Source organism: Somniosus microcephalus, chromosome 34, assembly GCF_052327205.1.
Source record: "Somniosus microcephalus isolate GS21.2 chromosome 34, FLI_Smic_1.0, whole genome shotgun sequence".
Classification (NCBI taxonomy): domain Eukaryota; kingdom Metazoa; phylum Chordata; class Chondrichthyes; order Squaliformes; family Somniosidae; genus Somniosus; species Somniosus microcephalus.
In genome coordinates this window covers 12,413,096-12,557,274 of record NC_141020.1, presented here as the reverse complement: position 1 = coordinate 12,557,274, position 144,179 = coordinate 12,413,096, and the positions used below count along the sequence as shown (strand labels likewise).

Sequence of the window (144,179 nt, the reverse complement as noted above, 5' to 3'; positions counted from 1 at the left end):
GAGGAGGAACTACTTCACTCAGAGGGTGGTAGGTCCATGGAATATGCTGCCCCAAAAAGCTGTAGAAGCTACATCATTACATAAGTTTAAAACAGAAATAGACAGTTTCCTAGAAGTAAAGGGAATTAAAGGTTACGGGGAGCGGGCAGGAATTTGGACATGAGTTTAGGTTCGGATCGGACATGGCCCTGTGGGTAGCGGAGCGGGCCCAGGGGCCGTGTAGCCTGATCCTGCTCCTATTTCGTGTGTCTAATTCTGTTAGATTCAGGAGATGGTTCTGTGATAGTACATTGGCGGTTAGGATCAGATCAGCCATGATCTTATTAAATGGCAGAGCAGGCTCGAGGGGCCGATTGGCCTACTCCTGCTCCTATTTCTTATGTTCTTATGTACCTCCTCAGAAGACAAACATGCGACACAACCAACAGAGTACCCTTCGTCGTCCAGTACTTCCCTGGAGCGGAGAAACTACGCCATGTTCTTCGCAGCCTTCAACATGTCATCGATGACGACGAACACCTCGCTAAGGCCATTCCCACGCCTCCACTACTTGCCTTCAAACAGCCGCCTAACCTCAAACAGACCATCGTTCGCAGCAAATTACCCAGCTTTCAGGAGAACAGCAACGACGACACCACACAACCCTGCCACAGCATCCTCTGCAAGACATGCCAGATCATCAACACAGATACCATCATCACACGTGAGGACACCACCCACCAGGTACATGGTACATACTCATGTGACTCGGCCAACGTTGTCTACCTCATACGTTGCAGGAAAGGATGCCCCGGAGCATGGTACATCGGCGAGACCATGCAGACACTGCGACAACGGATGAACGGACACCGCGCAACAATCGCCAGGCAGGAGTGTTCCCTCCCAGTCGGGGAACACTTCAGCAGTCAAGGACATTCAGCCTCCGATCTTCGGGTAAGCATTCTCCAAGGCGGCCTTCGAGACACACGACAACGCAAAATCGTCGAGCAGAAACTGATAGCCAAGTTCCAAACCCATGAGGACGGCCTCAACCAGGATCTTGGGTACATGTCACGCTACATGTAACCCCACCTGACGTAGGGTCATCCAGACTCTCGTCGTCGTTGGCTTGTTCTCTCCACACAGATGCAGCCGGACCTGCTGTGATTTCCAGCAAAAAAAAATGTTTTTTGTCTGTTTTATTGTTTTTCATACAGACCCCAGCATCTGCAACATTTGACCCCTTGTGACCCCACCTCATTGTTCTTTGATGTAATGTTTTCCTGACTGACCTGTTTGGACACCATTTACACTTTTGATTGCTGTGATTATCTCTCTGCTGAGGTGTGATAAATGGCAGTTAGAAAGATTACCTGTAAACACGTGACATTATTCTCTGACTATATAAGCTGTGTTTTTATGCATCTCTCCACTTCACCTGACGAAGGAGCAGCGCTCCGAAAGCTTGTGATTTCAAATAAAGCTGTTGGACTATAACCTGGTGTTGTGTGATTTCTTACATTTGAGTTTAATTGCTGGACCTTGATGGCAATGTTAAGATTGGGGAATGCAGATGCTCAAAGGGACCTGGGTGTCCTTGTACATGAGTCACTGAAAGTGAATGTGCAGCTGCAGCAAGCCATTAGGAAGGCAAATGGTATGCTGGCCTTCATTACAAGAGGATTTGAGTACAGGAGTAAAGAAGTCTTACTCCAATTATATAGGGCCTTGGTGAGACCACACCTGGAGAACTGTGTACAATTTTGGTCTCCTTACCTAAGGAAGGATATACGTGCCATAGAGGGAGTGCAACGAAGGTTCACGAGATTGATTCCAGGGATGGCGGGACTGTCGTATGAGAAGAGATTGAGTAAACTAGGCCTGTATTCTCCTGAATTCAGAAGAATGAGAGGGGATCTCATTGAAGCATACAAAATTATTACAGGGCTTGACAGGATGGATGCGGGGAGAATGTTTCCCTTGGCTGGGGAAACCAGGGGCCACAGCCTCAAGATAAAGGGTAGGCCATTCAGGACTGAGATGAGAAGAAATTTCTTCACAGAGAGGGTGGTGAATCTTTGGAATTCTCTACCCCAGAGGGCTGTGGAGGCTTAGTCATTGGGTATATTCAAAACAGAAGTCGATAGATTTCTGACTAGTAAGGGCATCAAGGGATATGGCGATAGGACTGGTGAATGGAGTTGAGGCAGAAGATCAGCCATGATCTCATTGAATGGTGGAGCAGGCTCGAGGGGCCGAATGGCTGACTCCTGCTCCTATTTCTTATGTTCTTATGTTCCCTTTAAGCTGTGTGGCCGTACAATGCTCTGGAGCTCAGGCGCATCCGGCTCACCGGCTTTTAAATGGGATAAACCGCGCGTGTACTTTGAATGGTCCCCCCCGCCAAAAAAAATTAACTTTACCAAAAGCCTTATGGATGGCGAGATACACCAGGTTACTTGGGTTTCCACAGCCCACTAGGGTTGTCTCTTCCTTGGAGAAGTTGAGGAGGTTGGTCAGGCAGGACCTTCCCCTTCTGAATCCACACTGACTGCTTTTAAGTAAGTTATTGCAAAGGGAATGGAGTATAAAAGTAGGGAAGTCCTGTTACAACTGTACAGGGCGTTGGTGAGACCACACCTGGAGTACTGCGTACAGTTTTGGTCTCCTTATTTCAGGAAGGATATACTTGCATTGGAGGCAGTTCAGAGAAGGTTCACGAGGTTGATTCCGGAGATGAAGGGGTTGTCTTATGAAGAAAGGTTGAGCAGGTTGGGCCTATACTCATTGGAGTTTAGAAGAATGAGAGGTGATCTTATTGAAACATATAAGATACTGAAGGGGCTCGACAAGGTAGATGCGGAGAGGGTGTTTCCCCTCGTGGGGGAATCTAGAACTCGGGGGCATAATTTCAGAATAAAGGGTCGCTCATTTAAAACTGAAATGAGGAGGAATTTCTTCTCTCAGAGGGTCATAAATCTTTGGCATTCTCTGCCCCAGAGAGCTGTGGAGGCTGGGTCATTGAATATATTTAAGGTGGAGATAGACAGATTTTTGAACGATAAGGGAGTCGCGGGTTATGGGGAGCGGGCAGGGAAGTGGGGTTGAGGCCAAGATCAGATCAGCCATGATCTCATTGAATGGCGGAGCAGGCTCGAGGGGCCGAATGGCCGACTCCTGCTCCTATTTCTTATGTTCTTATGTACAGATGCTCGTCACAATTACTCCTGTTACATGGAATTGAAGTAAGACTAATGGGCCTGTAGTTGCTTCTGTCTGTTTGTTGTCACACTTTTTGAACATGGGCACCACATTAGCCTCTTTCCAATCTACTGGGACCGCCCCAGTGTCCACTGACTCCCTCCTAATGATCGCCAATGCCTCACAAATCTCCATCCTCGTCTCTCTCAGCACTCTGGGCTAAATACCTTCGATCCCCGGGGATTGATTTGTTTTGAATCCATTCAGCCCGTCTAGGACTTCCATCTCATTTATACTGCAGGCGTTGATTCTGCTCGAGGTAGCGTTGTTTAGAGAGGCTCACTTGGAGGAAGCGATTATTTAGGGGGAACAATTCGGTATCGCCCATTTTGGGGCGCTAATATCGGCCGGGCGTAAAGTTTAGCGCCCGGCGCTAATTATCGCCTCCGACTGCAAAAGTTCTCCTCTATCGCCCCTGGAGGTAATTTGAGTGTTAAATCAGGCGCTACACACCTCTCTTAAGGCACTAACGTCAGGGAGCGAGGCGCTACCTCAGAACGCTACCGAAGCTCAGGCGATGTCCGTTACCATGGAAGCCAGACAGACTGGCGCCGTCCAGTTCTTAAAGGGGAGGGGCCATCTTGCTGGCCAGCCACTCCCTGCTCATTGCAGCCTTGAATCTCGGCCTGGAGAGACCTCAAAAGCAATTGTGTTGGAAGCACTAATGGATAGACCATGGGAAAGAGCTCGGCGCTTAGGAACCTCAAAAGTGGCGCTGAGGGCCAAAACTCCTTAGGACAGCGTTAAAACCAAAGATTTTGCCGCCAAGAAAAGGCAGGAAGTGCCCGCCTTTAAATAGCGCTCCCCCAGCCCCTTCCCGACTTGATAACGCTCCCCGCTACCTGTCGTTCCTAGCGGCAGGTGCTAAGGCAGGGGGCGCAACTCAATATCCGGTCCGGGGCGCTACCGGGGCGTTGCACGCTTGACTGACGCCACGATCTGCAGGCGCAGGAGATCGTGGCGGTCGTGTTTAGTGACACCGCAAAAGGACGGGTCAATTTTGCGAGTGGCACTAAACTCGCCACGCTCGGGCGCTAAGTTGCTAGCGCCCCATTATCCCCCCCCCCCCGCCCCCGGAGGCACTAACAGGAGGCGATAACCAACCGATTTTTTTCCCCCCTTACTATTTCAAGCCCGTTTGTGTCCTCTATGGCCTTTCACCTCTTCTCTGACTTGCCCACTTCCTGTGGTGGTCCTGACTGGATAGCTGACTCCTCTCGTGGCACGTGCGATGGAGGCAGCTTGTGACGTCTAACTGCGAGCCGACGCCTCTGGCGTACGATTCACGATGAAAATATCACACTGAGGTTTCAGCTGAACACAAACAAGGCAACAAAGTGAGTCGGGGCAAGTGCTCAGTCATCGATCGGTGAGCCAGCCTGGGTCGGGGTGGGTGGTCTATCTGATCAGGCGCCTTCAATAGGTGGGGACAAATCAAAACAGAACACTTTGCCCAACACAGAGAAACATTTATTATTTTACACACCAGACTCTTAACATCCAAATATCCTAGAGGCCGAGGCGAATTGTTCCATGCAGATACTATAATAACCACAAATACGGTTAGTAATAAGCTGAGAAACAGAGTGTTTCCATATCTGTCCTTGTCCACTGCTGGGGAGGAGATTCTGATATCTCTGGCTCCCAATCAGTTTCTATTCTCTCCCACCGCTCCAGAATTTAGCTTTCCAGTTCATATTGGTCAAACCCAATGCTGACCTCATCCAATACGCACAGGGCAGGTACAGCACGGGTTAGATACAGAGTAAAGCTCCCTCTACACTGCCCCATCAAACACTCCCAGGGCAGGTACAGCACGGGTTAGATACAGAGTAAAGCTCCCTCTACACTGTCCCATCAAACACTCCCAGGGCAGGTACAGCACGGGTTAGATACAGAGTAAAGCTCCCTCTACACTGTCCCATCAAACACTCCCAAGGCAGGTACAGCACAGGTTAGATACAGAGTAAAGCTCCCTCTACACTGTCCTATCAAACACTCCCAGGGCAGGTACAGCACAGGTTAGATACAGAGTAAAGCTCCCTCTACACTGTCCTATCAAACACTCCCAGGGCAGGTACAGCACGGGTTAGATACAGAGTAAAGCTCCCTCTACACTGTCCTATCAAACACTCCCAGGGCAGGTACAGCACAGGTTAGATACAGAGTAAAGCTCCCTCTACACTGTCCCATCAAACACTCCCAGGGCAGGTACAGCACGGGTTAGATACAGAGTAAAGCTCCCTCTACACTGTCCCATCAAACACTCCCAGGGCAGGTACAGCACGGGTTAGATACAGAGTAAAGCTCCCTCTACACTGTCCCATCAAACACTCCCAGGGCAGGTACAGCACGGGTTAGATACAGAGTAAAGCTCCCTCTACACTGTCCCATCAAACACTCCCAGGGCAGGTGCAGCACGGGTTAGATACAGAGTAAAGCTCCCTCTACACTGTCCCATCAAACACTCCCAGGGCAGGTACAGCACGGGTTAGATACAGAGTAAAGCTCCCTCTACACTGTCCCATCACACACTCCCAGGGCAGGTACAGCACGAGTTAGATATTTTCCACCAGGATACACTTGATAGTGAGCAGGACCAGGTATCTACTGAGTCCAGATGGTTACTCTCAGGTGGATGTAAAAGATCCCAAGGCACTATTTCGAAGAAGAGCAGGGGAGTTCTTCCCAGTGTCCTGGACAATATTTATCCCTCAACCAGCACCTAAAAACAGATGATCTGGTCATTATCACATTGCTGTTTGTGGGAGCTTGCTGTGCGCAAATTGGCTTCCGCGTTTCCTACACTACAACAGTGACTACACTCCAAAAAAGTTCTTCATTGGATTTAAAGTGGTTTGGGGCGTCCTGAGGTTGCGAAAGGCGCAATAGAAATGCAAGACTTTCTTTCTTATTGTAAGCTCGTTGATGTCTCGCTAGTTCTGTGCCTCATTCTGCGATGCCCCCCATGATTGTTTTCCCAGATACTGTGAGAGTTTCGCAAGCCTCAGTTGAATTTATGTACGTCGGGTGGCTGCTTCAGAATGTTCCAGAATTGAAAATGTGTGCGATTGTAACCTTTGATCTAATGCCAGCTTCCTCTTTCAAATCTGCACATGAGATGGCTCCACATTTACTGACAGCGCCTATCCAATCTGCACAGCCCTGACCTCAGTACAAATATAGTGTGCGCATCAGGGACTTGGGCTGAAATCCAATTCACGCCACTTGGCTGTGAAGGCCCTGTGTGAAATGTGTTTCGGTCACTCCCAACCCAGTAACCGCTGGCCGTGCCTCCTGTGTGACACTAAACTGATAATATCTCCGAGAGGCCTCAGGTCGGCAGATGTGGAAAATGGTGAAATGTCACAGAGGCGTGCTTCTGAGCTTAGCTCTGGGAGTGTTTGATGGGACAGTGTAGAGGGAGCTTTACTCTGTATCTAACCCGTGCTGTACCTGCCCTGGGAGTGTTTGATGGGACAGTGTAGAGGGAGCTTTACTCTGTATCTAACCTGTGCTGTACCTGCCCTGGGAGTGTTTGATGGGACAGTGTAGAGGGAGCTTTACTCTGTATCTAACCTGTGCTGCACCTGCCCTGGGAGTGTTTGATGGGACAGTGTAGAAGTTGTTAAGCTTACGGAGGAGCTTAACAACTTCTACGCTCGCTTCGACAGGGACAACAGGGAGCTGGCTACCAAAGCCTTGCCACCCCCGGAAGACCAGGTGCTCACTCTGTCGACCTCCGACGTAAGGGGTGTTCTACGCGGAGTGAACACACGAAAGGCTGCTGGACCGGATAGCATCCCTGGACGGGTACTCAAGGAATGTGCTGATCAGCTGGCTGATGTCTTCACCGCCATCTTCAATCTGTCATTGGCCCAGGCAGTAGTCCCTACATGCTTCAAGACCGCTACCAGTATTCCTGTGCCAAAACAAACGGCTGTGACGTGCCTGAATGACTATCGACCTGTCGCACTCACACCCATCATAATGAAGTGTTTCGAGAGACTGGTCTTAGCCCACATCAAAGCCAGTGTTCCCGCCTCTCTTGACCAACACCAGTTTGCCTATCGTGCAAACAGATCAATGGAGGATGCAATCACAACTGCTCTACACTCGGCACTGAATCACCTAGATGGTAAGGAGACCTACATCAGAATGCTGTTCATAGACTACAGCTCAGCATTCAATACTATCGTCCCCAACAAGCTGGCCACCAAACTCCAAACTCTTGGCCTGAACACTTCCCTCTGCAACTGGACCCTGGACTTCCTAACAAACAGACCCCAGTCTGTCAAATTAGGTAACCACACCTCCCCCCCCTGACCCTGAACACGGGGGTCCCACAAGGATGTGTGCTGAGCCCCCTCCTCTACTCCCTCTTCACCCACGACTGTGTGGCTGTTCATGGTTCCAACACCATCATCAAGTTTGCGGATGACACCACAGTAGTAGGCCAGATCACCAACTGATACGCTTATCAATTACTTCATAAAAGGTGGTGAGTCGAAGAAGAGATGATGAGTCGAAAGAAGAGATGAATAAGGCTTTTATTAGCTAAGAAGAGACCATGCTTCTTCGTGAGTGACTGAACAAGTCTGAACGAAACCCACACAGTGGTGGGTGGAGTCAGCTGAGGCATGCCTCCATACACAGCGCCACCCAGAGGTGGCAATATACAATACAGTGGTTTACCACATTCACCCCTTGTTTAATGTGAAGTCCGGCGGGGTGAAGGGTACTACAAGTTAAGTCTATCAGGAGGCCTTGTCTGACGTCCTGATCGTCGTGGTGGCGGCGGTGGTGTTGCAGCATCCGACGTCGGGTCTGGTGTCTGGGTGGTTGGCGAAGATTCCTGGGGCTTTGGCATGCCGTCTGCAGGGGTTGGGTTGGGAGGGGTGGTGGGGGATAACAGTGGTAAGGGGGATAACGGTGGTAAGGGGGATAACGGTGGTAATTCAGGGGTACCCGAGGGTGCGAGATCTCGTATGGAGACCGTGTCCTCCCGCCCGTCTGGGTATGTCACCCAGGCATACTGGGGGTTGGCGTGTAGGAGGTGCACCCGCTCGACCAGGGGGTCCGTTTTATGCGTCCTCACGTGCCTCCGCAGTAGGACGGGCCCAGGAGAAGTCAACCATGCTGGTAGCGAGGTTCCCGATGTAGACTTCCGGGGGAAAACGAACATTTTCTCATGAGGGGTCGCATTAGTGGCAGTACAAAGCAGTGACCGAATGGAGTGAAGCGCTGCAGGGAGGACCTCCTGCCAGCGGGAGGTCGGAAGGCCCTTAGATTTTAGTGCTAAGAGGACTGCCTTCCAAACCGTCGCATTCTCCCTTTCCACCTGGCCATTCCCCCGGGGGTTGTAACTGGTGGTCCTGCTCGTGGCGATACCTCTTGTTAGCAGGTACTGCCGAAGTTCGTCGCTCATGAACGATGAGCCCCTGTCGCTATGTATATAGCTGGGGAACCCGAACAGAGCGAAGATGTCATTCAGACACTTGATGACCGTGGTACTGGTCATGTCTGGGCAAGGGATGGCAAAGGGGAAACGGGAGTACTCATCAACTATGTTGAGGAAGTACACATTGCGGTCAGCGGAGGGGAGGGGCCCTTTAAAATCGACGCTCAGGCGTTCGAAGGGGCGGGTGGCCTTGATCAGGCTTGCTCTGTCCGGCCTATAGAAGTGCGGTTTGCACTCGGCGCAGATTTGGCAGCTCTTGGTCATGGTCCTGACCTCCTCGATGGAGTAGGGCAGGTTACGGGATTTGATAAAATGGAAAAACCTGGTGACCCCCGGGTGGCAGAGGTCATTGTGGAGGGACTGCAGCCTATCACTCTGCGCGTTGGCGCATGTACCACGTGATAGGGCATCTGGGGGCTCATTGAGTTTCCCTGGCCGATACAAGATATCATAATTGTAGGTGGAGAGTTCGATTCTCCACCTCAAGATCTTGTCGTTCTTGATTTTACCCCTCTGCTTATTATTAAACATAAAAGCTACTGAACGCTGGTCAGTGAGCAGGGTAAATCGTTTCCCGGCCAGGTAATGCCTCCAGTGACGCACCGCTTCTACAATAGCCTGGGCCTCCTTTTCGACGGAGGAGTGTCTCGTCTCGGGGCCCTGGAGGGTCCTTGAGAAAAAGGCCACGGGTCTGCCCGCCTGGTTAAGGGTCGCGGCTAGGGCGAAGTCGGAGGCATCGCTCTCCACTTGGAAGGGGATGGACTCATCCACCGCGTGCATTGCGGCCTTCGCGATATCGTTCTTGATAAGAGTGAAGGCTGCACACGCCTCTGGTGTCAGGGGGAAGGAGGTGGCTTTGATGAGGGGCCTGGCTTTGTCTGCATAGAGGGGCACCCACTGGGCGTAGTAGGAGAAAAACCCCAGGCATCTCTTCAGTGCTTTTTGGCAGTGGGGAAGGGGTAGCTCCATTAGGGGGCGCATTCTGTCGGGGTCGGGCCCGATGACTCCGTTCTCCACCACGCAGCCGAGGATGGCCAGGCGCTTGGTGTGAAACATACATTTTTCCTTATTGTACGTTAGGTTCAGCCGTTGGGCCGTACGGAGGAAATTTGTTAGATTAACGTCGTGGTCCTGCTGGTCGTGGCCGCAGATGGTGACGTTATCCAAATAGGGGAAGGTTGCCCGCAGCGCGTTCTGGTCAACCATTCGGTCCATCTCCCTTTGGAAGACCGAAACCCCGTTGGTGACGCCGAAGGGGACCCTAAGGAAGTGGTAGAGGCGGCCGTTTGCCTCGAAGGCAGTATACTGGCGGTCCTCATGGCGGATGGGCAGCTGGTGGTACGCTGACTTAAGGTCGATGGTGGAGAATACTTTGTATTGCGCAATCTGATTGACCATATCAGATATGCGAGGGAGGGGGTACGCGTCCAGCTGGGTGTACCGGTTTATGGTTTGGCTGTAGTCGATTACCATGCGGCGTTTTGCAGTGGTTTTAACGACTACAACCTGGGCTCGCCAGGGGCTAGTGCTACCTTCGATAATGCCCTCCTTCAAGAGCCGCTCCACCTCAGAGCTGATAAAAGCTCTGTCCCCGGCACTGTACCGCCTGCTTTTGGTAGCGATGGGTTTACAGTCGCGGGTGAGGTTAGCGAACAGGGGAGGGGGGGGGACTTTTAATGTGGAAAGGCTGCAGGTGGTTTGCAGCGGGCGATTTAAAAGTTGTTGGTTGCAGACTGTGAGTGGGGGGAGGGGTCCACCGTATGCTAGTGTGACACTCTTAAGGTGGCACTGAAAATCCAACCCTAGCAGGACGGCAGCGCAAAGACGGGGCAGGACTAGCAGTTTAAATTTTTGATATTCAGTGCCCCCTACTGACAGGGTCACCACACAGTAGCCGCTGATGTCCATTGACTGGGACTTGGACGCCATAGAAATGCGATGGTGCGTTGGCAGAATCGTGAGGGAGTGGCTACGTACCGTGTCGGGGTGGACGAAACTCTCTGTGCTCCCGCTGTCGATCAGGCAACTGGTGGCGCGGCCGTTTACCGCGATATCCATCATGGAGCTGGATAGATGGTGAGGGTGGCCTTGATCCAGCGTCACGGAGGCCAGTATGTGGCTTAGTGAGTCACTATAGTCATCCGCCGAGACGGTGGTCGGTTCCGGTGACGAAATGGCGGTTGAGTGCGTTGGATACGATGGCGGCGGATGCCATGCGGCCGGGGGTACACAAAATGGCGGATAAGATGGCTGCTCCCACGGCCCGCACGCTGCGCTGCTGGCTGGCTTCCCCTTGCAGGCGTTAGCGTAATGGCCTTTCTTCCCGCAGCCCGAGCAGGTAGCTGTCTTAGCTGGGCAGTGCGCTCTGGGATGTTTTAACTGGCCACAGAAATAGCATTTTTGGGCCTGGTTACTGGGCATCGAAGCAGTTCTTACCGGAGGCTGCTGTCTCGGTTGGGTCGCTGCAGCGGTTGGTGCCGGGGGCGGCGGTCCCGTGTCCCACGGTTTCGATTGCCATGTCTCGGCGCCGTTACGGGGGTATGCCTCGAGGTTTCGGTGGGCCTCCTCTAACGAGAGCGCAAGGGCAATGGCCGTCTTCAGGTCGGGTTCCTTGCTTTCTAGCAGTCTCTGCCGGGTGTGGTCTGACTGGAGGCCCCTGACGAAGGCATCACAGGCGAGTCCCTGCGCGTGCTCCACAGCCGTTACCGCTTTACAATCGCAGTCTCTGCAGAGTGCCAGTAGCGCCCGTGCAAATGCCCCTACCGATTCTCCCGGTTGCTGCCTGCGGGATCCCAAGAGGTGTCGGGCGTAAATTGTGTTCACTGGGCGCGTATATTGCCCTTTTAGTAGCTCGAGGGCCGCCACGTACGTATTAGAGTCCCGGATTAGCATATATACTTGATGGCTCACCTGGGCGGTCAAAATTTTCAGTTTGTGATCCTCCTCTGTAACCTGTGAGATTGCGAGGAAGGATTCAAAGCAGCTCAGCCAGTGTTCAAACTTGGCTGATGCACCCACATCTTGAGGGTCGAGGTCCAGGCGTGGTGGTCTGAGGGCTCTCAGCAATGTCTGCTGTATCCGTTGCTGTTGTTGCTCCTCAGGTGTCGCCATTTAACTTTTAGCTAATAAAATTGATACGCTTATCAATTACTTCATAAAAGGTGGTGAGTCGAAGAAGAGATGATGAGTCGAAAGAAGAGATGAATAAGGCTTTTATTAGCTAAGAAGAGACCATGCTTCTTCGTGAGTGACTGAACAAGTCTGAACGAAACCCACACAGTGGTGGGTGGAGTCAGCTGAGGCATGCCTCCATACACAGCGCCACCCAGAGGTGGCAATATACAATACAGTGGTTTACCACACCAACAACGATGAGTCAGCCTACAGGGAGGAGGTCCAGCATCTCGTGAAGTGGTGCGCCGATAACAACCTGGCCCTTAACATCAAGAAAACCAAAGAAATCATTGTGGACTTCAGGAAGTCCAAAGGCGGAAGTCACACCCCCATCCACATCAATGGGGCTGTGGTGGAAAGGGTGGACAGCTTTAAGTTCCTCGGAGTCCACATCACGGAAGACCTCTCCTGGTCCCTCAATACCTCCTCTCTGGTGAAGAAGGCCCAGCAGCGCCTATATTTCCTAAGGAGGCTGAAGGGATGTAACCTGTCATCCCTGATTCTCTCTAACTTTTACCACTGCACTATAGAGAGCATCCTGACAAATTGTATCACAGTATGGTATGGCAGCTGTAGCTACTATGACCGGAAAGCCCTGCAGCGGGTAATCAAAACTGCCCAACGCATTACCGGCACCCGGCTACCGACCATAGAGCACATATACCAGAAACGCTGTCTACGGAGGTCACGGTCCATCATCAAAGACCGTACCCACCCCAGCCACAGTCTGTTCGTCCTCCTGCCATCTGGGAGACGCTTCAGATGCATTCGCACCCGTACGACCAGATTTAGGAGCAGCTTCTTTCCCAGGGCTGTCATCCTACTGAACTCCACAAACAAACTATAAAGCCTGCACATCTGCCAATGCACTTTATTATGGTTATGTTATGTTAATGTATTACAAGCCAAATGTATGTTGAATGTTTAAATGTCTTAATCCAAATGTACACTCTCGGGAGCCGCAAGCTTACATTTCGTTGTACTGCACTTGTGCACTAACAATGACAATAAAAGTTGATTTGATTTGATTTGATTTTAGAGGGAACTTCACTGTATCTAACCTGTGCTGTACCTGCCCTGGGAGTGTTTGATGGGACAGTGTAGAGGGAGCTTTACTCTGTATCTAACCTGTGCTGTACCTGCCCTGGAAGTGTTTGATGGGACGGTGTAGAGGGAGCTTTACTCTGTATCTAACCCGTGCTGTACCTGCCCTGGGAGTGTTTGATGGGACAGTGTAGAGGGAGCTTTACTCTGTATCTAACCCGTGCTGTACCTGCACTGGGAGTGTTTGATAGGACAGTGTAGAGGGAGCTTTACTCTGTATCTAACCCGTGCTGTACCTGCACTGGGAGTGTTTGATGGGACAGTGTAGAGGGAGCTTTACTCTGTATCTAACCTGTGCTGTACCTGCCCTGGGAGTGTTTGATGGGACAGTTTAGAGGGAGCTTTACTCTGTTTGGAAAGTGTTCCAATCTCCAGAAATACACATGCTGCCTAGAGGAGGCTATAAAAATTCCGTAAGCAAAATATGTGGGATAAGTAGCTTTTCAAGTTGAAATGACAAATGTTATGATACATGAGAGAACAGAAAATTAAAACCAGATTTATAATGGGGAAAAAAATGCCTCCATCCTATTAAGAGGAAGTGGTGATGTACAAAATGTTAGTGGGCGTCAAGGATTGAGGTCAGCACTGATAGCTTCACGCATACTTTACGGGATGTGTTGACTTGAACTGCTCAACTATGGTGGGTTTGCAGGCTCAATAACTGAACAAGAAACAAGAGGCAATTAAGGAGTAAAGGAGCCCGAGCCTTGCACCATTGCCAAGAGCACACATGCCTGGTACAGCCCAAGCCCATGGGAACCGGCAATGTCCCATTTCCCATCCCGAGCCTCTACTGATCTCAGCAGGGGCAGTTGTGCTAAGGATAAAGGGGTAAGCCATTTAGGACAGAGATGAGGAGGAATTTCTTCACCCAGAGAGTGGTGAACCTGTGGAATTCTCTACCACAGAAGGCAGTTGAGGCCAATTCATTAAATATATTCAAGAAGGAGTTAGATATATTTCTTAGGGCTAAAGGGATCAAGGGATATGGGGAGAAAGCAGGGGGCAGGGTACTGAACTTGGATGATCAGCCATGATCTCATTGAATGGCGGAGCAGGCTCGAGGGGCCGAATGGCCTACTCCTGCTCCTATCTTCTATGTTTCTATGAGGGACGTCTCCTGCTCCGTGTCATTGGACGATAGACAGTGGCAAGAGCCAGAGATAAAGTGGAGCAAAAGTAGGACTCAGAACCTGGACACAGTTGTGCGACGCATGGACGAGCTGGAAAATCAGTGAGACGGGGCGGCGAGGGGAAGGGACAGAACACGGCTGTGGAATACCGACGAAGGAATATTTGAGACACACTGGAAGATCAAGTCGGTGCAATCACTCTCAGCAGCTGGTGCCGGGAGCTTCCATCCTGGCCACTCTTTGTCAAAACTGCACAGTCGATGTGTGTTTTACAAATGCAATCTGTGGAACGTTTTATCCAGCCATTAAACCGGGTGTTTTTGGGCTACAGGTTTGACAGGCACTGGGCGATCTCCAGCACCTAATCCAAGTGGTTGTCCTTCTGTATGTCGGCACAGACAGTGTGTTCCACCGTGGAGATCTCACAGCCGCGTCCGTCACTACCCTAGTCCGATGCTCTCTGGTTGGAGTCACTGGATCGACATCAGACTTTAATTTCTATAGCGCCTTTCTCAGCCTTAGGACACCCCAAAGTGCTTTACAGCCAATGAAGTACTTTTTGAAGTGTAGTCACTGTTGTAATGTAGGAAACGCAGCAGCCAATTTGCGAACAGCAAGCTCCCACAAACAGCAATGTGATAATGACCAGATAATCTGTTTTAGTGATGTTGGTTGAGGGATAAATATTGGCCCAGAACACCCCCTGCTCTTCTTCAAATAGTGGCCATGGGATCTTTTACATCCACCTGAGAGAGCAGACGGGGCCTCGGTTTAGCGTCTCATCCGAACAATGGCACCTCCGGCAGTGCAGCGCTCCCTCAGTCCTGCACTGGGAGTGTCAGTCTAGATTATGTGCTCAAGTCTCTGGAGTGGGACTTGAACCCACAACCTTCCGACTCAGTGGAGAGAGTGCTGCCCACTGAGCCACGGCTGCCACCCTTGACATCAGCAATGTGAGCCCAGAATGACTCCTTCCACCCCCTTCCCCCCGCCCCCCCCCCCCAAGTCTCGGGACGCAGAGGACAATCACATTAACTCTATCTCAGCCCAGGGCTGGGAACGCCAACCCGAGCACCATCCTGGTCCGTGGGCCTTATGACCCACACTGGGGCATCAGGGAGCTTGTAGCAAGGTTTTAGCCAACTGGACATAGGCCCAGTAAGCCCGTGCTGATAGGACAATTACTGATCGCTTGGCACCAGCAAGGGGAAATTCTAATACTTTTCTAACGAAAGAGAGATCACGCTTCTCGAAAAACAAAGCGAAGCTACTCTTGGCTCAGTCACTGCTCCTTGCCATTGTGGTGCTGCTCGCTCCATCCCATACCCACTCCGTACTCTTTTGTCTCCGTGAGGCATCTTACTCAGGACCAGAAACCATGCCAAGCGATGAGAGGAAAAAAAGGGGAGCCAAATATCCACCCCCCTATAAAAAAATTATAATGGTACCACCCTTAAAGGGGAAGTTGAATCTGAATTTTATAACAAAGGGTCATAAAACTTGCAACATTAACCTTTCCCCTTTCTCCACAGATGCCCATTGACCTGCTGAGTGTTTCCAGAACTTTCTGAATCTTTTTGCTGATTTGTATATGCCAAGTAACATTGGTTTGAGTCAATGACCAAACTGCGATCGCTTTTAACCTCTATACTGAGGTCTGGCGCTTTCAAAGAAGGCTCCCTCAAATTAACCCTCTTTATCTATATGGCCTGTTAAATTCTAACAAGTTAGAGTTTATATAGACAATATTCAAAGGTACTAAAACCTTGATTGGCTGCCTTTGAATTTATGACCAAATTTATTTTGCTACCCCTTGCCCTTCTCAAAGGGCTGCCCAACTAGGGTCACCAACTCTGGTTGGAGACATTCCTGGAGGGGTCACCACATGACCTCCTGTCGCCAACTGCCCTGCCCCCACACTCCCGCCATTGGACGGCCAACACGTCCATCCTCACTTGCCCCACGGCCAATTGGAAAGCGAACAGACTCTTCATTAACCGATTGGATGGTTCCTGACTCAGCCAAGTCGACTTTTTTTCCATCTCCAATATTGTGATAACCGGTAAACAAAAGCTTTCAAAGAAAATTTAAATGACAGCACAATTTTTTAATGCCTCGATGATTTTTTTCTCTCTTGAATTCCTCGAGACTCCAGGGCAATCCTGGAGGGGGTTGGCAAACCCCCTACGCCCAACTCATGATAGCTCTGGTCAAAGCTGTTCCCATTCGCTGTTCAGCTCATGACATCATCCATGGGAACAGTTCACCTGGAAAGGGGGGGGAAGGCGGCTACACCAGTTTGTGGCTCTGGTCCTTTTGATGCCCTCCGGTGCGTAGGAACAGGAGTGCGCCATTCAGCATCCTCGAGCCTGTTAGTGTTCTTCATGTGGGAGCCTGGGGACAAGTGAGTACCAACAGGATAATGCACCATGGTAGGTGACATGAATCAGTCATTCATAAAAGAAAGACTTATGAAATGATACTGGGCGGCCTGCGGGTGGCGCTGTCCGGGGAGAGTATAAATACTCGGGCACGGGCCCAGCTTGAGCAGGGACATTCTTAACAGGAACTAGTGAAGGACACAACTAGACCTCCATGTTGTAAAACAGTTGATTAAAGCCTTGTTTAACGCTTAGACCAAGTGCCCAGTAGATTTCTTACATCAGGTAGGTATCTCGGTTGAGCCTAATCGTGGCCTTACCCAATGTCCCCCACATGCAGCCGTTGTCCCGTGGGAGTCATCAGGTAGGGATGACCAAGGCCGCTGAGGTCAAATGTACAGCAACAACCGCAACTTGCATTTGTATAGCGCCTTTAATGTCAGAAAACACCCCATGGAACCTTACAGGTGCGTAAATCAGACATAAATTGGCACCGAGCCAAAGAGGGAGATATTAGGACAGGTGACCAAAAGCTTGGTCAAAGAGGTAGTGACAAGAATCTTGTCATTCATGTGGAAATGACTTATGAAATAATACTGGGCGGCCTGCTGGTGGCGCTGTCCAGGGAGAGTATAAATACTCGGGCATGGGCCCAGCTTGCTCAGGACATTCTTTAACAGGAACTAGTGAAGGACACAACTAGACCTCCATGTTGTAAAACAATTGATTAAAGCTTTATTTAACGCTTAGACCAAGTGCCTAGTAGTTTTCTTACATCAGGTAGGTTTTAAGGAGCATCTTGGAGAGGTGGAGCGGTGGAGAGGTTCAGGGAGGGAATTCCAGAGCTTAGGGCCTAGACGGTTGAAGGCTCGGCCGCCAGTGGTGGGGTGAAGGGATTGGCGAGAGGCCAGAATTGGAGGAACGGCGAGTGTCATAGAGTTATACAGCACAGAAAGAGGCCCTTCGGCCCATCGTGTCCGCACTGGCCATCAAGCCCTGTCTATTCTAATCCCATTTTCCAGCACTTGGTCCGCAGCCTTGTATGCTATGGCGTTTCAAGTGCTCATCTAAATGCTTCTTGAATGTTGTGAGGGTTCCTGCCTCTACCACCCTTTCAGGCAGTGAGTTCCAGATTCCAACCACCCTCTGGCGAGCGCTCGGAAGGTTTGTAGGGCTGGAGGAGGTTACAGAGATAGCGCCTCAGATGCCATCCTACCTGCTGTTGACTAGCGCAGCAGGGACCATTCGGATTAAACCTCGCACCCTCCTGGTGTGTACGTTGGCTTCGCCAGCCCTTCGGGAGTCTCCCGGAGTGACCTCCAGGGCGCTGCTTCGAGCAACCCGGGAGAATAGTCAACCTTGCCTGCTGACCTCCTCTGCTGGGTCTGGGACATTCAGGGAGTCGGGATCGGCAACACTTCCCCTTGCAGTAACCCCCCGCCCCCCAAATTCTTTCGAAGTCCTGCACTTCTGTGAGGTCAGGGCAGGCAGGTCACCGCGGGGTGGCAGCGGGTCGAGCGGAATGGAGAGATCATTTCCCAGCATCCATAGCAGCAGAGAAACTGCTGTATCTCCGGGGTTGAGCGCATGCGGCCAGTCAACCCCAGGAACAGGCTGCTTTCTCCTCCACTATGGATGCCGGGAAAAGAACACTCCACTCCACAAAAGTCGTTTCTTTCACAAAAAAAACAGCTGCCACCTTATGCTGCCCTGCATGCACCGATATCAGAAGAGAAAGGCTTGCATTTCTATAGCGCCTTTCATAAGAACATAAGACGTAGGAGCAGGAGTCGGCCATTCGGCCCCTCGAGCCTGCTCCGCCATTCAATGAGATCATGGCCGATCTGATCTTGGCCTTAACTCCACTTCCCCATAACCCGCGACTCCCGTACCGTTCAAATACACGACCACCGGACGTCCCGAAGCGCCTTCCAGCCAATGGTTTGCTTTTGGAGTGTAGTCACTGCTGCGATGTGGGAAATGCAGCAGCCAATTGGCGCACAGCAAGATCCCGCAAACGGCAACGTGACAACGGCCAGATCATCTGTTTCAGCTGCTGGCTTTGAGGGGAGAGAGAACTCCCCGGCTCCTCTTTGGAATAGTGGCGCGGGATCTTCTGCCTCCGCCCGAGAGGCCAGACGGGGAGGGGCCTCGGTTTTAACGTCTCATCTGATAGACGCCACCTCTGGCCAATGCTCCCTCCGCAGCTCGCGGGACCTCGTGCAGCCGGCCCACCGGCGTTTCAGTGCCAAAAAAAAAACGCGCCTGCGCAGCGCCTTAAAGGGGCTACGCACCCAAAAAAAAAGTGAACAGGGAACAGTGCCTCTGACATTGCAGCACTCCCTCAGTACTGCACGGGAGCATCAGCCTTGATTATGGGCTTCAACCTGGCATCGCGCATCCCCCTTTCTCTCCCCATTGCTGGTAAGCAGGAATTGAGAAACACCGGTCATAGAAGCATAGAAATTTACAGCACAGAAGGAGGCCATTCGATCCATCTTGTCGGTGCCGGCCGACAAAGAGCGATCCAGCCTAATCCCACTTTCCAGCTCTTGGTCCGTAGCTTTGTAGGTTACGGTGCTTCAAGTGTGACATAAATCAGTCATTCATGAAAGAAAGACTTATGAAATAATACTGAGCGGCCTACGGGTGGCGCTGTCCAGGGAGAGTATAAATACTCGGGCACGGGCCCAGCTTGCGCAGGACATTCTTAACAGGAACTAGTGAAGGACACAACTAGACCTCCATGTTGTAAAACAGTTGATTAAAGCTTTGTTTAACGCTTAGACCAAGTGCCTAGTAGTTTTCTTACGTCAAAGTGCATATCCAAGCACTTTTTAAATGCGGTGAGGGTCTCTGACTCTACCACCCTTTCAGGCAGTGAGTTCCAGACCCCCATCATTACTGAAGTTACAATGTAGCGGGAGGTCATACTGCGGAACGGTGACGGGGAAGAGTGCCGAAGGCTGGTGGGTGGGGGAGAGAGGATTTTGGACACAAATCCAAGTTGCCCCTGGTCACTGAAAGCTGTGCCTATCTCTGTCGATGAGTGGGAGTGTCCGGCGGCAACACCAATTCCCAAGATGAACCCTGCTCCGAGGTGCCAACTGTTGTGTATGTACCTTTAAGAGAATAACTGGTCTCAGACTGCAGTACCGGCAGTGACCACCCCTGTATAAAAGGCGCTAGAGAGCCTCTGTTGGTTAGTTTCGTTTATGCCTTTCACCAGTAAAGATCTATTTGTTTTCACTCCTGCTAGTCCGTGTCTCAATCATTCACGGACTTAACACTGGCGACGAGTAAGAAACGTATTTACCTGCAACTTGGCAGCAGCTCCGACGACGTCGAAGGTCGGAAGAAAAAAAAAGAGTCCATTGAAACTCGAGGAACGGGCGTCGACCGTCAATCATCGGGTTCAAGGCTTTGCAGGAGCGACGTTCCAGAGCCAGGCTGAGTTCCTCAGTCCGTGGTTTCCCAGCTAATCGGGCTGGTGGCAGGTAGTGCTCTGATCCTTCCTGGGCTGCAACGGGGCCGGGCAGCGAGTCGGGAAGCAAGGAGAGAGAGAGAGGGTGGAGCATACAGGGCGCGGCCGGTGTTTCGAAGCTGGGCAGCGTTCGGACCTCAGAAGAGGGAGGGAAGTGTTCCAGAGGGTCCGCTCCACGACGGGAAAATAATAAAAGAAAAAGAATACGCGCAAGAAACCGTGGAAAGCAGCGCTAACAACAGCGGGGAAGAAGGAAAAGCGCGGGAGGCGCCATTTTGTTAAATCGGAGAAGAAGGCAAAGCGCGGGAGACGCCATTTTAGATTTGCAAGATGCTGAAGACTGGCTGTATCACTGCTTTTGATAATACATTAGAGGACTGGACCACGTATGTGGAAAGAGTCGAGGTATATTTCGAGGCAAATGAAATAGCGGAGGGGAAAAAGGCATCAATATTGCTAAACGTAATGGGCGCTAGAACGTATGGCCTATTGCGGGATCTGATTACTCCAGCCAAACCGAAGGCGAAGAGTTTTAACGAAATTGTTGCTGTTCTACAGGAGCACTTAAACCCTGCACCGCTGTTGATAGCAGAAAGATTTAAATTCCACAGGAGAACTCAGCACAAAGATGAGAGCAATGCTGAGTATCTTATGGAACTACGCAAGCTATCAAAGCACTGCCAGTTCGGAGCAGGACTGGCAGATACCCTACGGGACAAATTTGTCTGTGGACTCCTGAGTGAAGGAACACAGAAGAAGTTACTCGCAGAAAAAGAGCTGACGCTAGATAAGGCTTTCAGCGTGGCAGTATCGTATGAAGCAGCAGCCAGGGGAGCTGCAGAAATTCAACAAAAACCACAGGAATACGGCACCCACGAAATGACACGGGGATTTGCAAAATGTTATCGCTGCGGCAGAACTAACCATGACCAGAAGGACTGCTGGTCCAAAGACAAAATATGCAGACAATGCGGGAAAATTGGACACATTGCACGAGTTTGTAGGTCTGGGAAGAAGACCAGCAACAACAAAAAGGCTACTAAGGAACCGTACAAGAAAGTACAAAAGATGACGGACAGTAGTTCCGAAGACCAGATGAGCGATAGTGAATCCGAGAACAGGAGATTAAGCTGTCTCAAACTTCACAATGTAATCGCAAAAGAGGATCACCGAACCATTTGGGTCACCCTCACGATAGCAGGGTCCTAAGTTAAAATGGAATTGGATACAGGATCAGCGCTAACCGTCATGAATCGACGAGACTATGAGCGGCTATTTTCACACATACCCTTGAGAGAGACATCCATCGTCTTGACGACGTATACGGGGCAAAAAGTATACCCCAGAGGAAAATTAAGGGTGCCTGTCGAATACAATGGCAAGAAAATACGGAAATTGTATCTCTACATACTGCCAAATGGTGGACCACCGTTATTGGGACGGGAATGGATCAGGAAGATAAACTTAGATTGGCATTCCATTCATGCAATGACGGTGGACGGTAAAAAAGATGAAGACGTCACTCCTGGACGATTGTCAACAATCTTAGCTAACGCCAAAGAGGTATTTCAACAAGAACTGGGCACACTTAAAGGCGTAACCGCCTCGTTAAAAATAGAAGAGAATGCAGTTCCCAAGTTTTTCAAAGCGAGACCGGTACCATATGCAATTCGTCCAGCCGTCGAGGCAGAGCTGGAGAATCTGGAGAAGGCGGGCGTGTTGTCTAAGGTCGACTGGAGCGAGTGGGCGACACCCATCGTTCCTGTCATGAAGAAAACGTTAAGCAATAAGTCCGGAGAGCCAAGGAAGATTCGCATCTGTGGGGATTTCAAGGTGACGGTGAACCCTGTCCTTCGCACAGTACAATATCCTCTTCCAAGGATAGAAGACATCTTCGCCTCACTGTCTGGAGGGAAGCGTTTTACAAAAATTGACCTAGCACAAGCATATTTGCAGATGGAGGTTGAAGAGTCCTCTAGGAAGTATCTCACGATAAACACTCACAAAGGTCTTTACCAGTATCATCGATTGGTATTCGGAGTAGCATCGGCTCCGGCGATATGGCAAAGAGCGATGGAACAAGTCCTGCAAGGGATTCCGGGGACTCAGTGTTACTTGGACGACATCCTTGTAACAGGTGAAGATGACAGTGAACACCTTAACAACCTAGAACAGGTGCTCACTAGACTACGGGAACATGGGCTGCGAGCCAACCGCCCCAAGTGCGAATTTTTTAAGAAACAGACATCGTATTGTGGCCACGTGATTGATGAAGAGGGGTTACTTAAGTCCCCTGACAAAATTGAAGCGGTTGTTAAGGCCCCAGCGCCTGAAAATGTGTCGCAACTGAGGTCATTCCTCGGGTTGGTGAATTACTATCATAAGTTTTTGCCGAATTTGTCGACAATTCTGCATCCACTGAACGCCCTGCTACGAACGGGGGTAGCATGGAAATGGAGCGATGATTGTAAACGTGCTTTTCAGAAGAGTAAGGACTTAATCACTTCGAAGGAAGTATTGGCTCACTACAACCCAGCACTGCCAATCAGGCTGGCGTGTGATGCGTCTCCCTACGGCATTGGGGCGGTACTGTCACATAAATTCCTTGATGGTTTGGAGAGGCCGATAGCTTTTGCGTCACGCTCGTTAACTTCTGCCGAGCGTAACTACGCTCAGATTGACAGAGAGGCCCTCAGCCTAGTGTGGGGGGTGAAGAAGTTCAATCACTATCTGCACGGTCAAAAATTTACTCTACTAACCAATCATCAACCTCTTGTCTCCATTTTCAACCCTCAGAAGGGCGTACCGATAATGACAGCACAACGGCTGCAGAGATGGTCCCTTTTCCTAGGGGCACACCAATATGACATCGAGTACAGGGGAACTAAACAGCATGGAAATGCTGATGGATTGTCACGTCTACCGTTGCCGACGGTGGAAGAAGACGACCTTGCAGTGGATCCAATGGAGTTATTCCACTCGACCATAGTCGAATGTCTCCCTGTGACGAATGCAAACATAGAAAAGGAAACACGGAATGACCCGACACTATCACGGGTCTATGATTTAATGGTGAAGGGATGGCCAGCACATGGCGAACCACTGCTGCCAGCATTTTTGCCAAGAAGAGAACAGCTGTCAGTGTGCAGAGGAACCTTGATGTGTGGATCTAGAGTAGTAATTCCACCTAAGTTGACAGATAGAGTGCTCAATGAGCTTCATGAGGGTCATCTGGGTGGGGTAAAAATGAAGAGCTTAGCCAGAGCGTTTGTGTGGTGGCCGGGAATTGATAGAGAAATCGAAGAGATGACCAAGAGCTGTGCAGGATGCCAGAAGGTCCAAAACGCCCCACCACAAGCTCCTCTGCATCCATGGGAGTGGCCCTCATCTCCATGGCAAAGGGTGCACATTGATTTTGCTGGTCCCTTCATGGACTCGATGTTTTTAATTGCGGTGGATGCACATTCAAAGTGGCCAGAGGTAATAAAAATGTCCTCAACCACCACGGAAAAAACTATCACAGTTTTACGAACCATATTCACCAGGAATGGGCTGCCTGAACAGATTTGCTCTGACAATGGACCACAGTTTGTGTCTGAAGAGTTCCGGAGGTTCTTAAAGAACAATGGTGTTAAGCATTACACATCTGCCCCATATCATCCAGCCACTAATGGATTGGCCGAGAGGTTTGTCCAAACATTCAAGAAGGCTATCAAGGCAATGTGTAATGAAGATATACCCCTACAACACAAGGTGGACAACTTCTTGTTTGCCTACCGGAATGCGACACATGCGGTTACCAACCAAACTCCAGCCATGATGTTCTTCAATCGAAGACTACGATGCCGCTTGGATTTGGTTAAGCCAAACGTCCGAAGAGATGTGGAGAACAGGCAGTTTCAGAATATGAATGAAAGGCCGACCAGGAGTTTTAAGATAGGTCAACCAGTTTTGGCCTGGGACTACCGCACTGACAAATGGCAGCCAGGAACGATTTGTACACGACAAGGACCTCTCATGTATACCGTGGACGTTGGGGAGAGCATTGTAAGACGCCATGCTGACCAGATTCTAGAGTCACTGGAAAACGTCAACTCCACACCACGATCTGATACACCTGGTAATGAATTCGACGTTCCAATTGCAGCTACCGCAGAACCGGTAATATTGGAAGCAGATGAACCAAACAACGACATTGATTCCGACTCAACATTGCCAGAAGAACCTGATACCCCAAAGAGGCGTTATCCAGACAGAATCAGGAAGCCTCCTCAAAGACTGAACTTATAATTGCTTAAACTTAACCAATGTATCTAGCAACAGTAATTGTGATTGTAATTCATTATCATTAGTTGTTAAATGAATGTTATGTACTGTTTATCTAAAAGGGGAGGAATTGTTGTGTATGTACCTTTAAGAGAATAACTGGTCTCAGACTGCAGTACCGGCAGTGACCACCTCTGTATAAAAGGCGCTAGAGAGCCTCTGTTGGTTAGTTTCGTTTATGCCTTTCACCAGTAAAGATCTATTTGTTTTCACTCCTGCTAGTCCGTGTCTCAATCATTCACGGACTTAACACCAACCATCCCGGATTGATTGTCTGGGAGTCTCCGGGAAGGGAAGGTGAATCCCTCCCCCCCTCAGCGCTGCGGCTGGCAATGTGGGCGCTTTGTGCTTCATGGACCTTGCCCGTGGTTCGTGCCCGAGATTCCCAACGGTGGTTTGTGCCCGTGGTTTTCACCCGTCGATTGTAACCCGTGCACCTTGAACTGCGTACAGTTTTGGTCTCCTTATTTAAGGAAGGATATACTTGCATTGGAGGCAGTTCAGAGAAGGTTCACTAGGTTGATTCTGGAGATGAAGGGGTTTCTTATGAGGAAAGGTTGAGCAGGTTGAGCCTATACTCATTGGAGTTTAGAATAATGAAAGGGAATCTTATTGAAACATATAAGATTCTGAGGGGGATTGACAGGGTAGATGCAGAGAGGATGTTTCCCCTCGTGGGGGAATCTAGAACTAGGGGGCATAATTTCAGAATAAGGGGGCACCCTTTTAAATCGGAAATGAGGAGGAATTTCTTCTCTCAGAGGGTCGTGAATCTTTGGGATTCTCTTCCCCAGAGAGCTGTGGAGGCTGGGTCATTGAATATATTTAAGGTGGAGATAGACAGATTTTTGAACGATAAGGGAGTCGAGGGTTATGGGGAGCGGGCAGGGAAGTGGAGTTGAGGCCAAGATCAGATCAGCCATGATCTTATTGAATGGCGGAGCAGGCTTGACGGGCCGAATGGCCGACTCCTGCTCCTACGTCTTATGTTCTTATGTTCACCTGCTCGCGGGGTTGCCTTTCAAGCTCTCCGAATTTCTCGCCTGACAACTGCTGACACTGAACCATGGGCGAAGACACTCAGCTACAGGGGACCGCACCTTTACAAGGTAAATGCAGCAACGTTTGCAAACTGCAGGCAAATGGGATGGGCTCAGAAATCATGTGATCAGGCGTCACGTGATCAAACCACCAGGAATGTGTTCAATAAGAGTTAGCAACCCTATCGGCCTGGCTCAGTGTCACACGGGACAGTCACCCACGGGCAATGACCATCTCCAACAAGAGAGAGTCCAACCACCGCCCCTTGACATTCAATGGCATTACCATCACCGAATCCCCCACCATCAATATCCTGGGGGTCACCATTGACCAGAAACTTAACTGGACCAGCCACATAAATACTGTGGCAACAAGAGCAGGTCAGAGGCTGGGTATTCTGCGGCGAGTGTCTCATCTCCCGACTCCCCAAAGCCTTTCCACCATCTACAAGGCACAAGTCAGGAGTGTGATGGAATACTCTCCACTTGCCTGGATGAGTTGCAGCTCCAACAACACTCAAGAAGCTCGACACCATCCAGGACAAAGCAGCCCGCTTGATTGGCACCCCATCCACCACCTTAAACATTCACTCCCTCCACCACTGGCGTACCGTGGCGGCAGTGTGTACCATCTACAAGACGCACTGCAGCAACTCGCCAAGGCTTCTTCGGCAGCACCTCCCAAACCCGCGACCTCTTCCACCTAGAAGGACAAGGGCAGCAGGCGCATGGGAACACCACCACCTCCAAGTTCCCCTCCAAGTCACACACCATCCTGACTTAGAAGTATATCACCGTTCCTTCATCGCCCCGCAACTCCCTCCCTAACAGCACTGTGGGAGCACCTTCACCACACGGACTGCAGCGGTTCAAGAAGGCGGCTCACCGCTACCTTCTCGAGGGGCAACTAGGGATGGGCAATAAATGCTGGCCTTGTCACCGACGCCCACATCCCATAAAAAAAACGAATAAAAAAAAAGGAAAACCAATTTAAGCTCATCCAAAACTCGCACCAGGTCCCGTTCACCTATCACCCCTGTGCTCGCTGACCTACATTGGCTCTCGGTCCCTGAATGGTTCCATTTTATAATTTTTATTCCTTCTTTTCCAATCCCTCCGTGGTTTCGCCACTCCCCTCCCTATCTCTGCAACCTCCTCCAGCCCCGCAACCCTCCGAGATTCTCCGCGCTCCTCCAATTCCGGCCTCTTGCGCATCCCCGATTTTAATCGCTCCACCATTGGCGGCCGCGCCTTCAACTGCCCGGGGCCTAAGCTCTGGAATTCCCTCCCTAAACCTCGCCACCTCTCTCCACCTCCTTTAAGACGCTCCTTAAAACCCAAGCTTTTGGTCACCTGTCCTAATGTCTCCTCCTGTGGCTTCGGTGTCACATTTCACCTGATAACGTTCCTGTGAAACGCCTTGGGAGGTTCGTCCACGGTAAAGGCGCGGTGTAAATGCAAGTTGCCGCAGGGCTTGGAATTTACGTTTCTGGCTGCTAAGAAACCCGACCCCTCACAGAACCTTGGAAATCAGATGGCGGCCGTGAGATTTTCTTTGCATTTTGATTTAGTGTTGTCTACTCTTCGATAAAGTGGACAGTGCAGAACCAAACCGGAACATAGTCACATACATCACGTCAGATACAGGAACAGCAATGTAACACAGTGCACAGATCATCTGCTATATAACAGAGGGTGGGTCAAAGCCTATAATATGCAGCGAGCCAACACGTTCCATTTTCCTTGATCTTGTTGAGTTTGTGGACATAAACGGTTACATTTAGGGGGGAAGAGAGAAGTGCAATGCTCTCGCTGTTCATGCCAGGTCACTTCCTGTTCAGGGTTAAGCATGTCCTGAACAGGAAGTACAATAAAATGAATGTATAAACAATAGCAAAAGACATTTTGGCATTCATTGAAATATAAATATTTTAAAGTATTTCTTGACTTCTTAACTTTTACTCTGATACAAGTTAAAGGGAAGAAATCTATGGTATTTGACATCATTTCCTGTAAACAAGCATGCATTTATTATTGGTACAATACTGATGACATCACACCACAGTCACCTGTAGACTAGACCAGACACACCACAGTCACTTATAGACTAGACCAGACACACCACAGTCACTTATAGACTAGACTAGACACACCACAGTCACCTGTAGACTAGACCAGACACACCACAGTCACTTAAAGTCTAGCTTAGAGGCACCAGTCACTTATAGACTAGACCAGACGCACCACAGTCACTTGTAGACTAGACCAGACACACCACAGTCACCTGTAGACTAGACCAGACACACCACAGTCACTTATAGACTAGACTAGACACACCACAGTCACCTGTAGACTAGACCAGACACACCACAGTCACTTATAGACTAGACTAGACACACCACAGTCACCTGTAGACTAGACCAGACACACCACAGTCACTTAAAGTCTAGCTTAGAGGCACCAGTCACTTATAGACTAGACCAGACGCACCACAGTCACTTGTAGACTAGACCAGACACACCACAGTCACCTGTAGACTAGACCAGACACACCAGTCACTTATAGACTAGACTAGACACACCACAGTCACCTGTAGACTAGACCAGACACACCACAGTCACTTGTAGACTAGACCAGACACACCACAGTCACCCGTAGACTAGACCAGACACACCACAGTCACTTAAAGTCTAGCTTAGACGCACCAGTCACTTATAGACTAGACCAGACGCACCACAGTCACTTGTAGACTAGACCAGACACACCACAGTCACCTGTAGACTAGACCAGACACACCACAGTCACTTATAGACTAGACTAGACACACCACAGTCACCTGTAGACTAGACCAGACACACCACAGTCACTTGTAGACTAGACCAGACACACCACAGTCACCCGTAGACTAGACCAGACACACCACAGTCACTTGTAGACTAGACCAGACACACCACAGTCACTTATAGACTAGACTAGACACACCACAGTCACCTGTAGACTAGACCAGACACACCACAGTCACTTATAGACTAGACTAGACACACCACAGTCACCTGTAGATTAGACCAGACACACCACAGTCACTTGTAGATTAGACCAGACACACCACAGTCACTTATAGACTAGACCAGACGCACCACAGTCACTTGTAGACTAGACCAGACAGACTACAGTCACCTGTAGACTAGACTAGGTATACCACAGTCACCTGTAGACTAGATTAGACACACCACTGTCACTTATAGTCTAGACCAGACACACCAGTCAATTATAGACTAGACCAGACACACCACAGTCACTTATGGACTAGGCCAGACACACCAGTCAATTATAGTCTAGACCAGGCAGACCACAGTCAATTAAAGTCTAGACCAGATAGACCACAGTCACTTATAGACTAGACCAGACAGACCACAGTCACTTATAGACTAGACCAGACAGACCACAGTCACTTATAGACTAGACCAGACAGACCACAGTCACTTAAAGTCTAGACCAGACAGACCACAAGTCCAGACAACACATGCCGCAGTTCTGCTTTCCTACCACCGGAGGGAGCGCTATTGTCTCGCACGCTGAGGCCCTCTAGTGGCAGAAAGCTGCTTGTGCGGCGGGACATCACAGAGGAAGAGTCCAGGTGAGACCCAACAGCAATTGCTGCCAATATTTCAGAATCTCTTCCAACATCACGTCGTTGAAGGTAAGACTTTAGAACATTGAACTCCTTGTATCTTACACCATGATAAGATACAAGGGACCCTTGTAAAATGTCAGAGCATCGTAATATTTTACAGCAGTGTGCTCAGACCATCATTATATATATATTATTAGTAACGTCACCTCCTCAGTCCTATAAATTAATACAGCCTCAATGGCACTTAGTTCAAAAGTTCAATCCCATCCTGTGGGTTAAAACAAAGCACGTCTTAACTCAGGTGAGCCTGGGTTAATACTGATCGATCTGGCCGGGAGGCTGAGGCTGAGGGATGGGGTGAGGGGTCCACAGACACATTCAGAAGAAAGTCCCCCTGCTCCCCTCTTTAAGAGGGTCAAGGTTTTACTCCACCTCAAGGCAGGAAGCGCAACGAAAGCAGCGGGTCGCCCTCCCCCCCGCCGCCCACCCGCCACCTCAGTGAGCGCCACACTGCCTTTCGCTTGTAGGGTCCCGGGGGGCAGGTGCCCGCTGGGCGCTGTGCTAGTCTCTTTTGACAGTCATCCAGCCACCCCCTCCACCCTTAGTCAACACAGGGAAATGCTCTGCTGTTTCAGGGGCTCCTGGAAGGTGCTGCTCCTGAGCGACGCGGAGAAGCGGCAGCAGAGTATCCGCTGAACGGTCCGGAACACGGACTTCCGGAATATGATGAAAAGCCAGGGATCCACGATGGGGTTCAGAGCGTAGAAGCGGAAAGCCAAGAGGTCCTCTTTGTCGTTGTTGTCCGGTGTGATGGCACTGATAAGTCCGCGAATCTGGGGGAAGAATAAGAGGTGAATGAGAATCGATTGATAAAAGGGCGAATGATAAATGACAGATCAGAAAGCAGCTTCACAGAGATGTTCACTGGCGCGTTCTGCCCTCTGTTGAACGACAGTCAGACCTCTCCAACACGGTGGGGGCGAGGACCCTGGGGCGAAAACTCCTCTGCTCCCTGCACCTTGGCGATGACTTCCTCCATTCTCATATTTCCATTGAACTGGCCGATCTACTTGGACAGGGCAAGCAAGGCCAAGAGGGCAGACCCAGCCCAGCCCAGCCCGCACCTTAAAGTCATACATTCTGGCCTGAGTTCTCGACAGTGCTTTGGCAAAACCTGAGGCAAGCAGAGAGGTGGAGTTGGTTGGAGCATTTCAGTCTCTCTGCAGTAAGGCTGGTGACGTGGGCGATGCAAAACCTGAGGTGCTACAGCACCACCACTGGCTGGAGGGTGTAAATGCAGCGTGACGTGTTTACATAGGCTCTTTCTCATTATAAATGTAGACATAGTGATTTGTAATGCAAACGTTTGACAGGAGTCATAACAGCACAGAAGGAGGCCATTCGGCCCATCGAGTCCGTGCCGGCTCTCTAGAGCAATCCAGTCAGTTCCATTCCCCCGCTCTATCCCCGTAGCCCTGCAAGTTTATTTCCCTCAAGTGCCTATCCAGTCTCCCCTTGAAAACATCGAGTGTCTCCACTTCCACCACTTCCGTCGGCAGCGAGTTCCAGGTCCTCACCATTCGCTGCGTAAAATTTTTTCCCTCACATCCCCCCGCCGTATCTCTTGCCCAAAACCTTAAATCTGTGTCCCCTAGTCCTTGTACCATCAACTAGTGGGAACAGCCTTTCCCCGTCTAGCCTATCCAAACCCGTCATAATCTTGTACACCTCTATCAAATCGCCCCTCAACCTCCTATGCTCTAATGAAAACAAATCCAGCTTCTCCAACCTATCCTTGTAGCTAAGATCCCCCATCCCCGGAACCATTCTGGTAAATCTCCTCTGCACCCTCTCGAGGGCCTTCACATCCTTCCTAAAGTGTGGTGACCAGAACTGGACGCAATACTCCAGTTGTGGCCTAACCAGCGCTTTATAAAGATTCAGCATAATCCATGCAGATGTAGGATTTTTAATATATTATGTAAATTTGTTAAAAAACCAGTTCTTCCCCTCTCTCCTCCCCTCAGGTATTGTATTAGGTAACAGTTACTGATTAGGGAGCCATATAATATACGCAGCTCACTCTTAACCTAGTTATTTTACAACAACTACAAGCACAACATGCATTTATATAGCGCCTCCAACGTTGCAAAACGTCGCAAGGTTCTTCCAAGGAAGCACGATCAGACAAAAGGTGACTCCGAGCCACATAGGACGATATTAAGGGCAGCCGGCTCAAAGGGGTCGGTTTTACGGAGGATCGTAAAGGAGGAGAGGGAGGCGGAGAGGTTTAGGGAGGGGATTCCCCGAGCCTGGGGCTTGACGGCTGAAGGCACGGCCGCCAATGGTGGGGCGAAGGAAGTGGGGGAGGGAGTTGGAAGAGCGCAGAGATCTCGGAGGGTTATTGGGTTGGAAAACAAGCTAAAAATATGTTCCATAAAAATCTCCTTATAAACTTCACACATCGTATATTTTTTCACGCCTTTTTTTTTTACAGCTCAGTATTAACTTGAACTCTGCATTTGAAGCCCTTCAGGGTCCTGTTGGGACAAGTGTTAATTTCTTTAATAAGAGTGCTTGGCCCTTTGTGGTAAGAAGCTGGCTATTTTTTCTGGGTTAATAAAAAAAATTGAAATATTATGGCTCAATTCTTTCAAATAAAATGGTTCTTTTAACTGTCACTGAGGTCTCTGCATATCAAAGGTACCATTGTGCAGCATTGTAAAGAGTTTTTGTCAGATGTGATGAGGCCTTATCTTCTCTGTGTGTTGCTTTTACATAGATACATAGATACATAGAAGATAGGAGCAGGAGTAGGCCATTCGGCCCTTCGTGCCTGCTCCGCCATTCGATGAGATCATGGCTGATCCTTTAATTCAGTATCCCGTCCCCGCCTTCTCTCCGTAACCCTTAACCCCTTTTGCCCGTAGAAATATATCTAATTCCCTCTTAAATATATTTAATGAGCTGGCGTACACTGCCCTCTGTGGCAATGAGTTCCACAGGTTCACCACTCTCTGAGTGAAGAAATTCCCCCTCATCTCTGTCCTAAATGGTTTAGCCCTTATCCTTAAATTATGTCCTCTAGTTCTGTTCTCACCCGCCAAGGGAAACATTCCTTCTGCATCCAGTCTGTCTAGACCTGTCAGAATTTTATACACTTCTATGAGGTCCCCTCTCAATCTTCTAAACTCCAGTGTGTACATCCCTAAACTACATAGTCTCTCCTCATAGGTCATTCCCGCCATTCCTGGTATCAGCCTGGTGAATCGCCGCTGCACCCCCTCCATGGCAAGAACATCCTTCCTCAGATGAGGCGACCAAAACTGTACACAGTACTCGAGGTGTGGTCTCACCAGTGCCCTGTACAGCTGCAGCAAGGTATCCCTGTTCCTGTATTCTAACCCTTTTGCTATGAAGGCCAGCATACCGTTTGCCTTCTTGACCGCCTGTTGCACCTGCATGCTCGCCTTCAGTGACTGGTGTACAAGAACACCCAGGTCTCTCTGTACTTCCCCCTCTCCCAATCTATTGCCATTTAAATAATAATTTGCCCTCCCGTTCCTGCACCCAAGGTGGATAACTTCGCACTTGTCCACATTATAGTGCATCTGCCATTTATCCGCCCAATCGCCCAGTCTGTCCAAATCGCTCTGGAGCTTCCTGGTCTCTTCCTCTGAGCCCACCCCCCCTCCTAGTTTAGTGTCGTCTGCAAATTTGGAAATGCTGCATCCGACTCCCTGATCCAGGTCATTAATGTAAATTGTGAACAGCTGGGGGCCCAGGACAGATCCCTGTGGTACCCCACTTGTTACTGCCTGCCATTCAGAAAATGAGCCGTTTATTCCAACTCTCTGTTTTCTATCTGACAGCCAGTTCCCTATCCACGCCAAAACTTTCCCCTTTATCCCATGAGCCTCAATTTTCCATGCTAATCTTTTATGTGGGACCTTATCGAAGGCCTTTTGGAAGTCCAGGTACACCACATCTACTGGCTCTCCCCCATCTATTCTACCAGTTACTCCCTCAAAAAATTCCAATAGATTAGTCAAGCACGATTTACCCTTTGTAAATCCATGTTGACTCTGTCCTATCCTGTCCCCATTTGCTAAGTGCTCCGCTATTTCATCCTTAATGATGGACTCCAGCATTTTGCCCACAACTGATGTAAGGCTTACAGGTCTGTAATTACCTGCTTTTTCCCTACCCCCCTTTTTGAATAGTGGGGTAACGTTAGCTACCCTCCAATCCATCGGCACTGTTCCCGAGTCTAATGAATTCTGAAAAATCATCCTTAGTGCATCCGCTATCTCTAGGGCCACCTCCTTCAGTACCCTAGGATGCATGTTATCAGGCCCTGGGGATTTGTCCACCTTCAATCCCTTTAGCTTCCTTAACACCATATCCTTAGAGATATTGATTTGCGTCAGTTCCTCCTTTGCCAATGTCCCTATTTTTCCCGATATCCCAGGGAGGTTTTTTGTGTCTTCCTTCGTAAAGACTGACCCAAAGTATGCATTTAGTTGATCTGCCATTTCCTTATTTCCCATTATATATTCCCCCGTATCTGACTGCAATGGACCAACTTTGGTTTTCACCAGTCTTTTCCTTTTGATATACTTATAAAAGCTTTTGGAGTTAGTTTTTATATTTTCCGCCAGCTTGTTTTCGTAAGCTATTTTGCCCCTCTTGATTATGCCCTTTGCCCTCCTTTGCTCTATCTTAAACTGTTCCCAATCTTCCGCTCTGGCGCTTTTTTTGGCTATTTTATACGCCCTATCTTTGGATTTTATGCTGTCTCTAATTTCCCCTGTTATCCACGGTTGAGTCACCTTTTTAGATTTCCTTTTATGCCAGATTGGTATAAACAATTTTTGCAATTTTGTCATTCTATCTTTAAATGTTTGCCATTGTTTATCTACCTCCAGTCCTCCCAGGAACGTTGTCCAATCAGACCTACTCAGTTCCCGTCTCATGGCATCATAATTCCCCTTGTTTAAATTCAGGACCTTAGTCTCTGAGTCAATTTCTTCGCTCTCCATTTCGAGTGAGAAATCGATCATGTTATGATCGCTCTGACCCAAGGGTCCCCGTACAACAAGATTACTGATTAGTCCCTTCTCATTGCACAGTACCCAGTCCAATATAGCCTGTTCCCGAGTTGGTTCCTCGACATATTGATCCAGATAACCATCCCTCAAACACTCAAGGAATTCCTCCTCCTCATTATTTTTACTGATTAGGCTAGTCCAATCTATATGTAAGTTAAAGTCACCTATGATGACAGCTGTGCTCTTATTGCACGCTTCTCTAATTTCCCTCGTGATGCCCTCCCTAACCTCTATTTTACTATTTGGAGGCCTATATACCACTCCTATTAATGTTTTTCTGTGAATGTCGAGTGAGAACTGTCAATGTTAAGTCATTGAACCCTTTCCGAATTCACATATTAAACTGTCCCATCAAACACTCCCAGGGCAGGTACAGCACGGGTTAGATATAGAGTAAAGCTCCCTCTACATTGTCCCCATCAAACACTCCCAGGGCAGGTACAGCACGGGTTAGATACAGAGTAAAGCTCCCTCTACACTGTCCCATCAAACACTCCCAGGGCAGGTACAGCACAGGTTAGATACAGAGTAAAGCTCCCTCTACACTGTCCCATCAAACGTTCCCAGGGCAGGTACAGCACGGGTTAGATACAGAGTAAAGCTCCCTCTACATTGTCCCCATCAAACACTCCCAGGGCAGGTACAGCACGGGTTAGATACAGAGTAAAGCTCCCTCTACACTGTCCCATCAAACACTCCCAGGGCAGGTTCAGCACGGGTTAGATACAGAGTAAAGCTCCCTCTACAGTGTCCACACTCCCAAATCAGGTGTAGCACATGTTAGACTTAGTTAAAGCTTCCTATGCATTGTCCCAACTATTCTCAGACGGGTCCGATGTGTTAAATTTTCCAGCCTTCGTGTGACCCATGAGTGAGACTGCTGCGTTGGAGCTCCATACACGCAGATGGTTTGAGACTGCCCCAGATTTATTCCACCTGTTAATCCTGTAGCCAGCCAACAGAGGTGATTTCCATCTCCACAGTCTGTGCTGGATTGGAAGCCAGATCCCCTATGAAGACTATTTCTGAAGAAAAGTTGGAAGTATAAATATCTCCCCAGGATATAAGTCTGGGCCTATCTCTGCCATCACACTACTGGAGCCTACATCAGGAATTTTAATGTGGAACTGAAGGCCTACCTTGGTCCAAGGGTGAGATATCTAGTGTCCGAGGGCAGTGGAAAATTGAAGGAGGAATATGACTTCTCACTTTTTTTGTAAGCTGAACCCGCATGCCACAGCGTCTGATAAGTATTATTCCAACCGAATAATTTAGAGCCACTCTCTTAATATTAGAACCATATGGTCCCTCAGTACAGCTTTGGCAAACATGTTTGTTGTGGTATTTGCATTGTTCCTCAGCAACAGGCAGCTTAGACATTCGTTTTAAGGTTATATTTGCCTCATTATTATTTGTGAAGCCCTCAGTCAGCGCCAGGGCCTGGAGTACAGAGCCCCACCAAGGTTGAGAAGAGAAAGGGAATCGGCCAGGACGTGTGGTTAAGTGACACCGAGCTTGAGTTTTACAAGAACATATTGGGGCGCGATCTTGCCAGCCCTGGGGAGGCGGGTTTGGAGGCGGGACTGCCGGGAAAATGGCAGAATTTGGGGGCGGGCGCCCAACCCGCCTCTGTGCCATCTTGCCAGGAGCCGTCCCCGCCCCAGGTCCCGTCTCCTTGGAGGTGGGAAGGGGATTACATCCACTTGACTGCCTGTCAAGAAATGCCTCTAGATCGTCGGAGGATAGGACGACTGAGGATTGGTAAGGAGTTCCATGGTAGGTGACATGAATCAGTCATTCATGAAAGAAAGACTTATGAAATAATACTGAGCGGCCTACGGGTGGCGCTGTCCAGGGAGAGTATCAATACTCGGGCACGGGCCCAGCTTGCTCAGGACATTCTTAACAGGAACTAGTGAAGGACACAACTAGATCTCCATGTTGTAAAACAGTTGATTAAAGCTTTGTTTAACGCTTAGACCAAGTGCCTAGTAGTTTTCGTACGTCAGTATGCGTTAGAGTAGAGACAGTGCGCTGACTTTGGATTTCAACACAGGGTAGATGAAGTGAGAAGGACATTATTCCACCTGTTAATCCTGCAGCCAGCCAACAGAGGTGAATTGCATCTCCACATTCTGTGCTGGATTGGAAGCCAGATCCCCTATGGAGACTGTTTCTGAAGAACAGGTCGGGTGGGGTATTTTGGAACAGAGCAGGAAGGAGAGTCAAGTTCACAGAGAGATGACCACGGTAATATTAGCTAAATGGAGGAAACCCAGAAAGGTTGCACTGGGGAGACGTGTTCAAGGTGAGAGATGGGATCAGCCATCAGTTCGTTCCTCTTGTGTCTTGTCCAGGAGTGTGTGAGGGAGGGATTGGGAGGACCCTCCCTTTGGAGCAGAGAAGGTTAAGAGGAGATTTAATAGAGGCGTTCAAAATCATGAATGGTTCTGATAGAGTAAATAAGGAGAAACTGTTTCCAGTGGCGGGAGGGTCGGTAACCAGAGGACACAGATTTAAGATAATTGGCTAAAGAACCAGAGAGGGGGATGAGGAAACATTTTTTTACAGTGATCTGGAACGCGCTGCCTGAAAGGGCGGTGGAAGCAGATTCAATAGTAACTTTCAAAAGAGAATTGGATAAACACTTGAAGGGAATAACATTTACAGGGCTGTGGGGAAAGAGCGGCGGGGGGGGGGGTGGATTAATTGGACAGCTCCACCAAAGAGCCGGCACAAGCATGATGGGCCGAATGGCCTCCTTCTGTGCTGTATCATTCTATATGGGAGCAGGATTCAAGTCTTGGACAGACTTGAACTTCACAGAGAGTTGAGTTGTTGACAGAGAAAGGAAATGTTTAGCCTGAAAGAGGACATTGAACTTCCTGCAGAGGGCTTAGCATGTATCTATCTCTAGAATATACATCCTCTGGTGATGTGTTGACACCACGCACTGCGGTGGGGTGGCTGGAGGCAGCTATACGCCCTGATGCTGCTGATTTCAGCCGTGCTTGCCAAGTGTAAACACTGAGCAGGCCCAGGTCCTTCCATCCTGGGGAGCGACGAGAGCGACAAAAACCACCATCGGTTTTTGAGTGACCTCACTGTTTCCACGAGCACCCTGGCTTCCGACCTGCCAACGGGGGAGAGAATGAGTTGTGTCTGAGGTGGACGTGAAAGATCCCACGGGCACTATTTCGAAGAGAGCAGGGGGGAGTTCTCCCCGGTGTCCTGGGGCCAATATTTATCCCTCAACCAACATCGCTAAAACAGATTATCCGGTCATTATCACATTGCTGTTTGTGGGAGCTTGCTGTGCGCAAATTGGCTGCCGCCTTTCCCGCATTACAACAGTGACTCCACTTCCAAAGTACTTCATTGGCTGTAAAGAGCTTTGAGACATCCTGAGGTTGTGAAAGGCGCTATAGAAATGCAAGTCTTTTCTTTTGAAGTCGTCTTTATATCCTTCTCATAATGGGGTGGCCAAAACTGTACACCGTACTCTGAAGGACTTCTTTTCTTCCCAGTAAAATTCTCCTCCTTGGGCAGGGCAATGCAGACTGGCATTGGTGGCAGCCAGCAGGTAGACCATAACCCAACTCTTCCCGCAATCCCAAAGGGAGACAGGTAGTGTGGAGATTGAGGGGTCAAGAGGGAAGATGTAGCACCTTGCGTGTCCTCGGAACATTACAGGCAAGAGAGTCCCAGGTGGGCAGGGGAAACGCTTCAAGGACACCCTCAAAGCCTCCTTGAAAAGGTGCACCATCCCCCATCGGCACCTGGGAATCCCTGGCCCAAGACCGCACAAAGTGGAGGAGAAGCATCCGGGAAGGCGGCGAACACCTCGAGTCTCTTCGCCGGGAGCAAGCGGGAAGCCAAGCGCAAACAGCGGAAGGAGCGCACGTCAACCCAAGCACCCCACACCCACCCGCCCCCTTCAACCACCGTCTGCCCCACCTGTGGCAGAGACTGTAGGTCCCACATTGGATTCATCAGTCACCTGAGAACTCATTTTTAGTGTGGAAGCAAGTCATCCTCGATTCCGAGGGGCTGCCCAAGAAGACAGCCAATGAAGTACTTCGGAGGTGTAGTCACTGTTCTGTTACTGGACTAGTAATCCAGAGGCCTGGACTAATGATCCGGAGACGCGAGTTGAAATCCCACCACGGCAGCCGGGGAATTTAAATAAATCTGGAATAAAAAGCTAGCATCAGTAATGGTGACCATGAAACTACTGGAATGTCGTAAAAACTCACTAATGTCCTTTAGGGAAGGAAATCTACCGTCCTTACCCGGTCTGGCCTATATGTGACTTCCCACAGCAATGTGGTTGACTCTTAACTGCCCTCTGTGGTTCAAGAAGGCGGCTCCCCACCATCTTCTGAAGGGCAATTCGGGATGGGCAATAAATGCTGGCCTTGCCAGCGACGCCCAGATCTTATGAGCGAATAAAAAAAAAAGCAAGATCCCACAGCAGTGAGATAAATTACCTGTTTCGTTTGGTGGCGCTGTCTGAGAGATGAATGTTGACCAAGAGAACTGCCTGCTCGTCAAAAAAGTGCCATGGGATCTGACGTAAGAAAATTACTAGGCACTTGGTCTAAGCGTTAAACAAAGCTTTAATCAACTGTTTTACAACATGGAGGTCTAGTTGTGTCCTTCACTAGTTCCTGTTACGAATGTCCTGCGCAAGCTGGGCCCGTGCCCGAGTATTTATACTCTCCCTGGACAGCGCCACCTGCAGGCTGCTCAGTTGATTCATGTCAGGATCATTAACGTCCATCCAAACAGGCGGGTGGGATGTCGGTTTAATGTCTCATGCAACAGATAGCGCCTCTGACAATGCCGCACGCCCCCGGTACTGCAGTCGGCGCTGAAGATGGAGTTGTCAAACCAGTCATACTCGCACCACAGACCAGCAGGAGGGGCCTCGCGACCTTCAATCCCAGCTGTGGGTTGTTGACCAAGCCTGGATCCGGTGCCGTTCCCTCGTCTTCTCGAAGAGGTAAGGGTTACCCCAGCTTCCGAGCGGAAAGGGTCGAACGATTGGTCCATCAGCTTTCCTGTCGGGAAGTGTCTAGCCTCCACTTGGCATGGCACAACCACAAAAAACCTGCGGGAAGCCAGCCAAGCTGTACAAACAAGAACAAATCCCTGACTGCACGCTTGCCTGTAACTACCAGTAATCCTGATGCTAGCTCCAAGCAAGGTTCTGACGTGTAAACCCGAACATCAGAATCACTTCGAATAAATGCTCTCAGACTCACAGAAAATTCCAGGACAGCAACGGCCTCATTCAGCCCACCGACATGTGTTTACATAGCACCTTCACTGCAGTAAAACGTCACAGCAGCGATTATCAAACAAAGTTTGACACTGAGCCATGGGCATTGGGACAGGTGACCAAAAGCTTGGGCCCAGGGGTAGGCTTGAGGCAGCGTTTTCACAGAGGAGAGAGAGAGGCGGAGAGGCTTAGGGAGGGAATTCCAGAGCTTTGGCCCTTCCTAAGGTGTGGTGCCGAGGACCGAATGAGGTCAAAGCGACTACACACTCGGCTTCAATTGTCTGGTGCTCCTGATTATCGAGCAGACGTTGCAATAAAAGGGAGTTCGTCAGCAGCGGTGCTGCTCATTAGATCCTATCTCAAGGCCGGCCACCTTTGCACTCCTGGCTATTAGTCGTAAAAGCAAAATAAACATAATTGGAAAAGATAGTGTGGCTGATATCTGTCTAAGATCAACAAGAGAGGCTGTGGCGAATTTCCACATCTCCTCCCTGATTATTCCATTCATACCAGTTTCATCGACGCCTTGACTGATAACAAAGGGAGGGAGGGATAGTCCCTTCCCCTGCCCTGCACACCCAACGCTCAACCCAGACCAGTCAAATATAGAAACATAGAAGATAGGAGCAGGAGTAGGCCATTCGGCCCCTCGAGCCTGCTCCGCCATTCAATGCGATCATGGCTGTTCAGCTTCAACAGGACTAGACAGACTAGATGCAGGAAGGATGTTCCCGATGGTCGGGGAGTCCACAACCAGGGATCACAGTCTAAAGATAAGGGGTAAGCCATTTAGGACAGGTATGAGGAGGAATTTCTTCACCCAGAGAGTGGTGAACTTGTGGAATTCTCTACCACAGAAGACAGTTGAGGCCAATTCATTAAATATATTCAAGAAGGAGTTGGATATATTTCTTAAGGCTAAAGGGATCAAGGGATATGGGGAGAAGGCAGGGACAGGGTACTGAGTTTGGATGATCAGCCATGATCTCATTGAATGGCGGAGCGGGCTCGAGGGGCCGAATGGCCGACTCCTGCTCCTATCTTCAATGTTTCTATGTTTCAAGAACGGTCCTAACGCAAGGCAACACTTTGTATCCAAACTCTTTCAGCACAATCCAAGCCTGCGGCAGTCTGAGGACCAGAGGTCGTCCCCCAATTTCAATCGCTCCACCACTGGCGGCCGTGCCTTCAGCTGCCTGGGCCCCAAGCTCTGGGATCCCTTCCCTCAACCTCTCCGCCTCTCTCACAACAACAACTTGCATTTACACAGCGCCTTTAACAAAGTAAAACGTCCCAAGGCGCTTCACAGGAGCGCCAGTTGAGGCGGAATTTAACACCGGGTCACATAGGAGTTATTAGGACAGGCTTGGTCAAGGGAGGGTCTTAAAGGAGGAGAGAGAGACTTAGGGAGGGAATTCCAGAGCTCAGGGCCCGGGCAGCTGAAGGCACGGCCGCCAATGGTGGAGCAATGAAAATCAGGGATGTGCAAGAGGCCAGAATTGGAGGAGCCCAGAGATAAGATAAGAAATAGGAGCAGGAGTAGGCCAATCGGCCCCTCGAGCCTGCTCCGCCATTCAATAAGATCATGGCTGATCTGATCCTAACCGCCAATCTACTATTGGTCTTGGTGATGAAGAGGATATGTGGTCGGAAGCTCATCTCAGGTTGAGATGGAGGAAGAGATCGCCATGGGGGGTGAAAGAACGATTGTCTATCAGATGACCAGGTTTTTCCTGTACCCTGTCCAGGGAGGTAAGCGAGACGATAGAATGGCTTCCACTGGAGATGGGGGCAGTACTGGATGGGCTTGGACACTTGGGCTGCCAATCCTCCAGGCTTGTCCTGGAGTCTCCTGGAATTAAATATCAATCTCCTGGACAAAGCTGCAAGCCACCCAGGAGGAAAATCACAGGGGAACCACCAAGTCTCGAGGCAACAAAACACCACCACGACAACACCGGAAAAATGTCGAAAGGAACTGCCATGGAGACTAACGTAAGAAAACTACGAGGCACTTGGTCTAAGCGTTAAACAATGATCTAGATGAGAAAACTAGATGTAATATCTCCAAGTTTGCAGATGACACAAAGCTGGGTGGGCGTGTGTGCTGTGAGGAGGATGCCGAGAAACTCCAGGATGATTTGGACAGGTTGGGTGACTGGGCAGATGCATGGCAGATGCAGTATAATGTGGATAAATGCGAGGTTATCCACTTTGGTGGCAAAAACAGGAAGGCAGATTATTATCTGAACGGCAATAGATTGGGAAAAGGGGAAGTGCAACGAGACCTGGGTGTCCTTGTGCACCAGTCGCTGAAGGTAAGCATGCAGGTGCAGCAGGCGGTTAAGAAGGCAAATGGTATGTTGGTCTTCGTAGCGAGAGGATTCGAGTACAGGAGCAAGGATGTCTTGCTGCAGTTGTACAGGGCCTTGGTGAGACCACACCTTGAGTTCCTGTTAAGAATGCGCTGCGCAAGCTGGGCCCGTGCTCGAGTATTTATACTCTCCTTGGACAGCGCCACCCGTAGGCCGCTCAGTATTATTTCATAAGTCTTTTTTCATGAATGACTGATTCATGTCAGAGACGTAATTTTTAAAAATGGTCGCTCAGCCAAAGGAGATATTCAGACACATGACCAAAAGCTTGGTCAAAGAGGTGGCTTTTAAGGTTGGTCTTAAAGGAGGAGAGAGCGGCAGCGAGGCGGAGGGATTTAGGGAGGGCATTCCAGAGCCGAACCAAGGGAAGGCACGGCCGCCAATGGTGGGGCGGAGAGAGGGGGAGAGGGACAAGAGGCCAGAGTCAGTGGGATGGAGGGTTTTGTGTGTGTTGGGGGCAGGGGGGGGGGGTGGGGGCTGGCAGAGCTGGAGGAGGTTGTAGGAACAGGTAGGGAGGAGGTCATGAAGGGGGCTTTTCCATGTCCCTCGCCCAATCCTGGGTCGTCCGCACCGTTTCCAAGTCGGTGCATTATAGCGCAAAAGCGTTTCGCTCAAACCCAGCCTCCCGTCACCCTCCCTCTCTCGCCATGGTCGCTGCAAGGGATGGGGAGGGAAGCAGAAAGGTAGCAAGCCAAGTATGCGCATTCCTTGTCACATTTCCACAGGCAACCTGAGACACCACGATAGGTTTGCAATGCTATAAAAGACCTAACAATAAACTTCCATGTATGGGAATTGGGCAGATTGAATCTATTCAAGGGCATTCAGATGATCTCATCAGCCATAAGAGCAATAGGGATGTCGCTGCCAACAGGCGAGTTTGCCAGTTCATTTGGGCCCAAAGATGTCAGAGGCAGAACTTATGGAACTCTGGAATGCCGTGGGGGAGTGTCCTGTTCTTGTGTCTTTGAGATATCCCGAGCTCAGAATCTGACATGCTTCAGAGGAAAGGGAGTGAGGGGTTACAATAAACCCAGACAAACTGATAAGACGTTTACAGTCACAGACTGTCCAGTTTATTTTCTCACTCTTCCGCTCACATACTTAGTAACGTTTTAAACAAAGATGTGCACCTTCAGACGAAACTGTTGGCATCTCTGCACAGTTGCACAGTGAGTAACTCTTACCCTGCTGAATAAACAGTGACTCTGTACAGTTACACAGTGAGTGACCCTTACCCTGCTGAATAAACAGCGACTCTGTACAGTTACACAGTGAGTGACCCTTACCCTGCTGAATAAACAATGACTCTGTACAGTTACACAGTGAGTGACCCTTACCCTGCTGAATAAACAGTGACTCTGTACAGTTACACAGTGAGTGACCCTTACCCTGCTGAATAAACAGCGACTCTGTACAGTTACACAGTGAGTGACCCTTACCCTGCTGAATAAACAGTGACTCTGTACAGTTACACAGTGAGTGACCCTTACCCTGCTGAATAAACAGTGACTCTGTACAGTTACAGGGAGTGATCCTTACCCTGCTGAATAAACAGTGACTCTGTACAGTTACAGGGAGTGATCCTTACCCTGCTGAATAAACAGTGACTCTGTACAGTTACACAGTGAGTGACCCTTACCCTGCTGAATAAACAGTGACTCTGTACAGTTACAGGGAGTGATCCTTACCCTGCTGAATAAACAGCGACTCTGTACAGTTACACAGTGAGTGACCCTTACCCTGCTGAATAAACAATGACTCTGTACAGTTACACAGTGAGTGATCCTTACCCTGCTGAATAAACAGTGACTCTGTACAGTTACACAGTGAGCGACCCTTACCCTGCTGAATAAACAATGACTCTGTACAGTTACACAGTGAGTGACCCTTAACCTGCTGAATAAACAGTGACTCTGTACAGTTACACAGTGAGTGACCCTTAACCTGCTGAATAAACAGTGAGTCTGTACAGTTACACAGTGAGTGACCCTTAACCTGCTGAATAAACAATGACTCTGTACAGTTACACAGTGAGTGACCCTTACCCTGCTGAATAAACAGTGACTCTGCACAGTTGCACAGTGAGTAACTCTTACCCTGCTGAATAAACAGTGACTCTGTACAGTTACACAGTGAGTGACCCTTACCCTGCTGAATAAACAGTGACTCTGTACAGTTACACAGTGAGTGACCCTTACCCTGCTGAATAAACAATGACTCTGTACAGTTACACAGTGAGTGACCCTTACCCTGCTGAATAAACAGCGACTCTGTACAGTTACACAGTGAGTGACCCTTACCTTGCTGAATAAACAGCGACTCTGTACAGTTACACAGTGAGTGACCCTTACCCTGCTGAATAAACAGTGTCTCTGTACAGTTACACAGTGAGTGACCCTTACCCTGCTGAATAAACAGTGACTCTGTACAGTTACAGGGAGTGATCCTTACCCTGCTGAATAAACAGTGACTCTGTACAGTTACAGGGAGTGATCCTTACCCTGCTGAATAAACAGTGACTCTGTACAGTTACACAGTGAGTGACCCTTACCCTGCTGAATAAACAGTGACTCTGTACAGTTACAGGGAGTGATCCTTACCCTGCTGAATAAACAGCGACTCTGTACAGTTACACAGTGAGTGACCCTTACCCTGCTGAATAAACAATGACTCTGTACAGTTACACAGTGAGTGATCCTTACCCTGCTGAATAAACAGTGACTCTGTACAGTTACACAGTGAGCGACCCTTACCCTGCTGAATAAACAATGACTCTGTACAGTTACACAGTGAGTGACCCTTAACCTGCTGAATAAACAGTGACTCTGTACAGTTACACAGTGAGTGACCCTTAACCTGCTGAATAAACAGTGAGTCTGTACAGTTACACAGTGAGTGACCCTTAACCTGCTGAATAAACAATGACTCTGTACAGTTACACAGTGAGTGACCCTTACCCTGCTGAATAAACAGTGACTCTGCACAGTTACACAGTGAGTGACCCTTACCCTGCTGAATAAACAGTGACTCTGTACAGTTACACAGTGAGTGACCCTTACCCTGCTGAATAAACAATGACTCTGTACAGTTACACAGTGAGTGACCCTTACCCTGCTGAATAAACAGCGACTCTGTACAGTTACACAGTGAGTGACCCTTACCCTGCTGAATAAACAGCGACTCTGTACAGTTACACAGTGAGTGACCCTTACCCTGCTGAATAAACAGTGACTCTGTACAGTTACACAGTGAGTGACCCTTACCCTGCTGAATAAACAGTGACTCTGTACAGTTACAGGGAGTGATCCTTACCCTGCTGAATAAACAGTGACTCTGTACAGTTACAGGGAGTGATCCTTACCCTGCTGAATAAACAGTGACTCTGTACAGTTACACAGTGAGTGACCCTTACCCTGCTGAATAAACAGTGACTCTGTACAGTTACAGGGAGTGATCCTTACCCTGCTGAATAAACAGCGACTCTGTACAGTTACACAGTGAGTGACCCTTACCCTGCTGAATAAACAATGACTCTGTACAGTTACACAGTGAGTGATCCTTACCCTGCTGAATAAACAGTGACTCTGTACAGTTACACAGTGAGCGACCCTTACCCTGCTGAATAAACAATGACTCTGTACAGTTACACAGTGAGTGACCCTTAACCTGCTGAATAAACAGTGACTCTGTACAGTTACACAGTGAGTGACCCTTAACCTGCTGAATAAACAGTGAGTCTGTACAGTTACACAGTGAGTGACCCTTAACCTGCTGAATAAACAATGACTCTGTACAGTTACACAGTGAGTGACCCTTAACCTGCTGAATAAACAGTGAGTCTGTACAGTTACACAGTGAGTGACCCTTAACCTGCTGAATAAACAGTGAGTCTGTAGTTACATTACAGCAGTGACTACACTTCAAAAGAACTTCATTGGCTGTAAAGAGCTTTGGGACGTCCTGAGGTTGTGAAAGGCGCTATAGAAATGCAAGTCTTCCCTCGTTTCTTTCTGCTGATCTTAAGAGAAACACTGATCCATGTGAAGGAAACAGCTGTCATTTCCTGTTAACCTATTTAAATAAAACAAGAAATGTGTATGTTTGCTTTATCAGTTACTGGGCATAAATAGAAGAGAATCGTGTCCAAGGACAGATTAACCGCAGTTCATTTTATTTAATTCGTTCACGGGATGTGGGCGTCGCTGGCAAGGCCGGCGTTTATTGCCCATCCCTAATTGCCCCTTGAGAAGGTGGCGGTGAGCCGCCTTCTTGAACCGCCGCAGTCCCGTGTGGTGAAGGTGCTCCCACAGTGCTGTTAGGGAGGGAGTTCCAGGATTTTGACCCAGTGACGATGAAGGATCGGCCGATATATTTCCAAGTCAGGATGGTGCGTGTGACTCTGAGGGGAACTTGGAGGTGGTGGTGTTCCCGTGCGCCTGCTGCCCTTGTCCTTCTAGGCGGTAGAGGTCACGGGTTTGGGAGGTGTACATCTCTTTTGAAATTACATAAGTCATGGGTCTTTTTTCCCATTTGGGTGTTTTTTAAACTGGTACAACTCTTTGATTTAGTCAAGGACCATAATAAGTCTGTGGTGAATGTACCAGCCGGTGTGGCACTGCACCATACAGAACAAGGAGGCCCCAGTTTCCACCGCTGACCTGCGCTGAGTTACGTGATCCCAGCTGGTGGGGTAGCAAGGGGCCTATGATTCTCCTCAGTGTCCCTGGGTTAGGGAAGGCGAAGAAGAAGAAGCAGAAGACCCCATCAGTCACTCCTGATGCCTATCCACTGACCCCTGCGTGGGCACGTGGATGTTTAGGTACACGATTGGGGCCTGGCTGTGATGCTACCCATGGTTGACTAGCTTGCCGAGGCTCCTGCAGGAATGATGGTCGCTGGGCTGTGCTTTAAGTGGGCTGAGTTGGGAGGAGAACGAGAGCCTGCAAAGGGATATAGATAGACTAAGTGAGTGGGCAGTAAGGTGGCAAATGGAGTATAATGTAGGAAAACGTGAGGTTATTCACTTTGGTAGGAAGAATAGAAAAACAGAGTATTTTTTAAATGGTGAGAAACTTTCAAATGTTGGTGCTCAGAGAGATTTGGGTGTCCTCAAGCAAGAAACACAGAAAGCTAGCATGCAGGTACAGCAAGCAATAAGAAAGGCAAATGGCATGTTGGCCTTTATTGCAAGGGAGCTGGCGTGTAAGAGTGAGGAAGTCTTGCTACAATTGTACAGGGCCTTGGTGAGACCACACCTGGAGTACTGGGCACAGTTCTGGTCTCCTTATCTAAGGAAGGATATACTTGCCTTGGAGGCGGTGCAACGAAGGTTCACTAGATTGATTCCTGGGATGAGAGGGGTTGTCCTATGAGGAGAGATTGTGTAGAATGGGCCGATACTCTCTGGAGTTTAGAAGAATGAGAGGTGATCTCATTGAAACATATAGGCCTAGAAATTCAGTGGGCTGCGCCACCCGTTAGCACCTTAAGAGGGCGCTAAGTGGGCCGGAAGCCACTGGCCACGCCTCCCACTAAATTCAGCGGGACGCTAATGGTGGCGCTAGCCGTTAGCGCTGCACCGCTACCGATGACGTCATCGGTGTGCGCCGCGCCCCGCTGACGCCCCAATCGCGATATTTAGATGCGCCCCCTGCTTTAACGCTATTTGTGACCGGTTCAGGGGGGCCTACCTGCGGCGGTAGAGGCGCTAATTAAAGGAGAGGTGCGGGCCGGCCATTTTTGTTGTTGGCCGCCTGCCAGCACCTCTCCGCGCTGCCGTCCCCGGCCTCCTGAGCCCCCCCCCCGCGGAGTGCCGACTGCGTTCCAAGAGCCCGGCACTTCTCCTCGGTGCCGGGCTCTTTTGCCAGCACTCACGATCCTCGGTGGCCCAGCTGGGCCCCAGATCACGCTGCACAAGGCCCCTCCCCTTTAAGAAGGGGAGGAAGGCCTGCAGTACCGCAGCGCGACGTGCCGCAGCGTGTGGTGCTGCGGCACGTTGCGCAGCGATATTCAGTTGCAGCGCCCCAAGAGGGATGCGGGGCGCCTCCAGTAGCGCCGCGCTTCCCTCTGGGGCGCTCCAACTGAATTTCCGGCGGGCAGCCGCGACTGCTTCCGGGGCGCTACTTTTAGCGCCCTGGCGAGGCTGGCGCCCCAAACGGGGCTATAGTGAATTTCTAGGCCATAAGATTCTGAAGGGGATTGACAGGGTAAATGCTGAGAGATTGTTTCCCCCTGGCTGGTGTGTCTAGAACTAGGGGACATAGTCTCAGGATTGTAACGATCAAAAACATGTCATTCTATAGTGGACACTAGGTGGAGCCGTAGAGCTGTATATAGCTGTATGTATAAGACTACACTACCCAGCTGTATGATATTAAGACTACATTACCCATGAGGCACTAGGCTACCCACAAGGCAACAGTCAAGATGGAAGCCTCTACAAGATGCTGTACAAGTCCACATGTGCTCAATAAAAGTAACTAGCAAAAGCTAGCTGTGTTCATAATAAGAATGTCTATTTATTAATGAACATAACAAGGATCAGGGGTCGGCCATTTAAGACTGAGATGAGGAGGAATTTCTTCACTCAGAGGGTGGTGAATTTTTGGAATTCTCTGCCCCAGAGGGCTGTGAATGCTCAGTCGTTGAGTATGTTCAAGGCTGAGATCGATAGATTTTTGGACTCATGGGGAATCAAGGGATATGGGGATCGGGCGGGAAAGTGGAGTTGAGGTCGATGATCAGCCGTGATCTCATTGAATGGCGGAGCAGGCTCGAGGGGCCGTATGGCCGACTCCTGCTCTTATTTCTTATGTTCTTATGTTCTAATTGAGACCAGAGATCAAACAGTGGACCTTGCTGGTCTGATGGCTCAAGAGAGCACCAGGGGGAGTGGAAAGGAAAGGAACCAAGTCAAGAAGGCCTACCAAACTCCTTCAACTCTGGCCTCTTGCGCCTCACCGTTAGTCGCCCCACCATTGGCAGCCGTGCCTTCAGCTGCCTGGGCCCTAAGCTCTGGAATTCCCTCCCTAAACCTCTCCGCCTCTCTCTCCTCCTTTAAGACGCTCCTTAAAACCGACCTCGGTGACCAAGCTTTGGGTCGCCTGCCCTTATATCACCTTATGTGGCTCCGTGTCAAATGTCTGATTTATACTCCTGTGAAGGGCCTTGGGACCTTTTTCCTACATTAAAAGCGCCACTGCCAGCCCTAAACATATAATAAGTGACTCGGCCGATTAATGTTCACTGATGTTGTTTAACTTATAAGTTGGCAATAAAGGTTTTATGGCATAGCAACAATGGATATTTAACAATTAAAGCCGGCTTTGTTTTGTCGCTCGGTCTTCGAGTTTGTTTTGTTCTGTGTGTCTAAGATTAGTTAAATGTTCCTGTGTGAGGTGTATGAAGGGCTTGCACAACATCCCATTAAATCTTTTACAATCATTTGAAAGCGGCTGGATCAAAGCAACACCCCAGCTCGCAGGGAATGTCTTACTTCCTCCAGCGTATTGGCTCCTGTTCCGGGCGCTCTCCCCGTGCAAGCCAGTCCATCGGTGGCTTGGAGTCGCCAAACCTGACTGGACACATTCCTGGAGGGTGCGTCACATGACCCCCCCCCCCCCGCCACCACTCTCTCCCGCCATTGGTCGCCCGACAGGCCCACCCTCCCGACGCCCCGCCTCCCCCAGCCAACTGGAAATTGATTGGATGATTCATAACAGCCTCCGTTTGTTTTCCCCAATCTCCAGTTTTTTCTTTAGGGAACTAATAAACGAAAAAAATGAAAAATAAACACAAATGTCTTTGTATTGCCCCTCGATTGCCTTGCACGGAAGATTAATTAATAATGGCTGGATCAATCGATCCATCACTTTAATACGTTTGAAAGAAACTTGCATTTCTATAGCGCCTTTCACAACCTCAGGACGTCCCAAACCACTTTACAGCCAATGAGGTACTTTTTTGGAGTGTAGTCACTGTTGTAATGTAGGAAACGTGGCTGCCAATTTGCGCACAGCAAGCTCCCACAAACAGCAATGTGATAATGACCGGATCATCTGTTTTTTCACGATGTTGATTGAGGGATAAATATTGGCCCAGGACACCGGGGGAGGACTCCCCCCTGCTCCTCTTCGAAATAGTGTCACGGGATCTTTTTACATCCACCTGAGAGAACAGACGGGGGCCTCGGTTTAACGTCTCACCCGAAAGACGGCACCTTCCGACAGTGCGGCGCTCCCTCAGCACCGCACTGGGTGCGTCAGCCCGGATTTTCATGCTCAAACCTCCAGGAGCGAGACTCAAACCCACAACCATCTGACATCCGAGGCTGAGGGCTCTACCCACTTTTTTTTTTATTAATATACTTTATTGAACATTAAGAACACTTACAACATCGTGATCATTTCATTGTATGATACAAATCAATTCCGCCGCTCTGCACAGCTATTCCACCACCACATTTTAACATCAAAGCCTAAAGTTTAATTTGTCTCCTGTAACATATATTAATCGATTGTACTTTAAAAATTGGTTGTAAAATACTAAGGGCTCTACTCACTGAGCCACAGGCTGAACTCAAGCTCTCAAAGTGCCCTGGTGGGATGTGAACTACGCTGGACTATTTAGTTACGAGTTAGCTGTCCAGTAACATAACCCCGACACCAGCGCACGTAGGCCCCCTACACACTCGACATGCCCCTTTTAAATTTTAAAACTTGCAAACTTCCTTGACACGGCACAGTGCGAGCCAGTCCCTGCATGCTTTTGTACAAAGACAGGAACATAATACCTTGTAAAGCACAATGAATTATTCCTCCGCTAAAATGTTTTGACTACAAAGCCTGCACTGAGTGAATTCATGCAGGGGCCAAGGTACACGGATTCTGCCTGTGGTATTTTCTGTTACTGGAGATTTCCTTTCTTTGTCTTTTCTTACGAAGTGAAGTATAAGAGTGCGTTGAATTAGAGACTATGGGGGGAAAATTTGGGTTGCTTTGCGCCTCCCGTTAGCGCCGGGGCGCAGCGCCGCTAACGCCTCAGTGGGAGGTTAGCGGTGGCGGTGGCCGGTAACGCCCCATGGCGCTGCGCCCCCGGCGTTGATGTCATCACCCCGCTCGCGCCCGGGCCGCAAACGCAGCTCGCGCCCCCTGGCCTGCCGCCGGACGCGATGCCCGACAGGATCAGGGTGGTGCTTTGGCGGCTACGGCGGCACTAAATAAAGGGCAGGTGCCGGGCGGCCATTCTTTTGGGGGGGCCGCCCGCCAGCACCTGCCCCCCTCTGGTCTCCTCCTGCGGGGGAGGGGGGGGTTGCCGGCTGCGATCCGTCACGCCGGGCTCTTTTGCCGGCAACCCGCTCCCCGGTGGTCCAGCAGGGCCCCGGAGCGCGCTGCGCTAGGCCCCTCCCCTTTAATCAGGGGGCGGGAGGCCTGTAGTACTGCGGTGCTACGTGCCGACGCGCATGGCGCTGTTGCACGTAGCGCCGTGATATTCAATGGGAGCGCCCCAAGAGGGAGCAGGAGCGCTTCCAGTAACCTCCTGCTTGGGGCGTTACCACTCAATTTACGGCACGGGGGCGCTAAAAGTAGCGAAGTTAGCGCTCCAAAGATGGCGCGACCGAATTTCTCCCCCTATGTGCTAGACATGCCATTTTCAGAATATTTTTCTACATATATAAAAATAGACAGAACAAGCATTTATACAGCTTCATGGGCTCAGGACATCCCAAAGCGCATTCTAGCCATTGAAGTGTAGTCACTGTTGTAATGTAGGAAACGCGGCAGCCAATCTGTGCACAGCAAGCTCCCACAACCAGCGATGAGTTAATTGGCCAGATCATCTGATTGAGTGATATTGTTTGAGGGATAAATATTGGCCAGAACTCCCATGCTCTTCTACGAAATTAAAAGAAAAAGAAAGCCTTGCATTTGGGGGAATCTAGAACTAAGGGGGCAGAGTCTCAGGATAAGGGGTCGGCCATTTAAGACTGAGATGAGGAGGAATTTCTTCACTCAGAAGGTCGTGAATCTTTGGAATTCTCTGCCCCAGAGAGCTGTGGAGGCTGAGCCAGTGAATATACAGATAGATTTTTGGACTCATGGGGAATCCAGGAATATGGGGATCGGGCAGGAAAGTGGAGTTGAGGTCGAAGATCAGCCATAATCTCATTGAATGGCGGAGCAGGCTCGAGGGGCCGAATGGCCTACTCCTGCTCCTATTTCTTATGTTCTTATTTTTCTATAGTGCCTTTCATGACCACCGGACGTCCCAAAGCGCTTTACAGCCAATGAAGTACTTTTTGAAGTGTAGTCACTGTTGTAATGTAGGAAACGCAGCAGCCAATTTGCGCACAGCAATCCCACAAACAGCAATGTGATAATGTCCAGATCATCTGTCTTTTTAATGATGTTGATTGAGGTATAAATACTGGCCAGGACACCGGGCGAACTCCCCCCTGCTCTTCTTCAAAATAGTGGCCGTGGGATCTTTTGCATCCACCCGAGAGAGCGGACGGGGCCTCGGTTTAAAGACAAATCCGAAAGACGGCACCTCCGACAGTGCAGCACTCCCTCAGCACTGGCACTGGGAGCGTCAGCCTGGATTTTGTGCCTAAGTGCCTGGAGTGGGGCCCCCTTGAGCCACACGTGGAGAAGCTGACGGGAAAATGTTTAAAATTCAAATCTTCTATTCAAGCTCGGACAGCCCCTGCGCAAGTTGCTGCCCGTTTATCTGAACAATCGCTGTTCTCGGTAGAAGCACATAAAGGAATGCAGGAGGGCTGTACCAAACTAGAACGCAGAGGTTTCAAGGCAGCTGCCACTTCCAGGATTTGCCGAATTAGAACATGGCCCTTAAAGGGACAGGCCAGGCGAGCGGCTAAAACACTTGATGGCTTCTAGATCCCAAACTGCCCGTGAGATATGCCAGTACAGTACTTGTAAAAGTTCAGTTTCATTGGATTTTCTATCAGGCGAAGCCTTTTGCTTTTGGCACTGTGAGTCAGTTTATAGGGATTAGGAGGGATTTTGTATTGTTCATGATGAAGGAGCTGGGACGGCTCACATCGGAGGCTGTTTTACTGGACAGCGGGTGTGTGCCTGGAATTCCCCCTGGGACAATCAGTATTTCTCAATTTCCACCACGCTGTTTAGGACAAATGTTGTCCATCTTTCTAGATTAACAAACTTCCCGGAATAGAAGGATATGCTGATAGGGTGAGCAGCCCGTTAGCCGCTTGAGAAGCGTTGAAAGATCATTGCTAACCCAGTCAGACTGGGTGACGTACAGCCACCGTCTGAAACTGGAGGATAGCCGAGGAGCCTGTTCTTGGACTCTCAAATCGACAGGGTAGACGTGGAGAAGATGTGTCCACTTGTGGGAGAGTCCAAAACTAGGTGACGTAATAAAACTCACTACGCCCTTGGTTTGAGTATAAAGCAAGGCTTTAATCAACTTGTTTCAGAACATGGAGGTCTAGTTGTACTTCACTAGTTCCTTGTCTTACAAAATGTCCCTGGACAAGCTGGGCCCATGCCCGAGTATTTATACTCCTTGGACGGCGCCACCAGCTGGCCGTCCAGTGTTATTTCATGAGTAGTTTCTTGATGAGGATGAGATTCATAACACTAGGGGTCGTCAATATAAGACAGTCCCTAATAAATCCAAAAGGGAATTCGGGAGAAACTTCTTCCGTCAGAGAGCGGCTCGAATGTGGAACTTGCTACCACAGGGAGTGGTTGAAGCGAATGGCATAGATGCATTTAAGGGGAAGCTAGATAAACACATGAGGGAGAAAGGAACAGAAGGCTATGTTGATGGGGGTGAGATGAAGAGGGGGTGGGAGGAGGCTCGTGTGGAGCAGAAACACCGGCGCGGAGCAGTTGGGCCGAATGGCCTGTTTCTGTGCTGTTAATTCTATGCAAATGTAAATAAAACCTCCTCCCTGCTCCCCCCAAGAACAGCCACCCACCCGCTAATAGGGAAGGACACCAACCCAGTAGGCAGCCCCCCTACCCAACTCCCAGACCCAACTTATCCCCAAAGACCAAGAACTCATTGCCCGAGCACCTAACACTCCATTGTTCTCTCTGCAAACACAGTCATCAAGTGGAACTTGAACCTATCAATGCATTTCTCCAGTAAGTAACACTTAATCAAATGTACAATGGCATCATAAAATATATCTATAATACATTAAAACATCTTGGGGGTGTTAACTAGCGCCCCGAAAAAGTTAGCACCTGCTTGCTGTAAATTGAGTGGTAGCGCCCCAAGCAGGAGGCGGGGTTACTGAAAGTGCTCCCCCTCCCTCTTGGGGCGCTCCCGTTCAATATCGCGGCGCTACGTGCAACAGCGCCACGCACGCCGGCACGTGGCGCCGCGGTAATGCAGGCCTCCATCCCCTGATTAAAGGGGAGGGGCCTAGCGCAGTGTGCACCGGGGCCCTGCTGGACCACCGGGGGAGCGGGGTGCCGGCAAACGAGCCCGGCGCTCAAGAGGAGTGTCGGGCTGACCGGTCCTCAAGAGGAGTGTCGGGCTGACCGATCGCGGCCGCCACCACCCCCCCCGCAGGAGAAGGCCAGAGGGGGCAGGTGCTGGCGGGCGGCCCACGAAAAAGATGGCCACCCGGCACCTGCCCTTAGGTTATCGCCGCCCCGGCCACGAACACGGCCCCCTGACCCTGTCGGACATGGCGTCCGGCGGTAGGTCAGGGGGCGCAAGTGGGGCGCTGCGCACGGCGATGACGTCATCACCGGAGGCGCAGCGCCGTGGGGCGTTACCGGCTACTCCCGCCGCTAACCCCCCGCTGAGTTTTGCGGGAGGCGTTAGCAGCGCCGCTCCCAGGCACTAGGCGCTTTGCGCCCTGTTAGCGCCCCCCGGGGAAAAGCAACACAATTTTCCTGTCTACAAAACCGTATTTCCTATTGTTAAGTTTTGGTCACACGTTTGTGTCAACTTTACTCATAAATTCCTATGTCTACCTTTATAAAAAGATCTGCCGTGGCTCAGTGGGCAGCACCCTCACCTCTGAGTCAGAAAGTCGTGGGTTCAAGTCCCACTCCAGAGACTTGAGCACAAAAAGCTAGGTTGACACTCTCAGTGCAGGACTGAGGGAGTGCTGCACTGTCGGAGGTGCCGTCTTTCGGCTGAGACATTAAACCGAGGCCCCCGTCTGCTCCCTCAGGTGAACATAAAAGATCCCACGGCCGCTGTTTCAAAGAAGAGCAGGGGGAGTTCTCCCTGGTGTCCTGGCCAATATTTATCCCTCAATCAACATCACTAAAAAAAAAACAGATGATCTGGTCATTTATCACATTGCTTTTTGTGGGAGCTTGCTGTGCACAAATTGGCTGCCGCATTTCCCACATTACAAGAGTGACTCCACTTCATTGGCTGTAAACCAATGCTGGGAATGGTACGATAGTGGTTCTGTTACTGGGCTACTAATCCAGAAGCCTGGACTAATGATCCAGAGACGTGAGCTCAAATCCCACCACGGCAGCTGGGGAATTTAAATTCAGTTAATTAAATAATTCTGGAATTAAAAAGCTGGCATCAATAATGGTGACCGAGAAACAACCGGATTGTCGTAAAAACCCCATCTGGTTCACTAATGTCCTTTCGGGAAGGAAATCTGCCGCCCTTACCCGGTCTGGCCGATATGTGACTCCAGACCCACGGCAATGTGCTTGACTCCTAACTCCCCTCTTAAATGGCCTAAAACTGAGTTGTCAAGAAGCCGGCTCCTTCTCATGGGCAATAAATGCTGGCTTTGCCAGCAACACCCACATCCTCCCACATCCTGAGAATTAATTTTTTTTTAAGTGCTTTGGGACATCTGGTGGTCGTGAAAGACGCTGTCTAAATGCAAGTCTTTCTTTATGTAAACTTGTCACGCTGTAATTACAGCCTCCCAACAGTGGTGGCGCTCTAGCGCCTCAGTTTTTGTATCTCTCAGCAACTCCGCCTGCACTATAAAAAGACTCCTATACGCCAGCGAACTCTACTTCTCTGCTTATCCAAATTGCCGTAAGTTTTGCTATTTGATTGTAAATAATATAAACATCAAAGCATTAGATTAAAAATATGGACAGAATGGTGACTGAGTGATGCCCTGGTCCAGTTATCCCTCACCTGAAGACTTTTTCTTTGGCAGTCCCTCGGAACCGAGGATGACTTGCTTCCACATTAAAAATGAGTTCTCAGGTGGCTGCTGAGTCCAATGCGGGACCTACAGTCTCTGTCACAGGTGGGGCAGACGGTGGTTGAAGGGGTGGGTGGGTGGGGTGCTTGGGTTGACGTGAGCTCCTTCCGCTGTTTGCGTTTGGCTCCCGCTTGCTCCCGACGAAGAGACTCGAGGTGTTCGGCGCCTTCCCGGATGCTTCTCCTCCACTTTGTGCAGTCTTGGGCCAGGGATTCCCAGGTGTCGGTGGGGATGTTACACTTTTTCAAGGAGGCTTTGAGGGTGTCCTTGAAGCGATTCCTCTGCCCACCTGGGGCTCTCTTGCCGTGCCAGAGCTCCGAGTAGAGCGCTTGTTTTGGGAGTCTCGTATAGGGCATGCGGACAATGTGACCCGTCCATCGGAGCTGATCGAGCGTGATCAACGCTTTGATGCTGGGGATGTTGGCCTGAGCGAGAACACTGGCGTTGGTGCGCCTATCCTGCCAATGGATTTGCAGGATCTTGCAGAGGCAGCGTTGGTGATACCTCTCCAGTGCTTTGAGGTGCCCGATATACCTGAAGACTACCTTTGGTCTTGACTCCCCATGGGATCATCAAGTGAGATCGGACTTGTTGGTGAGCATAAATTGTCAACACAAAAAGATCGTTGTAATGGGTGTGTCATGGTACGTGGCTAATTCCTTGTTCCCGCTACTCAGGAATTATACGTTTCAAATCCATTAATGGATCAAAAAATAACATGGAAAAGCTGCCTTTTCTCCCAGTGTTTCCTGAGCAAAGTATAACCAAAAGCCCGAGTGACTGTTGACCTTATTCATCGTGACTAAGGCTCGTGCGCCTATATTTAGTGCAATTCCTCTTTCACTTTCTCTCCTACCGTTTCTCAGCGGAACTCCTAAGCAACAAAGGAGATCTTAAAATAGCAAGGGTCGGCAGCTGTTCTGCGAGCGGCCTTTCCAACTCTGACCCTCACACGTTGCGGCACAAGTTTCTGAAGCCGGGATCCGCTCGATGGGTTCCCCTCCCTATCGGTAACACATTCCAGCCACCGCAAATCTCCAACTGCTCCGTTGTGTAATTTTCCAATTGACAGAAGTCCCTTATTTGCTTCAGTTCAGTAAAATCTGACTCATCAGCTCAACTTTTGCCAAAGGAATTAGATTAATTGTACAGCACCAAAACATCACTCCCAAAGGATTGGGAGGGGTACATAAGAACATAAGAAATAGGAGCAGGAGTCGGCCATTTGGCCCTTCGAGCCTGCTCCGCCATTCAATGAGATCATGGCTGATCTTTTACTTCATCTCCACTTTCCTGCACTATCCCCATATCCCTTGATTCCCTTAATATTCAAAAAACTATCGCTCTCTGCCTTGAATATACCCAATGACTGAGCCTCCACAGCCCTCTGAGGTAGAGAATTCCAAAGATTCACCACCCTCTGAGTGAAGAAATTTCTCCTCATCTCAGTCCTAAATGGCCGACCCCTTATCCTGAGACCGTGACCCCTGGTTCGAGACTCCCCAGCCAGGGGAAACATCCTCCCTGCATCTACCCTGTCAAGCCCTGTAACAATTTTGTATGTTTCAATGAGATCACCTCTCATTCTTCTAAACTCTAGAGAATATAGGCCTAGTCTACTCAATCTCTCCTCATAGGACAATCCCCCCATCCCAGGAACCAGTCTGGTGAACCTTCGTTGCACTCCCTCTATGGCAAGTATATCCTTCCTTAGGTATGGTGTGGAGACCAAGGGCTGGATTTTCATTGAGGAGGCGGGTAGGAGGCGGGACTACAACTTTCGGGGTTGTAGTCTCACCTCCATCGAGTTCTAGCCAACCCACGCAATTTTGACTTGATTGACCTTGTTGAGCCCGCCCAGCGGGCTCAGCAGGCCAATTAAGGGCCACCCGGCAACAGGTGACGTCACAGATTGACATTTCATCTGTCAAGACCTTTTGACAGATGAAATATCAGCGTTTGACAGCTGTTTGAAGCTGTCAAACACTGACAATCTGTACTCCAAGTTAATTCCTTCCTCTCAGGATAATTTAGCGATCTCTCTGGAACAGAAAGCTGAATGCTGCAATTTTTGACAGCTCGCAGCCATTCTGCTTTCTGTGCTGGTGAGATGAGGGACTCCCGAGACCTGAAGGAAGGAAGGCTGTAAAGGTAAGTAAAGGTATGTAAAACTTCTTTAAACACTTTACACACACCAAACACACTTACCTCTGCACTCATGCACCCATCACTCACCTGAACACCGGACATCTCGACCCCTCCAAGCCCTTCAGCCCGACGGTCTGCCTCGCTAACTTGGCGTGGTTTGGAGACGTCGGGAATCCCACACTTCACCAATGAAAATAGGGATTAGGCTAAAAACTGCCTGTTAACTACCTGTTAACAGGCAGTTAATTGGCACTAATCCCTTCCCGCCTCGGGGAGGCGGGTCCCAGCACGGGTCGGGTACCCGCCTCCTGGGAAACAGGCATGGAGGCAGGTTGGGGGCGGGATGGGTTTGTGCCCCCCGATTTTGGGATTTTAACCCCCCACATGCCTCCAATCCCGCCTCCATGGCCCAATGAAAAGCCTGCCCCAAAACTGTCCACAATACTCCAGGTGTGGTCTCACCAGGGCCCTATATAATTGCAGTAAGACGTCTTTACTCTTATACTCAAATCCTCTTGTAATAAAGACCAACATACCATTTGCTTTCCTAATTGCTTGCTGTACCTGCATGTTAATTTTCAGTGATTCGTGTACAAGGACACCCAGGTCCCTCTGAACACCAACATTTCCCAATCTCTCACCATTTAAAAAATACTCTGCTTTTTTATTTTTCCTACCAAAGTGGATAACTTCACATTTCTCCACATTATATTCCATTTGCCATGTTCTTGCCCACTCGCTTAGCCTGTCTATATCCCCTTGAAGCCTCCTTGCATCCATCTCACAACTTACATTCCCACCCAGCTTTGTATCATCAGCAAACTTGGATATATTGCATTTGGTCCCCTCATCCAAATCACTGATATAGATTGTGAATAGCTGCGGCCCAAGCACTGATCCTTGCGGTACCCCACTAGTTACAGCCTGCCAACCCGAAAATGACCCGTTTATTCCTACTCTCAGTTTTCTGTCCGTTTATCAATCCTCAATCCATGCTAGTATATTACCCCCAATCCCATGAGCCCTAATTTTGTTTAATAACCTCTTGTGGGGCACCTTATCGAATGCCTTCTGAAAATCCAAATACACCACATCCACTGGTTCCCCCTCATCTATTCTGCTAGTTACAACCTCAAAAATCTCTAACAGATTCATCAAACACGATTTCCCTTTCATAAATCAGTGTTGACTCTGCCCAATCCTATTATTATTTTCTAAGTGCCCTGTTACCACATCCTTAATAATAGATTCTAGCATTTTACCTACTATTGATGTCAGGCTAACTGGTCTGTAGTTCCTCGTTTTCCCTCTCCCTCCTTTCTTAAATAACGGGGTTACATTTGCTACCTTCCAATCCGCGGGGACCATTCCAGAATCTATGGAATTTTGGAAAATGACAACCAATGCATCCGCTATCTCTGTAGCCACCTCTTTCAAAACCCTAGGATGTAGGCCATCAGGTCCAGGGGATTTATCGGCTTTCAGTCCCATTAATTTCTCCAGTACTACTTTTTTACTAATACTAATTTCGCAGTTACGACAACGACCTTTAACCTTTTGACTACCGCCCCCCGAAACCCTCACCCGCCATCAAACATCAAAATCAAATCCAGGATGGATTTAAAATGGAATTAATTTCTCCTCTCTCTGGTCACTGCAGGGGCTCCAAAGAAAATGAGTTAGGGGGAGTTACTAAGCTCAAACAGACATGGGCAGTGGTGATGCAACTGGTCCATTGGAATCACGCCTGTTTCAAGTGAACACAATACGTACGTCTTTGAAGGTGGCAGGACACATTGATGAGGCTGTTAAAAAAGGCACACAGGATCCTTGACTTTCTAAATAGAGGCAATGGGCTGGATTTTACTTACCGAGGCGAGTTGGGGGGTGGGACTGATGCCATCCGGGTTCTAGTCCCGCCCCCAGCGACGTCCGACGCACAGATGCTATTTTCCCCTGATTGGCCTTGTTAAGCCCCGCCCTGCGGGCTTGCTGGCCAATGAAGGGAAAGCCGGTGTCAGATGACGTCAGTTGATGACGCTTCATCTGCCGGTTTTCTTAAAGGCACATGAACCATAAATTTTTGACAGATGATTTGACAGTATTTGACAGCATTGAGGTGCTGTCGAACACTGACAATCACTGTACAAAGGTGAGCCCTTGCACCCAGGCTCTCCAATGACTCTCTCCTGAGGATAAAACAGATGGCAGCTGCAGGTGAGGGTACAGAAGCGATCTGTCACTTCTCCCATTGAGGTGAGGCCACACAAACACTTCAAAGCTTGTCACATGCAGAAACATCTAAACACATTAAAAATGACTTTCCCAACATTTTCTTACCTCTGATACTCACCCGTGTCCCATTGCATCCTTCACACCACTTCTGTAGCTGTCATCTGTACACCAACAGTACAACAGACCCACAGCACGCCTCACATACCCTGGCGGGATTCCCAGACATCGCGAAGCCCACAGCAGAAGTCTCAAAGTGGGAAAAAGCCTCTTAACTGCTTGTTAACTACCTGTTAACAGGTAGTTAAGTGGCTATAATCCTCTTCCCGCCGCTAGGAGTCAGGTCCCTGCGCAAATCGAGGACCCGACTCCAGGGAAGATTGTTTGGAGGCGGGTTGGGAGCAGGTTCGGGACCCGCTCCCATTCTTTTTGACTTTCCCAGCAGTCCCGCCTCCTCAGGGCTGGTAAAATCCAGCCCATACAGTACAAAAGCAAAGGAGTTAACCGTTATAAATGACTGGTTAGGTCTCCGCTGGAGTACTGTATCCAATTTTGGGCTCCACACCTTAGGCAGCCTGTCAAAGCCTTGAAGAGGGTGCCGAGGAGATTGCCCAGATTGGTACCTGGGATGAGGGACTTCAGTTATGTGGAGAGATTAGTGAAGCTGTGGTTGTTCTCCTTAGAGCAGAGAAGGTTAAGAGGAGATTTAAGAGTGTTCAGAAGTATGGAGGGGTTTTGATAGAGTGGATCGGGAGAAACTGTTTCCACTGGCAGGAGGGTCAGTAATCAGAGGACACAGATTGAATATAATTGGCAAAACCGGAGGGGAAGATGAGGAGAATTTTTTTACACAGCGAGTTGTTATGATCTGGAATGCACTGTCTGAAAGGGCGGTAGAAGCAGATTCAATATAATTTTTCAAAAGGGATTTGGATAAATACTTGAAAAGGAAAAAGAAATGGCAGTACTCTGGGGAAAGAGCAGGGCGAGTGGGACTAATGGGATCGCTCTTTCAAAGAGCCGGCACATGCACGATGGGCCGAATGGCTCCCTTCTGTGCTGTGTGATTCTATCTGTATCTGTGTCTAAGAACACAAGAACTAGGAGCAGGAGTAGGCCATACGGCCCCACGAGCCTGCTCCGCCATTCAATAAAGGTCTAGAAATGTTTGATGGGACAAGTTAGAGTGTGCTTTCCATAGAAACATAGAAGATAAGAGCGGGAGTCGGCCATTCGGTCCCTCGAGCCTGCTCCGCCATTCAATGCGATCATGGCTGATCATCCAAATTCAGTACCCTATAGAAACATAGAAGAAATAGGAGCAGGAGTAGGAGCATTTAACATTGCTATACCCAATACTCTGGGTACAAAAGGGTACCCTAACCCTAACCCTAACCCTTTGGCCATCGTCTTCTCTTTACAATGAGCAGAGGAGGGGGGGAGGGCGCTAACGGGGCGCAAAGCAACTAGCGCCCGGGCGCGGCGCCGCCAACGTCTCCTGCGAAATTCAGCGGGAGGTTAGCGGTAACCGTTAGCGCCCCGCGGCGCTGCACCGCCAGAGATGACGTCATCGCCGTGCTCAGCGCACCGGCCGCGATCTTCGGTAGCGCCCCCTGACTTACCGTCGGACGTTATGTCTTACAGGGTCAGGGGGGGCCTAGCTGCGGCCAGGCCGGCACTAATTAAAGGCGAGGTGCCGGGTGGCCATTTTTGATGCTGGCCGCCTGCCAGCACCTGCCTCCGTTGCCATCCCCGGCCTCCTGAACAGCCGTCCCACCCCCCCACTGCGGAGTGCCGGCTGCGCTCCATGAGCCCTGCACTTCTCTTGAGTGCCGGGCTCTTTTGCTGGCACTCCGATCCCAGTGACCCAATTGGGCCCTGGGCCACGCTGCGCAAGGCCCCTCCCCTTTAAGAAGGGGAGGAAGGCCTGCAATACCGTGGCACGTAGCGCCACGATATTCCCTCGCAGTGCCCCAAGAGGGAGGCGGGGCGCTTCCAGTAGCGGCACACTTCCCTCTTGGGGCGCTACCGATGAATTTCGGCCACGGGGGCCCCGGCAAAGTTACCGCCCCAAAGGGGGCGCGACTCAATTTTTCACCCGAAATCTTTTATCTGTTGACTTGACTGGTTGAGTCGTGGCCTTCAGACCTGAGGAGGAGCAGCTCGAAGAAAGCTCCCGGCCAGTGTGGGGCAAGACCGGGCACTGGACTGGTATCATGATCTTAAGGACGATTGGTGCAGAAATGGAAATAGCACGGCTCGTGTTGTAGGGGGTTACATCACATTGGTGGAAAAGTGTAGAGGGAGCTTTACTCTGTATCTAACCCGTGCTGTACCTGCCCTGAGAGTGTTTGACGGGACAGTGTAGAAGGAGCTTTACTCTGTATCTAACCCATGCTGTACCTGCCCTGGGAGTGTTTGATGGGTAGTGTAGAGGGAGCTTTACTCTGTATCTAACCCATGCTGTACCTGCCCTGGGAGTGTTTGATGGGACAGTGTAGAGGGAGCTTTACTCTGTATCTAACCCGTGCTGCACCTGCCTGGCAGTGTTTGATGGGACAGTGTAGAGGGAGCTTTACTCTGTATCTAACCCGTGCTGTACCTGCCCTGGGAGTGTTTGATGGGACAGTGTAGAGGGAGCTTTACTCTGTATCTAACCTGTGCTGTACCTGCCCTGGGAGTGTTTGATGGGACAGTGTAGAGGGAGCTTTACTCTGTATCTAACCCGTGCTGTACCTGCCCTGGGAGTGTTTGATGGGACAGTGTAGAGGGAGCTTTACTCTGTATCTAACCCGTGCTGTACCTGCCCTGAGAGTGTTTAATGGGACAGTGTAGAGGGAGCTTTACTCTGTATCTAACCCATGCTGTACTGGCCTTGGGAGTGTTTGATGGGACAGTGTAGAGGGAGCTTTACTCTGTATCTAACCCATGCTGTACCTGCCCTGGGAATGTTTGATGGGGCAGTGTAGAGGGAGCTTTACTCTGTATCTAACCCGTGCTGTACCTGCCCTGGGAGTGTTTGATGGGACAGTGGAGAGGGAGCTTTACTCTGTATCTAACCCGTGTTGTACCTGCCCTGGGAGTGTTTGATGGGGCAGTGTAGAGGGAGCTTTACTTTATATCTAACCCGTGCTGTACCTGCCCTGGGAGAGTTTGATGGGACAGTGGAGAGGGAGACAGCTCCCTCTACACTGTCCCATCAAACATTCCCAAGGCCAGTACAGCATGGAAGATGGTGACAGCTTGTGAATCCATCGTAATGCTTTCCACGTTTGAAGAGTTGGAACACTTTCCCTTTGAAGCTTGGACTGTTTAATGTCTTCAGGGCTTGTTCTGTTGAACAGATTGTACAATCAGTTGTCTATGTGGAGTGTGTTAATTTGCTTTGATTTCTGCTCACTGCTCTGGTAGCTGATTGCGTTCTACCTCTAAGAGCAGGGTCAGATCAGGCCGGTCTAATCTATTAGCACGATCTGTGAAACTGGGCCAGATAAATGCACTCAGCACAGGAACCAAACAATATTGAATTCTGCATCATCTAATTGTTGTTAATTCTGGTAGCTGTCAACCTCACTCGACCAAAATCCTGGCAGTCTGATTCTCTCTGTTCGGGCTATCAAGGAACAAGGTATTTGGATTTGTCAACAGCCCTTTGAGCTCCAGAGGTAGGTGCGCCCGGCAGAATACTCATTTATTTTATAATCAGTACTACAACTTGCAACGCAGTGAGATAGAGAAAGGCTGAGAAACATAGAAACATAGAAAAATAGGAGCAGGATTCGGCCATTCGGCCCATCGAGCCTGCTCCGCCATTCAACATCTACATATAGATTGGGCTAACCAAATTAGTAACAATACTGTGGAGGAGGAATTCCTGGAGTGTTTACGGGATGTTTTCCTGGACCAATATGTCGAGGAACCAACTAGAGATCAGGCCATCTTAGATTGGGTATTATGTAATGAGAAAGGATTCATTAGCAATCTTGTTGTGCGAGGCCCCTTGGGTCGGAGCGATCATAATATGCTGGAATTCTTCACTGTGGAGAGTGAAGTAGTTGACTCAGAGACTAGGGTCCTGAATTTAAATAAAGGAAACTATGATGGTATGAGGCGAGAGTTGGGTAGGATTGATTGGGGAATGTCACTCAAAGGGTTGACGACGGATAGGCAATGGCAAACATTCAAAGATCGCATGAATGAACTACAGAATCTGTTCATCCCAGTTTGGCATAAAAATAAAACAAAAAAGGAGAGGACATATAAATTGGTTAGAAAAAGCAGTAAATCTGAGGATTGGGAGCAGTTTAGGATTCAGCAAGGGAGGACAAAGGGATTAATAAAGAGGGGGAAAATAGAGTATGAGAGTAAGCTTGCAGGGAACATAAAAACTGACTGTAAAAGCTTTTATAGATATGTGAAGAGAAAATGATTGGTGAAGTCAAGCGTAGGTCCCTTGCAGTCAGAAGCAGGGGAATTTATAATGGGGAATAAAGAAATGGCAGACCAATTAAATACATACTTTGGTTCTCACACACAGAATCCCCACAGTGCAGATAGAGGCCATTTCGGCCCATCGAGCCTGCACCGACACATATCCCACCCTATCCCCATAACCCCACGTATTTAATCCCCTAACACTAAGGGTCAATTTATCATAGCCAAATCAACCTAACCTGCACATCTTTGGACTGTGGGAGGAAACCGGAGCAAACCCACGCAGACACAGGGAGAATGTGCAAACTCCACACAAACAGTCGCCCGAAACCAGATTTGAACCCAGGTCCCTGGCGCTGTGAGGCAACAGTGCTAACCACTATGCCACCGTGCCTTCACAAAGGAGGACACAAATAACCTCCCAGAGATGTCGGGGTACATAGGATCTAATGAGAGGGAGGAACTGAAAGAAATCAGTATTTGTAGGGAAATGGTGTTAGGGAAATTGACGGGATTGAAGGCCGATAAATCCCCAGGGCCTGATAATCTACATCCTAGGGTACTTAAGGAAGTGGCTCTAGAAATAGTAGATGCATTGCTGGTCATCTTCCAAAATTCGATAGACTCTGGAACTGTACCCATGGATTGGAGGGTAGCTAATGTTACCCCACTAGTCAAAAAAGGTGGTAGAGAGAAAACGGGGAATTACAGACCGGTAAGCCTGACATCGGTAGTGGGGAAAATGCTAGAGTCCATTGTAAACGATGTAATAGCAGAGCACTTGGAAAACAGTGACAGGATCGGACAAAGTCAACATGGATTTACAAAAGGTAAATCGTGCTTGACTAATCTACTGGAATTTTTTGAGGATGTAACTGGTAAAATTGGTAAGGGAGAACCAGTGGATGTGGTGTATTTGAACTTTCAGAAGGCTTTCGATAAGGTCCTGCATAAGAGATTAGCGTGTAAAGTTAAGGCACATGGGATTGGGGGCAAGGTATTGACTTGGATAGAGAACTGGTTGGCAGACAGAAAGCAAAGAGTTGGAATAAACGGGTCTTTTTCCAAGTGGCGGGCAGTGACTAGTGGGATACCACAGGGATCAGTCCTGGGACCCCAGCTATTCACAATATATATTAATGATCTAGACGAGGGAATTGGATGTAATATCTCCAAGTTTGCAGGCGACACAAAGCTGGGTGGGAGTGTGTGCTGTAAGGAGGATGCCGAGAAACTCCAGTATGATTTGGACAGGTTTGGTGATTGCATCTGCCATGCTTCTGCCCAATGTAATGTGGATAAATGTGAGGTTATCCACTTTGGTGTCAAAAAAGGAAGGCAGATTATTATCTGAATGGCAATAGATTGGGAGAAGGGGAAGTGCAACGAGACCTGGGTGTCCTTGTGCACCAATCGCTGAAGGTAAGCATGCAGGTGCAGCAGACGGTTAAGAAGACAAATGGTATGTTGGCCTTCGTAGCGAGAGGGTTCGAATACAGGAACAAGGATGTCTTGATGCAGTTGTACAGGGCCTTGGTGAGGCCACATCTTGAGTATTGTGTGCAGTTTTGGTCGCCTTATCTGAGGAAGGATGTTCTTGCCATGGAAGGAGTGCAGCGAAGATTTACCAGACTGATACCTGGGATGGCAGGAATGACTTATGAGGAGAGATTGGATCGATTGGGCTTATACTCACTGGAGTTTAGAAGAATGAGAGGGGATCTCATTGAAACTTATAAAATACTACCAGGACTAGACAGACTGGATGCAGGAAGGATGTTCCTGATGGCCGGGGAGTCCAGAACCAGGGGTCACATTCGAAGGATAAGGGGTAAGCCATTTAGGACAGAGATGAGGAGGAATTTCTTCACCCAGAGAGTGGTGAACCTGTGGAATTCTCTACCACAGAAGGCAGTAGAGGCCAATTCATTAAATATATTCAAGAAGGAGTTAGATATATTTCTTAAGTCTAAAGGGATCAAGGGATATGGAGAGAAGGCAGGGACAGGGTACTGAATTTGGATGATCAGCCATGATCGCATTGAATGGCGGAGCAGGCTCGAGGGTCCGAATGGCCTACTCCTGCTCCTATCTTCTATGTTTCTATGTTTCTATGTTAATATGATCATGGCTGATCCTCTATCTCAATACCATATTCCTGCTCTCTCCCCATACCCCTTGATGCCTTTTGTGTCTAGAAATCTATCTATCTCCTTCTTAAATATATTCAGTGACTTGGCCTCCACAGCCTTCTGTGGTAGAGAATTCCACAGGTTCACCACCCTCTGTGTGAAGAAATTTCTCCTAATTTCAGTCCAAAATGCCCTACCCTGTATCCTGAGACTGTGACCCCTCGTTCTCGACCCCCAGCCAGAGGAAACACCCTCCCTGCATCCTGTCTGTCTAGCCCTGTCAGAATGTTATACGTTTCAATGAGATCCCCTCTCATTCTTCCAAACTCTAGTGAATACAGGCCTAATCGACCCAATCTCTCCTCATACGACATTGTTGCCATCCCAGGAATCAGTCTGGTGAACCTTCGCTGCACTCCCTCTGTGGCAAGTATATCCTTTCTTAGGTAAGGAGACCAAAACTGCACACAGTACTCCAGGTCTGGTCTCACCAAGGCCCTGAGAGGGGTGAAGCTTGGCCAAGCACTGGGTGCGAGTCTGCCCTTTCCGCCCTTTCCTCTGCTGGGAAAAACTGCAAGATAGCTTAACTTGGCATTGCCGTGTGAAGTGGGCATTGGCAAGGGGTGAGGGGGTGGTGAGGGCGTAGGACAGCGGGCAGACCAGTTTTCACCTGTTTTGCCAAAAAGTGGGGGCATTCTCCAGACTGTTACTTCAAGGGTGAGACTCTTTCTTTGAAGGCCGCTTACTAATGGCTCTCCCACCATGAAGATGGGAGTCCAGCTGTAAATTCATCTCTTTTGAAAGGGTTCTATCGACGAGGGGGTTCCTGGTGACGAGGCCTTTGCTTTGACTTACCAATGGAACTCCATCTTTTAGCTCCATCAAGCAGTGGCTTGCCAAGTCTGGTTGGATGCACTCCTAGAGGTTTTATCACATGGCCTCTTGCCATCAACCACCCCGCCCCCACGCTCCCGCCATTGGCTGCCCAATATGTCCATCCTCACTGCGCCCCGCCTTCTCATTGCTAATTGGGAAACTCTCAGTCAAGCAGCCATTTTTTCCCCCATCTCCAATATTTTTACAACTAATAAGTTCCTGTGGTTTTTTTTCTCCCTGGGTGTTGCTCCCAGAAGTGTCTTGGAGATTAATCTTCAATACCTAGAAACTCCACGACAATCCTGGAGGATTGGCTACCCTATCAAGCAGTGAGCCTCCCTCCTTCAGGACATCCTGGTGGTGATGTCTAAGAACATAAGGATTAGGAACAGGAGTCGGCCATTCGGCCCCTCGAGCCTGCTCCGCCATTCAACAACAACAACCACTTGAATTTATATAGCATCTTTAACGTAGTAAAATGGTCCAAGGCGCTTCACAGGAGAGCTATCATGGTTGATCTTCACCCTCAACTCCACCTTCTTGCCCTATTCCCCATATCCCTTGGTTCCTTTAGTGTCCAAAAATCTATTGATCTCTGTCTTGAATATACTCAACGACTGAGCCTCCACAGCCCTCTGGGGGAGAGAATTCCAAAGATTCACAACCCTCGGAGTGATGAAATTTTTCCTCATCTCAGTTCTAAATGGTCGACCCCTTATCCTGAGGCTGTGATCCCTGGTTCTAGACACCCCAGCCAGGGGAAACATCCTCCCAGCATCTAGCCTATCAAGCCCCTTGTTATAAATCTCATCATTCATCAAGAAACTACTCATGAAATAACACTGGACGGCCAGCTGGTGGCGCCGTCCAAGGAGTATAAATACTCGGGCGTGGGCCCAGCTTGCCCAGGACATTTTGTAAGACAGGAACTAGTGAAGTACAACTAGACCTCCATGTTCTGAAACAAGTTGATTAAAGCCTTGCTTTATACTCGAACCAAGTGCGTACTGAGTTTTATTACGTCACCCCTTAAGAATTTTATACATTTCAATGAGATCACCTCTCATTCTTCTAAACTCTCTTCATTGAGGAGGATCAGTGCTGCTTCACCTGGGGGTTCTGGGGCTCAGTTCCCACAATGACCTAGACACATGGGACGATTGGGACGATTGGGCTTGTACTCGCTGGAGTTTAGAAGAATGAGAGGGGATCTCATTGAAACTTATAAAATTCTGACAGGACTAGACAGACTAGATGCAGGAAGGATGTTCCCGATGGCGGGGGAGTCCAGAACCAGGGGTCACAGTCTAAGGATAAGGGGTAAGCCATTTTGGACAGAAATGAGGAGGAATTTCTTCACCCAGAGAATGGTGAACCTGTGGAATTCTCTACCACAGAAGGCAGTAGAGGCCAATTCATTAAATATATTCAAGAAGGAGTTGGATATATTTCTTAAGGCTAAAGGGATCAAGGGATATGGAGAGAAAGCAGGGACAGGGTACTGAATTTGGATGATCAGCCATGATCGCATTGAATGGTGGAGCAGGCTCGAGGGGCCGAATGGCCTACTCCTGCTCCTATCTTCTATGTTTCTATGTTTCACACTGGCACCAAACATGGAGCCTGAACTCTGGTGTCAAAGGGCCTTTGCATGGCAGCAGAAGGTCTATCTGCTAAAGCTTTTACCAAACAACTTTTTGCTCTCTCCTCTACTTGAAGGTGAGATTTTCTTTGAAAGAAAGGCGTGGTCTCTTTTTCGCCCCCTTTTTCCCAGTTACCATGAAACCATGGCCATCTGTAACTGAGAGGGCAGATGCTCACCTTCTGGGCTCCTACCAGAATCATAGGAACAGGAGAAGGCCATTCAGCTCCTCGGTCCTGTTCCGCCATTCAATCAGATCATGGCTGATCTGCATCTTAACTCCATCTACCCGCCTTGGTTCCATATCCCTAAATACCCTTACCTAACAAAAATCTCTATCAATCTCAGTTTTGAAATTTTCAATTGACCCCCCCTAGCCTCAACAGCTTTTTGGGGGAGAGAGTTCCAGATTTCTGTGGTGTATGTGCCTTTAAGCGCAATTGTGGTGTATGTGCCTTTAAGAGCCCCAGGTGTGCGTAATGCCGGTAATTGCCACTTGGGCTATATAAGCCTGTGTATTGTGTGTATCCTTTAGAACCCCCCCCCCAGACTTGCTTAGTAAATACCTATGAACCAACTCCTGTCTTCAGTGTCTTTATCTACACACGGACACTACAGTGGTGACGAAGTGGAAACGGACTTACCTGCAATTCGGCAGCACCTCAAGGACATCGATTCCTCCAGCGTCCAGAAGACTCAAGGAAGTAATAGAAACTGTGGTTTCACCAGCTGGCCAAGCTGGTGGCAGGTACTGCGCTAATCCTTCCTGGGCGTCAGGCTGGGGCTCCAGCGACGGGCTCTACAGCTGAGACAGGCAGCGAAATCAGAGGCAAGCAATAACGGACTGGGAGGGTGCACTCGGGAGACGGCCGGCGCGGCAAGCAGGTCAGCGTTTAGACCTCCGTCGGGAACGAGTCTCCAACAGTGAATAAACGGAAACCACAGTAAAACAGCGTTGTTATCGGTAGCAGCGGCGGGAAAGTGCAGGAAGCGCCATATCGTTGCTACAGAAAAAAAAAAAGCACGGGAAGCGCCATATTTTTTTTTGAAATGCCTAAGTCTGGCAATATTGATGCTTTTGATAACGAAACAGAGCCTAACTTTGGCAATATTGATGTTTTTGATAACAAGATAGAGGATTGGACCACATATGTAGAAAGAGTGGAGGTGTTTTGCACCGCAAATGGAATAGAAGATGAAAAAAAAGCTTCAGTGCTTCTGGATCTAATGGGCGCAGAAACATACAAGCTGTTACGCAACTTAATCACTCCAGCCGAACCGATGGACAAGAATTTTGAGGAGATTGTTTATACCCTACACTGCCAATTCGAGGCAGGACTGGCAGATTCTCTGCAAGACAAATTCATCTGCGATCCCCTAAGTGTAGAAACACAAAAAAAGGTATCTTCTGGAAAAGATTTAACACTGGACAAGGCTTTCAGTGCAATAGGAGCGGCAAAGATACAGCAAAGGCCACAGGACTTCGGCACCCATGAAATGACACGGGGTTTCAAGAGATGTTATCGCTGCGGCAGATCCAACCATGACCAGAGGGATTGCTGGTTCAAAGAAAAAGCATGCAGGCGATGCGGAAAGATGGGACACATTCCACGTGTATGCCGATCTGAAAATAAAAAATCCACTAACGGGAAGAGAATCAATAAGGAAAAGCACAGAAAGGTACAAATGATGACGGACAGTAGCTCCAAAGACCAGAAGAGCGATAGCGACTCCGGGAACAAGAGACTAAGCTCTCTCAAATTACATAATGTAATTGCCAATGAAGATTACCAGACCATTTGGGTTACCCTCATAATAGCAGGGTCCCCAGTTAAAATGGAGCTAGATACAGGATCAGCTCTAACCGTAATAAATCGACGAGATTACGAGAGGCTATTTTCGCATATACCTCTAAAAGACACATCCATTATCTTAAAAACATATACGGGGCAGAAAGTATACCCCAAAGGAAAAATAAAGGTGCCTGTGGTATACAACGGCAAAGAAATACAAAAGTTGTATTTATACATTCTACAAGATGGTGGTCCACCGTTGTTGGGACGTGAATGGATAAGGAAGATACGTTTAGACTGGCACTCCATTCAGGCACTGACGGTGACCAGTAAGGAAAAAAACAATGATGACATCATACCTGAACGATTAAAAGACATCTTGGCCAACGCCAAAGAAGTGTTTCAAGAGAAACTAGGAACCTTGAAAGGCATCACCGCCTCAATAAAAGTGGAAGATGCAGCAATTCCAAAATTTTTTAAGGCAAGACCGGTGCCATACGCAATACGTCCGGCAGAGGCAGAGCTGGAGAATTTGGAAAAGGCCAGCGTATTATCCAAAATAGATTGGAGCGAATGGGCAACACCCATCGTTCCAGTCATGAAAAAAGCATTGAAAAATAACTCTGAGGAACAGAGAAAAATTCGCATCTGTGGGGACTTTAAGGTGACTGTAAACCCGGTCCTTCACACGGTACAGTATCCTCTTCCGAGGATAGAAGATATTTTCGCCTCACTATCCGGAGGAAAATGTTTCACAAAAATTGACTTGGCACAGGCATATCTACAGATGGAGGTTGAGGAGACCTCTAAAAAGTATCTCACAATAAACACACACAAAGGCCTGTACCAGTACAATCGACTGGTTTTTGGAGTAGCATCAGCTCCAGCTATCTGGCAAAGAGCTATGGAGCAAGTCCTGCAAGGGATTCCGGGGACTCAGTGCTACCTAGACGACATCCTTATAACAGGAGAAAACGACAACGAGCACCTTGCCAATTTGGAGCAGGTGCTCACTAGGCTGAAAGAATGGGGCCTACGAGCAAATCGCCCCAAGTGCGAATTTTTCCAAAATCAGATATCATATTGTGGTCACATAATTAATAAGGAAGGGTTGCATAAGTCACCTGAAAAAATTGAAGCAGTTATAAAAGCCCCAGCACCTGAAAATGTTTCACAATTGAGGTCATTCCTGGGATTAATAAATTACTATCATAAATTTTTACCGAACTTATCAACTATTCTACACCCTCTTAATGATCTTCTACGCACAGGAGTGATTTGGAAATGGAACGAAGACTGTAAACGTGCCTTCCATAAATGTAAAGACTTAATCACATCCGAGAAAGTTTTGGCTCATTACAACCCATCACTACCAATCAGACTGGCGCGCGATGCATCCCCTTACGGCATAGGAGCGGTATTGTCCCATAGATTCCCTGATGGCTCAGAACGGCCGATAGCTTTTGTGTCACGCTCATTGAACTCAGCTGAGCGTAACTATTCCCAGATAGACAGGGAAGCACTCAGCCTGGTATGGGGAGTGAAGAAATTCAACCATTACCTACACGGACAAAAATTTACCTTGCTGACTGAACATCAACCCCTCATCTCCATATTCAACCCTAAGAAAGGTGTCCCCATTATGACGGCACAAAGACTACAGAGGTGGTCCCTTTTTCTAGGGGCACACCAATACAACATTGAATACAAAGGGTCAAAACAGCATGGGAATGCTGATGGTTTATCGCGCCTGCCGTTGCCAACGATAGAAGAGGCACCTACAGTAGACCCAGTAGAGATATTCCACTCTACCATAGTGGAATGTCTACCGGTGACAAATTCTGCCATTGAAAGGGAGACCAGAAATAACCCTACTCTCTCACGGGTCTACGATTTAACAATGAAGGGATGGCCAGCACATGGCGAACCACTGTTGCCAGCATTCTCGCAAAGAAGAGAACAGCTGTCAGTGTGCCGAGGAACCTTGATGTGTGGATCCAGAGTGGTGATTCCACCCAAACTCCAGGGTAAAGTGCTAAAGGAGCTTCACGAGGGGCATCTGGGTGGAGTGAAAATGAAGAACCTAGCTAGGGCGTTTGTATGGTGGCCAGGTATCGATGGAGACATCGAAGACATGACCAAGAGCTGCCTAGGATGCCAGAAGGTCCAAAATGCTCCGCCACAGGCCCCTCTACATCCATGGGAGTGGCCCTCATCTCCCTGGCAAAGGGTGCACATCGACTTTGCTGGTCCATTTATGGACTCAATGTTCTTAATCGCAGTTGATGCACACTCCAAGTGGCCGGAGGTAATAAACATGTCCTCCACCACCACGGAAAAAACCATCACAGTATTAAGGACCATATTTGCCAGGAATGGGCTGCCAGAACAGATATGTTCTGATAATGGACCGCAATTTGTGTCCGAAGAATTCAGAAAGTTCTTAAAGAACAATGGGGTAAAGCACTACACGTCCGCCCCATACCATCCCGCCACCAATGGATTGGCTGAAAGGTTTGTCCAGACCTTTAAGAAGGCCATAAAGGCCATGGGTAATGAAGACATAATACTTCAGCACAAGGTGGATAACTTCTTATTTGCATATAGGAATGCAACACATATGGTTACAAACCAAACTCCCGCCATGATGTTCTACAATAGAAACCTAAGATGCCGGCTGGATTTGGTCAAGCCCAACATCCGAAGGGACGTGGAGAACCGGCAGTTTCAGGGCATGAATGAAAGGCCAACTAGGGCCTTCCAGATAGGCCAACCGGTTTTGGCCCGGGACTACCGTACCGAGAAATGGCAGCCTGGAACTATCTGCACACGACTAGGACCACTGATGTATACCGTGGACATCGGAGAAAGCATAATAAGGCGCCATGCTGACCAAATCATCAAGTCATCCGAAAAGGGACAACCTACACCACCACGCTATACATCTAACGATGAAGTAGAGATACCCATATCTACCTCCGATCCGGTGATACTGGAACCCGATGAACCCGACACTGGCCTTCAAGCCGAATCAGCCTTGCCAGAAGAACCTACTACACCACCAGAAACTACTACACCCCCGAGGCGTTATCCGGACCGAGTCAGGAAGCCTCCTGAGAGACTAACTTATAATTAATTAATACAGCAATGTATATTATTTTGCATATAACATGTAATTAATAATTACTTAAAATATGATGTACTAGTTAGCTAGAAGGGGAGGAATTGTGGTGTATGTGCCTTTAAGCGCAATTGTGGTGTATGTGCCTTTAAGAGCCCCAGGTGTGCGTAATGCCGGTAATTGCCACTTGGGCTATATAAGCCTGTGTATTGTGTATATCCTTTAGAACCCCCCCCCCCCAGACTTGCTTAGCAAATACCTATGAACCAACGCCTGTCTTCAGTGTCTTTATCTACACACGGACACTACAATTTCCACCATCCATTGTGTGAAGAAATGCTTCCTGACCTCACCCCTGAATGGCCTGGCACTAATTTTAAGGTTATGCCCCCTAGTTCTGGACTCCCCCCACCAGAGGAAATAGTTTCTCTCTATCTCCCCCCATCAACTCCTTAAATCATCTTAAACACCTCAATTAGATCACCCCTTAATCATCTAAACACGAGGGAATACAAGCCTGGTCTATGCAACCTGTCCTCGTAATTTAACTCATTCCAAATGAAACCATCCGCTGGAGTTAACTGAGCCCCGGCCGTGACTCTGGGCTTGCCCACCCACCCTGTTGATAAGTGCCAGACCACAGACTGGCACCGTCACCATGGCAACACAGCCACAATTAGGAGCTCAAATGCGTAGAGGATCTAAAGCACAAATCCAGCCCCAACCATCATGCATAGGAACTCGGAACAGGAGGAGGCCACTCGGCCCCTCGAGCCTGTTCCGCCATTCAATGAGACCATGGCTGATCTGCGACCTAACTTTGGCCCGTATTCCTTGATACCCTTGTTTAACAAAAAAACCATCAATCTCAGATTTAAACCTAACAATTGGCCCAACATCAACTGCCATTTGGGGGAGAGAGTTCCAAACTTCTACCATCCTTTGTGTGTAGAAGTGTTTCCTAACGTCACTCCTGAAAGGTCTGGCTCTAATTTTTAGGCTATGTCCCCAAGTCCTAGACTCCCCAACCAGCGGAAATGGTTTCTCTCTATCAGTTCCCCTTAATATCTTGAAAACTTCGATCAAATCACCCCTTAACCGTCTAAATTCCAGGGAATACAACCCTAGTTTGAGTAATATGGAACATCAAGAATGCAGTTCAGTCCGTAAGGGGGACCCCGAGCTCCAGGTGGCCTGTCACTTTAATTCACCGCTCCACTCCCACTCAGACCTCACCGTCCGCGGTCTCTTGCATTGTTCCACGGAAGCTCAGCGTAAGCTCGAGGAACAGCACCTCATCTTTCGATTAGGCACTTTACAGCCTTCTGGACTCAACGTAGAGTTCAACAATTTCAGATCATAACCTCAGCCCCTATCATATATATATTTTTTATCCACACGTTTTGTTTGGGCCTTCTGTTCTTCTCTCCCACGTGGCAGCTGTCTTTCATTCTGCCAGCGCAATTTACACTTTATCCTGAGCCATCCTTTGTCTCTTAACCGGTCCCATTACCATCTCCTCTCGCCTTGAATATCTCTTAATGTCTCTTAACCTCTCCTGCCTTCTATCCTATCACGGACCTTCCCTTTTGTTCTTTCATCCCCTCCCCCATTTCCCAGCCCCTAAACTTGCTTTAAAATCTGTTCCATTTCCTGCTTTTTTTTTCCAGTTCTGACGAAAGGGTCGTCGACCTGAAACGTTAACTCTGTTTCTCTCTCCACGGATGCTGCCCGACCTGCTGAGTGTCTCCAGCATTTTCTGTTTTTATATCAAGAATGCAGGGCCTTCCATCAGTGCCACTCAGCCTGCGGTGGACAGTGTGGATGTGACGCCGCCTTTTCAAAGCCCCCGCTCGCCTTTGGCTCCTGGTCGGTTCAGCGAGCTGGCAGAGGGTCCGGCACAGCAAGACGCCGTGAGGCAGCCTACTTGAACTGCTACCTCGCCAGCAAATCCGGGCCGTGCGTCCCGCCGCAGATGAATCATGGCAAGACAGATAAATGAGGTCTCAGATAAGAAAAGTCCAAAGGCCAACTACCTAATGAAGGTGAATACCCATCAGTAATTGGAAAATCCATACAGCCAAGGGTTGACGACTGACTTCAGTGTCACCCCCCACCCTCCCCCAGGAATGCAGGTTTTTCTGATGTTGCATCACACACGCCCTCTTAAAGCTCTTTCATTTTGTTTCGCAATGTTGTTTTCCCTCGGCCAGTTTATTTCCGTACTTCCTCCTCTTTAACCTTCTCTCTCTTTTTCATTCATTCTTTCTCTTCCCTACATAACCGTCGTCGCTGCACAACAACCAGAGCAATTCATTGGCTATGAGGCACTTTGGGACATCCTGTGACACGGCAACTACAGAAATGCAAATTCATTGTTTTCTTCCATCTTTCTCTCCCCGAACTTTTCTCTCTGTCTGTATCTCGCCCCTCTTTGTGGGGGTGTGTCTGTCTGTCATTCTCTCTCCCCCTCTCTCGGTGAGACTCTCTCTCACTTTCTTTGGCTATGTCTATCTCTCCCTCTTTCTCAGCATGTCTGTCTGTCTTTCTCTCCGTGCATTTTTCTATCTGTGTGAGTCTGTCTCCATCTGTCTGTCTATCTGATCTAAGTCTGTCTGTCTATGTCACTGTCTGTCTGTGTCTCTCTCTGTCTCTCTATCTGTCTGTAACTCTCTCTGTCTATGTCACTCTGTTTGACCGCGACTCTGTCTGTCTCTGTCTGCAACTCTGTCTGTCTTTGTCTGTCTGCGTCTCGCTGTCTGTATCTCTGTCTGTCTGTGTAACTCTGTCTGTCTGTGTCTCTCTGTTTGACTGTGACACACTGTCTGCGTCTCTCTGTATGTATCTCTGTCTGTACGTCTGTCTGTGCAACTCTGTCCATCTTTGCGTCTCTCTGTCTCTCTCTGTCTGTGTCTCTCTGTCTCCATCTCTCTCTGTCTGCGTCTCCCTGTCTCTCTCTGTCTCCGTCTCTCTCTGTCTGCGTCTCTCTCTGTCTCCATCTCTCTGTCTCTCTCTATCTCCGTCACTCTCTCTCTGTCTGCGTCTCTCTGTCTGTCTCTGTCTGCATCTCTCTGTCTCTCTCTGTGTCTCTCTGTCTGTCTCTTTCTGTCTGCATCTCTCTGTCTCGCTCTGTCTGCGTCTCTCTGTCTCGCTCTGTCTGCGTCTCTCTGTCTCTCTCTGTCTGCGTCTCTCTGTCTCTCTCTCTCTCTCTGCGTCTCTCTGTCTCTATCTCTGCTCAATGTTGCAAGACTTATACTTAAGGCTTTTGCCAATTGGTTAAATCTCGGTGCGAGACGCGCACTGGAAGAGGCCGGCATAGCGTTGGAGTGCAGAGGGCATGGCGGGGCGAGGGGCAGAAATAACAGCTTGGAGTTGGAAAAAACTAGAAATTGGTTGGTTTATTTTTAAATTAAGGAGTAATGAGTGAGAAAAGGACGTTCAGCAGCTTCAGTCAATAAACAATTTGTCTGTAATTAGATTATATGGGGCCGAATCAGCAGGTGACAGAGCTTACAGACATGCGATTGAAGGCCGAGTGATTCAATCAATTAGACCTCAAGTTCCAACAGCGGCTATTCTTTAGGGTTGTCAACAGTGTTCCATCTCATTTTTTTTGGGTGCGTGGCCCCTTTAACCATTCAAAATCATCGAATCATAGCATGGTTACAGCACGGAAGGAGGCCATTCGGCCAGTCAAGTCCGTGCTAGCTCTCTGCAAGAGCACTTCAGCCAGTCCCACTTACCCCGCCCTTTCCCCTTAGCCCTGCAAAAAAAAAATTCCTCAGGTACTTATCTAATTCCCTTTTGAAAGCCGCGATTGAGTCGGCCTCCACCGCCCTGTCAGGCAACGCCTTCCAGATCCTAACCACTTGCTGCGTAAGAAAAAATTTTCCTCGCGTCACCTCGGTTTTTCCATTTAAAAGCCGGTGAGCGGGCTGCGAGGGTCCTCGAGGGCGCTGTGCGGCCCCGCGCAGCTGGAAGGGAGCCTTGGTTGCCAACTCCTCCAGGATTGGCCTGGAGTCTCCAGGAACTGAAGGTTGCTCTCCGGGACACTGCGGCCAGCAACACCCGGGAGGCATTAACAAAAAAGTGTTTCTCACATTTTCTTTTAACACTTTCCTTTATTAGTTATAAAAAATATTGGAGGTTGGGGGAAAAAGGCTGTTTGACCGGTTGGGCTGGTGGGAGGTAATGTGCAGAAATACGTCCCACCAGAGTTGGCAAGCGTCCCTTTCTTAATCTGGAATTTTGTTTTGTGTATTTAATTACTGATGTTGTACGAACTCCTTTTGTTGGATAAGCACGGAATTTGCTGTTATGAGGGATTAATGTCAGTGCTGGATATTTGCACTTTAGAGACTCCCAGGGCAGGTACAGCATGGGTTAGATACAGAGTAAAGCTCCCTCTACACTGTCCCATCAAACACTCCCAGGGCAGGTACAGCATGGGTTAGATACAGAGTAAAGCTCCCTCTACACTGTCCCATCAAACACTCCCAGGGCAGGTAGAGCACGGGTTAGATACAGAGTAAAGCTCCCTCTACACTGTCCCATCAAACACTCCCAGGGCAGGTACAGCACGGGGTTAGATACAGAGTAAAGCTCCCTCTACACTGTCCCATCAAACACTCCCAGGGCAGGTACAGCACGGGTTAGATACAGAGTAAAGCTCCCTCTACACTGTCCCATCAAACACTCCCAGGGCAGGTACAGCACGGGTTAGATACAGAGTAAAGCTCCCTCTACAATGTCCCCATCAAACACTCCCAGGGCAGGTAGAGCACAGGTTAGATACAGAGTAAAGCTCCCTCTACACTGTCCCCATCAAACACTCCCAGGGCAGGTAGAGCACAGGTTAGATACAGAGTAAAGCTCCCTCTACACTGTCCCATCAAACCCTCCCAGGGCAGGTAGAGCACGGGTTAGATACAGAGTAAAGCTCCCTCTACACTGTCCCATCAAACACTCCCAGGGCAGGTAGAGCACGGGTTAGATACAGAGTAAAGCTCCCTCTACACTGTCCCATCAAACACTCCCAGGGCAGGTACAGCACAGGTTAGATACAGAGTAAAGCTCCCTCTACACTGTCCCATCAAACACTCCCAGGGCAGGTAGAGCACAGGTTAGATACAGAGTAAAGCTCCCTCTACACTGTCCCATCAAACACTCCCAGGGCAGGTACAGCACAGGTTAGATACAGAGTAAAGCTTCCCTCTACACTGTCCCATCAAACACTCCCAGGGCAGGTAGAGCACGGGTTAGATACAGAGTAAAGCTCCCTCTACACTGTCCCATCAAACACTCCCAGGGCAGGTACAGCACGGGTTAGATACAGAGTAAAGCTCCCTCTACACTGTCCCATCAAACACTCCCAGGGCAGGTAGAGCACAGGTTAGATACAGAGTAAAGCTCCCTCTACACTGTCCCATCAAACACTCCCAGGGCAGGTACAGCACAGGTTAGATACAAAGTAAAGCTGCCTCTACACTGTCCCGTCAAACACTCCCAGGGCAAGTACAGCACGGGTTAGATACAGAGTAAAGCTCCCTCTACACTGTCCCGTCAAACACTCCCAGGGCAAGTACAGCACGGGTTAGATACAGAGTAAAGCTCCCTCTACACTGTCCCGTCAAACACTCCCAGGGCAGGTACAGCACAGGTTAGATACAGAGTAAAGCTCCCTCTACACTGTCCCGTCAAACACTCCCAGGGCAGGTACAGCACGGGTTAGATACTGAGTAAAGCTCCCTCTACACTGTCCCATCAAACACTCCCAGGGCAGGTACAGCACGGGTTAGATACAGAGTAAAGCTCCCTCTACACTGTCCCATCAAACACTCCCAGGGCAGGTACAGCACGGGTTAGATACAGAGTAAAGCTCCCTCTACACTGTCCCATCAAACACTCCCAGGGCAGGTACAGCACGGGTTAGATACAGAGTAAAGCTCCCTCTACACTGTCCCATCAAACACTCCCAGGGCAGGTATAGCACGGGTTAGATACAGAGTAAAGCTCCCTCTACACTGTGCCATCAAACACTCCCAGGGTAGGTACAGCACGGGTTAGATACAGAGTAAAGCTCCCTCTACACTGTCCCATTTAACACTCCCAGGGCAGGTACAGGGCAGGAACCCTCGTCCCAGCAAGGAATCCAAATCTTTAGAATGGGAGGGGAGAAATTTCGTCCCTCCTGAATGTACAAAAAAAGGTTAGTATGAAAAGTCTGACTGGACTGTTCTGCGATAGAATGCAGGATTACAACACACAGCTCGTCTGAGTCTGGCATCCAGGAAACAGCTCCTTCTGGCCCATGGGGGGATCAGGTGCGAGGCGCAGTACGAAAATTGGTTTGCTGTTAGCTTTACATGTAGTACAATGCTTTTCATCGGGAGCTAAGAGGTCTCAGCACTTTTTCATCGGCAAAAATACCAACCAGAGCCAAAGACTCTCATTACCTCAATAAGGAAGTTCTAACTATGTGAAAACACTCGCCATATGGAGCCTGTTAGATATCAAACATTTGCTAAGAAGGGTCATTGATGTTAAAATCATTCTGTTTACCTCGGCCTCCCATGTGATTATTTTCCTTTCAATTAGTTTGTTTAAACATCGAGTGCTCCATGTGCTAATTGGCCAACTAGCGGTGGGAAGTCAATGGAGCCCTGACCAGGCGACAGAACTGGTCCAGGAAGGGGACAGTATCAAGGGGTCACCGAGCCGTCCTAATGGCTCAGTGCCCCCGGCTTAAGGAGAGGGAACCAGCGGTCCTGGGTTCCTGAGTAATCATCGGGGCTGGATGTTGGGTGAGAGTTGTGATGCCCGCCACAGTCCAACAGTCTGATGGCATTCGCCGTTGAGGCTACCACTGGAAGATCGGCCACTTGCGTGCGGGACCCGATTAGATGCTGTCAGGAGAGGAGGGAGGGAAGATGGCAGAAAAAAGTGCTGACCATGAATCGGGGGGGAGGGGTGGGGCGGCGGGGGGGGAAGCAGATGTTGGAATTTTCCTCTTCGCCACCCTCGCTGATCTACATCGGCCCCCGGCCCTCCCTCGCGGTGCGTTTAGAATTCTCATCCTGATCATCAAATCCCTCCGTGGCCTCCACCCACCCTACCTCTGGCAAACCCCTCCACAATTACATCCCTTCTCGCACCCTTTGGTCCTGCAACTCTGTCTTTGGGCGCACCCTCCCTCACTAGGTCCCACCATCGGCAGCTGTGCCTTCGGCTGCCTTGGCCCCACTCTCAAAGGGCACACTGAGCCCTTGAGCCTCTCCATTTCTTCTTTGCTTCTCTCTTCAGTTTAACAGCTTTCTTAACACCCGTGCCTTTGACTAAGCTTTTGACCACTTCCCCTATCTCTCTGACCACAGCCCTTCCATTTGCTCTCTCTGTGAAGGCCTGGGGATATTATTTCTACATTCAAAGCTTCTGAGTCAGAAAGTCCTGGGTTCCAGTCCCACTCCAGAGACTTGAGCACAAAAATCCAGGCTGACGCTCCCAGTGCGGTGCTGAGGGAGTGCCGCACTGTCGGAGGTGCCGTCTTTTGGAGGAGGCCTTAAACCGAGGCCCCGTCTGCTCTCTCGGGTGGGCATAAAAGATTCCACGGCCACTATTTCGAAGAAGAGCAGGGGGAGTTCTCCCCGGTGTCCTGGGGCCAATATTTATCCCTCAACCAACATCACTAAAACAGAGTATCTGGCCGTTATATTGTTGTTTGTGGGAGCTTGCTGTGCGCAAACTGACTAACCGCATTTCCTACATTGCAACAGTGATCACACTGCAAAAGTACTTAATTGGCTGTAAAGCGCTTTGGGACATCTTGAGGTCGCGAAAGGCGCTATAGAAATGCAAGACTCTTTCTTTCTTTTGCCAGCCTTGGATACAGAGACAGTTAACGAATCTTTGGAGGTATCTTCCTCGGCCATATATGCTCTGCAAGCATCTGGCCTTTCAGAGTCCCACTCCTGCCAACCCTGCCCAATTGCCTTACAAATATCTTTGAACCTCCCCCTTACTGTGCTTGAGCTCAGACCGGTCTCATTAACGAAACATGCTACACTTGTTAAGCTGAAATGGTTTAAAGCTGTACGCTAAGGATCGCCCCCGCTGCGGTCTCCGTCTCGCCTGTTAAACTTGCCTAATTACTGACCGCCGCAGAATGCAGCTGGAGGCCCCAGGCCACAGCAATATAGCAGGTATTCCAATATATCAGCGATGCCTGTTCGACCGGCTGCTTATTATTATCATTGGTACTGGGGAGGAGGTCGTCATCCTGTTTTAACAACCTTTCGTGATTTCTCCGTCACTCCCTCCCCCAGGAGCTTCGTATGTATTGTCATGAGCTAACTACCAATTTCAGGACCTGGCTGCTCTTGTGTTTATGAGATACTGCTGCTGAGACGAGCGTGCGGAGGTCCGCTGCGGCACGTTTTATCGGGCAAGGAACCGTGGAGCAGCAGAGACAGATTTAGAGGGGAGACGAATCACTCGGTCGATTCCTGAGTTGAGGGGGTTGACTTATGAGGAAAGGTTGAGCAGGTTGGGCCTATACTCATTGGAGTTTAGAAGAATGAGAGGGGATCTTATTGAAACATATCAGATGTTTCCCCTCATGGGGAAATCTAGAACTCGGGGGGCCTAGTTTCAGAATAAAGGGTCGCCCTTTCAGAACTGAGATAAGGAGGAATTTCTTCCCTCAGAGGGTCGTGAATCTGTGGAATTCTCTGCCCCTCCCTGGCCTCGCCGCCCCTCCCTCCCTATCTCTGTAATCTCCTCCAGCCACACAACCCTCCCGAGATCACTGCGTTCCTCCAATGCGGGCCTCTTCTCGGTTGATTCCAGAGAGGAGGGGGTTGACTTATGAGGAAAGGTTGAGCAGGTTGGGCCTATACTCATTGGGATTTAGAAGAATGAGAGGTGATCTTATTGAAACATACAAGATACTGAGGGGGCTCGACAAGGTAGATGCAGAGAGGATGTTTCCCCTCGTGGGGAAATCTAGAACTTGGGGACATAGTTTCAGAATAAAGGGTCGCCCTTTTAGAACTGAGATGAGGAGGAATTTCTTCTCTCGGAGGGTCGTAAATCTGTGGAATTCTCTGCCCCAGAGAGCCGTGGAGGCTGGGTCATTAAATACATTTAAGGTGGAGATAGACAGATTTTTGCAAGATAAGGGAGTGAAGGGTCATGGGGAGCGGGCGGGGAAGTGGCTTTGAGCTCAAGATCAGCCATGATCTTATTGAATGGCGGAGCAGGCTCGAGGGGCCAAGTGGCCTATTCCTGCTCCGATTTCTTATGTATGTTCTTATCACTGAGAGCTAGTGGACGGGTACAGAAATAATTAGAAAAAGGACGAATGGAATACTAGCCTTTACCTCGAGGTGGCTGGGAGGCAAAGGGTGGAAGTTATTCTACAATCATACAGAGCTCTGGTTACAGTAACTGCGTTCAGTTCTGGACACTCCACCTCAAGAAGGATAGATTTGCCTTGGAGTGGGTGCAGTGCAGTTTCAGCAGAAGGACACCGGGGTTTAGAGAGTTAAATTATGAGGACAGATTGCGGAGACTAGGCTTGTATAGAAGATTGAGGGCTGATCTAATTGAGGTGTTTAAGATGTTGAAGGGATCTGATAGAAGCTATTTCCTCTGGTGGGGAGGAGTCCAGAACAAGGGGGGGCATAACCTTACAATTAGAGCCAGGCCGTTCAGGGGTGATGTCAGGAAGCACTTCTCCGCACAATGGGGAGTGGAAACCTGGAGCTCCCTCCCCCAAAAAGCTGTTGAGGCTGAGGGTCAATTGAAAATTTTAAAACTGAGATTGATAGATTTTTGCTGGTTAAGGATAATGAGGGATATGAAATCAAGGCGGGTGAGTGGAGTTAAGATACAGACCGGCCCAATCTAATTGAATGGTGTAACAGGCTCGAGGGGCTGAATGGCCTCCTCCTGCTCCTGTGTTACTTAGAAAAAACATCGGCATACGCACAGGAACCTTTCTCTGTTTAGGAGAACTATGAATACCTGAATGGGACAGGGTTTGGTGCACTGGGATCCCATATAATGGGATTGAATGGGAAGGGATTTAAGAGGGAAAAATTCAGTTGGTTGCGCCTCCCGTTAGCGCCTTAAGAGGGCGCTAATGGGGCGCAAAGCAACTAGCGCCCGGGCACGGCGATGTTTACGCCGCTCGCGAAATTAACTAGACATTTTGCGGCGGCGCTAAACACTACCGCCACGATCTCCTGCGCCGGCAGATCGTGACGTCAGTCGAGTGCGCAACGCCCCGTTAGTGCCCCGGACCGGATATTGAGTGGCGCCCCCTGCCTTACCGCCTGCCGCTAGCAACGACAGGTTGAGGGGAGCGTTTTGCTGTCAGAAAGGGACTAGGGGAGCGCTATTTAAAGGCGGCCGCTTCCTGCCTTTTTTTGTCGGTGACATTTTTGCACCACGCATTCTGAGAGAGAGAGAGAGAGACTTCTGGAGAGATTCAACACTGTGTGAAGGAGTTTTGAGTACTGAGCAGCACTTTGCAGGTTTATTTTGATTTGCCCTTCCTTGCTTCGCCAGCGCTCTGAGGTAGCGCCTCGCTCCTCGGCCTTTGCGCCTTAGGACAGGTGTGTAGCGCCTGATTTAGCGCTCCAATCACCTCCAGGGGCGATAAAGCCAAGTTTGCTGTCGGAGGTGATAATTAGCGCCAGGCGCTAAACTTTGCGCACGGCCGATAACGGCGCCCCAAACGGGGCGATACTGAATTTTTCCCCCTTAATCTATTAGAATTCTATGCAATGGTAATGAATGGTAGGGGTTTGCCTGCAATGGGAGTAACCGGAAAGGTTTTGCCCAATTGGGATTCTACACAATGGAAGTGAATGGGAAGAGGGATTACGTACAATAGGAGCGAATGGGAAAGAATTTGTTTAATCGGGATTCTATCCAATGGGAGTGAATGGACGGGCTTAGGTTCGCTGGGATTCTGTACGATAAGAGTGGATGGGGAGGGGATTGGTCTCTTGGGATTATGACTGAACGGGAAAGAGTTTGTTCCATTGGGACTCTGCTTCTATTAATCTTTATCAAATACAGACTCTTCAAAGTTGTTGGCAAGGGTTCAATCGCTGTCCTCTATGTTCTAGCCATTGTGTGATTAATTCTTCACAAGAACTGTATACAATATCAAAATACTTTTGTGGATGGGAAATTTAATCCTCTTGCTAATTCAACAGAAGGAAAGAAAATGGAACAGCGAGGTCCAAAAAAGATGTCTTGAGTCACATCAAAGCTCGAGTCTTCAGAAACAACCACCCAGGGCCAATTTTCACCTCTCCTCTCCTCTCCCAATGATGCTGAATCTTGCTATGATGAGTTCCACATGGACAGGCTGCGCTCTCTGTTTTCGCATCCATCTGGCCATTCTGCATGCGTGACTCTAGAATGTGACCATTCCTATCTATTTGGCCCGAATCCTTGTGTCAGCCCATGGCTCAGTGGGTGGCGCTCTCGCCTCTGAGTCAGAAGGGTGTGGGTTCGAGTCCCACTCCAGAGACTTGAGCCCATAATCTAGGCCGACACTCCCAGTGCAGTGCTGAGGGAGTGTTGCACTGTCGCAGGTGCCGTCTTTCGGATGAGACGTTAAACCGAGGTCCCCGTCTGCTCTCTCAGGTGGACGTAAAAGATCCCATGGCACTGTTTTGTAGAAGGGCAGGGGGAGTTCTCCCCCTGGTGTCCTGGGGCCAATATTTATCCCTCAACCAATACCTTAAAACAGATTATCTGGCCATTGTCACTTTGCTGTTTGTGGGATCTTGCTCTGCACAAAATTGGCTGCTGCGTTTCCTACATTACAACAGTGACTCCACTTCAGAACAGTACTGCATTGGTTGTAAAGAATTCTCAGGTCATGAAAGGCGCTATATAAATGCAAGTCTTACTTTCTTTTACAAGACATCATAGGGTTATGGGGAGCGAGCAAGGAAGTGGAGTTGAGGCCAATATCAGATCAGCCATGATCTTATTGAATGGCAGAGCAGGCTTGAGGGGCCGAATGGCCTCCACCTGCTCCTACGTCTTATGTTCTTATGATCCTACGTCTGATCCAGTCTTGACAGCAAAATACTGCAGATGCTGGAAATCCAAAATAACAACAGAAAATGCTGGAAAAACTCAGCAGGCCAGGCAACATCCGTAGAGAGAAATTATAGTCGACGTTTCGGGTCGAAACCCTTTTTCAAAACTGGAAAGGAAATAAAATAGATCGAAGGCAGGGCTGGGAGAGAACAAAAGAAGTAAAGAGACATTAAGAGGTATTCAAAACCAGACGAGATGGTAATAGGACGGTGGAGACAAAAGACGGCTGAGATTAGGTGTGAAGTGTACTGGCAGGATGAGAGACAGCTGCCATGTGGGAGAGAGGAAAAAAAGGAAAGGGGGGGGGGGAAGGGAAGACCCAAAACAAAGGGGTGGAAAAAAAATTATGTAAGTAAAAATGTAATAAGGGCCGAGGTTATGATCTGAAATTGTTGAACTCGATATTAAGGCTGCAAGGTGCCTAATTGGAAGATGAGGTGCTGTTCCTCGAGTTTACGTTGAGCTTCCGTGGAACAATGCAAGAGGCCAAGGACGGTGAGGTCCGAGTGGGAATGGAGCGGTGAATTGAAATGACAGGCGACCGGAAGCTCGGGGTCACCCTTACGGACTGAACGGAGGCGTTCCGCAAAGCGGTCACCCAATCTGCGTTTGGTCTCCCCAATGTAGAGGAGACCGCATCGTGAGCAGCGAATACAGTATACTAGATTGCAAGTCTCGCCTACCATCCACAGATACTCACCTTCCGGCAGAGATTGCTGGACAGTGACCAGGAGAAGAAGCCCTGCCTGATTTCCTCCTCCCCAATTTTAGTGTCACCACTATTGCCCCTGGCTGATATCAGCTGAATCAACCCTGACCACAGATCAAACTTGGGATCTTCCTGCCCTGTATGACTGTCCAACGCTGGTCATTAACCCACTGACTCATAACATCCTGTGGAACTTCCACAATGACTAACTTTGAAAAGAAACAGACAAAAAGACTTGCCTTTCCCGACCCCATGAGGTCCCGAAGCGTTTCACAGCCAACATTTTGAAGTGGAGTCACTGTTGTAATGTGGGAAACGCGGCAGCCAATTTGCGCACAGCAAGCTCCCACAAACAGCAATGTGATAATGACCGGATCATCTGTTTTAGTGATGTTGGTTGAGGGATAAATATTGGCCCCAGGACACCGGGGAGAACTCCCCCCTGCTCTTCCTCAAAAGTGCGCCGTGGGATCTTTTACGTCCACCCGAGAGGGCAGACGAGGCCTCAGTTCAACGTCTCATCTAAAAGACGGAACCAGTGCAACTCTTTAGAAAGGCAGAGTATTATTTAAATGGTGATAGATTGGGAAATGCTGATGTACAGAGGGACCTGGGTGCCCTTGTACACCAGTCACTGAAAGCAAACATGCAGGTGCAGCAAGCAGTTAGGAAGGCAAATGGTATGTTGGCCTTCACTCCAAGAGGATTTGAGTACAGGAGCAAGGATGTCTTACTACAGTTATACAGGGCCTTGGTGAGACCACACCTGGACTCCTGTGTGCAGTTTTGGTCTCCTTACCTAAGTAAGGATATACTTGCCATAGAGGGAGTGCAGCGAAGGTTCACCAGACTGATTCCTGGTATGGCAGGACTGTCGTATGAGGAGAGATTGGGTCGACTAGGCCTGTATTCACTAGAGTTTAGAAGAATGAGAGGGGGCCTCATTGAAACGTATAACATTCTGACAGGGCTAGACAGACTGGATGCAGGGAGGACGTTTCCCCTGGCTGGGGGGTCTAGAATGAGGGGTCACAGTATCAGGATACGGGGTAGGACATTTAGGACTGAGATGAGGAGAAATTTCTTCACTCAGAGGGTGGTGAACCTGTGGAATTCTCTACCACAGAAGGCTGTGGAGGCCAAGTCACTGAATATATTTAAGAAGGAGATAGATAGATTTCTAGACACAAAAGGCATCAAGGGGTATGGGGAGAGAGCGGGAATATGGTATTGCGATAGAGGATCAGCCATGATCATATTGAATGGCGGAGCAGGCTCAAAGGGCCGAATGGCCTACTCCTGCTCCTATTTTACTATGTTTCTTTAAACCACAGAAACAGCCACCAACCAACCTCCCTGCCAATGGGTTAAAACCACAAATCCGTGAAAACTTGGCCAACTGAAGAGCAACGGCACTTCACAGAAAATGGAGCAACCCCAAGTCACCTACCCGTGAGAAACTGTGGTTGGCCAACACCAGACAGTATGCAGTGCTGCAGCAGAATGGCGATTTTGCAAGTTCCCGCCAAGAAGCGAGTCTCAAAATGAAGATGTGTCGACCAACTGCCAGGCCAGGAACTGATGCAAGTTCTGGTTAAGGGAAAAATTCCGACCCACCAAAGGTGAAAAGGTAGTTACTGTAACACAGATGTTTGTTGGGGCCATTTTGTAGAACGTCTCCCAGAGTTGGTTCAGTGGCAAAAGCTCCTTTTTTTTTTAATGGTCTAGAGGAAGTTGCAAACCATATTTAACAACCATCCCTAGTTGGGATTGTGTTTACAACTCAATGGGTTCACCAAAGTCATTTAAGAACATAAGAGACAGGCCATTTGGCCCCTCGAGCCTGCTCCGCCATTCAATAAGATCACGGCTGATCATCGGCCTCAACTCCACTTATTCCCTTTTGAAAGCCACGATTGAGTCTGCCTCCACCACCCTCTCAGGCAGTGCCTTCCAGATCATAACCACTCTGGTTCTCGACCCTTCCGCCAATGGGAACGGTTTCTCTCTATCTAATCTGTCCAGACCCCACAAGATTTTGAACACCTCTAACAAATCTCCTCTCAACCTTCTCTGCTCCAAGGAGAACAAACCCCAGCCTCTCCAGTCTATCCACATAACTGAAGTCTCTCATTCCTGGAACATTCTTGTAAATCTTTTCCGCACCCTCCCTCAGGCTTTCACATCCTATCCTTCATATAAAGAAGATTAATTCTAGTATATAGCTCCAAGTTGTAAATAAAAGTTTCCATAGCATGACATCATTGGTGTACCTCCCATGAAATGTTTTACGATGATGCACTCCCACTGCAATTAACCTGGAACCCAGGCCAGAAACGGTAAAACAGTGCGACTGTTCGGTGTCACCGAATAAATTGATAATCAGAAATGGTTTATTTTACGTCCCTGAAAAAATTTAAAACGAATCCCTAATAAGTATCTGTTTTATCTTACACAATACCTCAGGGGAAAACATACAGAGCGAGGTTGGCTGAAAGTGGCACCCATCTGAAAGTAATTTTGACTGGCGCTCACAGCAGCCAGATTGTTGCTGGAGCCACGACCACTGTGCAAAAATTCCAGGAACCCAGGGCTGGGCGAAGGAGATGGGAGGAGTGATTCTGAGACCAGGGTTCCAAACAGGTCCAGGCTGATGGGATCAAACTCTCCTCAAAACTGTTGCTGGAGAGGTCCTACGTGAAATGAGTTTGGGGCAATCTCCATCCAGTTCCATGGGTCCAGACTGCAAAGTTGCCCCAAGTTTGGCCTTGACTTGGCCACAGAGATTGCCAAATGTGGGAAGAGGGAATGTCACCCTAGTGCAGTAGGGCAGGTTGAGGTCTAAAGCACATGGACGGGACAGTGTGGAGAGAGCTCTAACCCGTGCTGTACCTGCCCTGGGAGTGTTTGATGGGACAGTGTAGAGGGAGCTTTTCTCTGTATCGAACCCGTGCTGTTCCTGCCCTGGGAGTGTTTGATGGGGCAGTGTACAGGGAGCTTTACTCTGTATCTAACCCCGTGCTGTTACTGCCCTGGGAGTGTTTGATGGGGCAGTGTACAGGGAGCTTTGCTCTGTATCTAACCCATGCTGTACCTGCCCTGGGAGTGTTTGATGGGACAGTGTGGAGAGAGCGTTACTCTGTATCTAACCCCGTGCTGTACCTGCGCTGGGAGTGTTTGATGGGACAGTGTAGAGGGAGCTTTACTCTGTATCTAACCCCGTGCTGTACCTGCGCTGGGAGTGTTTGATGGGACAGTGTAGAGGGAGCTTTACTCTGTATCTAACCCGTGCTGTACCTGCCCTGGGAGTGTTTGATGGGGACAGTGTAGAGGGAGCTTTACTCTGTATCTAACCCGTGCTGTACCTGCCCTGGGAGTGTTTGATGGGACAGTGTGGAGGGAGCGTTATTCTGTATCTAATCCCGTGCTGTACCTGCCCTGGGAGTGTTTGATGGGACAGTGTAGAGGGAGCTTTATTCTGTATCTAACCCGTGCTGTACCTGCCCTGGGAGTGTTTGATGGGGCAGTGTAGAGGGAGCATTACTCTGTATCTAACCCCGTGCTGTACCTGCCCTGGGAGTGTTTGATGGGGCAGTGTAGAGGGAGCTTTACTTTGTAACTAACCCGTGCTGTACCTGCCCTGGGAGTATTTGATGGGACTGTGTAGAGGGAGCTTTACTCTGTAACTAACCTGTGCTGTACCTGCCCTGGTTGTGTTTGATGGGGCAGTGTAGAGGGAGCTTTTCTCTGTAACTAACTGGTGCTGTACCTGCCCTGGGAGTGTTTGATGGGACAGTGTAGAGGGAGCTTTACTCTGTATCTAACCCGTGCTGTACCTGCCCTGGGAGTGTTTGATGGGACAGTGTAGAGGGAGCTTTACTCTCTATCTGAGTCGTGCTGTACCTGCCCTGGGAGTGTTTGATGGGACAGTGTAGAGGGAGCTTTACTCTGTATCTAACCCAGGCTGTACCTGCCCTGGGAGTGTTTGATGGGACAGTGTAGAGGGAGCTTTACTCTGTATCTAACCCGTGCTGTACCTGCCCTGGGAGTGTTTGATGGGACAGTGTAGAGGGAGCTTTACTCTGTATCTAACCCCTGCTGTACCTGCCCTGGGAGTGTTTGATGGGACAGTGTAGAGGGAGCTTTACTCTGTATCTAACCCGTGCTGTACCTGCCCTGGGAGTATTTGATGGGACAGTGTAGAAGGAGCTTTACTCTGTATCTAACCCGTGCTGTACCTGCCCTGGGAGTGTTTGATGGGACAGTGTAGAGGGAGCTTTACTCTGTATCTAACCCGTGCTGTACCTGCCCTGGGAGTGTTTGATGGGACAGTGTAGAGGGAGCTTTACTCTGTATCTAACCCGTGCTGTACCTGCCCTGGGAGTGTTTGATGGGACAGTGTAGAGGGAGCTTTACTCTCTATCTGAGTCGTGCTGTACCTGCCCTGGGAGTGTTTGATGGGACAGTGTAGAGGGAGCTTTACTCTGTATCTAACCCAGGCTGTACCTGCCCTGGGAGTGTTTGATGGGACAGTGTAGAGGGAGCTTTACTCTGTATCTAACCCGTGCTGTACCTGCCCTGGGAGTGTTTGATGGGACAGTGTAGAGGGAGCTTTACTCTGTATCTAACCCCTGCTGTACCTGCCCTGGGAGTGTTTGATGGGACAGTGTAGAGGGAGCTTTACTCTGTATCTAACCCGTGCTGTACCTGCCCTGGGAGTATTTGATGGGACAGTGTAGAAGGAGCTTTACTCTGTATCTAACCCGTGCTGTACCTGCCCTGGGAGTGTTTGATGGGACAGTGTAGAGGGAGCTTTACTCTGTATCTAACCCGTGCTGTACCTGCCCTGGGAGTGTTTGATGGGACAGTGTAGAGGGAGCTTTACTCTGTATCTAACCCATGCTGTACCTGCCCTGGGAGTGTTTGATGGGACAGTGTAGAGGGAGCTTTACTCTGTATCTAACCCGTGCTGTACCTGCCCTGGGAGTGTTTGATGGGACAGTGTAGAGGGAGCTTTACTCTGTATCTAACCCGTGCTGTACCTGCCCTGGGAGTGTTTGATGGGACAGTGTAGAGGGAGCTTTACTCTGTATCTAACCCGTGCTGTACCTGCCCTGGGAGTGTTTGATGAAAGGAGCTTTACTTTTTTTGGATGCCTATTCTCAGTTACCCTGAGAACGTGGTGGGCCTTCTTCTCAGAAGTTGTACGTGTAATTGAGTTGTTTGCCAGTTACTTCAGAGGGTATTAAACATCACTCACATAATGTGGGACCGGAGTCGCATTAAGACCTGACCGAGCTGAAATGGGATGTCCCCTTTCCTGAAGTTCTGACCCAGTTGGGATTCTACCCGAATCTGTCAGCTTTCATGGTTGGTTCTAATTGCTGCTAATCTTTCTATGCGCCCAACTCTTGGTGTACCTAAACAGCAAGGGCTCGATGGTACAGGGTTGAGTTTTACTCGGCACTCAGCCCGTGCTGCACTTAACCACGAAAGCAGGCGTTGAGGGAACTATTGGCTGTCGGTCACAGTTTAATATATCCTCTTGGGAAAACTGCGACTGATCCGACATAAATCAGGGATCATAAAATGGATCGGAACAAAACAGCTGGCCCTACCTCATGCTGCGGTGACTGCGGGGAGTTAGCAATGCTACAGGCAAGTTAACACATACCGACCCATTTCCATTTATCGCACGCAACCAGCGTCGATCGAGAGCAAGACGTGGAGACATGGGGCTCAATCCCAACTTTATTCACTGACTGACAACAAGCATTAGCAACAGTACAGGGACATTAGAATTCTGTCCCCTACTGATGGCGTCACACCCACGGTGAGAACAACAACAACTTGCATTTATACAGCGCCTTTAACAGAGTAAAATGTCCCAGGGCGCTCCACAGGAGCGATTATCAAACAAAATTTGACACCCAGCCACATAAGGTGATATTAGGACAGGGCCTGGTCAAGCAGGTCAGTTTTAAGGAGGGTCTTAAATGAAGAGAGAGAGGTGGAGAGGTTTTAGGGAGGGAATTCCAGAGCTTAGGGCCCGGGACAGCTGAAGGTACGGCCGCCAATGGTGGAGCGAAGTAAGTGCAGGATGGACAAGAGGTCAGAACTGGAGAAACGTAGACACCTTGGAGGGTTGTCGGCAATGTTCCTGTTCATTTTTTTTTGGGTGCCCGGCCTGTTTGAAATATTGGAAAGCCGGCGGGCCGGCTGCGCGGGAGGTCCAGAGAGCTGCACGGCCGCATCGCTTAAAGAGACTGATGTAAGAAAACTCACTAAGCACTTGGTTGAGTATAAAACAAGGCTTTAATCAACTGTTTCACCACCATGAGATTCTAGTTACATCACTAGTTCCTGGTTACAAAAACGTCCTGAGCAAGCTGGGCCCATGCCCGAGTATTTATAATCCTTGTACGGCGCCACCAGCTGGCCACCCAGTGTTATTTCATGAGTCATTTCTTCATGAACGATAAGATTCATGATGTGGAGATGCCGGTGTTGGACTGGGGTGGACAAATGTGAGAAGTCACACAACACCAGGTTATAGTCCAACAGCTTTGTTTGAGATCACAAGCTTTCGGAGCGCTGCTCCTTTGTCAGGTGACGAAGGAGCCTGACGAAGGAGCAGCGCTCCGAAAGCTTGTGATTTCAAATAAAGCTGTTGGACTATAACCTGGTGTTGGATAAGATTCAGAGATCATTGGTTGTCAGACCAGAGGAGGTTACAGAGGTAGGGAGGGGGGGGCGAGGTCATGGAGGGATTTGAAAACAAGGATGAGAATTTTAAAATTGAGGCATTGCCGGACCGAGAGCCAATGTAGGTCAGCGAGCACAGGGGGTGATGGGGGAACGGGACTTGGCGTGAGTTAGGACACGGGATAGAGACTTTTGGATGAGCTCAACATTACGGAGGGTGCAAGGTAGGAGACCGGCCAAGGAACATTGGAATAGTCAAGCCTGGCAGGAAAACATACACGACAGCTTGCCTTTAGTTCATATGTAGAAAACTTCACAGGGATGGATCTTAACTTTGTGTAAAACGAGCGGAAGATTCACTCTCATCCGTTCTACACTGTCGCGCAAAGACAAAAAGACAAAGATTTACCCCACGAGGGGGTGGGTTACAGAACAGGCAAAGGTTTGATGTAATTAAGCCATTTAACAGAGCCTTGAAGCCTCGTTATTTGCTTCCATCGGTCCAGGTGTGGTTTCTCTATTTTGGGCTGATTACATCAGGTGTTAACATAAAGGGTTCACACTCCACCCAGTGTGATTGCAACATTACTATTTGTTAAACCAATTTTGTTTCGCGCTCATTGAGGTGAGGCATGATAATGCCCGGGAAAGGAATCGTTTCTATTTTGGCACCCACTGACAGCGTCAAACATTCCCAGGACAGGTACAGCACGGGTTAGATACAGAGTAAAGCTCCCTCTACACTGTCCCATCAAACACTCCCAGGGCAGGTACAGCACGGGGTTAGATACAGAGTAAAGCTCCCTCTACACTGTCCCCATCAAACACTCCCAGGGCAGGTACAGCATGGGTTAGATACAGAGTAAAGCTCCCTCTACACTGTCCCATCAAACACTCCCAGGGCAGGTACAGCATGGGGTTAGATACAGAGTAAAGCTCCCTCTACACTGTCCCATCAAACACTCCCAGGGCAGGTACAGGACGGGGTTAGATACAGAGTAAAGCTCCCTCTACACTGTCCCATCAATGTGCCTCAGCCCAAGCCTCAGTAGAGCACGCTCTAGTGCACCAGCGTAACATGTCTCCATTCTCCAACCAATCAGCCTGGGCAGATTATCACATTTCGGAGCAGCTTTCTCCTGTAGACTTGAACTCACTACTAATTATTTTGAGACTGACTTGAACGAATGAGAACCCTTGAGACAGGGAGGTCAACAAGCTCGTACTAGGGAGCGGGCGGGGAAGTGGCTTTGAGCCCAAGATCAGCCATGATCTTATTGAATGGCGGAGCAGGCTCGAGGGGCCAGATGGCCTATTCCTGCTCCTATTTCTTATGTTCTTATGTACTAACAGACAGAGATAGAGTAAAAGACTAAGATAGAGGCAGCAAGGCTGAATCCCTCAGGGGTACTACGGTCTCCCACTGTAACTCCTGCAGAATCCCAGCGAAATGGCTATTCAACCCAACAGATTCCCGCAACCTCCTGCTGGCGTTAGGCTGCGGAAGCCCTATGGGCATTCGGCTCCAGTGGGCCCAGCAGCCTCCTGGGTTGAACTGGGTGAGAGGGCGGGGCGGATCTCACAGAGTCTCTCAAACTCTCCCAGGTGGACGACAACACAGGTTCGACACACTGCTGGTGACAGACTGCCTTGCACACCTCACTGACCAGGGTCTAAAAATTCACCGTCATTCAAATAGTTGAAACGCGAATCGACAGCTCTCCCAATTTAAATCATCCTGAACTGGAGCCGCTGCCTTAGAACTTCCCAGTGCCTGGCTCGGCAGCAGACTGTCTGACTTCATTGCTTCATAAGTGATTCAGTAAAATATTTTCCTTCACGCAGGTGCACCCCAGGTGAAGAATGAGGCAATTAATTCATTGAGTGAGATTATATGTGTGCACTGCCTCTTTAAACAGGCCGGCACTCTATGTTGCAACGCTCCTTGCAACTTCTCAACCCAGGTGTCGGCCGTGACTCAGTGGGCCGCGCTCTCGCCTCTGATTCAGCAGGTTGTGGGTTCAAGTTCCACTCCAGAGACTTGAGCACAAAATCCAGGTGGACGCTCCCAGTGCCAGTGCTGAGGGAGCGCCACACTGCCGGCGATGCCGACTTTCGGAGGAGACGTTAAACCGAGGCCCCCGTCTGCCCTCTCGGATGGGCATAATAGTTCCCACGGCAACTATTTCGAAGAAGAGCAGCAGGGCGGGGGGTGGTGGGGTGGGGGGAGTTCTCCCCGGTGTCCTGGGCCCAATATTTATCCCCTCAAACAACATCTCAAACAGATCTTCTGGTCATTGTCACGTTGCTGTTTGTGGGAGCTTGCTGTGCGCAAATTGGTTGCCGCGTTTCCTACAATACAACAGTGACTACACTTCAAAAAGTACTTCATTGGCTATGAAGCGCTTTGGGACATCTTGAGGTTATGAAAGGCGCTATAGAAATGCAAGTCTAACACCGACTGGTGAGCATTCGATTAGAATGTTGTGCGCCCAAGTTCTGAGCTTCACCCTGGTAACAGGGAGATTCTCTGTCGGAATGCACATTTTGAGAAACCCTGCTCTCATTCTTTTATTGCTTTCCGTGATGTCAAACATGGCTGCCGACCGGTCAAACCGGGGCAATTTCTGCGGGATAATAATGTTTCTAGGGTGTAACCTGAGCCAGCGTGGCATCCGGTGTGGAACTGGGCAAAAGAAACAGTCACTTAAAGACGGTGCAATTGTTAAGAGAAAGAAAAGGCAATCGAGAGTCAACTTCATGAGCCGAGAAATGTCTGTCGCAGATACTCATGGATGGACGGATAGCACGTGCACAGGACATTCCGCTCTCCGTTACTGCTGTGACATTCTAAAGAAAAGAGCCCCAGCCTGTTCAGTCTTTCCTAAGAGATACGAGGCTATGGGGAGAATGCGGGGCAGTGGGATTAGTTTGGGGATTGATACAGGACTATGTAGAAAGAGCAGGATAGTGGGATTATTTTGGGATTGATACAGGGCTATGGGGAGGGAGCGGGGCAGTGTGATTAGTTTGGAAATTGATACAGGGCTATGGGGAGAGAGCGGGACAGTGGGATTAGTTTGGGGATTGATACAGGACTATGTAGAAAGAGCAGGACAGTGGGATTCGTTTGGGATTGATACAGGGCTATGTGGGGAGAGCAGGGCAATGGGATTAGTTTGGGGATTGATACAAGGCTATGGGGAGAGAGCGGGGCAATGGGATTAGTTTGGGGATTGATACAGGGCTATGGGGAGAGAGCGGGGCAGTGGGATCAGTTTGGGGATTGATACAGGGCTATGGGGAGAGAGCGGGGCAGTGGGATCAGTTTGGGGATTGATACAGGGCTATGGGTAGAGAGCGGGGCAGTGGGATCAGTTTGGGGATTGATACAGGGCTATGGGGAGGGAGCGGGGCAGTGGGATTAGTTTGGGGATTGATACAGGGCTATGGGTAGAGAGCGGGGCAGTGGGATCAGTTTGGGGATTGATACAGGGCTATGGGGAGGGAGCGGGGCAGTGGGATTAGTTTGGGGATTGATACAGGACTATGTAGAAAGAGCAGGACCGTGGGATTAGTTTGGGATTGATACAGGGCTATGGGGAGAGAGCGGGGCAGTGGGATTAGTTTGGCGATTGATACAGGACTATGTAGAAAGAGCAGGACCGTGGGATTAGTTTGGGATTGATACAGGGCTATGGGGAGAGAGCGGGACAGTGGGATTAGTTTGGGGATTGATACAGGGCTATGGGGAGAGAGCGGGACAGTGGGATTAGTTTGGGGATTGATACAGGGCTATGGGGAGAGAGCGGGGCAGTGGGATTAGTTTGTGATTGACACAGGGCTATGGGGAGAGAGCGGGACAGTGGGATTAATTTGGGGATTGATACAGGGCTATGGGGAGGGAGCGGGGCAGTGGGATTAGTTTGTGATTGACACAGGGCTATGGGGAGAGAGTGGGACAGTGGTATTAGTTTGCGATTGATACAGGACTATGTGGAGAGAGCGGGACAGTGGGATTAGTTTGTGATTGACACAGGGCTATGGGGAGAGAGCGGGACAGTGGGATTAATTTGGGGATTGATACAGGGCTATGGGGAGAGAGCGGGGCAGTGGGATTAATTTGGGGATTGATACAGGGCTATGGGGAGGGAGCGGGACAGTGGGATTAGTTTGGGGATTGATACAGGGCTATGGGGAGTGAGCGGGGCAGTGGGATCAGTCTTGGATTGATTTTGCAAAGCACCGGCGCCGCTATGATGGGCCGAATGCCGCTCCTTCTGCACTGTGAACTTGTTTAGCGCGAGGGTTCTATGTTATAATTCGCTCTAATCTCGCCGTTAACCACATCATGTTGCTTCGCACTCTCAGCGGAAAGCTGCAATAGTCAGATAATGTGAAACAACAGCTCATTACTGAGTATTACACACAGCTGGACTGAGCGGAGAGAAAGGATGTCAGCTGCGCTACCCACAATGACAAAACAATCCCCTATTATCTAATTACCATTCTTTGTAAAAGCCAATTAAGTCATCAGTAGGATCTGTGAAGCATCCCCATCAGTTTCAGTTAACCTTGTTGCCAGCTCCCTCAGTCTGGTATTTGTGTCCAATAATTTATCTTTCTTTTAATCAGTTGCATAATTCCTTCTGTGCAATAGGTAGACACAGATTGTGCCCAACAACAGCCTCTACAAAATGCGCTGCAGCAACTCGCCAAGGCTTCTTCGGCAGCACCTCCCAAACCCGTGACCTCTTCCACCTAGAAGGACAAGGGCAGCAGGCGCATGGGAACACCACCACCTCCAAGTTCCCCTCCAAGTCACACACCATCCTGACTTGGAAATATATCGGCCGTTCCTTCATCGTCGCTGGGTCAAAATCCTGGAACTCCCTCCCTAACAGCACTGTGGGAGCGCCTTCACCACACGGACTGCAGCGGTTCAAGAAGGCAGCTCATCACCACCTTCTCAAGGGCAATTAGGGATGGGCAATAAATGCTGACCATCCCAGCGACGCCCACATCCCATGAACGAATTTTTTTAAAAGGTCACAGTGAGGGGAATTTTTTTTTTTTTTAAATCGCTTCGAAAATAAGAAATCTCTGTGAAACGGGACATGAACAGATGCTTCGGGTCTTGAAATGCCTCAAACATTGGCCGCAAATTTACTCCCGTTCAGAACTGGTATAAATGCAGGAATCTCGCATGCCCAGGTCTTTTGCGTGGGTGGGTGTTGATGAGCGATGTGCGATTCTGGCGGACGTAAATCGGGGGGGTGGGGGGGGCGGTGCGGTGGCGGACCGGAGCAAACTACGGAGGAAATTTGCGGCCAGCCATATTTCCGACATAAAACCGGCATAAATCAGTAGCGGGCAAATTTCTTCGGGTGGGGGTGAGGGGCGGGGTGGGGGGGGGTGAAGGAAAACAGCCCGACTCCATTCTTCTGCCGCAGTTATGTCCAAACTTTCCAGGAAATTCCAGTCGTCGTGTCTGGGTTGTGTGCACAGAGGAGTTTGAATGACGTTGTCATGTTGACCCCACAATAATCCGGTCTATATAAATATGGAATAGTGTTGAACACAGGCGGGCGATTCATCTTCAGCTATAATCCCTCTGACATAAGAAAACTACTCGGCACTTGGCCTAAGTATTAAACAAGGCTTTAATCAACTGTTTTTCAACATGGAAGTTTAGCTGTGTCCTTCACTAGTTCCTGTTAAAGAATGTCTGAGCAAGCTGGGCCCATGCCCGAGTATTTATACTCTCCCTGGACAGCGCCACCAGCAGGCCGCCCAGTATTATTTCATAAGTCATTTCCACATGAATGGCAAGATTCATGTCACCCTCCACAGCTGTTACTTCATCATTGTGTGCTTACCCACCATTTAGGTCTTAGCTGGTGGATCCCAACCCAAACCCATCCCTCCCACCAACCCATCCCCCTCCCCCCTCCCCACAACCCACGCAGCATTCCTCTGCACCGTCCCATTTTCAGATCGTGACACCCCCTTTATGAGGTGGCATGGCCGAGAGCGCCCCCGCCGCCCACCAATGCGCCAACTGCGCAGGAAATGGTACTCCTGCCACCGCCGCCACCAACTCGAGACCCACCCGTTCAACTCGTTGCCGGGTGAGAGGTCAGAGTGGGAGGTGGGGATTCGTAAGAATTAGGAGCAGGAGTCGGCGGCCATTCAGCCCCTCGAGCCTGCTCCGCCATTCAATAAGATCATGGCCGATCTTCTACCTCAACTCCACTTTCCTGCACTATCCCCATATCCCTCGATTCCCTTAATATCCAAAAATCTATCCCTCTCTGCCTTGAATATACTCAAAGACTGTGCATCCACAGCCCTCTGGGGTAGAGAATTCCAAAGATTCACCGCCCCCTGAGTGAAGAAATTTCTCCTCATCTCAGTCTAAAATGGCTGACCCCTTATCCTGAGACTGTGACGCCCGACAACTGCAGCAGTTGCTCTCAACGTCCCTCTGCCCCATCCTTCTCTGTGCTTGAACGTTTCAGTAAGTTTTAACTGGCTGGAGAATCGGTAGGAGGCCATTCAGCCCATCGTGCCTGTGCCAACTCCCCTTGAAAGAGCTCTCCAATTAATCCCACTCCCCCCCGCCCTCCCGCCCTGCTCTTTCCCCATAGCCCTGCAAATCGTTCCTTTTCAAATATTCATCCAATTCCCTTTCAGAAAGTTATTATTGAATCTGCTTCCACCGCCCTCTCAGGCAGCGCGTTCCAGATCACAACAACTCGCTGCATAAAAATATAAAGTTTGCATCGATACTTTGGAGAAAACCTGACAGTGAAAGTAGGTAAGGGTTGGCGCGGGGGTGGGGGGTGGGTGGGGGCGCTTTGGGTAAATTCAGCAGTCCCGCTCTCCCAGCGGGGAGTTCCACTCGAAAGGCGTGCAGGTCAGAGACTAAAGGAAAGAAAGACTTGCATTTATATAGCGCCTTGCACGACCACCGGACGTCCCAAAGCGCTTTACAGCCAATGAGGTACTTTTGGCAGTGTGGTCACTGTTGTAATGTGGGAAACGCGGCAGCCAATTTGCGCACAGCAAGCTCCCACAAACAGCAACGTGATGAATGACCGGAGAATCTGTTTTTAGTGATGGGGGCTGAGGGAAATTCGGTCTCGCCCCGTTTGTGGGGCGGTAGCTTTTGAAGGCTATGGAAAGTTAGCGGCAGGCGCTAATGATTCCCAGCTTTAAAAAAAAAAATTGTGTTTTAGCGCTCCAGGAAGGAAGTGGAGCGCTAACTCAAGCGGTAGGTGAGCGGCGCTGTACACTGCCACGTTGGGAGGCTCCTTCCCTCCCTTAAAAGGGAAGGTTCCATCGCTGCAGGCTCTGCAAGGAGAAAACTTACCTGGTGGCAGCCGCGATCCGGCCCGAGCAGCCCGATGCTCTGCAGCAGAGTGCCGGGCTGCTCGAGTGCTGGCGAAGACAAAAGGGGAAGAAAAAAAAAAGAACGTTTCAGAATTTTTTTACTTACCTCGGCCACCTCACTTTTAAGTATCGCCCCCCCCCCCTCCTCCCCGCCTTCTCGCCCCCGAAGCGCCCGGCCTCCCACTGAACGACTCCTGCAGCTGTCGGAGTTTTCTCCCGGCGATGCTGCAGGGGGTGGCGGAACCGAAGTTTGGGTCGGGGGCTCTGCGCAGCCGGGTGACGTCACGAGCTCCGGGTGCAGGAGAGCGCGGCCCTAGGGGTTACCACCGCCACAAACCGCCAGGTGAATTTCGGTGACATCGGCCGGAGGTGCGAACGGGAAGCGCAAAGGAGGCCAATTTCTTGCCCCACCTGTTTAAGCGATGTTGGGTTGAAGGGATAAATATTGGCCAGGACACCGGGGAGAACTCCCCCTGCTCTTCTTCAAAAATAGATCTTTTACGTCCACCCAAGAGGGCAGACGGGGGCCTCGGTTTAACGTCTCATCCGAAAGATGGCACCTACGACAGTGCGGCGCTCCCTCAGCACTGGGCACTGGGAGCGTCAGTCTGGGTTTATGTGCTCGAGTCTCAGGAGTGGGACTTGAACCCAACGACATTCCTTACCGTATACACCTGTCCGACCCTGGTGGGAGCATGCGATTGGTGAATGTACCTACATTTAGCACGGTGGCATAGTGGTTAGCACTGTTGCCTCACAGCGCCAGAGACCCGGGTTCGAATCCGGCCTCGGGCGACGGTCTGTGTGGAGTTTGCACATTCTCCCCGTGTTTGCGTGGGTTTTCTCCGGGTGCTCCGGTTTCCTCCCACAGTCCAAAGATGTGCGGGTTAGGTCGATTGGCTATGATAAATTGACCCTTAGTGTTAGGGGGGATTAAATACGTGGGGTTACGGGGATAGGGTGGGATATGTGTTGGTGTAGGGGTTACGGGGATCAGGTGGGATATGTGTCGGTGCAGGCTCGATGGGCCGAAATGGCCTCTATCCGCACTGTGGGGTTTCTGTGATTCTGTGATTCCACCAGCCCACAGCTGAGTTTTGCGGGATAAAACATTTTCAAAAATAACTTTTCAAGCTAAGACTTTTACGTCGTAAATCTATCTCCTCGGTTATTTGGCAAATTGGACAACAAATCGAGAGGTTGTTGCAGAGTATCAGGGACGGTGCATCTTAAAGAGGCACCGGCTTTATTTTGGGGTCGAAGGTCAGCCTGACTTTGCGGTTTGTCACAGAACTTTGACAGCCTGTTTTGACAGGCGGAAAATTTATAGAGCAGCTCACCGCAAGTCTCGGAAACGACTGGAAGAGCCTCACAGACAACGAATCGTACTGCTCCGATGGAGCCTTGACTTAACGGCAGCTCAGGAGCTGCTAAGAACTGCTCCAGCTTTGGGAGAAAATATGCACGAGCCTCAGAAAAGCCAGCTGCTGGTGCGGGCAGGCAATAAAACTCTTTTTTATAGTCAGTCATTGCTCGGGATGTGGGCGTCACTGGCAAGGCCGGCGTTTATTGCCCATCCCTAGTCACCACGACTGAATGGCTTACTGGGCCACTTCAAAGGACAGTTAAGAGACAACCACTTCAGTGTGGGATTGGAGTTACATTATAAGACAGACCGGGTAAGGATGGCAGGCTTCCTTCCCTAGAGGGACATTAGTCAAGCGGTTGAGGGACTGACGACAATCTGACAGCTTCATGGTCACTTTATACTGACACCAGCTTTTTACACTCAGATATTTTTTTCCCAACTGAATCTAAATTCTCAAACTGCCCGTGCTGGGATTTGAATTCACGCTCAGCTGGATTACTCGTCCAGCAACAGCACAATAACCGAATGCATTTGTGTGAAACCCTTTGGTCCACTGGGTCAGGGGCTTTTGCCAGTGACCAGACATTGACAGAAGTCTAGAGTCTTCGCTTACCGTTAGAGGAAGGGAACAGATGGCGAATATGATGGTCATCAGGGCCAGGAGGATGAGATGGTCCACCTCCTCCTCTCTCTGGCCGAATAAGCTCTTCCTTCTCCTCTGGGAGGAGACCACTGAGCCTCTCCTCATTCTCTGGTTCTTGTGCATCTTGCAAAGGCTAATTATGACGGAGCCATTGCACAGGAGGATGGCCACGATGAGGAAGGCGATGAGAGTGGCGTACAGCAAAGAAAAGGCCATTACACTTGAGTCCTCGGATTCCATCTTCACGAAGCACCAGGTGCCCGGACAGTACTGCTTGTGCTCCCCGAAGCCCGCAAAGGGCATGATGCAGAACAAGGCTCCGAAACCGTAGATAACCGGGAGCGCAATCTTGGCAAAACTTCTGCCAATGTGCTGGGAATAGTAGTACGGGTGGCTGATGGCCAGGCAGCGCTCCACGGCCATGGCGAACAAGATCAGGGTGGACGCCACGCCGAAAAAAGTCATGCCAAAGGCAAAAAAGTTACAGAGGGTGTGGTCGCCCACCAGACCAATCAAGGACCTCTTCTTGGCGTAGGACACGAACACCACAGGGCTGAGGAAGCAAGTGCCCATCAAATCTGTGACAGCCAAGCCCGTCACCAAGATGCAAAAGACGGATGACTTGGTCCTCAGCTCCTTCTTGTGCATGCCCAGGATGACCAAGGCCAGAATATTGCCCACCAGGCCAGCTGAGAACATCAGGATGCTCACCATGGGCTTGCTGTCTTCAAGGATCTCGCTGGTGTTCTCACAGGTGCTGTTATTCATGTCTCTTCCCGCAAGAGACTCGGGCGACAAGGAATTCCCCCCCAACTCCGCAAGTTGATCAAAAGTTGCCAAGCTCCGGGACCCGGTGCCCGCTGCCCAGCCGGGCTGTCATGTTGGACTCCTCTGCTCCTGGAGCGGGCTGGGCAGTGGGAGCGGCTGAGAGAGGCAGAGAGCCACCTCCCACTCGCTGTCACTTCGCCGGCTGATCTGAAAGTACCACAACCTTCGCTCATTTGTATCTGGAAAGCTGGAGGCGGGTCCTCCGTAACTGACATCTGCAACTGACCAGAGACAAGTTCCCAAAACTCTTAAAGCTGTACCGCCCTTGAAAACAAGAAACGAGTTAAAGGCTTAGAAAGTGGAATCCAAGCTCCAAATCCCAGCCCAGGCATCTTCTATCTATTTTGACGGGGAGTATAAACAATAATACTGCAGATGCTGGAAATCCGAAATAACAACAGAAAATGCTGGAAAAACTCAGCAGGCCAGGCAACATCCGTGGAGAGAAAATAGAGTCGACGTTTCGGGTCTTAACCCATTGGGCCAGTAATTCTGGTCCCAACGCGTGAGTACGGACGGGGTACTCACGCGTGGGCCCGTTGGAAGTGCCGGATTTCAGCATGCACAGCGCATGCGCGGGAAACCGGCATTTCCTCTCCATCGAACCAAGGGGTTAAGAGGTTCAACGCGTGCGCGCAGGGCTCTGCTCGCACGCGTTGATCTTCCTTCATTTTGACAGGTTTGCGCGTGTGCAAGGGCCTGGACTTTTTAGAAATGAAAAAAGGAGGCATAAGGAGTGGATTCTTGAAGGTAAGTGGTCTATTATTTAAAATTATTACATTTTTTCCACAGATTCATTGTTTATAAGGACTTTACAGTAAGGTAAGTTTATTTTTAGACCTGATTTCATAAAAAATTACTTTTTTCAAAAATGTTATTAATTGTTTTAAATAGTTTTTTAAAGTTATTTATAGTTTACTTAATTATTGGGATGTTTTTTAAAATTTTAATTAAAGTTAAACTAGTCTTTTGGGCGCCCGTACTTTTCATGAGTTTGACAGTCTTTACTATCAAACTCATGAATGAAGTTTCCCCTCCCCTGATTGGCTGCAGAGTGCTCACCTGATCCCAGCTGGCACATCGCACTAACTACGCCGCTGGATCAGGTTAGCACATCGCGCCGACAGCTGAACCGGGCCAGTGACAGGAAATGCAAGCAGGCCCAGGCTTCAGATGTCGGCGCGCAGGGTGAGTGCAGATCGGGGGCTTGCACGCGCGGCAAGCACCCGATCTAATTTCTGGCCCAATAATTTCAAAATAAACGATAGATTGGGAGAAGGGGAAGTGCAACGAGACCTGGGTGTCCTTGTGCACCAGTCGCTGAAGGTAAGCATGCAGGTGCAGCAGGCGGTTAAGAAGGCAAATGGTATGTTGGCCTTCGTAGCAAGAGGGTTCGAGTACAGGAGCAAGGATGTCTTGCTGCAGTTGTACAGGGCCTTGGTGAGATCACACCTTGAGTATTGTGTGCAGTTCTGGTTGCCTTATCTGAGGAAGGATGTTCTTGCCATGGAGGGAGTGCAGCGAAGATTCACCAGGCTGATACCTGGGATGGCAGGAATGACTTATGAGGAGAGATTGGGTCGATTGGGCTTATACTCGCTGGAGTTTAGAAGAATGAGAGGGGATCTCATTGAAACTTATAAAATTCTAACAGGACTAGACAGACTAGATGTAGGAAGGATGTTCCTGATGGCGGGGGAGTCCAGAACCAGGGGTCACAGTCTAAGGATAAGGGGTAAGCCATTTAGGACAGAGATGAGGAGGAATTTCTTCACCCAGAGAGTGGTGAACCTGTGGAATTCTCTACTACAGAAGGCAGTAGAGGCCAATTCATTAAATATATTCAAGAAGGAGTTAGATATATTTCTTAAGGCTAAAGGGATCAAGGGGTATGGGGAGAAGGCAGGGTCAGGGTACTGAATTTGGATGATCAGCCATGATCTCATTAAATGGCGGAGCAGGCTCGAGGGGCCGAATGGCCCTCCTGCTCCTATCTTCTATGTTTCTATGGAATGGTTGCAATTGGACACAGCACAGAAACAGGCCATTCAGCCCAACTGGTATTTATACTACACAGAAGTTTTCTTTCAGTGATGTTGGTTAAGTGATAAATGTTGGCCAAAGAAAAAAAGAAAGCTCTCTTCTTTGAAATGGGACCTTTTACCCGATAGGTGTCACCTCTCAGTCCTGGTGTCATCCTTCTTTGCAGCTTTCCCAGTGCCTTTTCGTAATATGGAGACCAGAACTGTTCACAGTACCCCAACTGCGGTCTAACCGAGGGTTCGACACAAGTTTAACAAAACTTCTCTGGTTTTTCAGTTCTATTCACCTAGTGATGTGCAGGGACTCGAGCACATAAACCCAGGCTGATGCTCCCAGTGCCAGTGCTGAGGGAGCGCGCCGCACTGTCGGAGGTGCCGTCTTTCGGATGAGACGCTAAACCGAGGCCCCCGTCTGCTCTCTCAGGTGGACGTAAAAGATTCCCACGGCCGCTATTTCGAAGAAGAGCAGCGGGAGTTCTCCCCGGTGTCCTGGCCAATACTTATCCCTCAATCAACATCACTAAAAAATGGATTATCTGGTCATTATCACATTGCTGCTTGTGGGAGCTTGCTGTGCGCAAATTGGCTGCCGCGTTTCCTACATTACAACAGTGACCACGCTTCAAAAAGTACTTCATTGGTTGTAAAGTGCTTTGAGACGTCTGGTGGTCGTGAAAGGCGCTATAGAAATGCAAGTCTTTCTATCTTTTAATGAACATATAATTTTTACATATATTTTTTATGGCCATAGTAACCTAGTCAAGGAAGAGAGCATGGGGAGGAATTTCCCTCAGACTGATAGTAATAGAACAAGAAACTCCAGACTCTCAGCTTACTGCCATTTAACCAACATTCCGCAGATTCCACTCAGAGAGAGCAGACAGGGGCGCTCCCTCAGCACGGCACTGGAGAGTGTCGGCCTGGATTGCTGTGCTCCAGTCTCTGGAGTGGGACTTGAACCCACGACCTCTGACCCAGAGGCCACTTTGTGGCAGGACTGAAGGCCCGCACCTCCACGGGTAGGGCGCGCCATCTCGCAAAGTGGCTTCATTCCTTTACCATTGGGAGGCGGGGGCGGGGGGGTGTATCGAGGATTATCCCAGCACAGAAAGGTCAATAGTTGGATCACCTTTCTGGCCTCGCTGTGAGTAGGCTGTGAGCTGGCATCTCACTCCTACAAAGAGGTGGGTTTTCAGCTAAACCCACCAGCAACGCAATAGATCCGGTGTTGCTTTTGGTTTCCCAGTGGACCATATAACCGGGGTGCTATCCCGGCACAGGCACGATGGGCCGAATGGCCTCCTTCTGTGCTGTGTGATTCTACGAAGTTCAGAACACAGGCAATCGGATCGTATTGCTGAACCATTCTGCAAATCATCCTCCGCCATTTCCGTTACCTCCAAAGTGATCCACCACCAAACGCATCTTCCCCTCCCCTCCCCTTTCAGCATTCCGTATGGACCGCTCCCTCCAAGACACCCTAGTCCACTCCTCTATCACCCCCAACAGCCCTTCCCCTTCGCCTGGCACCTTCCCGTGCAAGCGCAGGAGATGTAACACCTGCCCCTTTACCTCCCCCCTTCCCACTGTCCAGGGCCTCAAACACCCCTTCCAGGTGAAACAGCGATTTACTTGTACTTCTCGCAATCTAGTATACTGTATTCGCTGCTCACGATGCGGTCTCCTCTACATTGTGGAGACCAAACGCAGATTGGGTGACCGTTTTGCAGAACACCTCCGTTCAGTCCGTAAGGGTGACCCCGAGCTTCCGGTCGCCTGTCATTTTAATTCACCGCCCCATTCCCACTCAGACCTCACCGTCCTTGGCCTCTTGTATTGTTCCACGGAAGCTCAACGTAAACTCGAGGAACAGCACCTCATCTTCCGATTAGGCAGTCTGCAGCCTTCCGGACTCAATATCGAGTTCAACAATTTCAGATCATAACCTCGGCCCCTATTATATTTTTACTTATATAATTTTTTTCCACCCCTTTGTTTTGGGTCTTCCCTTCCCCCCCTTTCCTTTTTTTCTCTCTCCCACACGGCAGCTGTCTCTCATCCTGCCAGTACACTTCACACCTAATCTCAGCCGTCTTTTGTCTCCACTGTCCTATTACCATCTCGTCTTGGTTTTGAATACCTCTTAATGTCTCTTCACTTCTCTTTTGTTCTCTCCCAGCCCTGCCTTCGATCTATTTTATTTCCTTTCCAGTTTTGAAAAAGGGTTTCGACCCGAAACGTCGACTTTTAATTTCTCTCCACGGATGTTGCCTGACCTGCTGAGTTTTTCCAGCATTTTCTGTTGTTATTTCGGATTTCCAGCATCTGCAGTATTTTGCTATCATTCCGCACTGTTCCTGGAGTATCCCAGGATGTAATTGTGTGCAGAATAGGATGGTAATAGTCCTGATCTACTGACTGAGTGGAATCTGCAGAATGTTGGTTGAATGACAGTCAGCTGAGAGTCTGAAGTTTCTTGTTCTCGTACCATATGTCTGAGGGAAGTTCCTCCGCGTGCTCTCTTCCTTGACAAGGTTAATAAGGCCATAAAAAGTATATGTAAAGCACTGGGGTTCCTTACTAGGGGGATAGAATTGAAAAGCAGAGAAATTTTGTTGAACTTGTATCGAACCTCGGTTAGACCACACTTGCAGTACTTTGCACAGTTCTGGTCTACATATTACAAAAAGGGCAAAAATGATTTACAAGGAAGATACCAGAACTGGGAGGTTATACCTGTCAGGGACGACTGAACAGGGCTTGTCCCTGGAAAAGTGAAGGCTAAAGAGTGACCTAATAATGGTCTTCAAGTTTATGAAGGGATTTGATAGGGTAGACGTAGAGAAAAGCATAGGGGAAAAATTCAGTATCGCCCCGTTTGGGGCGCCATTATCGGCCATGCGCAAAGTTTAGCGCCTGGCGCTAATTATCGCCTCCGACGGCAAGCTTGGCTTTTATCGCCCCTGGAGGTGATTGGAGCGCTAAATCAGGCGCTTCACACCTGTCTTAAGGCGCAAAGGCCAAGGAGCGAGGCGCTACCTCAGAGTGCTGGCGAAGCAAGGAAGAGCAAATCAAATTAAACCTGCAAAGTGCTGCTCAGTACTCAAAACTCCTTCACACAGCGTTGAATCTCTCCAGAAGTCTCTCTCTCTCTCTCTCTCAGAATGCGTGGTGCAAAAATGTCACCAACAAAAAAAGGCAGGAAGCGGTCGCCTTTAAATAGCGCTCCCCCCAGTCCCTTCCTGACAGCATAACGCTCCCCTCAACCTGTCGTTGCTAGCGGCAGGCGGTAAGGCAGGGGGCGCCGCTCAATATCCGGTCCGGGGCGCTACTGGGGCGTTGCGCACTCGACTGACGTCACGATCAGCCAGCGCAGGAGATCGTGGCGTTAGTGTTTAGCGCCGCCGCAAAATGTCTAGTTAATTTCGCGAGCGGCGCAAACATCGCCGCGCCCGGGCGCTAGTTGCATTGCGCCCCATTAGCGCCCTCTTAAGGCGCTAACGGGAGGCGCAAGCAACTGAATTTTTCCCCCATAGAATCATATACAGCACAGAAGGAGGCCATTCAGCCCATCACGCCTATGCCGCTTAAGGGGAAATCCTAAACTAGGGGTCATAAATATAAGATGGTCACTAATAAATCCAATAAGGAAAACTGAAGAAACTTCCTTACCCAGAGAGTGGTGAGATTGTGGAACTCGCTACCACAGGGAGTGATTGAGGCGAATGGTATAGATGCATTTAAGGGGAAGTTAGATAAACACGTGAGGGGGACAGGAATAGAAGGATATGTTGATGGGGTGAGATGGAGAGGGGTGGGAGGAGGCTCGTGTGGAGCATAAACACCGGCAGGGACTAGTTGGGCCGAATGGCCTGTTTCTGTGCTGTAAATTCTATGTAATTCTATGTAAGTGTTATCCGCAGACACTCATCTCCCTCAGGCAGTTGCTAAAGATGGTCGTTCATTTGCCAAAGATAGTTGCCAAAGATGGCCATACATAATAATAATAATAATAATAATCAACTTTATTGTCATTGCTAGTGCACAAGTGCAGTACAACGAAATGTAAGCTTGCGGCTCCCGAGAGTGTACATTTTGATTAAGACATTTGACATTCATTTGACTTGTAACATAAACATAATAAAGTGCATTGGCAGATGTGCAGGCTTTAGAGTTTATTTGCAGAGTTCAATAGGATGACAGCCCTGGGAAAGAAGCTGTTCCTAAATCTGGTCGTTCGGGTGCGAATGCATCTGTAGCGTCTCCCAGATGGCAGGGGGGCGAACAAACTGTGGCTGGGGTGGGTAGGGTCTTTGATGATGGTCAGTGACCTCTGTAAACAGCGTTTCTGGTAGATGTTCTCAATGGTCGGTAGCCGGGTGCCGGTAATGCGTTGGGCAGTTTTGACTACCCGCTGCAGGGCTTTCCGGTCATAGGAGCTACAGCTGCCATACCATACTGTGATACAGTTTGTCAGGATGCTCTCTATTGTGCAGCGGTAAAAGTTAGAGAGGATCAGGGGTGACAGGTTACATCCCTTCAGCCTCCTTAGGAAATATAGGCGCTGCTGGGCCTTCTTCACCAAAGAGGAGGTATTGAGGGACCAGGAGAGGTCTTCCGTGATGTGGACTCCGAGGAACTTAAAGCTGTCCACCCTTTCCACCACAGCCCCATGGATGTGGATGGGGGTGTGTCTTCCACCTTTAGACTTCCTGAAGTCCACAATGATTTCCTTGGTTTTCTTGATGTTAAGGGCCAGGTTGTTATCGGCGCACCACTTCACGAGGTGCTTCACGACGGTTGACAAAATGGCCGTACAGTTGCCAAAGATGGCCATACGGTTGACAAAATGGCCGTACTGTTGCCAAAGCAAATCAAGTACGTAAATAAAAACAGTGCGCATCTTCCCAGATGGCTGAGTGGGAAATAATGATACGCCTGTTGACACTCACTGTACAGGCTCAGAGATGGAGAATGGCCACTTGGGTAAGAGGCTGCAGGGTTACCAGAGCTGACTGAATCCGTACCCTAGCAACAGCCAATTCCTTCATGGGAAAAAGGGGAGAAAGTTGGAGATGGGAGGACAAAAAGCTAACAGCCATCACGAGCTCAGACGCGAGTATACCACAACTTAGGCTGAAGTGAAATGAACTTTGACTAAATAAGATAGGGAAATAAAAGCCCATGTCATAAGATAAGCCAGAGATCAGAGAAGACCACTTTGGTTATCAAAGTTCACCCCCTCCTCATCCAAAAATATATTTCAAGTAATCCCAGTATTATTGCCGCCACTGCCCTGCCTGATAAACAATTAAAAATATCTGGCGCTCTTTGAGCCGAATGGAGTTTCTTGATTGCTGTTTTAAATTTACCCTTTTACTCATTTTAAATTTATAATGTGGGCACAGCATCCCAATGATTGTGGTACTGGTCTAACATCCCAGAGTTTGCAGGTACAAACCCCAGCATTGATCCTTGTAAAATTGAATTGAGTTTCCGGCCATTTGTGGACTGGCATTGGGAAAATGTCCATGAAATCTTCAGGAATGTGGGAAAAACCCAACAGGAAGGGAAGCGAACCTGCCACAACTACTTCAGGGCAAGTCATGAGAGGCTATAAATGCTGCCGTGATGGTGGTGCCCACATCCCCAGGTCAAATCTTCAGCTGCTTCATCAATGGCCTCCCCTCCAACATAAGGTCAGAAGTGAGGATGTTCGCTGATGACTGCACAGTGTTCAGCGCCATTCGCAACTCCTCAGATAATGAAGCAGTCCATGCCCGCACGCAACAAAACCTGGACAACATTCAGGCTTGGGCTGATAAGTGGCAGGTAACATTCGTGCCACACAAGTGCCAGGCAATGAGTATCTCCAACAAGCGAGAATCCAACCACCTCCCCTTGACATTCAACGGCATTACCATCGCTGAATCCCCCACCATCAACATCCTGGGGGGTCACCATTAACCAGAAACTTAACTGGACCAGTCACATTAATGCTGTGACAACAAGAGCAGGTCAGAGGCTGGGTATTCTGTGGCGAGTGTCTCACCTCCTGACTCTCCACCATCTACAAGGCACAAGTCAGGAGTGTGATGGAATACTCCCCACTTGCCTGGATGAGTGCAGCTCCAACAACACTCAAGAAGCTCGACACCATCCAGGACAAAGCAGCCCACTTGATTGGCACCCCATCCACAACCTTAAACATTCACTCCCTCCACCACCGGCGCACCGTGGCTGCAGTGTGTACCATCTACAAGATGCACTGCAGCAACTCGCCAAGGCTTCTTCGGCAGCACCTCCCAAACCCGCGACCTCTTCCACCTAGAAGGACAAGGGCAGCAGGCGCACGGGAACACCACCACCTCCAAGTTCCCCTCCAAGTCACACACCATCCTGACTTGGAAATATATCGGCTGTTCCTTCATCGTCGCTGGGTCAAAATCCTGGAACTCCCTCCCTACTAACAGCACTGTGGGAGTACCTTCACCACACGGACTGCAGCAGTTCAAGAAGGCGGCTCACCACCACCTTCTCAAGGGCAACTAGGGATGGGCAATAAATGCTGGCCTTGCCAGCGACGCCCACATCCCATAAAAAACAAGATAAGTAAATAAATCATGCGGACCTACTCTGTGACTCTGACGCAAGATTTTGGGTTTAACTTGTCCGTAACATTCAACATTTTTAAATCTTTAACGAGATCCTTGGCTTACAGAATCCTGGAACAGTACAGCACAGAAGGAGGCCATTCGGCCCTTCGAGTCTACGCCAGCTCTTTCGAAGAGCAATCCAGTCAGTCCCACTCCCCCGCTCTTTCCCCATATCCCTGCAAATTTTTTCTCCTTTAAGTATTTATCCAATTCCCTTTTGAAGGCTACTATTGAATCTGCTATTGAATCTGTTTCTATAAAAGGCTTCAAGGGGTATGGGGAGAGAGCGGGAATATGGTATTGAGATAGAGGATCAGCCATGATCGTGTTGAATGGCGGAGCAGGCTCAAAGGGCCGAATGGCCGACTCCTGCTTCTATTTTTCTATGTTTCTATGTTTCTGCCGCCACCACCCTATCAAATGTAAGAAGTCACACAACACCAGGTTATAGTCCAACAGCTTTATTTGAAATCACAAGCTTTCGGAGCGCTGCTCCTTCGTCAGGTGAAGTGAAGAGATGCATAAAGACACAGCTTATATAGTCAGAGAATAATGTCAGATGCTTACAGGTAATCTTTCTAACTGCCATTTATCACACCTCGGCAGAGAGATAATCACAGCAATCAAAGGTGTGAATGGTTTATCATCTGGCAGTATTCTCTGACTATATATGCTGTGCTTATATGCATCTCTTCACTTCACCTGACGAAGGAGCAGCGCTCCGAAAGCTTGTGATTTCAAATAAAGCTGTTGGACTATAACCTGGTGTTGTGCGACTGCTCACATTTGTCCATCCCAGTCCAACACCGGCATCTCCACACCATGACCACCCTATCAGGCAGTGCGTTCCAAATCCTAACCACTCGTTGTGTAAAAAACGTTTTTCCTCAGGTCGCCTCTGGCTCTCTGGCCGGACACCTTAAACCTGTGCCCTCTGGTTATCGCCCCATCAGCCACTGCAAACAGTTTCTCTTCATTCACTCTCTCGAATCGCCTTTTTTTAGACGACATCTAGACATCATCACGCGGCACCGAAAGAGTTAAGCCTTTGACAGCCCGATTTCGTCAGTGTAAGGAATGGGCCGGATGGCGTTAAATATGAACGTAATTATTCCAATCCATGCTTATATCAATCAGTCTATCGATTGCCTAAGTTAATCCCCGGATACGGTTTTTGCTGTCAGTTCCATTGAGCTGTGGGAGCTTCATAGTCAGTAGCAGAGCAACTGTTAAATCCACATACAGTCCTAACTGACGGTATTTAAAACCCTAAGAAGTCATTTTCATGGTTACCTGTCATTTGTTGTTATGAATTATAACTTTCAATGAATAAAGGATTAAAGTTGCACACTTTTTAGTTATTCCTCAGTTTTCGCACCCCCCCCTCTCTCTAGACTCTTGCTAGGGTACACCTCCACAGAGGTCGGCAGCTTTCCCATAGACTATGGACATTTAGGAGGAGGAGACCATTTGGCCCTTCGTGTCTGTGCCTTCCCTTAGCGAGAGAAGAATCGAAAGAGACCGGGGAGGAAAGGATCTTCATTTAAATGTTTACAAAGAAAATCAAACAGATGCAAGTGCTGGAAATCTGAAAGGAGAATAGAAAACATCGAGTGTTGGGGCGATTTTAACCCTACTCGCTCAGCAGGAACCTGGCGGGCGGGCGGTTAAAATCGCCCCTGGCCCACACCTGTCCGAAAGCTGCCACGATCCCAACGTCTGCAATTTTAACCCGTTCTCCTGAGCAGGCAGCAGGGACACACGCCCGGTGCCAACGGGGTCCTTCTTTACATATGCATGTTGCGGCCCGATGACATCATTGAGACCCGACTCTAATTTTAACTCAGGCCTGAGCGGGGAATCCGCCTGGAGTTAAAATCGGGGCCGATCCGATCGGGTCTACAACACAGAAACAGGCCGCTCGGCCTAACTGATCCGTGCCGGTGTTTATGCTACACACGAGCCTCCTCCTATTCCTCTTCATCTCACCCCATCAACATATCCTTCTAATCCTTTCTCCATTGGCTGCTTGTCTAGGTTCCTCTTAAAGAAAGACTTGCATTTCTATAGCACCTTTCACGACCACCAGACATCCCAAAGCGCTTTACAGCCAATGAAGTACTTTTTGAAGCGTGGTCACTGTTGTAATGTGGGAAACGCGGCAGCCAATTTGTGCACAGCAAGCTCCCACAAACAGCAATGTGATAATGGCCAGATAATCTGTTATGGTGATATGGATTGAGGGATAGATATTGACCAGGACACATACCCGCTATTCTTCTTTGAAATAGTGGCCATGGGCTCTATTTACATCCACCTGAGAGAGTAGATGGGGCCTTGGTTTAACGTCTCATCCAAAAGACAACACCTTTGACAGTGCAGCGCTCCCTCAGCACTGGGAGTGTCAGCTTAGATCTTTTGCGCTCAAGTATCTGGAGCGGGACTTGAACCCACAAAGGCGAGGGTGCTACCCACTGAGCCACAGCTGACACACGGTCAGAAACATGGCAGCCAGACCCTGTGAAAGCAAAAGGAGGCTAATATTTGGTGTGAGAGGAGAGCTTCTCCAATCACAGACAGGACGTTGCCTAACTGAGTGGGAGGTTGTCCAATAGTAAAGCTGGAACCTGTTGGATGAGGCAATTGGAAAGAGATTAACAACTTGCATTTATAACGTGCTTTCAAAGTCCCAAGGGGCTTTATGGGAGCATAATCAGACAAAAATTGCCACTGAGCCTAAGGAGGAGGCATTAGGACAGGCCTCCAAAAGCTTGGTCAAAGAGTCAGGTTTTAAGGAGCATCTTAAAAGAGGAGAGAGAGGCGGAGAGGTTTAGAGAGGAAAATCCCAGAGTTTATGGCATAGTTGGGGATGGAGAAGAACATAAGATCATAAGAAATCGGAGCAGGAATAGGCCACTTGGCCCCTCGAGCCTGCTCCGCCATTCAATAAGATCATGGCTGATCTTGGGCTCAAAGCCACTTCCCCGCCCGCTCCCCATAACCCTTCACTCCCTTATCTTGCAAAAATCTGTCTATCTCCAACTTAAATGTATTTAATGACCCAGCCTCCACGGCTCTCTGGGGCAGAGAATTCCACAGATTTACGACCCTCTGAGAGAAGAAATTCCTCCTCATCTCAGTTCTAAAAGGGCGACCCTTTATTCTGAAACTATGCCCCCGAGTTCTAGATTTCCCCACGAGGGGAAACATCCTCTCTGCATCTACCTTGTCGAGCCCCCTCAGTATCTGATATGTTTCAATAAGATCCCCTCTCATTCTTCTAAATCCCAATGAGTATAGGCCCAACCTGCTCAACCTTTCCTCATAAGTCAACCCCCTCCTCTCTGGAATTAACCGAGAAGAGGCCCGCATTGGAGGAACGCAGTGATCTCGGGAGGGTTGTGGGGCTGGAGGAGATTAGAGAGATAGGGAGGGGTGCGGGGGGTGGCGAGGCCAGGGAGGGATTTGAACACGAGGATGAGAGCTTTGAAATCGAGGCGTTGCTCAACCAGGAGCCAATGTAGGTCAGCGAGCACAGGGGGCGATGGGTGACCCGGGACTCGGTACGTAAAAGGGACGATGAGCTGTTGGGTGGTTTCTGTCTCAAGTTCAGGGAAACCCTCATCCAAGCAAAACATTTTTTCTTTCTGAAATGAGCTGCATGCTTATCGGGATGGATCTGAGTAAAAATAAGGAGAAGGGGGAGGGTGGGAACTGCTGGCTCGACCCTCTGGCGAAGGCCTTTCCTAACTGATGGGCACCGTCACTAAAACGGCTTTCTCAAGTTTCTCGACAACGCATCTCTCTAATTCCACCGTTTGGGCCGTGGCAGTGAATAGGCGTGTCGGAAGCCACTTCCTTTCAGTGGATCTTTTTTGGGTTTCTCTTAACTGGTGGCTGTCATGAATCTTACCATTCATGAAGAAATGACTCATGAAATAACACTGGGCGGCCAGCTGATGGCGCCGTCCAAGGAGTATAAATACTCGGGCGTGGGCCCAGCTTGCCCAGGCCGTTTTTGTAACCAGGAACAAGTGATGTAACTAGAATCTCATGGTTGTGAAACAGTTGATTAAAGCCTTGTTTTATACTCAACCAAGTGCTTAGTGAGTTTTCTTACGCCAGTGGCTAAGCATTTTTTTGAAAGTTAATAAACCGGGGCTTAGGAACCATGCACTTGGTGGATGAGCGCACTGCCCAGAGCCCAAGCAGATCAGGGAGGTCCTAAATGTGGTCCCCTTTAATATTTGCAGCAGTCTGGGGCCTGCGCAAAGTTTTTAACCTTTCACTGGTGCGAGATGTCCACTTTGTGAGAGTGTTTGGGGCTGTAATGGCGGTCGCCCAGGTCGCCTTGCAAAACAGAACTGACGACAGCTAGCTTGTGCAGCATCAATGGCCCTCCCCTTTAAGCGAGGGAAGCAGCCTCTGTGATGAAAGAGCGCCGTTCACAATGTGCTCGAAATTGTTCAGCGCTCTGTCGCTACCCGCCCCGCTCTGGGACTTTAGCGCCCCTAGGAGAAGTGGTTAGAGCTCGATTCACCGCTCCACTTCCCTCTTGGAGCGCTACAACTGAATTTCACAGGAGGCGAGAATGATTAGCGCCTTTCAGCTTTTAAAGTTTTAGCGCCCCAAACAAGGCCGTACCAAATTTCTCTCCCTTAAGCTCTTGCGCCTGCATTTCCCCCACCTCTCGCTCCTCACCTATCTCTCTCTCTGCCTAGCTCATGTGCCTTGCGGTGACTGTAATGAAGCCCCCAATGCAGCCCATGCAAGAGTCAGCTGAATGAGCAGAGATAGATAGGGGACCGCATGAGCGGCTCTGATAGAGTAGATAGGGAGACACAGGGCAGGATTTTCATTGGGCCGTGGAGGCGGGTTTGGAGGCATGTGGGGGGTTTAAAATCCCAAAATCAGGGGTCCCGACCCCATCCTGCCCCCAACCCGCCTCCATGCCAGTTTCAAAGGAGGCGGGTACCCGCCCCGCACTGGGACCCGCCTACCCGAGGCGGGAAGGGATTAGTGCCAATTAACTGCCTGTTAACAGGTAGTTAACAGGCAGCTTTTAGCCTAATCCCTATTTTCATTCTTGAAGTGTGGGATTCCCGACGGCTCCAAACCACGCCAAGTTAGCGAGGCGGGCCGTCGGGATGAAGGGCTTGGAGGGGTCGAGATGTCCGGTGTTCAGGTGAGTTATGGGTGCATGAGTGCAGAGGTAAGTGTGTTTGGTCTGTGTAAAGTGTTTAAAGAAGTTCTACTAACCTTTACTTACCTTTACAGCCTTCCTTCCTTCAGGTCTCGGGAACCCCTCATCTCACCGGCACAGAAAGCAGAATGGCCGCGAGCTGTCAAAATCTGCAGCCTCTGCTTTCTGTTCCGGGGAGATCTCTAAATCATCCTGAGAGGAAGGAATTAACCTGGAGCACAGATTGTCAAACAGCTGTCAAACACTGATATTTCATCTGTCAAAAGCTCTTGACAGATGAAATGTCAATCTGTGATGTCACCTGTTGCCGGGTGGCCCTTAATTGGCCTGCTGAGCCCGCCGGGTGGGCTCAACAAGGTCAATCAAGTCTAAATCGCGTGGGTTGGCTAGAACTCGATGGAGGCGGGACTACAACCCCGAAAGTTGTAGTCCCACCTCCTACCCGACTCCTCAATGAAAATCCAGCCCATAGAGTCATAGAGTTATACAGCACAGAAAGAGGCCCTTCAGCCCATCGTGTCCGCGCCGGCCATCAAGCCCTGTCTATTCTAATCCCATTTTCCAGCACTTGGTCCGTAGCCTTGTATGCTATGGCGTTTCAAGTGCTCATCTAAATGCTTCTTGAATGTTGAAGGTTCCTGCCTCCACCACCTTTTCAGGCAGTGAGTTCCAGATTCCAACCACCCTCTGGGTGAAAAAGTTTTTCCTCAAATCCCCTCTAAACCTCCTGCCCCTTACCTTGAAACTATGCCCCCTGGTTATTGACCCCTCTACTAAGGGGAAAAGTTCCTTTCTATCTACCCTATCTATGCCCCTCATAATTTTGTACACCTCAATCAGGTCCCCCCTCAGCCTTCTCTGCTCTAAGGAAAACAACCCCAGCCTGTCCAGTCTCTCTTCATAGCTGAAGCGCTCCAGCCCAGGTAACATCCTGGTGAATCTCCTCTGCACCCTCTCCAATGCAATCACATCCCTCCTATAGTGTGGCGACCAGAACTGCACACAGTATTCCAGCTGTGGCCTAACTAGCGTTTTGTACAGCTCCATCATAGCCTCCCTGCTCTTATATTCTATGCCTCGGCTAATGAAGGCAAGTATCCCATATGCCTTTTTAACCACCTTATCTATCTGTCCTGCTGCCTTCAGGGTTCTATGAACATGTACACCAAGGTCCCTCTGATCCTCTGTCCTTCCTAGGGTCCTACCATTCATTGTGTATTCCCTTGCCTTGTTAGTCCTCCCAAAATGCATCACCTCACACTTTTCAGGGTTAAATTCCATTTGCCACTGTTCTGCCCATCTGACCAACCCGTCTATATCGTCCTGTAGCCTGAGGCTTCCCTCCTCTCTATTTACCACTCCACCAATTTTCGTGTCATCTGCGAACTTACTGATCATACCTCCTACATTCATATCTAAATCATTAATGTACACTACAAACAGCAAGGGGCCCAGCACCAATCCCTGCGGTACACCACTGGACACAGGCTTCCAGTCACAAAAACAACCTTCGACCATCACCCTCTGCCTCCTGCCACTAAGCCAATTTTGGATCCAATGTGCCAAGTTGCCCTATTGCCCTGGGTTCCATGGGCTCCTACCTTCTTGACCAGGCAGGACTTTGTCAGAAGCCTTACTGAAGTCCATGTAGACGACATCAACTGCACTACCCTCATCCACACACCTAGTCACCCCCTCGAAAAATTCAATCAATTTGGACCCCCTTGACCCCGGTGGACATAGCCTCCGGCGGTAAGTCGGGGGGGGGCACCACCCAATGCTACAGCCGGGGCGCTGCGCACGGCGATGACGTCATTGCCGGCGGCGCTAACGGTTAGCGCCGACGCTAACCTCCCGCTGAACAGGAGGCGCAAATTAACCGAATTTAGCCCCCTTACTTCTTTGGCATCAACAGCGCCCCTTTAAGGGCCTTGCCGCTCCTCAATTTTAGGTTGGCCGGTGGTGAGACTGATGTGTATTTCAGCGTGCTTGATATTTTTAGCTTTTCTTGCAGCCCTTCAGCAAAGCTGTCGTGCCATGATTTATCCAGGAGACTGGCCCGTCATTTCTCCCACGTTATTTACGGGCTCGGAGGGTCACTTGAGTCAACTGAATGATTGTCAATTGCTCGGGAGGGCTAGATGGTGGATGGGGCCCTGAAGAAATCGCAAGGGGTTGCGTCACGGAAAGTGAAGCACTTTTTCTTAAAGGGGCAGTGCGGTCCTGCAAAAAGAGGTTTTTGAAAAAAGGATAATGAGGCCAAGCTGCAGGGGGCTGGGAGCGCGGTGAGGTACAGCGAGAGTCCACCAATCAATGAGATCGAAAGCACACCATTCAAATCGTTTAATTGCATGTTTGAAAGAAACATGGCAGAATTGGAAGGTTATGACTTGAGCCCGTAATCCAGGCTGACACTCCCAGTGCAGTACTGAGGGAGTGCCGCACTGTCGGAGGTGATGTCTTTCGGATGACCGAGGCCCCGTCTGCTCTCTCAGGTGGACATAAAAGATCCCACGGCCACTATTTCGAAGAAGAGCAGGGGGGAGTTATCCCCGGTGTCCTGGGACCAATATTTATCCCTCAACCAACATCGCTAAAAAGCAGATTATCTGGCCATTCATTCATTTAATGTTGGTAAGATCTAGCGGAGCACAAATTGACCGAATTGTTTGCCTCCGTGACTATGCTTTAACGGCAATCCATTGGCTGAAAAAACACCCTGAGGACCTGATAGCAACCATATAAAGAAGGAAGAAAGTACTCTGACTAGTAAGGGCATCAAGGGATATGGCGATAGGGCCGCTGAATGGAGTTGAGGCAGAAGATCAGCCATGATCTCATTGAATGGCGAAGCAGGCTCGAAGGGCCGAATGGCCTCCTCCTGCTCCTATTTCTTATGTTCTTACTTGCATTTCTATAGCACCTTTCACGACCTCAGGATGTCCCAAAGCGCTTTACAGCCAAGGAAGCACTTTTTTTGAAGTGCAGTCACTGTTGTAATGTAGGAAACACGGCAGCCAATTTGCGCACAGCAAGCTCCCACAAACAGCAGTGTGATTATGACCAGATAATCTGTTTTAGTGATGTTGGTTGAGGGATTAATATTGGCCCCAGGATACTGGGGAGAACTCCCCTGCTCTTCTTCGAAATAGTGCCGTGGGATCTTTCACGTCCACCTGAGAGAACAGACTCGGTTTAAGTAAGATAGAGTAAGTTAGGAAATTAAAGCGAGTGCATCTAATTGCCTCATCCAAAAGACGGCACCCCCGACAGTGCAGCACTCCCTCAGTACTGCAGTGGGAGTGCCGGCCCGGATTACGGGCTCAAGCCGCTGGAGTGGGGGGGTCACAGCAATGGGCCCCGGCGCTCCTGGGCTAGGGGAGTCCATGAGCATCGTTGCAGAGTGAGCGCGTGCAGAAGTTGGGATGAAGACAGCCGCAACGACGCCGGTAGTTGAATAGCCTGCTGCGTATCATCTCATACATGAAGAATGGACGAAGGGGAGCTAGCACCCGTGGAAGATATGTCAACGTGAGTCATTGCTGTCAGGAGAGGAAGGGTGATAACTGGGAAATTAAAGAGCGCTATCAAAAAAGAATATCACACTTTCAACCTGAAGCCACAGTATGGTCAATGATTCAAATTACTGTGTCAACATGATGGATGAGGACCTAGTCACTAATAGCACACACAGAGCTAAACACTGTTTCCAAAGCGCAAGATATAGAAAGTTAGGAAATGAAAACGAGCAAATCTAATTGCTTCATCTTGATTTCTCAGGAAATGTTTTGTTTACGGAGGTACATGTTGATGGTAGTGTAGGTGTTCAGATCAAGATGAGTCCTCGTCTCGTTATTAATGCCGACTCCTCCACCATCAACATCCTGGGGGTCACCATTGACCAGAAACTTAACTGGACTAGTCACATAAATACTGTGGCAACAAGATCAGGTCAGAGGCTGGGTATTCTGCAGCGAGGGTCTCACCTCCTGACTCCCCAAAGCCTTTCCACCATCTACAAGGCACAAGTAAGGAGTGTGATGGAATACTCTCCACTTGCCTGGATGAGTGCAGCGCCAACAACACTCAAGAAGCTCGACACCATCCAGGACAAAGCAGCCCGCTTGATTGGCACCCCATCCACCACCTTAAACATTCACTCCCTCCACCACCGGCGCACCGTGGCTGCAGTGTGTACCATCTACAAGATGCACTGCAGCAACTCGCCAAGGCTTCTTCGGCAGCACCTCCCAAACCCGCGACCTCTTCCACCTAGAAGGACAAGGGCAGCAGGCGCATGGGAAACACCACCACCTCCAAGTTCCCCTCCAAGTCACACACACCATCCTGACTTGGAAATATATCGGCCGATCCTTCATCGTCGCTGGGTCAAAATCCTGGAACTCCCTCCCTAACAGCACTGTGGGAGCACCTTCACCACACGGACTGCAGCGGTTCAAGAAGGCGGCTCACCACCACCTTCTCAAGGGCAATTAGGGATGGGCAATAAAAGCTGGCCTTGCCAGCGACACCCACATCCCAGGAACGAATAAAAAGAAAAGTGCCGGTCCCTCCACCTGCCAACCGCCCAAATCAGGAGCTCGTTGTGTGGCGGAACGGCGGGAGCATGTCCCATCATTCCTTGAGGCACCACTGATGGCGATGGGCAATAAACGCTGGCCTTGGCAACGACGCCCACATCCCCAAGAACGAATTTAAGAAAACGAGTTGTCCCTCAAAGTAGGAAGCCAGTTGTACAGTGTGTCTGTCAGTCCTGCCCAAGTAGTCCAGTCGCTCTGAGCTGGGGCAGTCGGCAGGGGTCTATAACTGGCCTCAATCCCTTGGCTCAGGAGGGCTAAAATCACCCGGGGTTCCTGCTCCTGACCCGTTCTGGTCAGAGTTGGAGGCAACAACAACAACTGACATTTGTATAGCACCGTTATCGTAGTAAAACGGCCCAACGTGCTTCACAGGAACGTAAATCGGACAAAAGATTGTCACAAGCCAAAGAAGGAGATATTAGGACGGGTGACCAAACGCTTGGTCAAAGAGGCACGTTTTAAGGAGCGTCTTAAAGGAGGCGAGAGAGAAAGAGAGAGAGAGGCGGAGAGGTTTAAGGGAGGGAATTCCGGAGCTCAGGGCCCCAGGCAGCTGAAGGCGCGGCCGCCAATGGTGGGAGTGAAGGAAGTGCGGATTGCACAAGAGGCCAGGTTTCGGAGGAGCACAGAGATCTCGGAGGGTTGTGGGGGTTGGAGGAGGTTAAAGAAACGGGGATGGGCCAGGCTGCGGCTGGATTGGAACACGGGTGGGGTGCGGGGTGAGAATTTTAAAATGGAGGGGTCGCTGGACCGAGAGCCAATGTAGGCCAGCGAGCACAGGGGGAGAAGGTCGGGACTCGGTACGAGACACGGGTTCAAAGTAGTAAAAGGTAAGTTTAGAATTGATATATAAAACCTTCATCGAGAGAGCGGTGAATACATGGAGCGGACTCCCAGATGGAGTAGTGGAGGTGAAAACCCTGGAATCATTTGAAAGTCATTTGGATGCTGCACTGGGAGAACCTGAGTATCGTTCTAGGCGGATGAACGAAGATGCATATCAGATACTGAGGGGGCTCGACAAGGTAAATGCAGAGAGGATGTTTCCCCCTCGTGGGGAAATCTAGAGCTCGGGGGCATAGTTTCAGAATAAAGGGTCGCCCATTTAGAACTGAGATGAGGAGGAATTTCTTCTCTCAGAGGGTCGTAGATCTGTGGAATTCTCTGCCCCAGAGAGCCGTGGAGGCCGGGTCATTAAATACATTTAAGGTGGAGATAGACAGATTTTTTCAAGATAAGGGAGTGAAGGGTTATGGGGAGCGGGCAGTGAAGTGGCTTTGAGCCCAAGATCAGCCATGATCTTATTGAATGGCGGAGCAGGCTCGAGGGGCCAAGTGGCCTATTCCTGCTCCGATTTCTTATGTTCTTGTGGGCTGAATAGCTTCCCTCATCTGTAACTATCATGATATTATTCAGTAATTCCCATTGTGTGTGGACATCGGGTGAGGATAGGTACAGGGGCGTAGTGGTTATGTTACTGGACTAGTAATCGGTGAGACACGAGTTCGAAATCTCCACCACGGCAGCTGGGGAATTTAAATTCAGTTAATTAAATAAACCTGGTCTTTAGAAGCTGGTATCAGTAACTGAAACTACGGGATTGTCATAAAAACCCATCCTTTAGGGAAAGAAACCTGCCGTCCTTATCCCGGTCTGGCCTATATGTGACTCCAGACCCAAAGCAGTGTGGTTGACTATTAACCGTCCCCCTCCCCAGCAAGTCACTCCGTTGTCAAGGAGACGGCTCACCACCACCTTCTCAAGGGCAACTAGGGATGAGCAATAAATGCGGGCCTAGCCAGCCGACGCCCACAGGAGACGTCCCGTGAATGGATTTTTAAAAAGGCCACGCCCCCCGTGGTCGAATATTCTACTGACATTGTCCCGGCTCGCGTCTGACGGGAAGTCTCTTTTGGTGAGGGGGGGAATGTGCAGGGCATGAGCCCCAGCTTTCAAGAGCGGCCGAAGGGAAGGAAATCTGACTGGGAAAAAATATGGATCGTAAATTAGAATTGGAGAAAACTATAAATCAAGGTAGAGAGTCGTGTAGCCGAACGTTCAGTGATTATTAAACTGTGCTGTTAGTGGGTCAGGGAGCCCATCACTCTCCCAAGAGCGACTCGTTGCTGGTTATCTCAAGGACAGCATTCATCGGTGACAGAATATTGATCTCAGGGTCTCGCAGGACACACAACTCCGCTCGAGACGGTCGGGGTTGTCCCCGCTATGAGGAATCATCCATTCTGTTGCAGGCCGATTCTGAGTTGCATGTCTGAAAGTTTCTTAAGCGTAAACTGAACACAAAGATAAGGGCCCACATTTCCTCCTGTATATTTTTTGAAGGGAAGGAGATTAAAGTTGTTTAAATACAAACCAGTCATTAGGTATCTACCAGTGTCTCAGTCCCCTCTGCTTCGCATCTGCTCATGTGGAGGATAAACACTGGCATAGACTCATAGGATAACAAAATACTGCGGATGCTGGAAATCTGAAATAACAACAGAAAATGCTGGAGATACTCAGCAGGCCAGGCAGCATCCGTGGAGAGAGAAACAGAGTTAACGTTTCAGGTCTGGGACCCTTCGTCAGAACTGGAAAAAGCTGGAGATGTAACAGATATTGAGCAGGTGCAGAGACGGTGGGGAGGGGGGGTTTAGGAGGGGGAGGAAGGAATTGAAAGAATATACTGTGCTTATGTAAGAGGCAGGAAAGATAAAATGTTGTAAATGGGAATGGCAAAAATCATACAGCATGAAAAATGGGGGCCGGGGTTATTGTCTGAAATTGTTGAACTCGACATTGAGTCTGGAGGGCTGTAAAGTGCCCAATCGAAAGATGAGGTGCTGTTAATCTTTCAATTAGGCACTTTACAGTCTTCCGGACTCAACATCGAGTTCAACAATTTCAGATCATAACCCCTGTCCCCATTTTTCATGCAGTATGATTTTTGCCATTCCCATTTGCAATCTTTTATTTTTCCTGCCTCTTACATAAGCACAGTATATTCTTTCAATTCCTTCCCCCCCCCTCCTAAACACCCTCTCCCCACCGTCTCTGCACCTGCTCAATATCTGTTACATCGCCAGCTTTTTCCAGTTCTGACGAAGGGTCCCAGACCTGAAACGTTAACTCTGTTTCTCTCTCCTCGGATGCTGCCTGGCCTGCTGAGTGTTTCCAGCACTTTCTGTTGTTGTTACTGGCATAGCCTTGTTGGGCCGAATGGCCTGTTTCTATGCTGTACATTCCATGTAATTCTACGCCTCCTCACCCAACCCGCCCGAGTGCATCCAATCCCCTCTGTCCCACTCCTGCCCTCACCAACAGTGATTCCAATTCCCTGTGCTGCCCCTTTGCAGTGATCCCCAATCCCTTATGTCCTTCTCCTGCCCCCCTAGTAGTGATCCCAGTCCCCTCTGCCCCCTCATTCCTCGCTGATGTGCCATCAATTACTCAAAAGACTGAGGTTAAGCGAGTAACAACCAGGCTTTTATTAACTAAAGAATGAAGGTCTAGTCTTGAGTGGTCGACCCGTCCAGAATACTAAGGGACTGGGAGGTAGTCACTTATATACCTGGAATAGTGGGAGGAGTCAGCCGAGGCATGTCCAGACCTGTACCTAGTGGAATACACATACACATACAGATAGGTATAACAGTGGTTTACCACACTCGCCGCCCCCCCCCCCCCACTGCTCCCCAGCAGTGATCCTAATAACAACAGAAAATGCTGGAAACACTCAGCAGGCCAGGCAGCAACGAGGAGAGAGAGACAGAGTTGACGTTTCGTGTCGGGGACACTTCGTCAGAACTGGAACAGGTTAGGGAAGAGAGATTTTTAAGCAGGGGCAGGGAGGAGGGGAGGAAAGAACAAAAGGGAGGGACTGTGATAGGATGGAAGGCAGGAGAGATTGACTGATAAAAGGGATGATGGTGCAAGGCAAAAGGAGATGGTGATGGGACAAATGATCCTAACCCCTTTTAATGTTTTCCTCTCCCGCCCCCCCCCAGCAGTAATCCCAATCCCTTTTGTCCCTCTCCTGCCCCCCAGTAGTGATCCCAGTCCCATCTGCCCCTCATTCCTCGACCCCCTACCCCAGCAGTGATCCTAACCCCTTTTGATGATTTCCTCTCCCCCCCCCCCGCCCCCCCCCCCAGCAGTGATCCCAATCCCCTCCGCCCCAACTTCCGCGTCTGATCTCGGACTTGACGAAAGGAATAACCTTCGTCCCGTTGCTCAAGCGGGGAACCCTAGCTGTTTCGGGCCTAGTCAATGAGGCTGGAATGTGTTTTTTGCATGGTTGCCAAGCCAACTGAAAGATCCATGGGAACTCAGGGTCAGAAGGGAAATTTACGCATCAGACAGCTGTGGGATTTGACTTCCAAGTCAGTTCTGCTTGGGAGTCAAACAACCAAATCCTCAAGTGGGTAGTTTCTCAGCCAGCGGTGTTTGTGTTGGAGACGTTCTGTTTTCGCTGTTCAGCCGTAGCTCAATTTTTGTATTCAGTAATATAAATGAAGGGCCAGGCCCAATCGTGGAAAGAGTAGAAGACATGGATTCCCAGGCCTTTTGTTACTCTCTATTTCCTCGTCTTCCTCCTTTGTCTCATCCTTCACCTTACCTACCTACCAGCAAATGGTATGTTGGCCTTCATAGCGAGAGGATTCGAGTACAGGAGCAAGGATGTCTTGCTGCAGTTCTCCAGGGCCTTGGTGAGACCGCACCTTGAGTATTGTGTGCAGTTTTGGTCACCTTATCTGAGGAAGGATGTTGTTGCCATGGAGGGAGTGCAGCGAAGATTCACCAGACTGATACCTGGGATGGCAGGAATGACGTATGAAGAGAGATTGGGTCGATTAGGCTTATATTCGCTAGAGTTTAGAAGAATGAGAGGGGATTTCATTGAAACTTATAAAATTCTAACAGGACTAGACAGACTAGATGCAGAAAGGCTGTTCCTGATGGCGGGGGAGCCCAGAACCAGGGGTCACAGTCTAAGGATAAAGGGGTAAGCCATTTAGGACAGAGATGAGGAGGAATTTCTTCACCCAGAGAGTGGTGAACCTGTGGAATTCTCCACCACAGAAGGCAGTTGAGGCCAATTCATTAAATATATTCAAGAAGGAGTTGGATATATTTCTTAAGGCTAAGGGGATCAAGGGGTATGGGGAGAAAGCAGGGACAAGGTACTGAGTTTGGATGATCAGCCATGATCTCATTGAATGGCGGAGCAGGCTCAAGGGGCCGAATAGCCTACTCCTGCTCCTATCTTCTATGTTTCTATGTTTCTCCCCGACCCTTTCCACCCTTTGTGGTCTCCTCCTGTGCCTGTAGGCCTCAGCCATCCACCTAGGCAGAACAATAAAGTGAGGTGTAAAGTGCTGCACTAAGGAAGGAAACGGGACGGCGTGCGGACTCCATGGTTGGCGTTGATAGCTAAAGGCTGAAGTCGTAAGGGGGGGTGGTGGGTGTGGTGTGTGCGCCCAGTCAGTTATGCCCCTGTCTGTGAGCGGTTCGAATCGCTCCCACGCCCCTGGGTTCTGGACACCGGACTTAGGTACAGGCGGCGATACAGAAAGACTCGAGTAGGCAGGTGGTTTGGATGTAAGAAAACCAAGATTTTATTAAAACAGAGAATAACACAGTCTTATGAGAAATTACTAGCATAAAATACAGGCAAATACAAAATAACTATACTTATACAGGGAATGGGGAACACACGGCACATCGAGGGAAAACAAACTATATTAACAATCCCCTTATCCTTATCCCACCCCCTATACCTGACTAGATTAAGCTATGAGGGGCCAGAATTCAAGCTCACCAATCCAAAGCAAGGCCAACTGTTAACGAAATGCAGGTTTTGAGGTTTGGTCTTTTGCCCTCTTAGGTACCCCGTCGCCACGTGGTCTTTAGGGGCGCGGTGCGGGAGCTGCTACTGCGACGCACCTTCTTCTCCTCCGTTACCGTCGTCGTCTCGTCTCGATGGGTTCTCCCTCGGGCGGTCGTCGGTGGTAACGTTATGTTTACTGGACAGTTAACAGTCTTTGTCGTTTAGATTTTGCTACCCATGCGTCAAACGTCAGTATATTCGTTGTGGCGTAGACACCTGCGTTATCACAGTGTTCAACAAGATGTTCGTCTTCCCAAGCGCCAGCTTGGTCTTTATCGACACGTTTTTCGCTGCCCTGCTCTGCCCTTATCGAGTTTTTATCGTCTTCTTCGTCTCTACTCGTCTCGTCTCGGGCTACCTGCTCAAATTCGTCTCGCCCCCTTTTGCGGCCTGGGTGTCCCAGATGGCGAGGGACTCGGGTCTCGTTCCCCTCCCCGACTGTTGGTATGGCGTCCTTTACTGCTGAAAACTCACCGCGAGGAGTGAGGAGAGACCAGCCACGAGGCCAGGGCACGAGTGAGCCAGGAACCAAGAGCGAGGGCCAAGCGCAAGAGAGAGCAGAGAGAGATTGCTACCCGGGGCCTGCAGTTATACCCGTCGTTTCATCCCCTATCTGCGCGCCAAATCAGGTTAGTTCATTGTTCCAATTTTGGCGGGCTGTTTTAAATAATTACAGCAATCTAAACTAACTGTTTTTAGATGGCCGTTTATCGCACCTAATGGCCTGATGTCCGAGCTGTATTGTTATTAATGCATTCTAATTGGCCTGTCCAGCCTCGATGGCTTCCTTAAGCTGTTTCCGATTATTTATGCAGACAATTTGATGGCCTCAAGTATAGGCCTAACTAGTTCTGATCTGTCTACGATCGGCCTTAATGTATAATTAATGTTCGCTGTCTGCTTTTCCAAAACACAAAGTCCTTTTCACAGAAGCTGCATTTTAGGTTTTGATTTCCCCACAGGCTGCTTGTGCTGCCACAGAGTCCAAGCTTTAAAAATCTTGCAGGCTTTTGGCCACGAGGTGCGGACGCCATCATTTGGGTACCCTTTTTTTTTAATGTCCATAGGGTCCCTTTTATTAATAACCTTGGGGGAAATGTGGGAATTTTGCGAATCCTACAAAGTCGAACGAGACCCGGGAGACATAGTAGCATTAAACCTTTTTTTTAATTCATTCGTGAGATGTGGGTGTCGCTGGGAAAGCCAACATTTATTGCCCATCCCTAATTGCCCTTGCGAAGGCGGAGGTGAGCCGCTGTCTTGGCAACCGAATGGCTCGCTCGGCCATTTCAGAGGGCAGTTAAGAGTCAACAACATTGCTGTGGGTCTGGAGTCACATAGTCATCGAGTCATGGTCATAGAGTCATACAGCACAGAAGGAGGCTATTCGGCCCATCGAGTCCATGCCGGCTCTCTGTAGAGCAATCCAGTCAGTCCCATTCCCCCGCTCTATCCTCGTAACCCTGCAAGTTCATTTCCCTCAAGTGCCTATCCAGTCTCCCCTTGGAAACATTGAGTGTCTCCGCTTCCACCACTTCCGTCGGCAGCGAGTTCCAGGTCCTCACCACTCGCTGCGTAAAAAAAGTTTTTCATCACATCCCCCCTGTATCTCTTGCCCAAAACCTTAAATCTCTGCCCCCTAGTCCTTGTCCCATCAACTAGTGGGAACAGCCTTTCCCTGTCTAGCCTATCCAAACCCGTCATAATCTTGTACACCTCTATCAAATCACCCCTCAACCTCCTTTGCTCTAATGAAAACAAATCCAGCTTCTCCAACCTGTCCTTGTAGCTAAGATTCCCCATCCCCGGAACCATTCTGGTAAATCTCCTCTGCACCCGCTCAAGGGCCTTCACATCCTTCCTAAAGTGTGGTGACCAGAACTGGATGCAATACCCCAGTTGTGGCCTAACCAGCGCTTTATAAAGGTTCAGCATAACTTCTCTACTTGTGTACTCAATACCTCTATTTATGAAGCCCAAGATCCCATATGCTTTGCTAACCACTCTCTCAATATGTCCCGCCACCTTCAGGGACCTATGCACATTAACTCCCAGGTCCCTCTGTCCCTGCACACTCTTTAAAACTGTGCCATTAAGTGTATATTGCCTCTCCTTGTTCCTTCTGCCAAAATGCATCACCTCACACTTCTCTGTATTAAATTCCATCTGCCACTTGTCTGCCCATTCTGCTAGCCTTTCTATATCCTGTTGCAGTCGATTGTCCTGTTGCAGTCGATGTAGGCCAGACCGGGTAAAGGCAGCAGATTTCCTTCCCTAAAGGACATTAGTGAACCAGATGGGTTTTTACAACAATCCAGTAGTTAGACGGTCACCATTACTGGTACTAGCTTTGTATTCTAGATTTAGTTAATTAACTGAATTTAACTAGTCCAGTAACAGAACCACTATGCTACCATTCCCTCATGTCCAACCAATGCAGAGGAGCAGTCAACAAAGCCAATAGGATGTTCAACTACACTGCAAAAGAGTAGAATATAAGTCAGAGGAGATGATGATGAAACTCTACAAGCTCCGGCCAGACGACACCTTGAATACTACCTGTCAGCCAGTGACTCAGTGGGTAGCACTCTCGCCTCTGGGTCACGAAGATTGTGGGTTCGAGTTCCACTCCAGAAGACTTGAGCACAAAAATCTAGGCTGACACTCCAGTGCAGTGCTGAGGGAGCGCTGCACTGTCGGGGGTGCCGTCGTTCGGATGAGATATTAAACCGAGGCCCCTGTCTGATCTCACTGGGTGGTTGTAAAGGTCATAGGGCCACTATTTCTAAGAAGAACAGGGGAGTTTGTCCTGGGCCAATATTTATCACTAAAACAGATATGATAGCAAAATACTGCGGATGCTGGAAATCCGAAGTAACAACAAAAAATGCTGGAAAAACTCAGCAGGCCAGGCAACATCCATAGAGAGAGAAATAGAGTCAACGTTTCGGGTCGAAACCCTTCGCCAGTCCAGTTTTTCCAGCATGTTCTGTTGTTATTTCACTAAAACAGATTGGCCTAGAAATTCAGTTGCCTTAGCGCCGCTTTTGAGGCACTAGAGGGACTAGCGCCAGAGTTATGGCCAGTTTAAAAATTCCCTGGGGCCCTAAATCGGCGTTGCACCGGTAGCGCTGCGCCAGCACCGATGACGTCATCGGTGTGCGCAGCGTCCCGGTTGCCATGCCGACGGGCCCTAGCGCCGAAATTCAGTTGCGGCCGCCTCGCCCGTGGCAGCCGCAACTAAGACTCTGGCAACAGAGTCTTGCATGAGTTTGCGCCGGCGCATTAAAGGCCCCGCGGCGGCCGGCCGCTTTCCCGCCGGCCGCCTGCCCGCAGCTCCCTCCCCGGACTTCTCCCCCCCACCCCCCGGAACAGATGCAAGCCCGGCACTTGTCCGAGGTGCCGGGCTCATTTTTAGACAGATTTGCGCGGGCCGCGGCCGGGTGCAGGCAGCTCCTCCTTAACGGAAGGAGGAGGCCTGCACTTCCCGAGCCTGCCGCACCGCATCGGGTGCCGCAGCGCCGGAATTGCGGCGCGAAACGGCAGTTAGCGCCGATTTACCGCCGCAAAGACCCTTCAGTAGCGCCGGCAGCCGTTTGGGCGCGGCCCTGCTGAATTTTTGGCGCGCGCAGGGGGACTTAGCGCCGGCACTAACTTCCGGCGCTAAAGCCCTGGCTAAGCCAAAACCCAATTTCTAGGCCATTATCTGGTCATTATCTCATTGCTGTTTGTGGGAGCTTGCTGTGCGCAAATTGGTTGCCGCGATTCCTCCAGTGACTGTACTTCAATGGCTGTAAAGCGCTTTGGGACGTCCGGTAGGCCCGATAGAAATGCAAGTCTTTCTTTTACGTCCAGTCGGGTCACCAAGACAAGGGAGATCTTCAAACACTGTGGGCAGAGCGGGGGAGAGGCACGAGGATGCTCCCCAGTGTCAGTGTCTGAGTTATGGGGAAAGACTGGAGAAACATGGGCTTTCGGCCCGGACAGGAGGTGTCATGAGAGACGATCTCGCAGGGGGATATAAAATTGTTAAGGGCATAGAAAAAGTTCACCCGGAATATTACTTTAAATTAAACTGCGGAGTCGAACTGGGGCGGGGGGGGTGATGTGTTCAAACTAGTAAAAGGTAATTTTAGGACTGAGATTGTTCTTCACACAAAGAGGGATCAACGTGTGGAGTAAGAGCCCTGGTTTTAGTATAACCCATCTGAAGGTGCCTGTTTGACTTCAATGCCACATAGAATCGGGCGGGGTGTAAAATGGGAGTTAAATCTGAATCCGCAGGTTGGGTTAAAGTCGGGGTTAAACTTCCAGACAGAGTATTGGAGGGAAAAAAAATCATAGACTCATAGAATGGCTACAGCACAGAAGGAGGCCATTCGGCCCGTCCAGCCCGTGCCGGCTCTCTGCAAGAGCATTTCAGCCAGTCCCGCTCCTCCCCCCAGCCTTTCCCCGTAACCCTGCAATTTTTTTCCTTCAGGTACTGATGCGCTATCAATTACTCATAAAAGACTGAGGGCTAGATTTTCAGTTGCTTGCGCCAGCAGTTAGCGCCTTAAGAGAAGTGATTTTCGGGCGCTATGCGTGTAGCGCCTGGGCGCAGCGCAGTTTGCGCCCCGCCCCAAATTAAGTTGCCCGTTAGCGCCGGCGCAAAGTTTAGCGGCCGCCCGGATGCGCGCGCAGAAAATGACGTCACATCCTCGTGCAACGCCCTTTGGCCGCCCCGAATCCAAACTTCAGTCGGACCGCCCGATTGTGCGGCTGGCGTCCAGTGCGTTTGTAAAATGGAACGCAACACACCCTGGGGAGCGCAAATTAAAGGGCCCTCCTCCTGCACTATAATGGAAGGAACCAGTGTGCTGTGAATGGTGTATTTATGTTTCCGGACACCACCACCTCCTCCTCCTCCTCCTCCTCCTCCTCCTCCTCCTCCTCCTCCTCCTCCTTGTCTTTCTTCGTCTTTTCCCCCCCAGACTCTGCCTTTGCAAATAAACACATGCACCCTTCCCCTTTAAGAGCTCACTGGCACCAGAGTGTCTGCCGTGCGCAGCGCTCTGCACCGCCGGCTTAGCGCCTAAAGATAGTAGTGGAACGCCTCTTTTAGCGCTCCACCAACCTCTTAGGGCGAAGCCACTGAATTTCCGGCAACGGGGCGCTACTTTGGGGCGGGCGCTAACTTCGGGCGGGCGCTAAGGTTAGCGCCCCAAAACTGTCTATACTGAAAATCTAGGCCTGTGAGTTAGAAGAGTAACTAAAGGCTTTTATTAACAACAGAATGGAGGTCTGCCTCGAGTGGTCGACCGGTCCAGGATACCAAGGGCTGGGGAGCAGTCACCTTTATACTAGGACCTGTGGGAGGAGTCAGCCGAGGCATGTCCAGGCATGTACACAGTGGAATACAAACAGGACAAACAGGAATACAAACAGTGGTTTACCACAGGTACTTAACCAAGCCACGATTGAATCTGCCTCCACCGCCCTATCAGGCAGTGCATTCCAGATCCTAACCACTCGCTGCATAAAAATGTTTTCCTCCCGTTGCCTTTGGTTCTGCTGCCAATCACCTTAAATCAGTGCCCTCTGGTTCTCGGCCCTTCCGCCAATGGGAACAGTTTCTCTGTATCTACCCTGTCCAGACCCCTCATGATTTTGAACACCTCTATCAAATCTCCTCTCAATCCTCTCTGCTCCAAGGAGAACAACCCCCAGGAATCCTGGATTCATTTAAGAAACAATTGAATCCTAAAAGGGATCTCTCTGTATGAAAGCACTAAAATGGGCTGGATGACCTTCCTTATCTATAATTATTTTGTGAAGTCGTAACATGCGATGAAAGGCTGCCCCAAAGCACTTCACAGCCAATTATGCACTTTCTTGAAGTGTGGTCACTAATGTAGGCAACGTGGCAGACAATCTTCACACAGCAAGGTCCCGCAAACCGCAATGATCAGATCATCTGTTTTTAGTGATGTTGGTTGAGGGATAAATATTGGCCCCAGGACACCGGGGAGAACTCCCCCCTGCTCTTCTTTGAAATAGTGCCGTGGGATCTGTTACATCTACTTGAGAGGGCAGATGTCTCATCCGAAAGACGGCACCTCCGGCAGTGCAGCGCTCCCTCAGCACTGCACTGGGAGCGTCGGCCTGGATTTTGTGCTCAAGTCTCTGGAGTGGGACTTGAACCCACAACCTTCTGACTCAGTAGTGAGAGTAAGAAATGGCTGATATCCTACCTTATTGGGAACAGTAGTGTAGTGGTTATGTTACTGGTAATCCAATAGGCCTGGGCTAATAATCTGAAACAACATAAGTTCAAATCCCACAATGACGCCTGGGGAATTGAAATTCTGTTAATTAAATAAATCTGGAATAAAAAGCTAGTATCAGTAATGGTGACCATGAAACAATCGGATTGTTGTAAAAACCCATCTGGTTCACTAATGTCTTTCAGCGGAAGAAAATCTGCCGCCCTTACCCGGTCTGGACTATATGTGACTCCAGACCCACAGCAATGTGGTTGATTCTTAACTGCCCTCCGAAATGGCCCAGCGAGTCATGCATTATACCAAACCGCTACAAAAAACAGTGGTTCACCACCACCTTCTCAAGGGCAATTCAGGGATGGGCAATAAATGCTGGCCTTGCAAGTGATACCCACATCCTGGGTGTCTCTGTATCAAAAAAAAATCTGCACTATCCCTTGGTGCCCTTAATATTCAAAAATCTTACACACTGCGCCAAGACTGCCACACGGCAAGCTTTAGGAGAAAAGTGAACGAGACAGTAAATCTTTCCCTCCGTGCGGGTTCATCACACATTGAAGTGTAGAGGTTTGTCGGGACCTGTGATAATGAAATGCTTTCTAATTGCCTCAGCCGTACACATGTATCGTGAATCTGCAATAGCAGTAGTCATGTCCTGCATTGGTTATTACAACTAATGGATCTCACTCAGTCTGTGTGCTATTTTTAGCACACTGGTTAAACTTTCCATGACATTTCCATCTATTCTATTTTATGCAGGCACTAGTGGTTTTAGTTATAATCAGTGCCCCCCAGAAAGCATGGAGTGGAAATTATCACCGCAGGGTTGACAGAAACAGATCAATTCGACAAGCAATTTGCACTTATTGTCTTTAATGTAGAAAGCATCTCAAGGCTCTTCACAGAGATGTGGGGAAATCTGTCTGCGAGGCACAGGGGGAGAGTTTAGCAGCCGTGACCAAAAGCCTGGTCTAAGAGGTGGGCTTTTAGGAATGTCTCAAGGGAGGAGATGGAGGTGGGCGAGGTAGAGGGGTATTGGGAGGGAATCTCAGACCAAGGCTAGAAACATGGCTGCCAAAGGTGGGGTTAAAGGAAGGGGAGTTTCACAAGAGGGAGTTTTACTCTGTATCTGACCCCGTGCTGTACCTGCCCTGGGAGTGTTTGATGGGACAGTGCAGAGGGAGCTTTACTCTGTGTCTAACCCGTGCTGTACCTGCCCTGGGAGTGTTTGATGGGACAGTGTAGAGGGAGCTTTACTCTGTATCTAACCCGTGCTGTACCTGCCCTGGGAGAGTTTGATGGGACAGTGTAGAGGGAGCTTTACTCTGTATCTAACCCGTGCTGTACCTGCCCTGGGAGTGTTTGATGGGGCAGTGTAGAGGGAGCTTTACTCTGTATCTAACCCATGCTGTACCTGCCCTGGGAGTGTTTGATGGGACAGTGTCGAGGGAGCTTTACTCTGTATCTAACCCATGCTGTACCTGCCCTGGGAGTGTTTGATGGGACAGTGTAGAGGGAGCTTTACTCTGTATCTAACCCGTGCTGTACCTGCCCTGGGAGTGTTTGATGGGACAGTGTAGAGGGAGCTTTACTCTGTATCTAACCTGTGCTGTACCTGCCCTGGGAGTGTTTGATGGGACAGTGTAGAGGGAGCTTTGCTCTGTATCTAACCCGTGCTGTACCTGCCCTGGGAGTGTTTGATGGGACAGTGTAGAGGGAGCTTTGCTCTGTATCTAACCCGTGCTGTACCTGCCCTGGGAGTGTTTGATGGGACAGTGTAGAGGGAGCTTTACTCTGTATCTAACCCGTGCTGTAACTGCCCTGGGAGTGTTTGATGGGACAGCGTAGAGGGAGCTTTACTCTGTATCTAACCCGTGCTGCACCTGCCCTGGGAGTGTTTGATAGGACAGTGTAGAGGGAGCTTTACTCTGTATCTAACCCGTGCTGCACCTGGCCTGGGAGTGTTTGATGGGACAGTGTAGAGGGAGCTTTACTCTGTATCTAACCCGTGCTGTACCTGCCCTGGGAGTGTTTGATGGGACAGTGTAGAGGGAGCTTTACTCTGTATCTAACCCGTGCTGTACCTGCCCTGGGAGTGTTTGATGGGACAGTGTAGAGGGAGCTTTACTCTGTATCTAACCCCATGCTGTACCTGCCCTGGGAGTGTTTGATGGGACCGTGTAGAGGGAGCTTTTTCTCTGTAGTGCAGAGAAGGTTAATAGAGGTGTTCCAAATCATGAATGGTTTTGATGGAGTAAATAAGGAGAATCTGTTTCCACTGGCAGGAGGGTCAGTAACCAACGAATGCAGATTTAAGGTAATTGGCAAAAGAACCAGAGGGTAGATGAGGAGACAAGCGAGTTGCTGTGATCTGGAACGCGCTGCCTGAAAGGGCGGTGGAAACAGATTCAATAGTAACTTTCAAAAATGGAATTGGAAACATACTTGAAAAGGAAACATTTGCAGGGCTCTGGGGGAAGAGCAGGGGGGAGTGGGATTAATTAGAGAGCTCTTTCAAAGAGCTGGCACAGGCACGATGGGCCGAATGGCCTCCTTCTGTGCTGTATCATTCTATGAACTTGTGTTTCAGATCACCTTGTTGCTATGTTGTCTGCAAAAGAGCGTAAAGTAAAAGAAATACAATAATATCACATTTCTAATTGGGTTGGTAATTGTGGTAAACCACTGTTTGTATTCCTGTTTGTCCTGTTTGTATTCCACTGTGTACATGCCTGGACATGCCTCGGCTGACTCCTCCCACAGGTCCTAGTATAAAGGTGACTGCTCCCCAGCCCTTGGTATCCTGGACCGGTCGACCACTCGAGGCAGACCTCCATTCTGTTGTTAATAAAAGCCTTTAGTTACTCTTCTAACTCTCAGTCTTTTATGAGTAATTGATAGCGCATCAGTAATTTAAAATAAATATCGATATTTGTGTTCGAACAGTTGATTCTTAAAGGAGGATTGACTTTGAGGGGTCACTGAGCTCTGGGTGAGAGGGAACTGCATTAACAGTGGTGGAGGGATTAATGTCCCCTGGTGAGTCAGCCCCAGGATAAATCCTCCCACATCTGGTTTTCCCCACTCTTGGCCTACTGACAACAGCTGGCAGTACATCCGCAATATCTCCTCATCGGGGGAACAGCTGGAATATGGTTGGCCAGGAAGGGCGGTGAGAGGAGGATTAGGCGGTTGAGGCCGGGGCCCCGAGACTCATTCAAGAAACAAGTGGAAGCTGTAATGGGGAGACGTAGGGTTGGTACTGTGAAAGAAAGTGAGAGACTTGCATTTATATAGCATCTTTCACGACTACCAGACGTCCCAAAGCACCTTACAGCCAACGAAGTGTGGTCACTGTTGTAATGTAAGAAATGCGGCAGCCAATTTGTGCACAGCAAGCTCCCACAAACAGCAACGTGATAATGAGCAGATAACATGCTTTCATGATGTTGAGTGAGGGATAAATGTTGGTCAGGAGACCAGGCATAGTTCCACTACTCTTATGAAACAGTGCCACGCAATTTTTCACATCCACCTGAGAGAGCAGACGGGGCCTCAGTTTAACGTCTCATCTGAAAGAAGGCACCTCCAACAGTGCAGCACTCCCTCAGCACTGCATTGGGAGTGTCAGCCTAGATTTACGTGCTCAAGTCTCATGGGGGGAAAAATTCAGTATCGCCCCGTTTGGGGCGCCATTATCGGCCGTGCGCAAAGTTTAGCGCCTGGCGCTAATTATCGCCTCCGACTGCAAACTTGGCTTTTATCGCCCCTGGAGGTGATTGGAGCGCTAAATCAGGCGCTTCACACCTGTCTTAAGGCGCAAAGGCCGAGGAGCGAGGCGCTACCTCAGAGCGCTGGCGAAGCAAGGAAGGGCAAATCAAAATAAACCTGCAAAGTGCTGCTCAGTACCCAAAACTCCTTCACACAGCGTTGAATCTCTCCAGAAGTCTCTCTCTCTCTCTCTCAGAATGCGTGGTGCAAAAATGTCACCGACAAAAAAAGGCAGGAAGCGGTCGCCTTTAAATAGCGCTCCCCCCAGTCCCTTTCTGACTGCAAAACGCTCCCCTCAACCTGTCGTTGCTAGCGGCAGGCGGTAAGGCAGGGGGCGCCACTCAATATCCGGTCCGGGGCGCTGCGCACTCGACTGACGTCACAATCTGCCAGCGCAGGAGATCGTGGCGGTAGTGGTTAGCGCCGCCGCAAAATGTCTAGTTAATTTCAGGAGCGGCGCAAACATCGCCGCGCCCGGGCGCTAGTTGCTTTGCGCCCCATTAGCGCCCTCTTAAGGCGCGAACGGGAGGCGCAAACAACTGAATTTTTCCCCCATATGGAGCGGGACTCGAACCCACAGCTTTCTGACTCTAAGAGGTGAGAGTGCTGCCCACTGAGCCACGGCCAACAGCTGTGGGCAGAAAAGCCCAAATATTTGCCTACATTTCAACAGTGACTACACTTTAAAAGGAATGACTTGGCTGTAAAGCGCTTTGGGACATCCTGAGATAGTGAAGGGCGTGATATAGATGCGAGTTCCTTCTCTCTTTCAAAATGTCTTCTTCCTACAATAACAACTTGCATTTATACAGCACCTTTACCGTGGTAAAACGTCCCTGGGCGCTTCACAGGAGCGGAATCAGACAGAATGTGACACTGAGTCACATAAGGAGATCTTAGGACAGGCGACCAAAAGCTTGGTCATAGAGGTCGGTTTTAAAGAGTGTCTTAAAGGGGGAGAGAGGGGCGGAGAGGTTTAGGGAGGGAATTCCAGAGCTCAGGGCCCAGGTGGTTGAATGCGCGGCCGTCAATGGTGGAGCGATGAAAATCAGTGATGGACAAGGGGCCGGAATTGGAGGAGCGCAGAGATCTCGGGGGGTTGTGGGGCTGGAGGAGGTTGTACAGAGATAGGGAGGGAGCGAGGGCCATGGAGGGATTTGAAAACAAGGATGAGAATTTTAAATTTGAGGCGCTGCTGGACCGGGAGCCAATGTAGGTCAGCGAACTCTATCTTGCGGTAGAGACTGAATACAGCACGCCAACATGCCTGTGGAATCTCGCAAGACTGTAGTGACAGAACCAAGAAAAAAATCCACAGGTTATTGCTAAAACAAGAAATGCTAATTCTATTCACCAAAAGAGGTTCCCCATACCCTCCGCACACCACTATTGAAGGTTCATTCCCTATCCATCGATGACTTCATTATGTAAAATGAACCACGCACACAGTACAGTGCGCTTGGACCTTGTGGCCGGTTCCTGCACCTGTTGCTAAGCAACACGGACGCTTGGATCTTGTGGCCGGAGTTCCTGCACATGTTGCTAAGCAACAGGGAAGCCTGGATTTGTTGCTGTGTACGGAGCTCTCGTACCTTTCACTATACCTCTCTGTAATCCGGACTTTTTGATAAACCGGCACCACGCCGGTCCCATCGGTGCCGGATAAAAAAGAGTTGCCAGCTTGGCTCAGCTGAAAGCAGATCAGGAGGCCGTGGGCTACGAGAGCCCTAGGGTTACCAGCCCCACAGGATTGCCCGGGAGTCTCCAGGAATTGAATATTAATCTCAAGGACACTATTGCGAGCAAATCCGATTGGATGCTGTGTGACTGTCAGTCAAATAACCGTTTTTTTCCCCACACTCCCGCCATTCGTCAGCCGACATGGCCATCCTCACGTCGCCCGCCTTCCCCGCGGCCGATTGGAAAGCGAACAGACTCTTTGCCAGTGTCAGTCATGGCTCAGTGGGCAGCACTCTCGCCTCTGAGTCCGCAGGTTGTTGGTTCAAGCCCTACTCCAGACACTCGAGCACAAAAATCTAGGCTTGATGCTCCCAGTGTAGTGCTGAGGGAGTGCCGCACTGTCGGAGATGCCGTTTTTCGGATGAGACGTTAAACCGAGGCCCCGTCTGCTCTCTCAGGTGGACGTAAAAGATCCCGTGGCCACTATTTTGAGGAAGAGCAGGGGGGAGTTCTCCCGGATGTCCTGGCCCAATATTTATCCCTCAATCAACATCACTAAGAAACAGACTATCAGATTGCTGTTTGTGGGAGCTTGCTGTGCGCAAATCAGCAGCCGCGTTTCCTACATTATAACAGCGACTACACTTCAAAAAGTACTTCATTGGCTGTAAAGCGCTTTGGGGCGTCCGGTGGTCGTGAAAGGCGCTCTAGAAATGCAAGTCTTTCTTTAAAGTGAGGAATATGCGGACTGGGCGAGGGGGGAATGGGGGATTTCCGCAGTGGAGTACAAACAACTCTGTGGCGCATTCAGCAGCCAAGAAGTGGAGAGAGATTCCAGACACATTTCCATGTCATCAAGCACAGCTGCATTTGCAGCCCTGCGCTAATGTGAATTGTGTGACATTAATCAGTGTCGCTTGAATCTGATGGAAGGTAAACAGAGTGGAGCAACTTTCCTTGCCAACCGTCACAGATTTATTTTCCATCTTTATCAATGCCAGCGAGAAGGGACAATCAGGCTTTCGCTGCCAGGGGAGTGGAGCCAGGGTGGAGGGGTTTGGACATATCCGGCCTCCGCTCCACCGATTCCCGTCCCGGGCCTCCTGTGTCAGAACGGGAAGCTGACCAGCAAATAACTCAGAAGGCCAGGAAAGAATTTCAGGGAAATTAGAGAAAAGGTGCATCCTAGCTTCTCATTCACAGGATGTAGTGTTCTTAACCGTCCAACATACTGATTAGAATCCCAATGGACCAAACTCCTTCCCATTCACTCCCATTGTATAGAATCCCAATGGACCAAACCCCTTCCCATTCACTCCCACTGTATACAATCCCAATGGACCCAACACCTTCCCTTTCACTCCCATTGTATACAATCCCAATGGACCAAACCCCTTCCCATTCACTCCCATTGTATACCATCCCAATGGACCAAACCCCTTCCCATTCACTCCCATTGTATGGATTCCCAATGGACCAAACCCCTTCCCATTCACTCCCATTGTATAGAATCACAATGGATCCAACACCTTCCCATTCACTCCCACTGTATAGAATCCCAATGGACCAAACCCCTTCCCATTCACTCCCATTGCATAGAATCCCAATGGACCAAACCCCTTCCCATTCACTCCCATTGTATACAATCCCAATGGACCAAACCCCTTCCCATTCACTCCCATTGTATAAAATCCCAATGGACGAAACCCCTTCCCATTCACTCCCATTGTACACAATCCCAATGGGCCAAACCCCTTCCCATTCACTCCCATTGTACAGAATCCCAATGGACCAAACCCCTTCCCATTCACTCCCGCTGTATACAATCCCAATGGACCAAACCCCTTCCCATTCACTCCCACTATATACAATCCCAATGGATCCAACACCTTCCCATTCACTCCCATTGTATAGAATCCCAATGGACCAAACCCCTTCCCATTCACTCCCATTGTATTGAATCCCAATGGACCAAACCCCTTCCCATTCACTCCCACTATATACAATCCCAATGGACCAAACCCCTTCCCATTCACTCCCACTATATACAATCCCAATGGACCAAACCCCTTCCCATTCACCCCCATTGTATACAATCCCAATGGACCAAACCCCTTCCCATTCACCCCCATTGTATAGAATCCCAATGGACCAAACCCCTTCCCATTCACTCCCACTATATACAATCCCAATGGACCAAACCCCTTCCCATTCACTCCCATTGTATACAATCCCAATGGACCAAACCCCTTCCCATTCACCCCCATTGTATAGAATCCCAATGGACCAAACCCCTTCCCATTCACCCCCATTGTATACAATCCCAATGGACCAAACCCCTTCCCATTCACCCCCATTGTATAGAATCCCAATGGACCAAACCCCTTCCCATTCACTCCCACTATATACAATCCCAATGGACCAAACCCCTTCCCATTCACTCCCATTGTATACAATCCCAATGGACCAAACCCCTTCCCATTCACTCCCATTGTATAGAATCCCAATGGACCAAACCCCTTCCCATTCACTCTCATTGTATACAATCCCAATGGACCAAACCCCTTCCCATTCACTCCCATTGTATAGAATCCCAATGGACCAAACCCCTTCCCATTCACTCCCATTGTATAGAATCCCAATGGACCAAACCCCTTCCCATTCACTCCCATTGTATAGAATCCCAATGAACCAAACCCCTTCCCATTCACTCCCATTGTATAGAATCCCAATGGACCAAACCCCTTCCCATTCACTCCCACTATATACAATCCCAATGGACCAAACCCCTTCCCATTCACTCCCATTGTATAGAATCCCAATGGACCAAACCCCTTCCCATTCACTCCCATTGTATAGAATCCCAATGGACCAAAACCCTTCCCATTCACTCCCATTGTATCGAATCCCAATGGACCAAACCCCTTCCCATTCACTCCCATTGTATAGAATCCCAATGGGCCCAACACCTTCCCATTCACTCCCACTGTATAGAATCCCAATGGACCAAACCCCTTCCCATTCACTCCCATTGTATAGAATCCCAATGGACCAAACCCCTTCCCATTCACTCCCATTGTATAGAATCCCAAAGGACCAAACCCCTTCCCATTCACTCCCATTGTATTGAATCCCAATGGACCAAACCCCTTCCCATTCACTCCCATTGTAGAGAATCCCAATGGACCAAACCCCTTCCCATTCACTCCCATTGTATACAATCCCAATGGACCAAACCCCTTCCCATTCACTCCCATTGTATAGAACCCCAATGGACCAACCCCCTTCCCATTCACTCCCACTGTATACAATCCCAATGGACCAAACCCCTTCCCATTCACTCCCATTGTATAGAATCCCAATGGACCAAACCCCTTCCCATTCACTCCCACTGTATACAATCCCAATGCGCCAAACCACTTCCCATTCACTCCCACTGTATAGAATCCCAATGGACCAAACCCATTCCCATTCACTCCCATTGTATCGAATCCCAATGGACCAAACCCCTTCCCATTCACTCCCATTGTATAGAATCCCAATGGGCCCAACACCTTCCCATTCACTCCCACTGTATAGAATCCCAATGGACCAAACCCCTTCCCATTCACTCCCATTGTATAGAATCCCAATGGACCAAACCCCTTCCCATTCACTCCCATTGTAGAGAATCCCAATGGACCAAACCCCTTCCCATTCACCCCCATTGTATACAATCCCAATGGACCAAACCCCTTCCCATTCACTCCCATTGTATAGAATCCCAATGGACCAAACCCCTTCCCATTCACTCCCATTGTATAGAATCCCAATGGACCAAACCCCTTCCCATTCACTCCCATTGTATACAATCCCAATGGACCAAACCCCTTCCCATTCACTCCCATTGTATAGAATCCCAATGGACCAAACCCCTTCCCATTCACTCCCATTGTATAGAATCCCAATGGACCAAACCACTTCCCAT

The 144,179-nt window shown here is 49.5% G+C and overlaps 1 protein-coding gene and 1 long non-coding RNA gene across 2 annotated transcripts; both read right to left on the bottom strand.

The window, feature by feature from the left end:
- Positions 1 to 16,201: 16,201 nt before the first annotated feature.
- LOC147096773 (uncharacterized) lies at positions 16,202 to 21,914 on the bottom strand. The gene is made up of 2 exons (XR_015074550.1): positions 18,389 to 21,914; positions 16,202 to 16,509 (listed from the first exon to the last, which is right to left on the bottom strand). It is a non-coding gene; the product is annotated as an uncharacterized LOC147096773 (long non-coding RNA).
- Positions 21,915 to 27,257: 5,343 nt separating this feature from the next.
- On the bottom strand, positions 27,258 to 104,301 carry ptgir (prostaglandin I2 receptor). The gene is made up of 2 exons (XM_085973392.1): positions 103,252 to 104,301; positions 27,258 to 29,813 (listed from the first exon to the last, which is right to left on the bottom strand). Exons 1-2 carry the CDS (start codon positions 104,047 to 104,049, stop codon positions 29,586 to 29,588), a joined length of 1,026 nt encoding a protein of 341 aa, XP_085829518.1. The 5' UTR covers positions 104,050 to 104,301; the 3' UTR covers positions 27,258 to 29,585.
- Positions 104,302 to 144,179: the final 39,878 nt, after the last annotated feature.

Coding starts and splice junctions, on each gene's coding strand:
- ptgir (XM_085973392.1), bottom strand. CDS start 104,049: ATGAATAACAGCACCTGTGAGAACACCAGCGAGATCCTTGAAGACAGC. Junction 29,814..103,251: donor TCTGTTCCCTTCCTCTAACG/GTAAGCGAAGAC, acceptor TTCTTCCCCCAG/ATTCGCGGACTTATCAGTGC.